This window comes from Pimephales promelas, chromosome 2 (assembly GCF_988280905.1).
Source record: "Pimephales promelas chromosome 2, fPimPro1.hap1.1, whole genome shotgun sequence".
NCBI lineage: Eukaryota > Metazoa > Chordata > Actinopteri > Cypriniformes > Leuciscidae > Pimephales > Pimephales promelas.
Window position 1 is genome coordinate 20409977 of NC_142770.1, and position 124743 is coordinate 20534719.

The 124743-nt window shown below is 40.5% G+C and overlaps 1 protein-coding gene across 6 annotated transcripts; it reads right to left on the reverse strand.

Moving 5' to 3' along the window:
- Positions 1 to 49476: 49476 nt before the first annotated feature.
- On the reverse strand, positions 49477 to 112530 carry acap2b (ArfGAP with coiled-coil, ankyrin repeat and PH domains 2b). Of its 6 annotated transcripts, none has more exons than XR_016145751.1 (25): positions 112187 to 112529; positions 86022 to 86079; positions 83193 to 83312; positions 82335 to 82388; positions 81291 to 81349; positions 77964 to 78147; positions 75086 to 75130; positions 74905 to 75000; positions 69524 to 69598; positions 68771 to 68782; positions 62650 to 62762; positions 62525 to 62576; positions 62344 to 62444; positions 60594 to 60699; positions 60307 to 60515; positions 60017 to 60086; positions 59567 to 59661; positions 58955 to 59145; positions 57311 to 57391; positions 55755 to 55832; positions 54091 to 54290; positions 52387 to 52496; positions 52196 to 52306; positions 50460 to 52111; positions 49477 to 50340 (listed from the first exon to the last, which is right to left on the reverse strand). XR_016145751.1 is itself a non-coding variant. In XM_089117784.1 (25 exons), the coding sequence occupies exons 1-25, from the start codon at positions 112237 to 112239 to the stop codon at positions 50261 to 50263; spliced, it is 2457 nt and encodes an 818-aa protein (XP_088973910.1). In that variant the 5' UTR covers positions 112240 to 112528; the 3' UTR covers positions 49477 to 50260. The 6 variants fall into 6 exon arrangements, 2 of the variants coding, with proteins under 2 accessions (XP_088973910.1, XP_039505502.1); XM_089117784.1 differs by having other exon boundaries at positions 52050 to 52111; positions 68771 to 68824; positions 112187 to 112528; XR_016145752.1 differs by lacking the exon at positions 68771 to 68782 and having other exon boundaries at positions 112187 to 112528.
- Between the last annotated feature and the right edge of the window lie 12213 nt (positions 112531 to 124743).

A 124743-nucleotide genomic window follows, 5' to 3' on the forward strand; every position in this document is an offset into this window, starting at 1 on the left:
AAAATGGAGGCTCTAGCCCCTTCCAGAGCTGAGATATCGAAACTCAAAAATTAGGCCCGAAAAAAAAAAAACGACAGTGGTACCCCTTACGTTTTTTTTTTTGGGCGAAAAATTAAGTTTCTCCAATCTTCTCAAATTCTGATAGAGGGCCATGAGACTTACACCTGAGTGCAAAAATGGAGGCTCTAGCCCCTTCCAGAGCTGAGATATCGAAACTCAAAAATTAGGCCCGAAAAAAAAACGACAGTGGTACCCCTTACGTTTTTTTTTTGGGCGAAAAATTAAGTTTCTCCAATCTTCCCAAATTCTGATAGAGGGTCATGAGACTTAGACCTGAGTGCAAAAATGGAGGCTCTAGCCCCTTCCAGAGCTGAGATATCGAAACTCAAAAATTAGGCCCGAAAAAAAAAAACGACAGTGGTACCCCTTACGTTTTTTTTTTGGGGCGAAAAATTAAGTTTCTCCAATCTTCCCAAATTCTGATAGAGGGCCATGAGACTTAGACCTGAGTGCAAAAATGGAGGCTCTAGCCCCTTCCAGAGCTGAGATATCGAAACTCAAAAATTAGGCCCGAAAAAAAAAAACGACAATGGTACCCCTTACGTTTTTTTTTTTGGGGGCGAAAAATTAAGTTTCTCCAATCTTCCCAAATTCTGATAGAGGGCCATGAGACTTAGACCTGAGTGCAAAAATGGAGGCTCTAGCCCCTTCCAGAGCTGAGATATCGAAACTCAAAAATTAGGCCCGGAAAAAAAACGACAGTGGTACCCCTTACAGTTTTTTTTTTTGGGCGAAAAATTAAGTTTCTCCAATCTTCCCAAATTCTGATAGAGGGCCATGAGACTTAGACCTGAGTGCAAAAATGGAGGCTCTAGCCCCTTCCAGAGCTGAGATATCGAAACTCAAAAATTAGGCCCGAAAAAAAAAACGACAGTGGTACCCCTTACGTTTTTTTTTTTTTGGGCGAAAAATTAAGTTTCTCCAATCTTCCCAAAACTCTGGATTCTGATAGAGGGCCATGAGACTTAGACCTGAGTGCAAAAATGGAGGCTCTAGCCCCTTCCAGAGCTGAGATATCGAAACTCAAAAATTCGGCCCGAAAAAAAAAACGACAGTGGTACCCCTTACGTTTTTTTTTTGGGCGAAAAATTAAGTTTCTCCAATCTTCCCAAATTCTGATAGAGGGCCATGAGACTTAGACCTGAGTGCAAAAATGGAGGCTCTAGCCCCTTCCAGAGCTGAGATATCGAAACTCAAAAATTAGGCCCGAAAAAAAAAACGACAGTGGTACCCCTTACGTTTTTTTTTTGCGCAAAAAACTAAGTTTCTCCAATCTTCCCAAATTCTGATAGAGGGCCATGAGACTTAGACCTGAGTGCAAAAATGGAGGCTCTAGCCCCTTCCAGAGCTGAGATATCGAAACTCAAAAATTAGGCCCGAAAAAAAAACGACAGTGGTACCCCTTACGTTTTTTTTTTTTTGGGCGAAAAATTAAGTTTCTCCAATCTTCCCAAAACTCTGGATTCTGATAGAGGGCCATGATACTTAGACCTGAGTGCAAAAATGGAGGCTCTAGCCCCTTCCAGAGCTGAGATATCGAAACTCAAAAATTAGGCCCGAAAAAAAAAACGACAGTGGTACCCCTTACGTTTTTTTTTTTTTGGGCGAAAAATTAAGTTTCTCCAATCTTCCCAAATTCTGATAGAGGGCCATGAGACTTAGACCTGAGTGCAAAAATGGAGGCTCTAGCCCCTTCCAGAGCTGAGATATCGAAACTCAAAAATTTGGCCGGAAAAAAAAAACGACAGTGGTACCCCTTACGTTTTTTTTTTTTTGGGCGAAAAATTAAGTTTCTCCAATCTTCCCAAAACTCTGGATTCTGATAGAGCGCCATGAGACTTAGACCTGAGTGCAAAAATGGAGGCTCTAGCCCCTTCCAGAGCTGAGATATCGAAACTCAAAAATTAGGCCCGAAAAAAAAAAAACGACAGTGGTACCCCTTACGTTTTTTTTTTTTGGGCGAAAAATTAAGTTTCTCCAATCTTCTCAAATTCTGATAGAGGGCCATGAGACTTAGACCTGAGTGCAAAAATGGAGGCTCTAGCCCCTTCCAGAGCTGAGATATCGAAACTCAAAAATTAGGCCCGAAAAAAAAAAAACGACAGTGGTACCCCTTACGTTTTTTTTTTTGGGGCGAAAAATTAAGTTTCTCCAATCTTCCCAAATTCTGATAGAGGGCCATGAGACTTAGACCTGAGTGCAAAAATGGAGGCTCTAGCCCCTTCCAGAGCTGAGATATCGAAACTCAAAAATTAGGCCCGAAAAAAAAAAAACGACAGTGGTACCCCTTACGTTTTTTTTTTTGGGGCGAAAAATTAAGTTTCTCCAATCTTCCCAAATTCTGATAGAGGGCCATGAGACTTAGACCTGAGTGCAAAAATGGAGGCTCTAGCCCCTTCCAGAGCTGAGATATCGAAACTCAAAAATTAGGCCCGAAAAAAAAACGACAGTGGTACCCCTTACGTTTTTTTTTTTGGGCGAAAAATTAAGTTTCTCCAATCTTCCCAAAACTCTGGATTCTGATAGAGGGCCATGATACTTAGACCTGAGTGCAAAAATGGAGGCTCTAGCCCCTTCCAGAGCTGAGATATCGAAACTCAAAAATTAGGCCCGAAAAAAAAACGACAGTGGTACCCCTTACGTTTTTTTTTTTTTGGGCGAAAAATTAAGTTTCTCCAATCTTCCCAAATTCTGATAGAGGGCCATGAGACTTAGACCTGAGTGCAAAAATGGAGGCTCTAGCCCCTTCCAGAGCTGAGATATCGAAACTCAAAAATTAGGCCCGAAAAAAAAACGACAGTGGTACCCCTTACGTTTTTTTTTTTTTGGGCGAAAAATTAAGTTTCTCCAATCTTCCCAAAACTCTGGATTCTGATAGAGGGCCATGATACTTAGACCTGAGTGCAAAAATGGAGGCTCTAGCCCCTTCCAGAGCTGAGATATCGAAACTCAAAAATTAGGCCCGAAAAAAAAAACGACAGTGGTACCCCTTACGTTTTTTTTTTTTGGGCGAAAAATTAAGTTTCTCCAATCTTCCCAAAACTCTGGATTCTGATAGAGGGCCATGAGACTTAGACCTGAGTGCAAAAATGGAGGCTCTAGCCCCTTCCAGAGCTGAGATATCGAAACTCAAAAATTAGGCCCGAAAAAAAAAAAAAACGACAGTGGTACCCCTTACGTTTTTTTTTTGGGCGAAAAATTAAGTTTCTCCAATCTTCTCAAATTCTGATAGAGGGCCATGAGACTTACACCTGAGTGCAAAAATGGAGGCTCTAGCCCCTTCCAGAGCTGAGATATCGAAACTCAAAAATTAGGCCCGAAAAAAAAACGACAGTGGTACCCCTTACGTTTTTTTTTTTGGGGCGAAAAATTAAGTTTCTCCAATCTTCCCAAATTCTGATAGAGGGCCATGAGACTTAGACCTGAGTGCAAAAATGGAGGCTCTAGCCCCTTCCAGAGCTGAGATATCGAAACTCAAAAATTAGGCCCGAAAAAAAAACGACAGTGGTACCCCTTACGTTTTTTTTTTTGGGCGAAAAATTAAGTTTCTCCAATCTTCCCAAAACTCTGGATTCTGATAGAGGGCCATGATACTTAGACCTGAGTGCAAAAATGGAGGCTCTAGCCCCTTCCAGAGCTGAGATATCGAAACTCAAAAATTAGGCCCGAAAAAAAAAACGACAGTGGTACCCCTTACGTTTTTTTTTTTTGGGCGAAAAATTAAGTTTCTCCAATCTTCCCAAAACTCTGGATTCTGATAGAGGGCCATGAGACTTAGACCTGAGTGCAAAAATGGAGGCTCTAGCCCCTTCCAGAGCTGAGATATCGAAACTCAAAAATTAGGCCCGAAAAAAAAAAAAACGACAGTGGTACCCCTTACGTTTTTTTTTTTGGGCGAAAAATTAAGTTTCTCCAATCTTCTCAAATTCTGATAGAGGGCCATGAGACTTACACCTGAGTGCAAAAATGGAGGCTCTAGCCCCTTCCAGAGCTGAGATATCGAAACTCAAAAATTAGGCCCGAAAAAAAAACGACAGTGGTACCCCTTACGTTTTTTTTTTGGGGCGAAAAATTAAGTTTCTCCAATCTTCCCAAATTCTGATAGAGGGCCATGAGACTTAGACCTGAGTGCAAAAATGGAGGCTCTAGCCCCTTCCAGAGCTGAGATATCGAAACTCAAAAATTAGGCCCGAAAAAAAAAAACGACAATGGTACCCCTTACGTTTTTTTTTTTGGGGGCGAAAAATTAAGTTTCTCCAATCTTCCCAAATTCTGATAGAGGGCCATGAGACTTAGACCTGAGTGCAAAAATGGAGGCTCTAGCCCCTTCCAGAGCTGAGATATCGAAACTCAAAAATTAGGCCCGGAAAAAAAACGACAGTGGTACCCCTTACAGTTTTTTTTTTTGGGCGAAAAATTAAGTTTCTCCAATCTTCCCAAATTCTGATAGAGGGCCATGAGACTTAGACCTGAGTGCAAAAATGGAGGCTCTAGCCCCTTCCAGAGCTGAGATATCGAAACTCAAAAATTAGGCCCGAAAAAAAAAACGACAGTGGTACCCCTTACGTTTTTTTTTTTTTTGGGCGAAAAATTAAGTTTCTCCAATCTTCCCAAAACTCTGGATTCTGATAGAGGGCCATGAGACTTAGACCTGAGTGCAAAAATGGAGGCTCTAGCCCCTTCCAGAGCTGAGATATCGAAACTCAAAAATTCGGCCCGAAAAAAAAAACGACAGTGGTACCCCTTACGTTTTTTTTTTGGGCGAAAAATTAAGTTTCTCCAATCTTCCCAAATTCTGATAGAGGGCCATGAGACTTAGACCTGAGTGCAAAAATGGAGGCTCTAGCCCCTTCCAGAGCTGAGATATCGAAACTCAAAAATTAGGCCCGAAAAAAAAAACGACAGTGGTACCCCTTACGTTTTTTTTTTGCGCAAAAAACTAAGTTTCTCCAATCTTCCCAAATTCTGATAGAGGGCCATGAGACTTAGACCTGAGTGCAAAAATGGAGGCTCTAGCCCCTTCCAGAGCTGAGATATCGAAACTCAAAAATTAGGCCCGAAAAAAAAACGACAGTGGTACCCCTTACGTTTTTTTTTTTTTGGGCGAAAAATTAAGTTTCTCCAATCTTCCCAAAACTCTGGATTCTGATAGAGGGCCATGATACTTAGACCTGAGTGCAAAAATGGAGGCTCTAGCCCCTTCCAGAGCTGAGATATCGAAACTCAAAAATTAGGCCCGAAAAAAAAAACGACAGTGGTACCCCTTACGTTTTTTTTTTTTGGGCGAAAAATTAAGTTTCTCCAATCTTCCCAAAACTCTGGATTCTGATAGAGGGCCATGAGACTTAGACCTGAGTGCAAAAATGGAGGCTCTAGCCCCTTCCAGAGCTGAGATATCGAAACTCAAAAATTAGGCCCGAAAAAAAAAAAAACGACAGTGGTACCCCTTACGTTTTTTTTTTGGGGCGAAAAATTAAGTTTCTCCAATCTTCTCAAATTCTGATAGAGGGCCATGAGACTTACACCTGAGTGCAAAAATGGAGGCTCTAGCCCCTTCCAGAGCTGAGATATCGAAACTCAAAAATTCGGCCCGAAAAAAAAAACGACAGTGGTACCCCTTACGTTTTTTTGGGGGGCGAAAAATTAAGTTTCTCCAATCTTCCCAAATTCTGATAGAGGGCCATGAGACTTAGACCTGAGTGCAAAAATGGAGGCTCTAGCCCCTTCCAGAGCTGAGATATCGAAACTCAAAAATTAGGCCCGAAAAAAAAAACGACAGTGGTACCCCTTACGTTTTTTTTTTGCGCAAAAAACTAAGTTTCTCCAATCTTCCCAAATTCTGATAGAGGGCCATGAGACTTAGACCTGAGTGCAAAAATGGAGGCTCTAGCCCCTTCCAGAGCTGAGATATCGAAACTCAAAAATTAGGCCCGAAAAAAAAACGACAGTGGTACCCCTTACGTTTTTTTTTTTGGGCGAAAAATTAAGTTTCTCCAATCTTCCCAAAACTCTGGATTCTGATAGAGGGCCATGATACTTAGACCTGAGTGCAAAAATGGAGGCTCTAGCCCCTTCCAGAGCTGAGATATCGAAACTCAAAAATTAGGCCCGAAAAAAAAAACGACAGTGGTACCCCTTACGTTTTTTTTTTTTTGGGCGAAAAATTAAGTTTCTCCAATCTTCCCAAAACTCTGGATTCTGATAGAGGGCCATGAGACTTAGACCTGAGTGCAAAAATGGAGGCTCTAGCCCCTTCCAGAGCTGAGATATCGAAACTCAAAAATTAGGCCCGAAAAAAAAAAAAACGACAGTGGTACCCCTTACGTTTTTTTTTTTTGGGCGAAAAATTAAGTTTCTCCAATCTTCTCAAATTCTGATAGAGGGCCATGAGACTTACACCTGAGTGCAAAAATGGAGGCTCTAGCCCCTTCCAGAGCTGAGATATCGAAACTCAAAAATTAGGCCCGAAAAAAAAACGACAGTGGTACCCCTTACGTTTTTTTTTTTTGGGGCGAAAAATTAAGTTTCTCCAATCTTCCCAAATTCTGATAGAGGGCCATGAGACTTAGACCTGAGTGCAAAAATGGAGGCTCTAGCCCCTTCCAGAGCTGAGACATCGAAACTCAAAAATTAGGCCCGAAAAAAAAACGACAGTGGTACCCCTTACGTTTTTTTTTTTGGGCGAAAAATTAAGTTTCTCCAATCTTCCCAAAACTCTGGATTCTGATAGAGGGCCATGATACTTAGACCTGAGTGCAAAAATGGAGGCTCTAGCCCCTTCCAGAGCTGAGATATCGAAACTCAAAAATTAGGCCCGAAAAAAAAAACGACAGTGGTACCCCTTACGTTTTTTTTTTTTGGGCGAAAAATTAAGTTTCTCCAATCTTCCCAAATTCTGATAGAGGGCCATGAGACTTAGACCTGAGTGCAAAAATGGAGGCTCTAGCCCCTTCCAGAGCTGAGATATCGAAACTCAAAAATTAGGCCCGGAAAAAAACGACAGTGGTACCCCTTACGTTTTTTTTTTTTGGCGAAAAATTAAGTTTCTCCAATCTTCCCAAATTCTGATAGAGGACCATGAGACTTAGACCTGAGTGCAAAAATGGAGGCTCTAGCCCCTTCCAGAGCTGAGATATCGAAACTCAAAAATTCGGCCCGAAAAAAAAACGACAGTGGTACCCCTTACGTTTTTTTTTTTTGGACGAAAAATTTAGTTTCTCCAATCTTCCCAAATTCTGATAGAGGGCCATGAGACTTAGACCTGAGTGCAAAAATGGAGGCTCTAGCCCCTTCCAGAGCTGAGATATCGAAACTCAAAAATTAGGCCCGGAAAAAAAACGACAGTGGTACCCCTTACGTTTTTTTTTTTGGGGCGAAAAATTAAGTTTCTCCAATCTTCCCAAATTCTGATAGAGGGCCATGAGACTTAGACCTGAGTGCAAAAATGGAGGCTCTAGCCCCTTCCAGAGCTGAGATATCGAAACTCAAAAATTAGGCCCGGAAAAAAAACGACAGTGGTACCCCTTACAGTTTTTTTTTTTTGGGCGAAAAATTAAGTTTCTCCAATCTTCCCAAATTCTGATAGAGGGCCATGAGACTTAGACCTGAGTGCAAAAATGGAGGCTCTAGCCCCTTCCAGAGCTGAGATATCGAAACTCAAAAATTAGGCCCGAAAAAAAAAACGACAGTGGTACCCCTTACGTTTTTTTTTTTTTGGGCGAAAAATTAAGTTTCTCCAATCTTCCCAAAACTCTGGATTCTGATAGAGGGCCATGAGACTTAGACCTGAGTGCAAAAATGGAGGCTCTAGCCCCTTCCAGAGCTGAGATATCGAAACTCAAAAATTCGGCCCGAAAAAAAAAACGACAGTGGTACCCCTTACGTTTTTTTTTTGCGCAAAAAACTAAGTTTCTCCAATCTTCCCAAATTCTGATAGAGGGCCATGAGACTTAGACCTGAGTGCAAAAATGGAGGCTCTAGCCCCTTCCAGAGCTGAGATATCGAAACTCAAAAATTAGGCCCGAAAAAAAAACGACAGTGGTACCCCTTACGTTTTTTTTTTTTTGGGCGAAAAATTAAGTTTCTCCAATCTTCCCAAAACTCTGGATTCTGATAGAGGGCCATGATACTTAGACCTGAGTGCAAAAATGGAGGCTCTAGCCCCTTCCAGAGCTGAGATATCGAAACTCAAAAATTAGGCCCGAAAAAAAAAACGACAGTGGTACCCCTTACGTTTTTTTTTTTTGGGCGAAAAATTAAGTTTCTCCAATCTTCCCAAAACTCTGGATTCTGATAGAGGGCCATGAGACTTAGACCTGAGTGCAAAAATGGAGGCTCTAGCCCCTTCCAGAGCTGAGATATCGAAACTCAAAAATTTGGCCGGAAAAAAAAAACGACAGTGGTACCCCTTACGTTTTTTTTTTTTTGGGCGAAAAATTAAGTTTCTCCAATCTTCCCAAAACTCTGGATTCTGATAGAGCGCCATGAGACTTAGACCTGAGTGCAAAAATGGAGGCTCTAGCCCCTTCCAGAGCTGAGATATCGAAACTCAAAAATTAGGCCCGAAAAAAAAAAACGACAGTGGTACCCCTTACGTTTTTTTTTTTTTGGGCGAAAAATTAAGTTTCTCCAATCTTCTCAAATTCTGATAGAGGGCCATGAGACTTAGACCTGAGTGCAAAAATGGAGGCTCTAGCCCCTTCCAGAGCTGAGATATCGAAACTCAAAAATTAGGCCCGAAAAAAAAAAAACGACAGTGTTACCCCTTACGTTTTTTTTTTTGGGGCGAAAAATTAAGTTTCTCCAATCTTCCCAAATTCTGATAGAGGGCCATGAGACTTAGACCTGAGTGCAAAAATGGAGGCTCTAGCCCCTTCCAGAGCTGAGATATCGAAACTCAAAAATTAGGCCCGAAAAAAAAACGACAGTGGTACCCCTTACGTTTTTTTTTTGGGCGAAAAATTAAGTTTCTCCAATCTTCCCAAATTCTGATAGAGGGCCATGAGACTTAGACCTGAGTGCAAAAATGGAGGCTCTAGCCCCTTCCAGAGCTGAGATATCGAAACTCAAAAATTAGGCCCGAAAAAAAAACGACAGTGGTACCCCTTACGTTTTTTTTTTTTTGGGCGAAAAATTAAGTTTCTCCAATCTTCCCAAAACTCTGGATTCTGATAGAGGGCCATGATACTTAGACCTGAGTGCAAAAATGGAGGCTCTAGCCCCTTCCAGAGCTGAGATATCGAAACTCAAAAATTAGGCCCGAAAAAAAAAACGACAGTGGTACCCCTTACGTTTTTTTTTTTTGGGCGAAAAATTAAGTTTCTCCAATCTTCCCAAAACTCTGGATTCTGATAGAGGGCCATGAGACTTAGACCTGAGTGCAAAAATGGAGGCTCTAGCCCCTTCCAGAGCTGAGATATCGAAACTCAAAAATTAGGCCCGAAAAAAAAAAAAACGACAGTGGTACCCCTTACGTTTTTTTTTTGGGCGAAAAATTAAGTTTCTCCAATCTTCTCAAATTCTGATAGAGGGCCATGAGACTTACACCTGAGTGCAAAAATGGAGGCTCTAGCCCCTTCCAGAGCTGAGATATCGAAACTCAAAAATTAGGCCCGAAAAAAAAACGACAGTGGTACCCCTTACGTTTTTTTTTTTGGGGCGAAAAATTAAGTTTCTCCAATCTTCCCAAATTCTGATAGAGGGCCATGAGACTTAGACCTGAGTGCAAAAATGGAGTAGCCCCTTCCAGAGCTGAGATATCGAAACTCAAAAATTAGGCCCGAAAAAAAAACGACAGTGGTACCCCTTACGTTTTTTTTTTTGGGCGAAAAATTAAGTTTCTCCAATCTTCCCAAAACTCTGGATTCTGATAGAGGGCCATGATACTTAGACCTGAGTGCAAAAATGGAGGCTCTAGCCCCTTCCAGAGCTGAGATATCGAAACTCAAAAATTAGGCCCGAAAAAAAAAACGACAGTGGTACCCCTTACGTTTTTTTTTTTTGGGCGAAAAATTAAGTTTCTCCAATCTTCCCAAAACTCTGGATTCTGATAGAGGGCCATGAGACTTAGACCTGAGTGCAAAAATGGAGGCTCTAGCCCCTTCCAGAGCTGAGATATCGAAACTCAAAAATTAGGCCCGAAAAAAAAAAAAACGACAGTGGTACCCCTTACGTTTTTTTTTTTGGGCGAAAAATTAAGTTTCTCCAATCTTCTCAAATTCTGATAGAGGGCCATGAGACTTACACCTGAGTGCAAAAATGGAGGCTCTAGCCCCTTCCAGAGCTGAGATATCGAAACTCAAAAATTAGGCCCGAAAAAAAAACGACAGTGGTACCCCTTACGTTTTTTTTTTGGGCGAAAAATTAAGTTTCTCCAATCTTCCCAAATTCTGATAGAGGGTCATGAGACTTAGACCTGAGTGCAAAAATGGAGGCTCTAGCCCCTTCCAGAGCTGAGATATCGAAACTCAAAAATTAGGCCCGAAAAAAAAAAACGACAGTGGTACCCCTTACGTTTTTTTTTTGGGGCGAAAAATTAAGTTTCTCCAATCTTCCCAAATTCTGATAGAGGGCCATGAGACTTAGACCTGAGTGCAAAAATGGAGGCTCTAGCCCCTTCCAGAGCTGAGATATCGAAACTCAAAAATTAGGCCCGAAAAAAAAAAACGACAATGGTACCCCTTACGTTTTTTTTTTTGGGGGCGAAAAATTAAGTTTCTCCAATCTTCCCAAATTCTGATAGAGGGCCATGAGACTTAGACCTGAGTGCAAAAATGGAGGCTCTAGCCCCTTCCAGAGCTGAGATATCGAAACTCAAAAATTAGGCCCGGAAAAAAAACGACAGTGGTACCCCTTACAGTTTTTTTTTTTGGGCGAAAAATTAAGTTTCTCCAATCTTCCCAAATTCTGATAGAGGGCCATGAGACTTAGACCTGAGTGCAAAAATGGAGGCTCTAGCCCCTTCCAGAGCTGAGATATCGAAACTCAAAAATTAGGCCCGAAAAAAAAAACGACAGTGGTACCCCTTACGTTTTTTTTTTTTTTGGGCGAAAAATTAAGTTTCTCCAATCTTCCCAAAACTCTGGATTCTGATAGAGGGCCATGAGACTTAGACCTGAGTGCAAAAATGGAGGCTCTAGCCCCTTCCAGAGCTGAGATATCGAAACTCAAAAATTCGGCCCGAAAAAAAAAACGACAGTGGTACCCCTTACGTTTTTTTTTTGGGCGAAAAATTAAGTTTCTCCAATCTTCCCAAATTCTGATAGAGGGCCATGAGACTTAGACCTGAGTGCAAAAATGGAGGCTCTAGCCCCTTCCAGAGCTGAGATATCGAAACTCAAAAATTAGGCCCGAAAAAAAAAACGACAGTGGTACCCCTTACGTTTTTTTTTTGCGCAAAAAACTAAGTTTCTCCAATCTTCCCAAATTCTGATAGAGGGCCATGAGACTTAGACCTGAGTGCAAAAATGGAGGCTCTAGCCCCTTCCAGAGCTGAGATATCGAAACTCAAAAATTAGGCCCGAAAAAAAAACGACAGTGGTACCCCTTACGTTTTTTTTTTTTTGGGCGAAAAATTAAGTTTCTCCAATCTTCCCAAAACTCTGGATTCTGATAGAGGGCCATGATACTTAGACCTGAGTGCAAAAATGGAGGCTCTAGCCCCTTCCAGAGCTGAGATATCGAAACTCAAAAATTAGGCCCGAAAAAAAAAACGACAGTGGTACCCCTTACGTTTTTTTTTTTTTGGGCGAAAAATTAAGTTTCTCCAATCTTCCCAAAACTCTGGATTCTGATAGAGGGCCATGAGACTTAGACCTGAGTGCAAAAATGGAGGCTCTAATCCCTTCCAGAGCTGAGATATCGAAACTCAAAAATTAGGCCCGAAAAAAAAAAAAACGACAGTGGTACCCCTTACGTTTTTTTTTTGGGCGAAAAATTAAGTTTCTCCAATCTTCTCAAATTCTGATAGAGGGCCATGAGACTTACACCTGAGTGCAAAAATGGAGGCTCTAGCCCCTTCCAGAGCTGAGATATCGAAACTCAAAAATTAGGCCCGAAAAAAAAACGACAGTGGTACCCCTTACGTTTTTTTTTTTGGGGCGAAAAATTAAGTTTCTCCAATCTTCCCAAATTCTGATAGAGGGCCATGAGACTTAGACCTGAGTGCAAAAATGGAGGCTCTAGCCCCTTCCAGAGCTGAGATATCGAAACTCAAAAATTAGGCCCGAAAAAAAAACGACAGTGGTACCCCTTACGTTTTTTTTTTTGGGCGAAAAATTAAGTTTCTCCAATCTTCCCAAAACTCTGGATTCTGATAGAGGGCCATGATACTTAGACCTGAGTGCAAAAATGGAGGCTCTAGCCCCTTCCAGAGCTGAGATATCGAAACTCAAAAATTAGGCCCGAAAAAAAAAACGACAGTGGTACCCCTTACGTTTTTTTTTTTTGGGCGAAAAATTAAGTTTCTCCAATCTTCCCAAAACTCTGGATTCTGATAGAGGGCCATGAGACTTAGACCTGAGTGCAAAAATGGAGGCTCTAGCCCCTTCCAGAGCTGAGATATCGAAACTCAAAAATTAGGCCCGAAAAAAAAAAAAACGACAGTGGTACCCCTTACGTTTTTTTTTTGGGGCGAAAAATTAAGTTTCTCCAATCTTCTCAAATTCTGATAGAGGGCCATGAGACTTACACCTGAGTGCAAAAATGGAGGCTCTAGCCCCTTCCAGAGCTGAGATATCGAAACTCAAAAATTCGGCCCGAAAAAAAAAACGACAGTGGTACCCCTTACGTTTTTTTGGGGGGCGAAAAATTAAGTTTCTCCAATCTTCCCAAATTCTGATAGAGGGCCATGAGACTTAGACCTGAGTGCAAAAATGGAGGCTCTAGCCCCTTCCAGAGCTGAGATATCGAAACTCAAAAATTAGGCCCGAAAAAAAAAACGACAGTGGTACCCCTTACGTTTTTTTTTTGCGCAAAAAACTAAGTTTCTCCAATCTTCCCAAATTCTGATAGAGGGCCATGAGACTTAGACCTGAGTGCAAAAATGGAGGCTCTAGCCCCTTCCAGAGCTGAGATATCGAAACTCAAAAATTAGGCCCGAAAAAAAAACGACAGTGGTACCCCTTACGTTTTTTTTTTTGGGCGAAAAATTAAGTTTCTCCAATCTTCCCAAAACTCTGGATTCTGATAGAGGGCCATGATACTTAGACCTGAGTGCAAAAATGGAGGCTCTAGCCCCTTCCAGAGCTGAGATATCGAAACTCAAAAATTAGGCCCGAAAAAAAAAACGACAGTGGTACCCCTTACGTTTTTTTTTTTTGGGCGAAAAATTAAGTTTCTCCAATCTTCCCAAAACTCTGGATTCTGATAGAGGGCCATGAGACTTAGACCTGAGTGCAAAAATGGAGGCTCTAGCCCCTTCCAGAGCTGAGATATCGAAACTCAAAAATTAGGCCCGAAAAAAAAAAAACGACAGTGGTACCCCTTACGTTTTTTTTTTTTGGGCGAAAAATTAAGTTTCTCCAATCTTCTCAAATTCTGATAGAGGGCCATGAGACTTACACCTGAGTGCAAAAATGGAGGCTCTAGCCCCTTCCAGAGCTGAGATATCGAAACTCAAAAATTAGGCCCGAAAAAAAAACGACAGTGGTACCCCTTACGTTTTTTTTTTTGGGGCGAAAAATTAAGTTTCTCCAATCTTCCCAAATTCTGATAGAGGGCCATGAGACTTAGACCTGAGTGCAAAAATGGAGGCTCTAGCCCCTTCCAGAGCTGAGACATCGAAACTCAAAAATTAGGCCCGAAAAAAAAACGACAGTGGTACCCCTTACGTTTTTTTTTTTGGGCGAAAAATTAAGTTTCTCCAATCTTCCCAAAACTCTGGATTCTGATAGAGGGCCATGATACTTAGACCTGAGTGCAAAAATGGAGGCTCTAGCCCCTTCCAGAGCTGAGATATCGAAACTCAAAAATTAGGCCCGAAAAAAAAAACGACAGTGGTACCCCTTACGTTTTTTTTTTTTGGGCGAAAAATTAAGTTTCTCCAATCTTCCCAAATTCTGATAGAGGGCCATGAGACTTAGACCTGAGTGCAAAAATGGAGGCTCTAGCCCCTTCCAGAGCTGAGATATCGAAACTCAAAAATTAGGCCCGGAAAAAAACGACAGTGGTACCCCTTACGTTTTTTTTTTTTGGCGAAAAATTAAGTTTCTCCAATCTTCCCAAATTCTGATAGAGGACCATGAGACTTAGACCTGAGTGCAAAAATGGAGGCTCTAGCCCCTTCCAGAGCTGAGATATCGAAACTCAAAAATTCGGCCCGAAAAAAAAACGACAGTGGTACCCCTTACGTTTTTTTTTTTTGGACGAAAAATTTAGTTTCTCCAATCTTCCCAAATTCTGATAGAGGGCCATGAGACTTAGACCTGAGTGCAAAAATGGAGGCTCTAGCCCCTTCCAGAGCTGAGATATCGAAACTCAAAAATTAGGCCCGGAAAAAAAACGACAGTGGTACCCCTTACGTTTTTTTTTTTGGGGCGAAAAATTAAGTTTCTCCAATCTTCCCAAATTCTGATAGAGGGCCATGAGACTTAGACCTGAGTGCAAAAATGGAGGCTCTAGCCCCTTCCAGAGCTGAGATATCGAAACTCAAAAATTAGGCCCGGAAAAAAAACGACAGTGGTACCCCTTACAGTTTTTTTTTTTTGGGCGAAAAATTAAGTTTCTCCAATCTTCCCAAATTCTGATAGAGGGCCATGAGACTTAGACCTGAGTGCAAAAATGGAGGCTCTAGCCCCTTCCAGAGCTGAGATATCGAAACTCAAAAATTAGGCCCGAAAAAAAAAACGACAGTGGTACCCCTTACGTTTTTTTTTTTTTGGGCGAAAAATTAAGTTTCTCCAATCTTCCCAAAACTCTGGATTCTGATAGAGGGCCATGAGACTTAGACCTGAGTGCAAAAATGGAGGCTCTAGCCCCTTCCAGAGCTGAGATATCGAAACTCAAAAATTCGGCCCGAAAAAAAAAACGACAGTGGTACCCCTTACGTTTTTTTTTTGCGCAAAAAACTAAGTTTCTCCAATCTTCCCAAATTCTGATAGAGGGCCATGAGACTTAGACCTGAGTGCAAAAATGGAGGCTCTAGCCCCTTCCAGAGCTGAGATATCGAAACTCAAAAATTAGGCCCGAAAAAAAAACGACAGTGGTACCCCTTACGTTTTTTTTTTTTTGGGCGAAAAATTAAGTTTCTCCAATCTTCCCAAAACTCTGGATTCTGATAGAGGGCCATGATACTTAGACCTGAGTGCAAAAATGGAGGCTCTAGCCCCTTCCAGAGCTGAGATATCGAAACTCAAAAATTAGGCCCGAAAAAAAAAACGACAGTGGTACCCCTTACGTTTTTTTTTTTTGGGCGAAAAATTAAGTTTCTCCAATCTTCCCAAAACTCTGGATTCTGATAGAGGGCCATGAGACTTAGACCTGAGTGCAAAAATGGAGGCTCTAGCCCCTTCCAGAGCTGAGATATCGAAACTCAAAAATTTGGCCGGAAAAAAAAAACGACAGTGGTACCCCTTACGTTTTTTTTTTTTGGGCGAAAAATTAAGTTTCTCCAATCTTCCCAAAACTCTGGATTCTGATAGAGCGCCATGAGACTTAGACCTGAGTGCAAAAATGGAGGCTCTAGCCCCTTCCAGAGCTGAGATATCGAAACTCAAAAATTAGGCCCGAAAAAAAAAAAACGACAGTGGTACCCCTTACGTTTTTTTTTTTTGGGCGAAAAATTAAGTTTCTCCAATCTTCTCAAATTCTGATAGAGGGCCATGAGACTTAGACCTGAGTGCAAAAATGGAGGCTCTAGCCCCTTCCAGAGCTGAGATATCGAAACTCAAAAATTAGGCCCGAAAAAAAAAAACGACAGTGGTACCCCTTACGTTTTTTTTTTTGGGGCGAAAAATTAAGTTTCTCCAATCTTCCCAAATTCTGATAGAGGGCCATGAGACTTAGACCTGAGTGCAAAAATGGAGGCTCTAGCCCCTTCCAGAGCTGAGATATCGAAACTCAAAAATTAGGCCCGAAAAAAAAACGACAGTGGTACCCCTTACGTTTTTTTTTTGGGCGAAAAATTAAGTTTCTCCAATCTTCCCAAATTCTGATAGAGGGCCATGAGACTTAGACCTGAGTGCAAAAATGGAGGCTCTAGTCCCTTCCAGAGCTGAGATATCGAAACTCAAAAATTAGGCCCGAAAAAAAAAAGACAGTGGTACCCCTTACGTTTTTTTTTTTGGGGCGAAAAATTAAGTTTCTCCAATCTTCCCAAATTCTGATAGAGGGCCATGAGACTTAGACCTGAGTGCAAAAATGGAGGCTCTAGCCCCTTCCAGAGCTGAGATATCGAAACTCAAAAATTAGGCCCGAAAAAAAAAAAACGACAGTGGTACCCCTTACGTTTTTTTTTTTTTTTTTTGGCGAAAAATTAAGTTTCTCCAATCTTCCCAAATTCTGATAGAGGGCCATGAGACTTAGACCTGAATGCAAAAATGGAGGCTCTAGCCCCTTCCAGAGCTGAGATATCGAAACTCAAAAATTAGGCCCGACAAAAAGACGACAGTGGTACCCCTTAGGTTTTTTTTTTTGGGCGAAAAATTAAGTTTCTCCAATCTTCCCAAATTCTGATAGAGGGCCATGAGACTTAGACCTCAGTGCAAAAATGGAGGCTCTAGGCCCTTCCAGAGCTGAGATATCGAAACTCAAAAATTAGGCCCGAAAAAAAACGACAGTGGTACCCCTTACGTTTTTTTTTTGGGGCGAAAAATTACGTTTCTCCAATCTTCCCAAAACTCTGGATTCTGATAGAGGGCCATGAGACTTAGACCTGAGTGCAAAAATGGAGGCTCTAGCCCCTTCCAGAGCTGAGATATCGAAACTCAAAAATTCGGCCCGAAAAAAAAAACGACAGTGGTACCCCTTACGTTTTTTTTTTTTTTGGGCGAAAAATTAAGTTTCTCCAATCTTCCCAAATTCTGATAGAGGGCCATGAGACTTAGACCTGAGTGCAAAAATGGAGGCTCTATCCCCTTCCAGAGCTGAGATATCGAAACTCAAAAATTAGGCCCGAAAAAAAAAATGACAGTGGTACCCCTTACGTTTTTTTTTTGGGCGAAAAATTAAGTTTCTCCAATCTTCCCAAATTCTGATAGAGGGCCATGAGACTTAGACCTGAGTGCAAAAATGGAGGCTCTAGCCCTTTCCAGAGCTGAGATATCGAAACTCAAAAATTAGGCCCGAAAAAAAAAACGACAGTGGTACCCCATACGTTTTTTTTTTTGGGGCGAAAAATTAAGATTCTCCAATCTTCCCAAATTCTGATAGAGGGTCATGAGACTTAGACCTGAGTGCAAAAATGGAGGCTCTAGCCCCTTCCAGAGCTGAGATATCGAAACTCAAAAATTAGGCCCGAAAAAAAAAAAACGACAGTGGTACCCCTTACGTTTTTTTTTTTTTTTTGGGCGAAAAATTAAGTTTCTCCAATCTTCCCAAATTCTGATAGAGGGCCATGAGACTTAGACCTGAGTGCAAAAATGGAGGCTCTAGCCCCCTTCCAGAGCTGAGATATCGAAACTCAAAAATTAGGCCCGAAAAAAAAAACGACAGTGGTACCCCTTACGTTTTTTTTTTGGGCGAAAAATTAAGTTTCTCCAATCTTCCCAAATTCTGATAGAGGGCCATGAGACTTAGACCTGAATGCAAAAATGGAGGCTCTAGCCCCTTCCAGAGCTGAGATATCGAAACTCAAAAATTAGGCCCGAAAAAAAGACGACAGTGGTACCCCTTAGGTTTTTTTTTTTGGGCGAAAAATTAAGTTTCTCCAATCTTCCCAAATTCTGATAGAGGGCCATGAGACTTAGACCTCAGTGCAAAAATGGAGGTTCTAGGCCCTTCCAGAGCTGAGATATCGAAACTCAAAAATTAGGCCCGAAAAAAAAAACGACAGTGGTACCCCTTACGTTTTTTTTTTGGGCGAAAAATTAAGTTTCTCGAATCTTCCCAAATTCTGATAGAGGGCCATGAGACTTAGACCTGAGTGCAAAAATGGAGGCTCTAGCCCCTTCCAGAGCTGAGATATCGAAACTCAAAAATTAGGCCCGAAAAAAAAAACGACAGTGGTACCCCTTACGTTTTTTTTTGGGCGAAAAATTAAGTTTCTCCAATCTTCTCAAATTCTGACAGAGGGCCATGAGACTTAGACCTGAGTGCAAAAATGGAGACTCTAGCCCCTTCCAGAGCTGAGATATCGAAACTCAAAAATTCGGCCCGAAAAAAAAACGACAGTGGTACCCCTTACGTTTTTTTTTTGGGCGAAAAATTAAGTTTCTCCAATCTTCCCAAAACTCTGGATTCTGATAGAGGGCCATGAGACTTAGACCTGAGTGCAAAAATGGAGGCTCTAGCCCCTTCCAGAGCTGAGATATCGAAACTCAAAAATTCGGCCCGAAAAAAAAAACGACAGTGGTACCCCTTACGTTTTTTTTTTTGGGCGAAAAATTAATTTTCTCCAATCTTCCCAAATTCTGATAGAGGGCCATGAGACTTAGACCTGAGTGCAAAAATGGAGGCTCTAGCCCCTTCCAGAGCTGAGATAAAGAAAACAAAAAAATTAGGCCCGAAAAAAAAACGACAGTGGTACCCCTTACGTTTTTTTTTTGCGCAAAAAAATAAGTTTCTCCAATCTTCCCAAATTCTGATAGAGGGCCATGAGACTTAGACCTGAGTGCAAAAATGGAGGCTCTAGCCCCTTCCAGAGCTGAGATATCGAAACTCAAAAATTAGGCCCGAAAAAAAAACGACGGTGGTACCCCTTACGTTTTTTTTTTTGGTTGAAAAATTAAGTTTCTCCAATCTTCCCAAATTCTGATAGAGGGCCATGAGACTTAGACCTGAGTGCAAATATGGAGGCTCTAGCTCCTTCCAGAGCTGAGATATCGAAACTCAAAAATTAGGCCCGAAAAAAAAACGACAGTGGTACCCCTTACGTTTTTTTTTTTTGGGCGAAAAATTAAGTTTCTCCAATCTTCACAAATTCTGATAGAGGGCCATGAGACTTAGACCTGAGAGCAAAAATGGAGGCTCTAGCCCCTTCCAGAGCTGAGATATCGAAATTTAAAAATTCGGCCCGAAAAAAAACCGACAGTGGTACCCCTTACGTTTTTTTTTTTTAGGCGAAAAATTAAGTTTCTCCAATCTTCCCAAAACTCTAGATTCCGATAGAGGTCCATGCGACTTAGACCTGAGTGTAAAAATGGAGGCTCTAGCCCCTTCCAGAGCTGAGATATCGAAACTCAAAAATTAGGCCCGAAAAAAAAAAACGACAGTGGTACCCCTTACGTTTTTTTTTTTTGGGCGAAAAATTAAGTTTCTCCAATCTTCCCAAATTCTGATAGAGGGCCATGAGTCTTAGACCTGAGTGCAAAAATGGAGGCTCTAGCCCCTTCCAGAGCTGAGATATCGAAACTCAAAAATTAGGCCCGAAAAAAAAAACGACAGTGGTACCCCTTACGTTTTTTTTTTTGGGCGAAAAATTAAGTTTCTCCAATCTTCCCAAATTCTGATAGAGGGCCATGAGACTTAGACCAGAGTGCAAAAATGGAGGCTCTAGCCCCTTCCAGAGCTGAGATATCGAAACTCAAAAATTCGGCCCGAAAAAAAAAAACGACAGTGGTACCCCTTACGTTTTTTTTTTTTGGCGAAAAATTAAGTTTCTCCAATCTTCCCAAAACTCTGAATTCTGATAGAGGGCCATGAGACTTAGACCTGAGTGCAAAAATGGAGGCTCTAGCCCCTTCCAGAGCTGAGCGATCGAAACTCAAAAATTAGGCCCGGAAAAAAACGACAGTGATACCCCTTACGTTTTTTTTTTTTTTGGGCGAAAAATTAAGTTTCTCCAATCTTCCCAAATTCTGATAGAGGGCCATGAGACTTAGACCTGAGTGCAAAAATGGAGGCTCTAGCCCCTTCCAGAGCTGAGATATCGAAACTCAAAAATTAGGCCCGAAAAAAAAAAAACGACAGTGGTACCGCTTACGTTTTTTTTTTTGGGCGAAAAATTAAGTTTCTCCAATCTTCCCAAATTCTGATAGAGGGCCACGAGACTTAGACCTGAGTGCAAAAATGGAGGCTCTAGCCCCTTCCAGAGCTGAGATATCGAAACTCAAAAATTAGGCCCGAAAAAAAAAACGACAGTGGTACCCCTTACGTTTTTTTTTTTTGGCGAAAAATTAAGTTTCTCCAATCTTCTCAAATTCTGATAGAGGGCCATGAGACTTAGACCTGAGTGCAAAAATGGAGGCTCTAGCCCCTTCCAGAGCTGAGATATCGAAACTCAAAAATTAGGCCCGAAAAAAAAAACGACAGTGGTACCCCTTACGTTTTTTTTTTTTGGGCGAAAAATTAAGTTTCTCCAATCTTCCCAAAACTCTGGATTCTGATAGAGGGCCATGAGACTTAGACCTGAGTGCAAAAATGGAGGCTCTAGCCCCATCCAGAGCTGAGATATCGAAACTCGAAAATTAGGCCCGAAAAAAAAAAATGACAGTGGTACCCCTTACGTTTTTTTTTTTGGCGAAAAATCAAGTTTCTCCAATCTTCTCAAATTCTGATAGAGGGCCATGAGACTTAGACCTGAGTGCAAAAATGGAGGCTCTAGCCCCTTCCAGAGCTGAGATATCGAAACTCAAAAATTAGGCCCGAAAAAAAAAACGACAGTGGTACCCCTTATGTTTTTTTTTTGGGCGAAAAATTAAGTTTCTCCAATCTTCCCAAATTCTGATAGAGGGTCATGAGACTTAGACCTGAGTGCAAAAATGGAGGCTCTAGCCCCTTCCAGAGCTGAGAAATCGAAACTCAAAAATTAGGCCCGAAAAAAAAAAAACGACAGTGGTACCCCTTACGGTTTTTTTTTTGGGCGAAAAATTACGTTTCTCCAATCTTCCCAAATTCTGATAGAGGGCCATGAGACTTAGACCTGAGTGCAAAAATGGAGGCTCTAGCCCCTTCCAGAGCTGAGCGATCGAAACTCAAAAATTAGGCCCGGAAAAAAACGACAGTGATACCCCTTACGTTTTTTTTTTTTGGGCGAAAAATTAAGTTTCTCCAATCTTACCAAATTCTGATAGAGGGCCATGAGACTTAGACCTGAGTGCAAAAATGGAGGCTCTAGCCCCTTCCAGAGCTGAGATATCGAAACTCAAAAATTCGGCCCGAAAAAAAAAACGACAGTGGTACCCCTTACGTTTTTTTTTTTTGGGCGAAAAATTAAGTTTCTCCAATCTTCCCAAAACTCTGGATTCTGATAGAGGGCCATGAGACTTAGACCTGAGTGCAAAAATGGAGGCTCTAGCCCCTTCCAGAGCTGAGATATCGAAACTCAAAAATTAGGCCCGAAAAAAAAAAACGACAGTGGTACCCCTTACGTTTTTTTTTTTGGGCGAAAAATTAAGTTTCTCCAATCTTCCCAAATTCTGATAGAGGGCCACGAGACTTAGACCTGAGTGCAAAAATGGAGGCTCTAGCCCCTTCCAGAGCTGAGATATCGAAACTCAAAAATTAGGCCCGAAAAAAAAAACGACAGTGGTACCCCTTACGTTTTTTTTTTTTGGGCGAAAAATTAAGTTTCTCCAATCTTCCCAAACCTCTGGATTCTGATAGAGGGCCATGAGACTTAGACCTGAGTGCAAAAATGGAGGCTCTAGCCCCTTCCAGAGCTGAGATATCGAAACTCGAAAATTAGGCCCGAAAAAAAAAAATGACAGTGGTACCCCTTACGTTTTTTTTTTTTTGGCGAAAAATTAAGTTTCTCCAATCTTCTCAAATTCTGATAGAGGGCCATGAGACTTAGACCTGAGTGCAAAAATGGAGGCTCTAGCCCCTTCCAGAGCTGAGATATCGAAACTCAAAAATTAGGCCCGAAAAAAAAAACGACAGTGGTACCCCTTACGTTTTTTTTTTTTGGGCGAAAAATTAAGTTTCTCCAATTTTCCCAAACCTCTGGATTCTGATAGAGGGCCATGAGACTTAGACCTGAGTGCAAAAATGGAGGCTCTAGCCCCTTCCAGAGCTGAGATATCGAAACTCGAAAATTAGGCCCGAAAAAAAAAAAAATGACAGTGGTACCCCTTACGTTTTTTTTTTTTGACGAAAAATTAAGTTTCTCCAATCTTCTCAAATTCTGATAGAGGGCCATGAGACTTAGACCTGAGTGCAAAAATGGAGGCTCTAGCCCCTTCCAGAGCTGAGATATCGAAACTCAAAAATTAGGCCCGAAAAAAAAACGACAGTGGTACCCCTTACGTTTTTTTTTTGGGCGAAAAATTAAGTTTCTCCAATCTTCCCAAATTCTGATAGAGGGTCATGAGACTTAGACCTGAGTGCAAAAATGGAGGCTCTAGCCCCTTCCAGAGCTGAGAAATTGAAACTCAAAAATTAGGCCCGAAAAAAAAAAACGACAGTGGTACCCCTTACGTTTTTTTTTTTGGGCGAAAAATTACGTTTCTCCAATCTTCCCAAATTCTGATAGAGGGCCATGAGACTTAGACCTGAGTGCAAAAATGGAGGCTCTAGCCCCTTCCAGAGCTGAGATATCGAAACTCAAAAATTAGGCCCGAAAAAAAAAACGACAGTGGTACCCCTTACGTTTTTTTTTTTGGGCGAAAAATTAAGTTTCTCCAATCTTCCCAAATTCTGATAGAGGGCCATGAGACTTAGACCAGAGTGCAAAAATGGAGGCTCTAGCCCCTTCCAGAGCTGAGATATCGAAACTCAAAAATTCGGCCCGAAAAAAAAAAACGACAGTGGTACCCCTTACGTTTTTTTTTTTTGGCGAAAAATTAAGTTTCTCCAATCTTCCCAAAACTCTGAATTCTGATAGAGGGCCATGAGACTTAGACCTGAGTGCAAAAATGGAGGCTCTAGCCCCTTCCAGAGCTGAGCGATCGAAACTCAAAAATTAGGCCCGGAAAAAAACGACAGTGATACCCCTTACGTTTTTTTTTTTTTGGGCGAAAAATTAAGTTTCTCCAATCTTCCCAAATTCTGATAGAGGGCCACGAGACTTAGACCTGAGTGCAAAAATGGAGGCTCTAGCCCCTTCCAGAGCTGAGATATCGAAACTCAAAAATTAGGCCCGAAAAAAAAAAACGACAGTGGTACCCCTTACGTTTTTTTTTTTTTGGCGAAAAATTAAGTTTCTCCAATCTTCTCAAATTCTGATAGAGGGCCATGAGACTTAGACCTGAGTGCAAAAATGGAGGCTCTAGCCCCTTCCAGAGCTGAGATATCGAAACTCAAAAATTAGGCCCGAAAAAAAAAACGACAGTGGTACCCCTTACGTTTTTTTTTTTTGGGGCGAAAAATTAAGTTTCTCCAATCTTCCCAAAACTCTGGATTCTGATAGAGGGCCATGAGACTTAGACCTGAGTGCAAAAATGGAGGCTCTAGCTCCTTCCAGAGCTGAGATATCGAAACTCGAAAATTAGGCCCGAAAAAAAAAAATGACAGTGGTACCCCTTACGTTTTTTTTTTTTGGCGAAAAATCAAGTTTCTCCAATCTTCTCAAATTCTGATAGAGGGCCATGAGACTTAGACCTGAGTGCAAAAATGGAGGCTCTAGCCCCTTCCAGAGCTGAGATATCGAAACTCAAAAATTAGGCCCGAAAAAAAAAAACGACAGTGGTACCCCTTATGTTTTTTTTTTGGGCGAAAAATTAAGTTTCTCCAATCTTCCCAAATTCTGATAGAGGGTCATGAGACTTAGACCTGAGTGCAAAAATGGAGGCTCTAGCCCCTTCCAGAGCTGAGAAATCGAAACTCAAAAATTAGGCCCGAAAAAAAAAAAACGACAGTGGTACCCCTTACGGTTTTTTTTTTGGGCGAAAAATTACGTTTCTCCAATCTTCCCAAATTCTGATAGAGGGCCATGAGACTTAGACCTGAGTGCAAAAATGGAGGCTCTAGCCCCTTCCAGAGCTGAGCGATCGAAACTCAAAAATTAGGCCCGGAAAAAAACGACAGTGATACCCCTTACGTTTTTTTTTTTTGGGCGAAAAATTAAGTTTCTCCAATCTTCCCAAATTCTGATAGAGGGCCATGAGACTTAGACCTGAGTGCAAAAATGGAGGCTCTAGCCCCTTCCAGAGCTGAGATATCGAAACTCAAAAATTCGGCCCGAAAAAAAAAACGACAGTGGTACCCCTTACGTTTTTTTTTTTTGGGCGAAAAATTAAGTTTCTCCAATCTTCCCAAAACTCTGGATTCTGATAGAGGGCCATGAGACTTAGACCTGAGTGCAAAAATGGAGGCTCTAGCCCCTTCCAGAGCTGAGATATCGAAACTCAAAAATTAGGCCCGAAAAAAAAAAACGACAGTGGTACCCCTTACGTTTTTTTTTTTGGGCGAAAAATTAAGTTTCTCCAATCTTCTCAAATTCTGATAGAGGGCCATGAGACTTAGACCTGAGTGCAAAAATGGAGGCTCTAGCCCCTTCCAGAGCTGAGATATCGAAACTCAAAAATTCGGCCCGAAAAAAAAAAACGACAGTGGTACCCCTTACGTTTTTTTTTTTTGGCGAAAAATTAAGTTTCTCCAATCTTCCCAAAACTCTGAATTCTGATAGAGGGCCATGAGACTTAGACCTGAGTGCAAAAATGGAGGCTCTAGCCCCTTCCAGAGCTGAGCGATCGAAACTCAAAAATTAGGCCCGGAAAAAAACGACAGTGATACCCCTTACGTTTTTTTTTTTTTTTGGGCGAAAAATTAAGTTTCTCCAATCTTCCCAAATTCTGATAGAGGGCCACGAGACTTAGACCTGAGTGCAAAAATGGAGGCTCTAGCCCCTTCCAGAGCTGAGATATCGAAACTCAAAAATTAGGCCCGAAAAAAAAAAACGACAGTGGTACCCCTTACGTTTTTTTTTTTTTGGCGAAAAATTAAGTTTCTCCAATCTTCTCAAATTCTGATAGAGGGCCATGAGACTTAGACCTGAGTGCAAAAATGGAGGCTCTAGCCCCTTCCAGAGCTGAGATATCGAAACTCAAAAATTAGGCCCGAAAAAAAAAACGACAGTGGTACCCCTTACGTTTTTTTTTTTTGGGGCGAAAAATTAAGTTTCTCCAATCTTCCCAAAACTCTGGATTCTGATAGAGGGCCATGAGACTTAGACCTGAGTGCAAAAATGGAGGCTCTAGCCCCTTCCAGAGCTGAGATATCGAAACTCGAAAATTAGGCCCGAAAAAAAAAATGACAGTGGTACCCCTTACGTTTTTTTTTTTTGGCGAAAAATCAAGTTTCTCCAATCTTCTCAAATTCTGATAGAGGGCCATGAGACTTAGACCTGAGTGCAAAAATGGAGGCTCTAGCCCCTTCCAGAGCTGAGATATCGAAACTCAAAAATTAGGCCCGAAAAAAAAAACGACAGTGGTACCCCTTATGTTTTTTTTTTGGGCGAAAAATTAAGTTTCTCCAATCTTCCCAAATTCTGATAGAGGGTCATGAGACTTAGACCTGAGTGCAAAAATGGAGGCTCTAGCCCCTTCCAGAGCTGAGAAATCGAAACTCAAAAATTAGGCCCGAAAAAAAAAAAACGACAGTGGTACCCCTTACGGTTTTTTTTTTGGGCGAAAAATTACGTTTCTCCAATCTTCCCAAATTCTGATAGAGGGCCATGAGACTTAGACCTGAGTGCAAAAATGGAGGCTCTAGCCCCTTCCAGAGCTGAGCGATCGAAACTCAAAAATTAGGCCCGGAAAAAAACGACAGTGATACCCCTTACGTTTTTTTTTTTGGGCGAAAAATTAAGTTTCTCCAATCTTCCCAAATTCTGATAGAGGGCCATGAGACTTAGACCTGAGTGCAAAAATGGAGGCTCTAGCCCCTTCCAGAGCTGAGATATCGAAACTCAAAAATTCGGCCCGAAAAAAAAAACGACAGTGGTACCCCTTACGTTTTTTTTTTTGGGCGAAAAATTAAGTTTCTCCAATCTTCCCAAAACTCTGGATTCTGATAGAGGGCCATGAGACTTAGACCTGAGTGCAAAAATGGAGGCTCTAGCCCCTTCCAGAGCTGAGATATCGAAACTCAAAAATTAGGCCCGAAAAAAAAAAAACGACAGTGGTACCCCTTACGTTTTTTTTTTTTGGGCGAAAAATTAAGTTTCTCCAATCTTCTCAAATTCTGATAGAGGGCCATGAGACTTAGACCTGAGTGCAAAAATGGAGGCTCTAGCCCCTTCCAGAGCTGAGATATCGAAACTCAAAAATTAGGCCCGAAAAAAAAAACGACAGTGGTACCCCTTACGTTTTTTTTTTTGGGCGAAAAATTAAGTTTCTCCAATCTTCCCAAACCTCTGGATTCTGATAGAGGGCCATGAGACTTAGACCTGAGTGCAAAAATGGAGGCTCTAGCCCCTTCCAGAGCTGAGATATCGAAACTCGAAAATTAGGCCCGAAAAAAAAAAATGACAGTGGTACCCCTTACGTTTTTTTTTTTTGACGAAAAATTAAGTTTCTCCAATCTTCTCAAATTCTGATAGAGGGCCATGAGACTTAGACCTGAGTGCAAAAATGGAGGCTCTAGCCCCTTCCAGAGCTGAGATATCGAAACTCAAAAATTAGGCCCGAAAAAAAAACGACAGTGGTACCCCTTACGTTTTTTTTTTGGGCGAAAAATTAAGTTTCTCCAATCTTCCCAAATTCTGATAGAGGGTCATGAGACTTAGACCTGAGTGCAAAAATGGAGGCTCTAGCCCCTTCCAGAGCTGAGAAATTGAAACTCAAAAATTAGGCCCGAAAAAAAAAAAACGACAGTGGTACCCCTTACGTTTTTTTTTTTGGGCGAAAAATTACGTTTCTCCAATCTTCCCAAATTCTGATAGAGGGCCATGAGACTTAGACCTGAGTGCAAAAATGGAGGCTCTAGCCCCTTCCAGAGCTGAGATATCGAAACTCAAAAATTAGGCCCGAAAAAAAAACGACAGTGGTACCCCTTACGTTTTTTTTTGGGCGAAAAATTAAGTTTCTCCAATCTTCCCAAATTCTGATAGAGGGCCATGAGACTTAGACCTGAGTGCAAAAATGGAGGCTCTAGCCCCTTCCAGAGCTGAGATATCGAAACTCAAAAATTCGGCCCGAAAAAAAAACGACAGTGGTACCCCTTACGTTTTTTTTTTGGGCGAAAAATTAAGTTTCTCCAATCTTCCCAAAACTCTGGATTCTGATAGAGGGCCATGAGACTTAGACCTGAGTGCAAAAATGGAGGCTCTAGCCCCTTCCAGAGCTGAGATATCGAAACTCAAAAATTCGGCACGAAAAAAAAACGACAGTGGTACCCCTTACGTTTTTTTTTTTTGGGCGAAAAATTAAGTTTCTCCAATCTTCCCAAAACTCTGGATTCTGATAGAGGGCCATGAGACTTAGACCTGAGTGCAAAAATGGAGGCTCTAGCCCCTTCCAGAGCTGAGATATCGAAACTCAAAAATTCGGCCCGAAAAAAAAAAACGACAGTGGTACCCCTTACGTGTTTTTTTTTGGGCGAAAAATTAATTTTCTCCAATCTTCCCAAATTCTGATAGAGGGCCATGAGACTTAGACCTGAGTGCAAAAATGGAGGCTCTAGCCCCTTCCAGAGCTGAGATATCGAAACTCAAAAATTAGGCCCGAAAAAAAAACGACAGTGGTACCCCTTACGTTTTTTTTTTTGCGCAAAAAAATAAGTTTCTCCAATCTTCCCAAATTCTGATAGAGGGCCATGAGACTTAGACCTGAGTGCAAAAATGGAGGCTCTAGCCCCTTCCAGAGCTGAGATATCGAAACTCAAAAATTCGGCCCAAAAAAAAAACGACAGTGGTACCGCTTACGTTTTTTTTTTTTGGGCGAAAAATTAAGTTTCTCCAATCTTCCCAAAACTCTGGATTCTGATAGAGGGCCATGAGACTTAGACCTGAGTGCAAAAATGGAGGCTCTAGCCCCTTCCAGAGCTGAGATATCGAAACTCAAAAATTAGGCCCGAAAAAAAAAAAACGACAATGGTACCCCTTACGTTTTTTTTTTTTGGGCGAAAAATTAAGTTTCTCCAATCTTCTCAAATTCTGATAGAGGGCCATGAGACTTAGACCTGAGTGCAAAAATGGAGGCTCTAGCCCCTTCCAGAGCTGAGATATCGAAACTCAAAAATTAGGCCCGAAAAAAAAAACGACAGTGGTACCCCTTACGGTTTTTTTTTTGGGCGAAAAATTAAGTTTCTCCAATCTTCTCAAATTCTGATAGAGGGCCATGAGACTTAGACCTGAGTGCAAAAATGGAGGCTCTAGCCCCTTCCAGAGCTGAGATATCGAAACTCAAAAATTAGGCCCGAAAAAAAAAACGACAGTGGTACCCCTTACGATTTTTTTTTGGGTGAAAAATTAAGTTTCTCCAATCTTCCCAAATTCTGATAGAGGGTCATGAGACTGAGACCTGAGTGCAAAAATGGAGGCTCTAGCCCCTTCCAGAGCTGAGAAATCGAAACTCAAAAATTAGGCCCGAAAAAAAAAAAACGACAGTGGTACCCCTTACGTTTTTTTTTTGGGCGAAAAATTACGTTTCTCCAATCTTCCCAAATTCTGATAGAGGGCCATGAGACTTAGACCTGAGTGCAAAAATGGAGGCTCTAGCCCCTTCCAGAGCTGAGATATCGAAACTCAAAAATTAGGCCCGAAAAAAAAACGACAGTGGTACCCCTTACGTTTTTTTTTGGGCGAAAAATTAAGTTTCTCCAATCTTCCCAAATTCTGATAGAGGGCCATGAGACTTAGACCTGAGTGCAAAAATGGAGGCTCTAGCCCCTTCCAGAGCTGAGATATCGAAACTCAAAAATTAGGCCCGAAAAAAAAAAAACGACAATGGTACCCCTTACGTTTTTTTTTTTTTGGGCGAAAAATTAAGTTTCTCCAATCTTCTCAAATTCTGATAGAGGGCCATGAGACTTAGACCTGAGTGCAAAAATGGAGGCTCTAGCCCCTTCCAGAGCTGAGATATCGAAACTCAAAAATTAGGCCCGAAAAAAAAAACGACAGTGGTACCCCTTACGTTTTTTTTTTTTGGGCGAAAAATTAAGTTTCTCCAATCTTCTCAAATTCTGATAGAGGGCCATGAGACTTAGACCTGAGTGCAAAAATGGAGGCTCTAGCCCCTTCCAGAGCTGAGATATCGAAACTCAAAAATTAGGCCCGAAAAAAAAAACGACAGTGGTACCCCTTACGATTTTTTTTTGGGTGAAAAATTAAGTTTCTCCAATCTTCCCAAATTCTGATAGAGGGTCATGAGACTGAGACCTGAGTGCAAAAATGGAGGCTCTAGCCCCTTCCAGAGCTGAGAAATCGAAACTCAAAAATTAGGCCCGAAAAAAAAAAAACGACAGTGGTACCCCTTACGTTTTTTTTTTGGGCGAAAAATTACGTTTCTCCAATCTTCCCAAATTCTGATAGAGGGCCATGAGACTTAGACCTGAGTGCAAAAATGGAGGCTCTAGCCCCTTCCAGAGCTGAGATATCGAAACTCAAAAATTAGGCCCGAAAAAAAAACGACAGTGGTACCCCTTACGTTTTTTTTTGGGCGAAAAATTAAGTTTCTCCAATCTTCCCAAATTCTGATAGAGGGCCATGAGACTTAGACCTGAGTGCAAAAATGGAGGCTCTAGCCCCTTCCAGAGCTGAGATATCGAAACTCAAAAATTCGGCCCGAAAAAAAAACGACAGTGGTACCCCTAACGTTTTTTTTTTTTGGGCGAAAAATTAAGTTTCTCCAATCTTCCCAAATTCTGATAGAGGGCCATGAGACTTAGACCTGAGTGCAAAAATGGAGGCTCTAGCCCCTTCCAGAGCTGAGATATCGAAACTCAAAAATTAGGCCCGAAAAAAAAACGACAGTGGTACCCCTTACGTTTTTTTTTTTTGCGCAAAAAAATAAGTTTCTCCAATCTTCCCAAATTCTGATAGAGGGCCATGAGACTTAGACCTGCGTGCAAAAATGGAGGCTCTAGCCCCTTCCAGAGCTGAGATATCGAAACTCAAAAATTAGGCCCGAAAAAAAAACGACAGTGGTACCCCTTACGTTTTTTTTTTTGGGCGAAAAATTAAGTTTCTCCAATCTTCCCAAAACTCTGGATTCTGATAGAGGGCCATGAGACTTAGACCTGAGTGCAAAAATGGAGGCTCTAGCCCCTTCCAGAGCTGAGATATCGAAACTCAAAAATTAGGCCCGAAAAAAAAAACGACAGTGGTACCCCATACGTTTTTTTTGGGGGGGCGAAAAATTAAGTTTCTCCAATCTTCCCAAATTCTGATAGAGGGCCATGAGACTTAGACCTGAGTGCAAAAATGGAGGCTCTAGCCCCTTCCAGAGCTGAGATATCGAAACTCAAAAATTAGGCCCGAAAAAAAAAAACGACAGTGGTACCCCTTACGTTTTTTTTTTTTTTTTGGGCGAAAAATTAAGTTTCTCCAATCTTCCCAAATTCTGATAGAGGGCCATGAGACTTAGACCTGAGTGCAAAAATGGAGGCTCTAGCCCCTTCCAGAGCAGAGATATCGAAACTCAAAAATTAGGCCCGAAAAAAAAACGACAGTGGTACCCCTTGCGTTTTTTTTTGGGCGAAAAATTAAGTTTCTCCAATCTTCCCAAATTCTGATAGAGGGCCATGAGACTTAGACCTGAGTGCAAAAATGGAGGCTCTAGCCCCTTCCAGAGCTGAGATATCGAAACTCAAAAATTAGGCCCGAAAAAAAAAACGACAGTGGTACCACTTACGTTTTTTTTTTGGGGGCGAAAAATTAAGTTTCTCCAATCTTCCCAAAACTCTGAATTCTGATAGAGGGCCATGAGACTTAGACCTGAGTGCAAAAATGGAGGCTCTAGCCCCTTCCAGAGCTGAGATATCGAAACTCAAAACTTAGGCCCGAAAAAAAAAACGACAGTGGTACCCCTTAGGTTTTTTTTTTTGGGCGAAAAATTAAGTTTCTCCAATCTTCCCAAATTCTGATAGAGGGCCATGAGACTTAGACCTGAGTGCAAAAATGGAGGCTCTAGCCCCTTCCAGAGCTGAGATATCGAAACTCAAAAATTAGGCCCGAAAAAAAAAAAGTGACAGTGGTACCCCTTACGTTTTTTTTTTTTGGCGAAAAATTAAGTTTCTCCAATCTTCTCAAATTCTGATAGAGGGCCATGAGACTTAGACCTGAGTGCAAAAATGGAGGCTCTAGCCCCTTCCAGAGCTGAGATATCGAAACTCAAAAATTAGGCCCGAAAAAAAAAACGACAGTGGTACCCCTTACGTTTTTTTTTTTGGGCGAAAAATTAAGTTTCTCCAATCTTCCCAAAACTCTGGATTCTGATAGAGGGCCATGAGACTTAGACCTGAGTGCAAAAATGGAGGCTCTAGCCCCTTCCAGAGCTGAGATATCGAAACTCAAAAATTAGGCCCGAAAAAAAAACGACAGTGGTACCCCTTACGTTTTTTTTTTTGCGCAAAAAAATAAGTTTCTCCAATCTTCCCAAATTCTGATAGAGGGCCATGAGACTTAGACCTGCGTGCAAAAATGGAGGCTCTAGCCCCTTCCAGAGCTGAGATATCGAAACTCAAAAATTAGGCCCGAAAAAAAAACGACAGTGGTACCCCTTACGTTTTTTTTTTTTGGGCGAAAAATTAAGTTTCTCCAATCTTCCCAAAACTCTGGATTCTGATAGAGGGCCATGAGACTTAGACCTGAGTGCAAAAATGGAGGCTCTAGCCCCTTCCAGAGCTGAGATATCGAAACTCAAAAATTAGGCCCGAAAAAAAAAACGACAGTGGTACCCCATACGTTTTTTTTTTTGGGGCGAAAAATTAAGTTTCTCCAATCTTCCCAAATTCTGATAGAGGGCCATGAGACTTAGACCTGAGTGCAAAAATGGAGGCTCTAGCCCCTTCCAGAGCTGAGATATCGAAACTCAAAAATTAGGCCCGAAAAAAAAAAACGACAGTGGTACCCCTTACGTTTTTTTTTTTTTTTTGGGCGAAAAATTAAGTTTCTCCAATCTTCCCAAATTCTGATAGAGGGCCATGAGACTTAGACCTGAGTGCAAAAATGGAGGCTCTAGCCCCTTCCAGAGCTGAGATATCGAAACTCAAAAATTAGGCCCGAAAAAAAAAACGACAGTGGTACCCCTTACGTTTTTTTTTTTGGGGCGAAAAATTAAGTTTCTCCAATCTTCCCAAAACTCTGAATTCTGATAGAGGGCCATGAGACTTAGACCTGAGTGCAAAAATGGAGGCTCTAGCCCCTTCCAGAGCTGAGATATCGAAACTCAAAACTTAGGCCCGAAAAAAAAAACGACAGTGGTACCCCTTAGGTTTTTTTTTTTGGGCGAAAAATTAAGTTTCTCCAATCTTCCCAAATTCTGATAGAGGGCCATGAGACTTAGACCTGAGTGCAAAAATGGAGGCTCTAGCCCCTTCCAGAGCTGAGATATCGAAACTCAAAAATTAGGCCCGAAAAAAAAAAAGTGACAGTGGTACCCCTTACGTTTTTTTTTTTTGGCGAAAAATTAAGTTTCTCCAATCTTCTCAAATTCTGATAGAGGGCCATGAGACTTAGACCTGAGTGCAAAAATGGAGGCTCTAGCCCCTTCCAGAGCTGAGATATCGAAACTCAAAAATTAGGCCCGAAAAAAAAAACGACAGTGGTACCCCATACGTTTTTTTTTTTGGGGCGAAAAATTAAGTTTCTCCAATCTTCCCAAATTCTGATAGAGGGCCATGAGACTTAGACCTGAGTGCAAAAATGGAGGCTCTAGCCCCTTCCAGAGCTGAGATATCGAAACTCAAAAATTAGGCCCGAAAAAAAAAAACGACAGTGGTACCCCTTACGTTTTTTTTTTTTTTTTTTGGGCGAAAAATTAAGTTTCTCCAATCTTCCCAAATTCTGATAGAGGGCCATGAGACTTAGACCTGAGTGCAAAAATGGAGGCTCTAGCCCCTTCCAGAGCTGAGATATCGAAACTCAAAACTTAGGCCCGAAAAAAAAAACGACAGTGGTACCCCTTAGGTTTTTTTTTTTGGGCGAAAAATTAAGTTTCTCCAATCTTCCCAAATTCTGATAGAGGGCCATGAGACTTAGACCTGAGTGCAAAAATGGAGGCTCTAGCCCCTTCCAGAGCTGAGATATCGAAACTCAAAAATTAGGCCCGAAAAAAAAAAAGTGACAGTGGTACCCCTTACGTTTTTTTTTTTTGGCGAAAAATTAAGTTTCTCCAATCTTCTCAAATTCTGATAGAGGGCCATGAGACTTAGACCTGAGTGCAAAAATGGAGGCTCTAGCCCCTTCCAGAGCTGAGATATCGAAACTCAAAAATTAGGCCCGAAAAAAAAAACGACAGTGGTACCCCTTATGTTTTTTTTTTTTGGGCGAAAAATTAAGTTTCTCCAATCTTCCCAAAACTCTGGATTCTGATAGAGGGCCATGAGACTTAGACCTGAGTGCAAAAATGGAGGCTCTAGCCCCTTCCAGAGCTGAGATATCGAAACTCGAAAATTAGGCCCGAAAAAAAAAATGACAGTGGTACCCCTTACGTTTTTTTTTTTGGCGAAAAATTAAGTTTCTCCAATCTTCTCAAATTCTGATAGAGGGCCATGAGACTTAGACCTGAGTGCAAAAATGGAGGCTCTAGCCCCTTCCAGAGCTGAGATATCGAAACTCAAAAATTAGGCCCGAAAAAAAAAAACGACAGTGGTACCCCTTACGATTTTTTTTTTGGGTGAAAAATTAAGTTTCTCCAATCTTCCCAAATTCTGATAGAGGGTCATGAGACTTAGACCTGAGTGCAAAAATGGAGGCTCTAGCCCCTTCCAGAGCTGAGAAATCGAAACTCAAAAATTAGGCCCGAAAAAAAAAAACGACAGTGGTACCCCTTACGTTTTTTTTTTGGGCGAAAAATTACGTTTCTCCAATCTTCCCAAATTCTGATAGAGGGCCATGAGACTTAGACCTGAGTGCAAAAATGGAGGCTCTAGCCCCTTCCAGAGCTGAGATATCGAAACTCAAAAATTAGGCCCGAAAAAAAAACGACAGTGGTACCCCTTACGTTTTTTTTTTGGGCGAAAAATTAAGTTTCTCCAATCTTCCCAAATTCTGATAGAGGGCCATGAGACTTAGACCTGAGTGCAAAAATGGAGGCTCTAGCCCCTTCCAGAGCTGAGATATCGAAACTCAAAAATTCGGCCCGAAAAAAAAACGACAGTGGTACCCCTTACGTTTTTTTTTTTGGGTCGAAAAATTAAGTTTCTCCAATCTTCCCAAAACTCTGGATTCTGATAGAGGGCCATGAGACTTAGACCTGAGTGCAAAAATGGAGGCTCTAGCCCCTTCCAGAGCTGAGATATCAAAACTCAAAAATTAGGCCCGAAAAAAAAACGACAGTGGTACCCCTTACGTTTTTTTTGGGGCGAAAAATTAAGTTTCTCCAATCTTCCCAAATTCTGATAGAGGGCCAAGAGACTTAGACCTGAGTGCAAAAATGGAGGCTCTAGCCCCTTCCAGAGCTGAGATATCGAAACTCAAAAATTAGGCCCGAAAAAAAACGACAGTGGTACCCCTTACGTTTTTTTTTTTGGGGCGAAAAATTAAGTTTCTCCAATCTTCCCAAATTCTGATAGAGGGCCATGAGACTTAGACCTGATTGCAAAAATGGAGGCTCTAGCCCCTTCCAGAGCTGAGATATCGAAACTCAAAAATTAGGCCCGAAAAAAAAACGACAGTGGTACCCCTTACGTTTTTTTTTTGGGGGAAAAATTAAGTTTCTCCAATCTTCCCAAATTCTGATAGAAGGCCATGAGACTTAGACCTGAGTGCAAAAATGGAGGCTCTAGCCCCTTCCAGAGCTGAGATATCGAAACTCAAAAATTAGGCCCGAAAAAAAAAACGACAGTGGTACCCCTTACGTTTTTTTTTTGGCAAAAAATTAAGTTTCTCCAATCTTCCCAAATTCTGATAGGGGGCCATGAGATTTAGACCTGAGTGCAAAAATGGAGGCTCTAGCCCCTTCCAGAGCTGAGATATCGAAACTCAAAAATTAGGCCCGGAAAAAAACGACAGTGGTACCCCTTACGTTTTTTTTTTTTGGGCGAAAAATTAAGTTTCTCCAATCTTCCCAAATTCTGATAGAGGGCCATGAGCCTTAGACCTGAGTGCAAAAATGGAGGCTCTAGCCCCTTCCAGAGCTCAGATATCGAAACTCAAAAATTAGGCCCGAAAAAAAAAACGACAGTGGTACCCCTTACGTTTTTTTTGGGCGAAAAATTAAGTTTCTCCAATCTTCCCAAATTCTGATAGAGGGCCATGAGACTTATACCTGAGTGCAAAAATGGAGGCTCTATTAATTAATTTTTAAACTCAAAAATTAACTATTAATTTGGAAGCGAGGGTTTACAGATCACAACGCAAGTGGGAGAAACCTCATGTTGCGGTTGTAAAGATCGCAGAATCAACACTGTACATGTACAAATTTACATTTAACCAGTTTAATATGGCACTGAATTTGTAGACCAGTCTGTACAACATGACATGAGAACAGTTAGCTATTTAGGTTTGTAACTTAGCATGGACTCACTAACTTAATGAGAGTATGACAACCACAAAATGAACATTTTCGACTTTGGGATTGGGGTCGAGTCCTTAAGGAACTAGGTTACTCCACCCACATCATTGGATTAATACACAGCTTGATACAAAGCAGACATTTTGTCTCGTTTGGGTTTAGGAAATGTAATAAAATAAATTCCACAGCCCATCCTCTCCGGAAACCTGGAATCGGTGTTACAAGAACCCCAGGCACATCGTTAAACCACTTTTATAAGATAAAACACCATCAAACCGATGAGAGCTTCAGATCGTCCAATGTTTCTCTATGGCGCTGAAACCTATCTCTGAAACCTGGGCTCTTGAACACCTCCTGGGTCCGTGCAACTGATGGCTCATCTGCGTTCAAGGGGAGGGGCTTCCCGATAGATCAACTTGAACTGCGGTCTGTTTGTATGAAAGACCCGACTTGGCCGGTCCTATGAACTCTTGGTTTGGAGTGGGACTCTGTTTCCTGACCAATGGAAGATGTTTGAACCTTACGCTACTTAAGTCTTGTATTTTTTTGCAACTTTGTTTGGTGCCTAGTGTGGCTTCACCTTAAATACCCAGAGAGCGCTAACAGCTCTTTCATTCCCACCACAGTTGACGTCATCATTAGCCGCGTTTCCACTGCCGGGCCAGGGCCGGGCCGTGCTAGTGCGTGCCAGGGCCAGTCGCGTTTCCACTGTCACTTCCGGGGCTTGATCGGGGCTTCCTCAGGGCCAACGGCCAGGATTTCTGGCCCGTCGAATACCTTGGGCCAGAGGGGGCCAGCTCGGGCTAGAGGCGTGCTCAAGGTAAAAGGCGGAGTTTATCGGTGTTATGGAACATTATGATCTGAAGCAAGATGCACATAGGGGTGTCCACGTTTAACCGATTAACCGTTTAAAATTGCATAACATTTTAATTTGAACTGTAGGCCTATGCCAAATGCTGCGCAACAATATATAGGCTATATATAGCTACATATCGACGAATTTTCAGACATTTGTTTGATTTTTTTGCCCCTTAAACATTTAAAATATTTGACAAATTAATATGAAAAAAAATTATATTTTACTGGTTTTCTGAGGCCAAATTAGAACCTGGAAATGATATTTTCCCCGCAGTGCTGAATGAGAAGAGCCGTAACCACAGCCTACAGAAAGGGGATTTATGGGTGATTTATAGGCTATAATAAATGTGTCTGATAATAAAATAATATAAAATAACGAGGCATTAATTGTTTATTAATAAACTATTTTTTTCTAAATGATTTTCGGCTAAAAACATATCTCCATCTCCGGATGCACATTTAGAGAGAAATTAAGCTACATAAACATAGAAGATATTGGCTTTCGATTCGAATTTGTTCGTTTTAAATTGGACATTTAAAGCTTTAATCTACAAAGGATATAACCCCTGTAGACTAAAGCTTTAAATGTCCAATTTAAAACGAACAAATTCGAATGCGGTGGCTGTTTCAGGTCTCGCACTTCAGTTCACGGAGATCATGAAGCGCGCCTTGATTAATTGTTAAAGCACAACGTTTTCTTGTTATAAATAAATTTATTTGCGAATAATGTATTATTATTTTCTGTATGACCAGAAATTAAAGAGTATTTTAAGTTGTTTCCACTGAAAGAAATGCAATGAAACTGTTCACATGGGCGTCTCGCAGCCATCAGTGCGTGCTCCACACACACTGGATATGCGCTGATATTTGTCAAAAATATTGTGTTTATTTGTGCTCTGTTCCTTTTTTGGATAAAGGCATCTTCTACATATGCAGCCTAATAAAATGTTACAATAATGATGATGATGGTTATTATTATTATTATTATTTGCAGACACGGAGTTTTTGTGAAATGGACGTTTTGCTTATTTTCAATTGGCAATTTCAGTTTGAAGGGTGTTGGAAATGGGGCTTTAACTGCTCCATACTTGCTGCGTTTTATTTCTTTTTTTTTTTTTTTTTTTAATAAAAAATAAGTAAGTAAATAAAAAAATAAAAATAAAAAAAAGAATAAAATTAAAAAAAAAAAAACATGGTAGCAAGAACAAAAACAGGGGAGTGCCTCAGGTATTATGAATCAGATAAAGTCTGATCTTATTGTTTGAATAAATTTCAAGAATCCTTTCCACAACCTCTTGAATTTATCCATTTCAAGTCTACAAGTGGAGGTCAGTTTCTCCATAACATATATATCATGCATCACATCAACCCAATTTTCCTTTCTTGGCGCTTCCACCTTTAGCCATTTCCTAGTAATTCCCTTTTTTCCTGCTAGTAACATGATTTTAAACATTTTCCAATTCAAATTCTTTTTACCTTGCATATTAAGTCTTCCCAAATAAAGTGTGTCAAAAGTGAAAGGTAGATTGATTTGTAAAATCTTGTCCATGCATTGTTTAAGTTCCATCCAATAATTCACCATCGAAGGGCAACTCCAAAAAATATGAACATGGTTTGCACTCTTTTCCCCACACCCCCGCCAACAGGTTGTATCGCGATATTTTGTCTGAGCTGGAGTTCTAAAATATCTCACTAAGTTTTTCCATCCATATTCCCTCCAGGTTAAGGATGATGTCACTCTCCATACTTGTTGAGTAAGATCCTGCCATTCCTCATCTGACAATTTTATGTTTGCTTCAGTTTCCCATTTTTGTTTTATGTAGTGTGTATCATCTCCTTTTAAAGCTTCTATCCCTGAATATATCTTTGCAATTAATTTACTGTTTATTTTAGATTGGTATGCGGAAATAAAAAGTTTTATAATGTTGAACTCTATGTCAAAGTTTTCATTTTTTATATCATGTTCTAAATAATGCCTCACTTGCAGAAATCTATAAAAATATTGATTTGCCAGACTAAACTGTTCTTTAATTTCTTCAAAACTTTTACACTTCTTATTTTCTAATAGTTCCCAAAACATATGTGGTCCTTGTTCCCAATTTTTAAATCTACTGTCTCTTATATTGGGGGAAAAATCTGTGTCATATCCTATCCACCTTAACAACTTATTGCTGTGTGTCAAATTGTTCTTTGTAACAATTTCAAACCACACTTTAAGTGAAATGTCAAGCCATGGATTGGGTACATTTTTTAATTGGTGCCTAAGTTTGTAATCCCCGATTAATGCCTGTATTGGAGCTTCCGTTATCATTATCAATTCAATTTCTTTCCACCTAGCAGAGTATGAGGGATTACATAAGTTCAGCAAAGGTTTTATTTGCGCTGCTTGATAATAACTTTTTAAGCACGGGAGAGCTAGCCCCCCCTTCGCCTTAGATAGTTGTAGTGTTTTGTATCTTATTCTAGGTTGTTTTCCTTGCCAGATATATCTTGAGATCATTTTGTCCCATTCTATAACTTCCTTATCCTGTATCTCCACTGGAAGATTCTGAAACAGGTATAACACTCTGGGAAGAACATTAATTTTGATCACCTCAACTCTAGATATAAGAGTCATAAAGGGAATTAAATTCCACCTTGCCATGTCTTCTTTTATTTTAAATATTAGTGGGTCATAGTTTGCTGATTTCAATTGGCTAATATCTTTTGTTAAATTAATTCCCAAATATTTCATTGATTTCGAATTCCACTTAATTTCATAATTTTCTTTAACCGCTTTAGAGGGGCTATAATTGTAAGTGAGGACTTGTGTTTTCTGTACATTTATTTTGTAGCCGGACATTTGTCCAAACTTTAAAAATTCTGACATGAGTACTGGCAAGGATGTATCGGGACTAGACAAGAATACTAGAACATCATCTGCGAATAGTGCAAGCTTCTGAACTGACCCCTTTATGTCTATGCCGTGTATTTGCGCATTTTGTTTTATGGATTGGCTAAGTGGTTCCAAAAAAATTGCGAAGAGCAGGGGGCTAGCTGAACAACCCTGCCTACATCCCCGTTTTAATGAAATAGAATTGGATAAACTCCCATTAATCTTAATCCTGGCGGTTGGGTCCGTATACAAGGCTTGTATTGTCCTAATTATTGTATCATGGAAATTAAATTTTTTTAACACTCTATAAAGGAAATCCCACCTGACAGAGTCAAACGCTTTCTCCGCGTCCATTCCCATCACAACTGCTTCCGTGTGATTTTCTTTGATATGCTGCATCACATGTAAAACCCTCCTTATATTATCTTGCGTTTGTCTTTCTTTAATAAATCCCGTCTGGTCCAACTGAATGATATCTGGTAAAAACCGTTCCATACGTCTAGCCAATATTGCAGTGAAAAGTCTATAATCCTGATTCAGAACACTAATAGGTCTATAGCTGGAACAGTCCAATTCGTCCTTGCCTTCTTTAGGGATTACAGAAATAATGGCCTCCCGCCATGAGTATGGTATTTCACCCTTCTTTAACACCCAGTTAAACGTTTTTGCTAGCATTGGGATTGATTAATGATTAATGATTAATGAGATTAATGATTCCCTAAACAACTTGTACCATTCTGAGGAGTATCCATCTGTTCCCGGAGACTTATTCACTTTGAGCTTAGAAATCGCGGAGTTTATTTCCTGAGCTGTAATTACTGATATCAGGAATGAATTTTGTTCATCTGTTACCTTGGGCAATGAAAGTGTATCTAAAAAGGCTTCTATGTCTGCTTTATTATCAGTGAATGGTTGGTCATAAAGTTGTGTATAATATGATTCAAAGCTTTTTTGTATGTCCTCAGTCTTATACCTTATTATTCTATTGTGAGAATCTCTTATCTATATTACTTCTAGCCTGCTGTTTTCTTAATTTGTATGCCAGTAACTTTGTTGATTTACTACCTGTTTCATAATACCGTTGTTTTGTGAACAATAACTTTTTTTGTATGTCTGCTGAGTAAATTTCATTTATCTCTGCTTTTTTCTTCCTAATTTCCTGATAAGTTTTGTCTTTCGGCCTTTCTTTATGTTCTTGTTCTAATTTCTGTAGGTCCAATTGTAATGCGTCTAGATTCCTTTGCCTCAATTTTTTTAAATAAGCATACTTGGCTATTATTTTCCCCCTTAATACTGCCTTACACGCGTCCCATAGTACTGGTGGAGACACTTCCCCATTATCGTTCTCCTCCAAGTATCTTTGAATATCCGATTTTAATTCTTCCTTAATTCTTCCTTTTAATATACTGGCATTAAGTCTCCAAAATGTTGTTCTTTTTTCAGGTGTCAGAGCCAAAGTTGCATAAACCGGACTATGATCAGATAAGTCAGCCACCCCAATCTCACAATTCCCCACCATATGTCTATCTTTATTGTACATTAGGATGTAATCTATTCTTGAATATATTTTATGTGGAGAAGAGTAAAAAGTGTAGTCCTTAGTTGTAGGATTCAACTCTCTCCATACATCCATGATACCTAATTCCACCATCATATCTTTAATTTTGTTTGGAATCACATTCTTTTTAACTTCTCTTCCTGAGGTGTCTAATTTAGGGTCCAACCTTTGGTTCAGATCCCCTCCAGCGATTAGAACCCCCTCCCCCTCTGAGGCCATCAAGTCAAAAAGTTGTCTATAAAACGTCCAATCAGAACCAGGGGGTGCATATATATTCAGAAGACTAACTAATACTCCCTCTACTCGTCCTTTAACCCATACATATCTTCCATCTTTATCACATATCACTGACTGTTTCTGGAACGGGATTTGATTCGATATTAAAATCGCTACCCCTCTCCTGTGGCCTGATTTATATGAAGCAGCATATACCTGGTTATAGCCATTTCTCTTTAGTTTTTCATGTTCATTTTCTGTCAGGTGGGTTTCTTGCAGAAAAACTATCCCCGCCCTATCTTTCTTCATTTTACTTAAAATTTTACTTCTTTTAATTGGGCTGAGAACACCATTCACGTTAAAGGAAACCACCTTAATTAAATTTTTTTGTATAACCATATTTTAGATCTAAATGTTCTCATTACTATCCCCCGTACCCCCCCTATGCCACGGTAAAAAACAATGAGCTTAACAGAACAAGCTCTAGAACCATTTTTTAACAAATCACTAAACAAAAACAAAAGGACTTCCACTGTTAAGGTCGTTCTCTCGACCTTATCTGAGCCTAGATAAGACTCGGAGGGATAGCCTCTGGCCCTAACGGCCAGGGGGCCCTTGCTGCAATAGGAAACTATAGCAAAAAATGCATAACGTAACGACAACTCAGAGAATACAGTCCCGATAATTTTACCTTAATTAGAGGGAGTTCTTCTTCAACATCTCACCTTAATACACTGAAAGAAAAGAGGAAGAAAGAGAGGAGAAGAAAAAAAAAAAAAAAAAAAATTTGTCCTGGAAACTTCTGGATCAGTCATTTGCCTCCGGCATCCTCCTAAAAGCCTTCAGTCTCTGCTTATACCCGAGTCTAGCATCCGCCTGTCGTCCACCGTTTGCGGCTCGGTCACGACGCCACGTCAAGCGCTTTATCTTCTCCATCACGTCCTCCGTGGGCTCCACGACCTTCACCTGGTAACCCCTGTCTGCCATATCTTTCGTCGCCTCCTCCGCTGACTCATACGTGCACGTCCCAGCATCGTAAAACACCCGAAGACGTGCTGGAAATGGCGTTTGGAAACGTATCTTCTTATCCCTGAGCACTTTCTTTGCTTCCCCGTATTTTTTCCGTTGTTTTAAAATCTCTGGTGCATAGTCATGATCTATAATTATCTTCCTGCCTTCGTACTCGAAACCCTTTTTCTGCCACACCGTCTTCATGATTTCTTCTTTGCATCTGTAGCTGAGAAACTTCACCACTACCGACCTCGGTGGAGCGTCCTTTGGGGGTGGCGCCGCCAACGACCGGTGAGCACGTTCAATGTTGAGTTCTAGGGACGGCGGTAATTCAAGCTTCTCTCTCAGGAGGGACTCGATAAATGCGACCATCGACTGGGCCCCATCTTCTGCTCCTTCTTTTAAGCCGTGAATCCTGATATTGTCCCTTCTCAAACGACCCTCTTGATCCGTCAATTTAGCAGCAACTTGATTTTGTAACTCCAAAAGTTCCAAAGTGGCATCTTCAATATTTTGAATTCGGTCTTCCGACTCCATTATGCGCCGCTCAGCCTCGTCTAACCTGCTGTCAATTTTTTGTATGTCCTCCCGGATTACTTTGAGGCTTTCCCCGTTCTCACTGCGAAAATCTCTGAGCTCTTGCAGCACAATTTCCAAAGTTGCCATCTTTATAGATGAATCGTCTGCTTTATTCGTGGCTTTGCTAGCTCCGTCTTCGGCTAACGTCTGCTTCGTTGTTAATCCTGACTGATTTTCGACGTTTTCCAAATCTCCAGTGATGTTTCCAGATTTCTTTGCTTTCCCTCTTGTCATGATTCCCCTTATATTTTTTTCCTAATTTTGATGCTTACAATCTGTTTTGATGCTTAAAGAATTTTAAAACTTTAGTCGGAGAGCTGTTCCTCTATGCTGCCGTCATTATCCGCGCCCAACCGGAAGTCTCTGCGTTTTATTTCTATAAATTAATTTCGTTTCAAATGGGGTCCAAGCAGTTATTAAAGGTGTTAAAAATTTACTCTGTATCTCGAGGTTGCGGCGCGCACACTATGCACCGAGTATTAACCGATGGGCCTCGGTTAACAATGAATAACTTGAAAACGTGCCCGCAGCCCTACTTGTTATATCGCGCAAAAAATCGCTGCTTGAAATGGAGAATCGCCTTTACTGGTCTCGGGACACTATTGCAGCCACAACAGCAGTTGAGTTAATATACATGCTATCTTCCTAATTTAAAAAATAAATTAATTCATAATACCCGCTGAAATGGGTTGGGTTTTATGACGTTTGATCCTGAAAGGCGTGTTAGGGGTGGGGTCTGGGGCAGCGCTGTGGGGCTACTGGCCCGGCAGTGGAAACGCAAGCCCGGTGCTTGAGGCCCGAGGCCACTAGCTCGGCCCGGCTCGCTGTTAGCTCTGGCCCAGCCCTAGCCCGGCAGTGGAAACGCGGCTATTGTGGACCATCTTGTTAAGGACTGCTAAATGACCGTAAACTGTTTGTTTCCATGATTGCAAATCTATAGTGCCCACATTCCAGGAACTACAGCGAAGGAATTACGTTTATATAAGAGATGAACATAGTTGATAAGCTTCCACAGTCGTTGGGTGTGCCTCAATCTGCTCCCTAGATCGGAAGGCCCATTTATAGCCTATATCATTTTCCAAAATGTTGCAGTGTATGGAAACATACAGAGCATCATCTTCTGAACTGATATTTTTCAGTCTTGGTCCCACTGAACGTCTGAACATCTACAGCCAAAGACACAGTATATACAATGACTAAATTAAAATACCTGTGAGACTAGATAACGTGTTGCAGATCATCTAGTCATCATCATCAGAGGATTAAGGCCTTTCCAAATTCCCAAATAGATTCACAATATGCTGATTCATGTTATGGGGAACTAAGGAGTTTGATATTGCAGGTAGACCACCAGACCCAATCCTGGCAGGATTTGGAAGTATTGAAGAATACAAGGACCTATTCAATTTATTGTTCGTTGTGGTAATATTTCATTTGTGGTTTGACTGAACATCGACCATAGAAGTGCTTCCACCAATCTTCCAGTTGCTTTCATTGGGCCTCTATGTATGTGTTTATTTTATTAAAGAAAACCTGGAAAGAGCATGCATTTTGGACACTGATAGCCTCTCGGATGATGTATTGATTGAATGAACCTCCACAAGAAAGGCTTCTTGTATTGGTCAGGGTCTGGGCTAACCTCTCTGAACTCTCTCTTTGAACACAGCTGGAAGCCAGATTCTCTGTCATGGATTCAGAAGACTTTCCAGCCATTCTCTGGCGAAGCATTGGGGTGTAGATGAAGAGACCCATGGGACTCTGCTCTTATAAAAAAAAGTGCTTCCACTGGAGAAAGGGCCTCCCAATTCTGGGAAGTGAGAATAGAGTAATAGAAAAGCAATGAGAGTGAGATGAGTGAACAGATCCTTTAGAGAAGGAAACATCTACAATTTTCCAGACATTAGGTGGACAATTGTAGTGTAGAAATAAGCTCCCTTTCATCACCGTTGAAGGAATAATTCCATCAGGACTGTTTGGGTTCTTCATGCTTGTGATTCTTTGAATGTGAACTCATGACTCAATTCTGAATGGTCAACTTTGGGAAAGAAGTGAAGACTTTGGTTCATTAGGCAGGGAACTTATTAAACCGAGAGGTAGAACAAATATGGGCCGTGAACATGGTTATGGTTGGCCTCTACACTTCCCACTTGGCATTACCGATTTGGCTTCTTGCGGGAACTTGTTTCTATTGGCTTGTTGACGTTTTACAAGTTTGAAGAAGCTATGGACAAGTTTAAAATAACAGTCCTGGGACTTTGGAGGACTGTAGTGTCCAGCCCTCATCCTGACTGTCCTAAAAAGCAATCTGGATATATTAATAGAGCTTAGCCTCTTTGTGTGTGTGCAAATGTGTCTTTTATGGAGGGAAAAGGACTCAAGCAGTGGCTCTCCGTCTCCCTGTGGGAAGCCAACCACAAGTTTTCTCTCCAGCGCCGAGCACGGATGGATTCCCGGAAGCACTCGCTCGGATAGAGTGGAGTGACTTTTATCATTGTATCATCTGACCAGTTCCCAAATGGAAATTATGTCATAACATTAAAGCATTCAAGTCACTCACTTTCAAATCTGTTTCACATTGCTTCATTTGTTTTATACTCTCAAACATCCCAGACCACAGTTGCTGTTAAATTTTATGAAGCATCCAATGGAATAATTTGAGCGCAACAGTTCAGCGACTTCAGGAAGGAAATGATTTGGCACGGCAGACAGATGGGTCACACTGTTTCAGATGTAGTGAGGCACTGAGGTTTGCAATCAGTTACTGGACACCAGATGACTTGAGGCAGGGAGCAAGATCTGTCAACAGTTGCTGCTGTTTCAAACCAGCGCACACGTCTGGAAACCCTGCAATAACTGAACATTCATGTCGAATGGAAAATCTTCAGGTAAACAGACACTGGGATGGTTTAGAAAAGAGAAAAGCAGTTCATGGCTTGGAGGGCCACTGTACTGCAGAGTTTGGCTCCACCACTAATCAAAAACACCTGCCTACAATTTCCAATAGGGCACTATTTGTTGGGAAAGCCAAACATTGGAAAGAAACTCCTTCAAATGGACTATAGAGGTGGAGTAATGTAAAGAATAGTGAATGAGGGTGTGATTTTAAACACAGCACTTGGTTAGATATTTTAGGTGTGTTTGATTGGGGATAGAGGTCATGGGCTGGAGGAAACTAGTCAAACTGAGTCTCAGCTATTCTTGCTGAGAATTTCCTTCCATATCTTTCACCCTAGTTGGCAACTAGTAATTTTATCAACACAACCTTCAAAAGTTTGAGATTAAACTCATTGTTAAAGGGAGCTTTCATTCTTATTGTTAGCAAGACATTATTTGGGATACAATTGGGGTAATCCACCACTGGCACCATGTTGCGTAACTCCGCCATTGACTTAATTTTACAGAACTTACGACAAAACGCTTCTCCGCCATTGACGGAAAATTTCAGCAATCCATGTTTTAAAGGATACTCCACTTGCTTTACCATTTTCGAATCCATTCAGCCGATTTTCTGATATTTAGAAGAATATCAGTAACCTAGCCGCGAGGAACCTAAGCACAGTGGAACAATAAAAACCCTCCGCCGCCAACTAGCGTTTCGGAGCAGTACTGCAGAGCAACCAAGACCTGAACGCAGAAGTATAAATGCTCACGACGCCGTCGCCTACGCCGTACCCTCAACACAGAAGTATAAATTGGCCTTTAGGATACATTTACATTAGCCTGGCTGCGCCCTCCTACGCACTTCCGCTCAATTTCATTTTACTTCAGTACTACGTCTGGGATCGCTCCATATCCTTAGGTTTCCAGAAATCAATTTTTTGTAGGACCAATCAGCGAATAGAGGGAGTGGCTGAAAACGATGACGTTGATGTAAGCGCGTCAGTTTGAGTTCAGTAATGGCAGCGGAGAAAGACGTGAGAAAAGCTATTCGGTCCGTTGTTGGAAAAGAAACTGCCGAATATACAGAATTTAAAGCCGGATTGTTATCGTCTAACCTCTTGTTGCACAACTGAGGACCAAGTGAAGGAGGCAGAAAGTTTGGAAGTTTGTGCTGGGCAGTTCGTGCACGATGACCGTGACATTTTGGACGGACGGTTTAGCCTGGTGTTCGCGGTGTTCGGAAGCCCCGAGTCCTGGCTGCTAAACTATTGTTGAAGATCCGCTCAGGAGTCATGTCAGTCGCTCATATTCCCAACTGTATATTTACTGATTCTTGTGATGAATAGAACATTTTGAGCCCCTTTGTGCACTCGTGCAGGAGGTTGGTGTGTCAGTTTTACATGTTGTAAATCATACAAATTGGTTGTGATTTAAAAAACATAATTGTCATAAATAAAAATGTGAAAAACCATACTTTGAAGATATTTGATTTTCAGTTTTAGATGGCAATGGTTGATTTGTTTTACTAAAAAAACTAAATGCCACATAAAAATGTACAAACACATACTTTGAAGACCATAATTAAGGTAATTAAGAAACAATAAGACGTAATATGAAAAATTGTTGTTTATTATCACATCTGCAAATAGAGACAAGACTGATCATTCACTGTAGCAGCTAACGTTACAGCATTTGCGGCAGATCAGAAACGACCACAGCGGCGTATTTGTAATGATTAGACACAGCTTCCACCGTTGAATGTATATATCACTGTCCTTCAAGTCAAATATACATTTCGAATTAATAATTGTTCCTAGATTAACAAAACCTGCGGCGCTCGTTGACTGAAATCCTATTGTAAACATAATCCTCTGATCATTCGGACTTGTTGTTTCCAGCCATTTCGGCGCGAGACATACGTCACTCACGACACCCCGTTAGCGATTGGCTATGGCAGATCGTGAGTGACTTTGGGCAGATCCAATAGATTTGAACTTTAATAGTGAACCCGCCTACAAGGAAGAAAACGTTTCTCAATGGAGCGGTTCCAGACTCTATGTGGAAATGAAATGAACTAGAGTCTGGTTGAACCAGGGTACATTTACATGTCAATGATGTACTAAAAGTCGAAAAGATTTTTCTTTGCTTTTTTTCGCACACAGAGTACAGCGTTGTCAAAATGATCCCCGTTCACACGGATCCATGAAAACTTTTAAAGAGCTGTTTTATTCATGCCAGGCCAGTAGGTGGCGACGTCACTTTGTAAAGAAACGCTACGTGCCTACAGACAGAACACGTAATACACATGTGCACGACGTCACAAATTTTTGCAACAATTTTACAAGTTTTGCAACAATAACGGTATCGGTTTTGAAAAACTTTGAAACCCATTTTCTAAAGTTTGCATTTTCAGGCCCCAAAACACTGTTGCCGTCTAAATGAACGACCAAACTGCCAACATGACATCATAACTTTGCATAAACATACAAGCCAATTTCAAGTCAAGTGGCGTGTTATCTAAACACATTTTGAGCTATTCGCGTGTATGCGTGTATGTCTACGGCTTAAATGTCCGAGTGATTTCGCGTGTACGTACACGCCGTTAAATGTCCGATCGAAATGTAGATCTACATCTGGGGAGCGATATGTTTTTTCCTAGGATGGTAGGGGAAGACTCATAAATGGTATTAACCCCAGTGACGGGTATGTTTAGGGACGGGGTTGGGGTAGGTCATATATTTATATATACAGTAATGTAACGTTAAGTCAACGGCGTTCATAAACACGCTGAAAAGCGATTATGCGTGTTGATAGCACGCCAAAAATGGAAATACGAATTGGCATGTCATACATACGCCATTTCATGAGATCATTCTGAAATTGCATACATTTTTTTTTTTGAAAACGGTATCATGTAAACGGCCCCTATTTGACACAAACTTTCACTTAAAGGGATAGTACACCCAAAAATGATAATTCTGTCCCTCACATTGTTCCAACCCCATAAGACTTTTATTCATCTTTGGAACACAAATTAAGATATTTTTGTTTAACAGCGCTGCGTCACGCATCACACACATACCAGTGTCGGCGGATAGTGAGCCTACGTGTGACGTACAAACAGTGATGTAGTGAGAAGTTATGCCCCCAGTATTTTAAGCGTCCCAGCAAAGGATGAATGCTCTGTGTTATAAATAGTGACATGTAAGAATATGCAAGACTATAGAAAATAATAAATACAATAGAACAATCGCTAGCATCAAGCTCTATAGCGCCCCTCTGTGACCAATGCCAGAACTGAAACTCATTTGGCACAAATTATATTCATTACAACATTCAGACGTTCACATTTCTCTTGTAATGTAGCTGAATTAAGATTTAGTACTTAAAGTATTTAATCTATTTCACAATATATATATATATATATATATATATATATATACTATGCACAATATATATATATATATATATATATATATATATATATATATACACACAATAAATATATATATATATATATATATATATATACATCCATTTTTTTACAGGAAAAAAATATATATTTTCATTACTTCTGAAGGATCATGTGACCCTGAAAACTGATGAAGTCATTCTGATATGATGAAAACAGTTGCTTAATATTTTTTATAACCTGGTTTCTTTGATGAATACAAAATTAATATTGCTAGAGGGGTTGGGGGGGCATGCGAAAAACAATATTCAACTGAAGAACTAGGTGCTAGAAATAAAGTATTTCAAGTCAAACAAACAAGGCGGCATTATACAAATGGTAGAGAAAACGTTTTATAATATATCTTGAGATATTTTCAGTCGACATTCGCATTGGATAAAATAATCTTAAAAACTGCATGAATCATACAGAGAATCACACACTCAGAATGAAATATAGAAGACATGCAAACAAGGTTATTACAACATTTAAAGTACCACAAAACACCAAATGTTTCCCAGCCCAAGACGATGTATGTACAGAATATACATAATTTACACCCCTTACTCAGTGGTCGGATTATGATTCACGTGTATGCTGTTTGAACTAAGAAAACAGTGGGGTGTACATGCTAACACACGCAAGATTTCCATTCAAATATGCATTTAAACATCATCAACCTGCAATTAAATACACGATGAACATAATAAAAGTATAGTTTGTTGAAATTGGTATTATGTAAACTTACTACACTAAAATGTAATATTTAGCTAAAAAAAATGGGCCCACGAATGTGTACATTGATGCATTTACTTAAAAATTGTTTGGTATGTTTCATAAGTTAGATCCTATGGCTCAATTACATTCATCAAGAGATTCTATATAGATATACTGATTAAGCAATGAATTAAACACTACATTTACATTAAAAAGACAAAAAAAAAAAACGCAATATAATTCAACTGGTGCTGCTCAGATTATGTGGGCAACAATACTGATTTTATATAAAAAAAAACACCTTTATAAGATGTCCCATTGTCACGTGAGAAATACCTACTGATGAAAAAAATCCCATAAAAAAATTAGGAGGTTGTTATGGAGTGATTATACCAGCCGTTCGCTCAGTAGCGGTTCAGTTTGTCCGGGTCGTTTGAGGCCATCTGGGTGAAGTCCTGGAAAATGTCCTGGTACGTTTCATCTCCTGTGAAGAGAAACCAACGTGATGAAGAGAAGGATTGATCTTCATCAAACACGCTCAACACACACACGAGCACATGCTGTAATCTGAAGAACACACACACACACACACAAGCTCCATACCTGCACTATTCACAGCAGAAACTCACAGAACAGCAGGAGAACGCAGGAGAAAAGAGCAAACGCAGTGTTTGAGAAGCACATGATGAGATATCAAGTATATTTATTGACTATTTACATGATATCTATCATATAGGAAACAATGAAACACTCGAGTGTGAAGATTCCCATGTAAAGATAGCCGCATGAAATATGTATCAGTGTTCCAAAGAAAAGAGAAACAGACAGTAAATACATGAATATACAATGTTTTTGATGCTTTAATAACTCCATCACTTAAGGCCTTCTGAACGTATTAATAAACCTGAGGCTCACAATTTTGAATATAACATTTCGATTAGAGATATGTCTGTGCGAAATGAAGCAGAGGAAGAAAATGAAACGCTTGAACTGCGTTGTGGGGCGTAAAGACCAGCTCTATAGCACCCCTCTGTGACCGATGCCAGTACTGCAACTCATTTGGCACAAATTATATTCATTACAACATTCAGACGGTCACATTTCTCTTGTAATGTAGCTGAATTAAGATTTAGTATGTAAACTATTTAATCTATTCCACAAAATATATATATAAGATTTTTTTTTTTTTACAGGAAAAAAATATTTTCATTACTTCATCAGTCTTCAGGGTCACGTGATCCTTCAGAAGTCATTCTGATTGGATGAAAACAGTTGTGCTGCTTAATATTTTTTATAACCTGATTTCTTTGATGAATACAAAATTAAAAAATAATAGCATGTATTCACAATAGAAATCTTTTGTGACATTATGCATTACCGTTTAAAAATTTTTTTTTTTTAAAGTAAACAAATACTTTCATTCAGCAAGGATGTGTTAAATTGCTAAAAATTGATGTAAAATTTCTATGGTTATAATTAATAAATACCTTTCACTAATAAATCAGTATACTAGAATGATTTCTAAATGGTCATGTGACATTGAAGATGGAGTATAATTCAAAAAGACAAGGATTTTAACATTGCAGAAAAAAATATATATAAATAGCATATATTATATTAATTACCATTTATCTGCATAACACAAAAGTGATTTTTAAAAGGTAAAATAAATAAATAAATAAATAGATATATAAATAAAAATTGTGCTTCAGTCAGCACAGATCTGTTATGCATTCGTAACAATGATCTATATTTTATCTATGGCCAAATGCAGCGGTCCACTACGTCTTCATAGATATAATATTTATAAAACACACTGATTTGATTTCGACAATTTCACTTTCCCATGAATATATAAGCGATAAACACCAGGAATGTGTCAGAATAATCATAAACGCACTGAGCTTTCATTGCTCGGCTCGTTCAGACAGTTATAAGACAAATACACACTCTGTAAATAAGGTGCATGTGTGTACTAGGTAATGTCACTCTTTCACAAGACTAGTTATTGCACGTGTATCACTTGGGCTGGATGAGCTCGGCTTCATATACTGGCGGTGTACATTCGGTTGCTACAGGTTTGTGTGTGTGTGTGTGTGTGTGTGTGTTAGGCGTCTCGGAGCTGCAAGCTAATGAACTCCTCCATACACTTGCGGTACTGCATTTCAGTAGGGCTGTTAGAGTTATAATGACCTGAGTGACTGTACGGACCCTCCGATTCTCGCATCTCCTCGTTCATCTTGGCCAGCCGAAGCCTGTCAGACACACAGCCGACACCGCGTTAAACATTTTATGATCTCTCAAGAAGCATCAAACGTGTGAAAGCGAGGGGAACTTACAATGTGACGATGTCAGCGTTTGCTGCCTCGACTGCGATTGTGAGTGGCGTTTGATTCTCTGCGTCTGCTGCGTTCTGATTGGCTCCACGTTTTAGAAATAAACACACTTGTCTGTGGTGGAACAGAAAGAGAGCATTAAACCATGATTCACAAATATGAAAAGCAAAAACTGCGCATTGAGCAGAGCTAACCCAGTATGGCCCAGTATAGTGGCGTGATGTAAAGGTCCTCGGCCCAGCTCGTCCAGCTGGTTGACACTGGCTGAATTCTGGAGCAGGAATTCACAGGTGACGAGAGACCCCTGATGCAGACACACACACACACGAGACACTGTCAAACACTCTAAATGTTAAGTCTGAATAAAACATTACGACTGTAATGTGATGCATTTTATATTCAAATATTAGCCAGAAATGCTTATTGGAATAACATGCACTGATGAATCATATAAGACCAAGGACATTTATTATTTAAAAAGTAAAAGCAATTATTATTTTAAAAAAGTTAACATCTACTTAAAGGGATACTTCACCTCTGGAAAGATGAATGTGTATTTAAAATGGGTGATTTATGTAGAAGAAATGTGAAATTATTTTTGAATTTGGAGCTTTCTAGACTGAGAAAAGCCAGAAAATGTATTTTGGCTGATGTGGATGAAAGACAACAACTCCCAGAATGCACTCGCTGTCCTAGGAGGCCACGCCTACCGGTAACAGTGGCCTACTAGGTAAACAACAAGACCAGGCTACTAGTGAGTCTCTGTGATGAGTCTGCCCGAAAATGTGTTTCGAGATCGACCAAAATGTCCGGGATTCGGCTTTTGCGTTCAACAGTCGCCATTCATCATGTTTACTGTGGCAAGCGGGATGAGTGAGGGCCTGCGGGAGAACGGCGCGAGGACGGTGGCATGATTACCGATGAGCGACACCTGTGAGACACTCCGGTCTCGTATCTCTCACTGAGGAGCGGGAATTTTCTTAGCAATGTTAAAACGCAAACAACCGATTAGCGTTCATGTAAACACTACATTCAGATATATGGCGATCAAAAACACGACACGGAAAAAAGCAAAAGCAAATAAAAAATTAAACAAAAGCTAAAAAACATGAAACAAAAAGAAGCAGCAAAACAAAAGTGATAGCAAAATAAAACACAAAAAACAAACAAAAAAAGAAGCAAAACAAAAATGATAGCAAAACAAAAAAAAAGAAGCAAAGCAAAACACAAAAAGCAAACAAAATAGAAGCAAAACAAAAACAAAACAAAAAACAAACAAAAATAAGCAAAACAGAAATGACAGCAAAACAAAACAAATAAAAAAAGAAGCAAAACAAAACACAAAAAAACAAACAAAAGAAGAAGCAAAACAAAACAAAAAAAGAAGAAAAACAAAACAAAACACAAACAACAAACAAAAAAGAAGCAAAACAAGAACTATAGCAAAACAAAACACAAAAAAACAAACAAAAAGAAGCAAAACAAAACAAAAACAACAGCAAAACAAAAAAGAAGCAAAACAAAAACGATAGCAAAACAAAACAAAAAAACAATTAAAACGATAGCAAAACAAAACACAAAAAACAAACAAAAAGAAGCAAAACAAAAATGATAACAAAAAAAAAACCAAAAACAAAAAAAGAAGCAAAACAAAAATGATAGCAAAAAAACAAAAAACAAAAACAAAAAAAGAAGCAAAACAAAAATTATAACAAAACAAAAAGAGAAGCAAACAATAAATCACAAAACAAATAGCAAACCAAAAAAAAAAAAGAAAAAAACCACAACCCCCCCAAAAGGGAGCGTGTAAAAGCATTGTGACGGTGGTGTGTCAGGCTTCTGTATAACTCAAACCCGCCGCAGTTCATCAGGTTCAGTGTGTGAGAGTGTGTCCGCACCCCATGAACGGCCATGATGAGCGGAGTCCTGTTGCCGTCGTCTGTGTTGGTCCAGTTGACTCCGCCCCCGTGCGCCAGAGCTTCGGCCATGTCGGGTAAACTGCGTGCGAACGAGGCCCAGTACAGCTGCAGCCCTGGGCTGAACTGCTTCGGCTCTAGGAACACCACCACAGCTTTCCCGGGACACTCCTCTGGGGGATCTGCAACACACACACACACACACGAGCTTTATCTACAGCTGAACAACTCTGCAACACTAATAACACTGTCAAGTCAAATATATTTATATAGCGCTTTTCACAATACAGATTGTATCAAAGCTGCTTCACAGTATCAATCAAGACAACATCACAGTGTTTGTTTATTCATGGAAAAAAGACAATCAAGTTTGCTAGAGCTGATCAATGATGGGTCATTTAATTTGAATATCCCCAACTGAGCAAGCCAAAGGCCGAAAAACTCCATCAGATGACCCGATGGAGAAAAAAAAAACCTTGGGAGAACCCAGGCTCAGTCGGGGGCCAGTTCTCCTCTGGCGTTTATGAACTAGAGGCCAAATTTACAGTAACTGTAAGATAAAAAATGTATATGAATGCCAGGCTAAATAAATGCAGCTTTAGTCTAGCTTTAAACTGAGAGAGCGAGTCTGAGCAACGAACAATATCAGGAAGGCTATTCCAGAGCTTCGGAGCTAAATGTGAAAATGCTCTCCCTCCTTTGGTGGATCTGGATTTTTTTATAAACAAGTTTATATCTAAAAGTCAGAATTGTGAGATGCAAAAGAATGTCTAGCAATTGAGATTTTTTTGTTAAACTCTGAATTATGGGGAAAAAAAATTGGAATTGCAGGAGAAGAGTCGAGTTTGTATCGGTATTGTGAGGGGAAAAGTGAACTGTGAGTTTATCTCTCGTAATTGCAAGAAACAAAGTCAGAATTGTGAGCTATAAACTCGTAATTGTGAGAAAAAAAGTCAGAAACATTTATATTGGAATTGCACGAGAAAAGCCCGAATTTCAAATTACAGACTTGGAATTGCGAGGAAAAAGTCAAAATTGGGAGTTATAAACTTGAAATTGCAAGAGAAAAATCTGAATTGCAAGCAATAAACTTAGAATTGAATAAATATCTAAGAATTGCGAAAAATATTCGATTTTTTAATTTTTTATTTATTACAGAAACAAGCTTTCATAATTATTTAATTAAATAAATAAATATATGTGCTGGGTGTTTCAGAGCGAGTCTATTTCTGTCAAATTAAAAGTTTTGTGGTTCCCAGAGACCAAGACGATAGAAAGCGCATGAACTTTATAAAAACCACAGCATTTAGTTTGAATAGTGATTTCCACATATAAAAGTACAGTTTCTCTGTTCAGTATGAGCATGAGTGACAGAGGCTTAACCTTTCAAAATGGAGAAATTATCGTATTGTAATTTAACAATTGCCATTATATTATTTTTCTTAAATACTTGATATTTTTAAAAATATTCTTATTATCATAAAAAATTATTATCATTAGTTTATAGTCATAACCACACATTTTAGACCAAGTTATACAGACAAGGACAAAACCTGGAGTTTTTTTTCTTTTCTTTTTTTTAATCAAAAACCAAAAACGCCCCCTGGAAGTGTTTCCCCTGGAGCTCGTGTGTTGATCAGACTGACCCGTGTTGTTGAGCGTGTTGGAGGACGCGCTCGTGCTGCCTTCTGATTGGTTCTGCACCTCACCGTCGGCACTTTTCACTGTCAAACAGAGATCAACTTACAGACTCTTCTGTAATACAGTACGCAAACCATCAATGACACAAAACATGGCGTGAAACTAAACATGAAAACACACATTCAAAGGAGAAAACAAATAGAGGGAATGCATTGACGTCACTTTCCCGCCGGAACAACCCCCCGCAGCCTGACTGAGTGGCAAAAGATCTGCTGCGTGACTGGATTTAATAGGGGAAACTGCGAAAATGCGACTAAAACGAACAATTTTATCAATTTAAACTAAATGTTGGACTCAATATAGTGTTCCTTACAACTTACTAAAGATCCAGTGATCCATGGATATTGACATGCAGACAGGAATCGTGTTGCCTGACATTTATGTTTGCCTGATTTCCACACTGGGGAAATAAAAGCAATATAAACCTAAACATAAAGCAAATTTGCCTGTGAACGCTTTATATAAATACAATATAGGTAGGTCTAAATCCGGGTGATCACTTATATCAGTGTTATATATAGCCTAAATATATATATATAGCATATCGTCCAGCCCTAAAACTTTAGAGTTTTTTTGTTTTTTTTTTGGTCAGTGTTTATTAAAAAACATCCAATAATGCAGAATATGCAATGATGAATATTTAATTGATGAGTTGTTAATATATATAACAATACAAAATATATATGTATGGTTTTACAGCTAAATTCAGCATATTGACACAAAATGATAACTGCAGATCCACCTTTCGCTGACTCGAGTCCAGTTGTTTCTATCCATTTGCTCCTCTTTCTATCGCAGTCTGTAAAAATATACCTCTGATTTTTGGTCAATTAGTTGTAGAGTCAATCGCAAAGCTCTTTCCCACTTCATATGTGTTGTGTTTGTTTTTTGCGGCATTCACGCTGAAAACAAATACAGCCGCTCAGTCTTTTTGCCACTCACTGTGAGTAACTGCAGGCACTCCGGCCGACGGTGACGTCACGCGCATTCCCTCTATTGGCATGAGCGATGTGAAAGTTTCTTACAAAGAAACGTGTGATGGGATGTTGAGCGATGGAGAGACGCTGCAATGTTTCCTTCACTGAAAACCCACCCGGGTGTCGGTTGAGCAAATTTCAGAATTTGAATTCAATTTAAAGCTAAATTCCATCTGGAACTGAGGTAGCAAATGGAATGCGGAACTACTGAATTTGAATGCAAACAAGGAGAAAATGGAGGGAAAACACTCCATATGGCGTAACTTCAGAGAGATTAAAGTGAAGTCAGAAATGTGTGCTGGTACATCTCAATATAACAAACAACAGATTTGAATTTTGATGTATACATATAACTATATTGTAATATAATTCTTGCCAGGTAATGAAATGTGTTTTGTCACAGATTTTAGTATTGTTTTATTCAGTATATGTAGGATGTGTGACGAGTTCAACTCAAATCCACACGGTGACAGTGAATTTTGCTCAAGCGTGACACTGAATAAGACACAGACAGCTGTACTTACAGCGGCGAGGCTTGGCGGACGAGTTAAAGTAGGAGAAGAGAGAATCAAGCTCATCTACACAGAAGAGAGACTCGTGGTGCGCTTCAGCAGGTTAGGGTCACAGAGAGGGGCAGAAACACACAGTAAACGCACTTCATTGAGCCTGCGGCCCCGTTCAACACCGTCAGATAGAGGTCAAGGTCAGATAGAGGTCAGCTAGAGGTCTACTCGGGTCCTGAGATCTGTACCCGACCCCAATCACTTCTTACCACTGATCTATATAATGACTGCCATCATCGGAAGTGTTCAAGCGGCCATCTTACTATTCCCTGCAGAGGGCGTCATCGAGTTACGGCCAAACACTGACCTACAAACACCCGATTTGCAGCGTCTCAGTCGCACAGGATTAGTTTTATGACATATGTAAATGAATTGTTCTGATGTCATCTGTTTCGGAGAGTGTTGAAATCGTTAATGTGGGTGCGTCTACTGCACACTTCCCACACAGGAAACCGTCCGAACACAAAAATAGATTTATATATTTATAAATGTGTACGTAATTATGGAGGAAATATTAAAAAATGAACATATATGTAAGGGTTAATGCCCGACGGTTAATTCTTTGCGACGTTTCTCCGTTTTATTTACATTTTTTCTTTCTTCAGCAGCATCCCAGTCGTCAAAGTTGTCATATTCTCCATAAATGTTAAAAGAAATAACGAAGTCGCTCATTGTTGTATTAGTAGGCTGTGTAATATCTAACTAACGTTAGATGTTGTTTTGATAGAGCAAATTGTTAACGGATACTTTGACTGCCTGTTGCTATGGTTACTCACAGCTGTTGTGGGCAGCGCATTTATTTATTCATTTCGAATGGTAAACAGGCAGTTTCACCAGAACTACTTTACTAGGTGTCCTCTATCACTTTTTAACGGACACCCTGCAGCCAATCAGAATCGAGTATTCACCAAGACCATGGTATAACTGCGTTTAGTTGATTCAAATAACATAAATATTAATACAAGCCTCTGTTACCATATTGGACTATATTGTATTACAATTCAATACCATCTGGGATTCAGTTTTATTTATTTATCTGAATAAGTTATGCATGCATTTCATTTCCCATTTGAGCAACATCTATTTCAGACTCTTAAAGACAAATTCTGTTGTGATTGGTCTACTCTGCTCTGATTGGTCAGATGGCCCAGTCTGTTGTGATTGGTCTACTCTGCTCTGATTGCTCAGATGGCCCAGCCTGCTGTGATTGGTCCATGGTTTTAAGCTGCAACATAATGTTTTGCAAAGAGACATAATAAATATATATGATATCCAAAATTTTGACTTATTTTTTCTTTACCTTATTGGGATTTAAATTAGGAATCGATAAGCAGAATCAGAATCTAAAAAACCTTCAAACGATACCCAACCCAGCCCCAGGTCGGACCTCTGGTTTGCGTGTTGAAGTGAAGTGGACCCTTGTAGACCTCTACCATGAACATCTGTCTATGGTGATTAAATCACTTGGACAATGACATGATAATACCAGCTAAACGGGGCCATGGCAGGACAAAGCAAAGGTTTAATTGAATCAGCAGAGGGTCCAGTTGCAGAATAGAGACGGCGGCTCACATTGGGTTTGATCAGACCTGATGGTCAACTCACCAGAGGCGCCCGAGGCTGGATGGGGTTTTGACGTTGACGGTCCACTTGTAGGTTGAGCATCCGAGCAGTCGCTGAGACGTTTATCTTGTTTACTCAGTGATAAAACCTTCTGTCTGATCTCATCTTCCGACCGTCTCTGTACAAACCGTCGCTCCACATACTTGGCTTTAATGTAGGCCTCCACCTCATGCCTGTGGGTCACAAGGAACAAACGGTGAGCTTTTACAATTAAAAACGCTCTTGGTTTAAAAAAATTCTTGGTTTAAAAAAAATGGGTGGTCATTACGAATTACAAATACATTTTTTAAAGCTTTTGAAATTAGTCTCTTCTGCTCACCAAGGCTGAATTTATTTGATCCAAAATACAGTAAAAACGCTAATATTATGAAATATTACTACAATTAAAAAACATGTTTTCTGTGTGAATATCTTATATATAATTTATTCCTGTGATCAAAGTTGGATTTTTTTAGTCTCATTACTCCTTCAATGTCACATGATCCTTCAGAAATCATTCTAATATGCTGATTTACTGCTCATTAAATGATTATTATCAATGCTGAAAACAGTTGAGATGCTTTATACTTTAATAAAAACCACTTTTTTTTTTACCTCGGATCTCCTGGTTGTGGTTTTCTGGCTCCTAGTTCTTCTCGTCGAGCTTCGTAGATCTGATTTATGACTCCATTTCCCAGCTCACACATCACCTTAATAAACAATTAACTGTATTATTCATTCATATATAAGAATTGAAGCAGTCCCCCCACAAAAAAAAAAAAAGCTGTACTATTTTAAAATGAGAAAAAAATCCTCTTGAAAAATGTGTATGTGTTTGACAGAAACGAAAATGTCTCTTTTTCAGGCAGACAGACAAACTCAGCAAACCTAAAATCTGTTGCAATCACACTCTGCGTGTCTGAAAACGATCTATGAATTCACGTGTACGAGGTAATGAGATGTTTATGAGATGAAAGACACGGACAGATGTTCATTTGCTCTAACAACCATCTGTCGACCCCATCCATATGTTCATTATGTTGGGATTGAAGCCTCGTGTCTCACCTTGAGCAGTTCAGGCTCCCATGTGTCCAGCGTCAGAGATCTGACCTTAGAGAAATGAACTCCAAGACTCCTGACAAACAAAACATATAGAAATAGATCTGACTTTACATAACATGAAGCTGTTATTTGCCTTTTTTTCTATTATCGGCATTTACATTATGTGATGGCTTTGATTTTGACAGTGTGTGGGACTTTTATTTTGACAGCACAAGAAGTATTTGAATATCTAATGAACATTTAATTTCACAAACGTTGGCAAATTTTAGCCATCAAATAATAACTGGCCGCACCTGTGTATCCCGGAGCACTGTATGCAGAGAGTGATGCCCAGGTTGATGCTGGCCCAGCACGGGTCCGGTTGCCCACAGTCACAGCAGCTGCTGTTCCCAGCGATGGCCATGACCTTCTGCAGCGCACCGTCCCCCTTCAGAGACTTCTCCTTCGCTTCGCCCGCAGAGTCCAGACTGCCGGTCGAGGTGGACGACTTTCTGTCCATCTTCTGCAAACACATACCACGGTTACACCGAGCTCCTCCAGCTGGGCATGAGCGAGCTGAAGGAAAGAGAAAGCGTGGTACCTCTGCGTCCTCTGCTCGGTCCCTGAAGGCGGTGGCGATGCTGTTCTGGACGGCTTTGATCCAGGCCTGCCGGAGCTTCTCAGAGTCCGCTTGCATCATGCAGCTCCTTTAAGAGAAAGAACGTCACCTATCTGACATACGCACTGCGAAATAATCAGACAAGACTCAACATGGCCTTTTATTGTGGACAGCCTAAGGCACACCCGTGCAATAACCATGCTGTGTAATGCCACACCCGTGAGGTGGATGGATTATCTCGGCAAAGGAGAAGTGCTCACTAATGGTGTGTTCACACCGGACGGGAATGATTTCATTGTTAAGTCAATACAAAGACGCGTTACGCGCGTAAAAATTCCTGAGTGCGCCGTGGTAGACGCAAATACGTCTAGTTCGCACGAATTGAGCTTCTGACGTGTTAAGCGCATTGCGCGCGAATGATTTAGTTAGTGCTATTTGTGCATTCACGCATTTGACGCGAATTCGCGGCTGCCGCCCGAGTTGTAAAATCTGAACTTTGGCGTGAATTCGCGCCGTGTTAACCAATCAGGAGACTAGCTGCTTGCTCACGGGGTGAAGGATCTGATGCTTCAATAAATTATTTTGTAATATGACTAAATGCCTGGTGGGATTATGCACAACAAAGCAAATATTTTATCACTTAAAACTTTATTTCAATATACGAAACATGTTCATTTTGTATTGAATGTTGTTTATTCCATATCTAGATTATATGAAATATTATTATGATGTAAAGACAACCAACATACATGAGCATAAGTTTGTGTCTGGACGTGAGAGAGAAAAATATCACAGGACAGGTTAATAACTTTTGGAGGCTGGCTCTATTTATCATCAAAACTGACAAAAAAATAATAAAAAATAAAAAATAAAATAAAATAAATGACAGATTAGATGGATGAGGGCGAGGGTGATCCTCGCTCCGTTGCGGGACAACAGGTCATCAAACTGGGCGCCGGACAGGCAAGTGTACCGCTGACAGCGGCCGTCATCCAGCGCAGCTCCTGGAGCGAGCAAATGGTGAAACTTGTCAAACGGTTCGCCTTCGAAGTACAAATACGGCGACGATGATCCCCACGCCGCTGTTCTCCTCTCCAGAGTAAATACAGAGCGGTGACTCTCGCGATGAATGCTCTATCAACATAAACAAAGATGGCCGCCAACGGATTTCGATTCTGACGCGAGTAAATTTTGCTTTAAACTTTTGTTTTTACGTGCAGTTCACTCTTGACGCACGAATTAACACAAAGGGGTCAAGCGCCAAACTAGACGCGTTTTTCGCGTCCGGTGTGAACGCACAGTAACACAAACAATTTAGACAGATTTGTGAACAATATTTGAGAGAAATAGGCCTTTTGTGTACATCGAAAAAGTCTTAGATCGAGTTCGGCTTGTAAAAATGGGGGCAAAAACAAAAGTGTTGCGTTTATAATTTTGTTTGGTGTATATAGGTAACAGACAATTATTTGAAGTTATTTGATTAATTATTTTAATTACTTTATTTAAATTATTTATTTTTCTATGTATTTTTAGAGACTATGTGTGTTTTATACCTTGTGGTAATGTTGTGTGTTGTGCCTTGTGTTTTTCTGCTGGCTGTACAAATAATTGCCCTTCGGGGACAATAAAGTAACCTTGACCTTGATTAAGTAGGTGTTCAAAAAACCTAATTTTGTGTTCCTTGCAAAATTAAAACTGACCAGAGTGATCATAATTGTGTGCTTATACTCACTTGGTTGGAGAAACAACTTCGAAACAAAACCTGCGCTCGATGTCCTCGCAGTGTTTGACGGTGCACAGGCGCAAGTCCTCCACCACAACTGTAGGGTTATCCTGAAACACAATCCCCAAACGACTGATGAAAACAGAGTTTCAAAAGGCTTGCTCGTTCTTTTATGTCATCCTAGGATTACCTTAAATTTCTTTTGGTACACTAGCTGATTGTTCTGAATGGAGAACCATCGCCTGCATAGAAAATGCAATTAGCAACGATGACAATTTTGGCGATGTGTGTGTGCATGAATGTCTCGTCACTGACCTGTTCCATGTTTTGAAGGCGTTACTGGCCCTCTTGAACAGATAACCCTCCATGACAATCCCATTCTCAGCATCCACATTGTACTCAAGCTTAGTGTCATCATTTGAGAAGTCCTGAGCAGAAAAGGCAAACAAAAACAAACAGTCAATATAATATTGAATATAAATATACTGTACATTTCACACGCATTTTGGCTGAACACACATAATACACACCCAATATTTTGCTAATGGACGATACATAGACGATAAAAGCGGGGTTTCGAACCTACAACCTTCTGGATACCAGTCCAGATCTTTAAAGGATACGTTCACCAAAAGTCAAAAATTCTGTCATCAATGTTGTTCCAAACTCATATGACTTTCATTCTTCCATGGAAAACCAAAGGTGAATTTTTGACGTTTCTGAAAGAGTTTCGAGGTTGTACGAACAAAATAAACATCAAACGTCACAGTATTGCCAAACATCATTGGTTCTGGAGTGTCATGTGACCAAACGTCAAATCTAAACGAGCACTACAGCAGAAGGGGAGGTTGTTAGAATACGATTGACTAATTTCACGATTCGCTTTTATCTATTCATTTTATTATTGGAAATGAGCAGCATGTGCATTCTTCAAAAGTTCTACTTTTGCGATTTTAAATGTGACCGCTTTAGACTATACACACAAAAAAGCCAATTACTGCTAACAATAATTACATGTCCAGTGAATTACTTTATAGTCTCTCGATGAATGCGAGATCAACATAAAAAAATGGCCGCCAACGGATTTCGATTCTGACGCGAGTAAATTTTGCTTTAAACTTTTGTTTTTACATGCAGTTCACTCTTGACGCACGAATTAACACAAAGTGGTCAAGCGTCAAACTAAACGCGAATTTGACGCGTTATTCGCGTCCGGTGTGAACGCACAGTAACACAAACAATTTAGACAGATTTGTGAACAATATTTGAGAGAAATAGGCCTTTTGTGTACATCGAAAAAGTCTTAGATCTTTGAGTTCGTCTAGTTTGACGCTTGACCACTTTGTGTTAATTCGTGCGTCAAGAGTGAACTGCACATAAAAACAAAAGTTTAAAGCAAAATTTACTCGCGTCAGAATCGAAATCCGTTGGAGGCCATTTTTTTTTATGTTGATCGCGCATTCATCGAGAGACTATAAATTAATTCACTGGACATGTAATTATTGTTAGCAGTAATTGGCTTTTTGGGGGGCATAGTCTAAATTTATAGTGCACTCATGATAAGAAATCTAGCCACTGGTTCTTGTTCACGTTCAGGATAATCTAGGATCCCTGCTTCCTGTCCTGTAGATGTCATGAGAGCTGGGCTGAGCTCAGACTAGTTAAGTCCAGCCCAGGTGAGTTCAGACTAGCAAAGCCCCAGTAATCCTAGAGCCGTCACCGGATCCTGTGTTTGGTGATGGAGTGAAACTCAAACAGCTGAGGACAGATAAGTGTGACAGTAGACGAGGTACGTTTACAGCCTGCTGCGTGAATCCAGTTTGATCTGATACTATCACATCACATCTCCAGTGAACAGAATACACGAGTCGTAAGATACACGAAATCAGCCGTTTAGCGGACACTTTACTTAGAGCGAGCTTCAGACGCGTACCGGTTAGTTTCAGAGTGGTTAGCAAAAAGTTTGATCTTTTAAGTGTGCCTGCTAACAACATGCTTGAGAATGTAAAAAATTGATTGTAGTTTAATATTAATTAATCTAGGTCAACATTCTTGGTTGTTTTCAGTTCTATACATTACAGTTTTATTATTTGTTTTTATGAACAAATCTGAATGAACAAAATCTTATTTATAATAAATTCTGTAACAAAAATGATGCCTAATGCATTCATTAAACTGAGAAATCAAATTTTCCTTGAGCTTTTGTCATCTAAGAGGTCATCATATTATAAGAATATCCTGTAAATTTCAGAACTGAAAACGTCCTTGTTAGTCCAATAAAAGCTTTTATTTACACCAGCCCCAGCAAACGACTCGTTTTTCAAAGTGTTAAACTATGACGTCAAAGAGGATAAAACACCACCCCCGCAGAAGAAGATCAACGCCTACTTCAACACGGCCGGTTTAGCCCCGCCCACCGATTCACGCATCACAAGCCTTGATTTGCAGACCGATTAAGAGTAAAGAACAGTGCTGTGCCGTCTATATTGGATCTTACAGGAATGGTGCAAGACACGGACTCTGGGTCGAACATGTATTGGGCGAATCATTCCGGTCGCCATTTTACAACATTGGACGTTTTCAAAACAATTTCCCCAAAGTGCACCGACGGCGGGTGAGTCGAAACTCATTATAATATGCAAAACTGTTCTCCACTCACAGCAGTAGGCGTTTACTTCCAAGTCTTCAATGCGAGACGCCCATAAACACCCAGCGTTTTTCAGCTAGGCTCAAAACTAGGGTAGAAAATAGCCTATTACTTATTCATTTTGATGTTTTTGAATGCAAAAACCAAGCGAACGTCATAAGTTGACCTCAGACAACAATAAAATAAAATTTAAAAAGCCAGTTCATGACCCCTTTAAGAGTTACGACAATCTAGCCTGACTACATCAGACTTCCTACTTTCGCTAATTTCATTTCATTTCATCCTGAGATAGCAGCCTATCTTTCAGTTTTCCGAGTGGTTTTGGGAAAAGTTTAATTTGTTAATTGTTACCATTAGTTACGTCTAGGAACAAAGAGCTGTGTTGAAAAGATCTAATCCTAAGTTTGAGAGTTGGCTACAAATATTTTCTTGTTTCACTCTGGCAAAAATACGTTTAGAGGTCGTGATTGTACCGTGGATGCGTAGATTAACTTCACATAATCTGCAAAAGTCGTTTACAGACTTGTTCACTCAAGTGTTTACAGCAGGTTTACAGTGGAAGTTCGATCATAGATTTTAGTTCGATGCATGATGTCTGTGGTTCGATGCGACTGTGTTGGGGCATAACATACGTCATAAATAAACTTATCTGATTGGCTCATGGGTAACCAATGACTTTAAACTTGAGACAAGCGCCCCCTAGCGAGAGAGAAAACACTTCTCTATTATTCCATTCCAGACTCTGATACTTCGCTTTGCTTCGTAGACAAAGTCTGGTATTACTAGGCTAGCAGAAGTAACATCAGAAGTGGCTAAAATGAGATCTGAATCCACTTTCAAGGCCAGTGACAGTGTGAACGCGTCGCTAACAGAACTGGGTTCTTCGCCACTTTATGATCCACCTACAGCAATCCTGCTCAAGGTTAACTCCAGACCATGACATCCAGTGTGACCCTTCTCTTGTGTGTTCACCGTAGTCCAAGAAAAATGGACACGACAGCACCAACTGTCATTAAAAAGCAGATTGGGTTTCCATTTCTTTGTAACCTGATCAATCCACGAGCTGATACGTAAGCCGGCCCGCTTAATATATATACGGGGTGGCAGGAACAAAGAATGAGGCTCCAGCTGTTCCCCTAACCCCAGTACCTGCACTCCTCCTTAAGCTCGCAAATTGCAAAGTCAAAAAATTCGTAAGTAGTCCCGTAGTTTTGTTTACTATTTATTTTGTTGAAAATTAGGAGAGTAAGTCAACATTAAGTGACACTGGAACATAAATTTGTATTTTAAAAAATGAGGACCTTGCTTTTTTTTTTTTTTTTTCAAAGCCACTATATTTTCCTTGATGGTTAAACTACTTGACTTTTCATTAAATGTAAATTATTCTTCAAAAAATGTTAAACTTTTCATCATAATGGACATCCGTATTTGTCACTGACTGACTGGCCACTAAAAAAACTGATCACTATACATAAAACAGCCATTTACTAAATAAAATGAACCATGTATCTTCAATGCAAAGCTGTAGTTGCATATATGACATAGTTGATGAACTAATACATCAGAACCAGCAAACCAAACAACAGATTGCACAAGATGACCAGACGTCTAAATAAAAAACTGTCATCAGTTAGGCAAGAGGCAATACGAGACACTCACATTTATCAGCTCTCGAAGTAAACAACGACAAACAAACAAACAAATAGTAAGATTAACTCACCAGATACCACACATAGTGGAACCTGCTGAAGATCTTCATGCCAAAGAGAGAAGTGTGTTTGTGTGTGTGTCATCTAACTTCCAAACATTACTGCGACACTGAAATGAGCCTCTACACACTCAACATTATGCTTGAACATCCATGTACATGAAGACTGAGACGGGCATAAGCCTTGGTAACCATTGCTGGCTCCTCCCCCTCAGGAACGCTCTACTATGTGTGTGTGTGTGTGTGTGTGTGTGTGTGTGTGTGATGAATTCATTAACTGTGGCTCATGGGTTGGATTCACCAATCCAAGTAGAGCATTAAACATTTACACTGTCGGCAGTGCACTATGGTACGGCTTTGTTTTGAGTATTTTCTTCCAGAGTTCAAGTACAACAGTGTGATTAACTCTCTATTCTGCAGTTATCACCACCATAAACAAACTACGATGTGTTTTTGACAACTTATCAATGATTATTAAACAGGGCTGTCAATTACTAAAAAGATCCTTAAAGCGTTAAAATAATTGAACGCAAATAAATGACTGAAGCACGTGGAATAGCGGCATTTATGTAGTTTGCTGATCTCAGGGGGTTAAAGGAGTAGTTCACTTTTGAAAAAACTTTTGCTGATAATTTACTCACCCCCATGTCATCCAAGATGTCCATGTCTTTCTTTCTTCAATCGAAAAGAAATTAAGGTTTTTGAAGAAAACATTCCAGGATTTTCTCCATATAATGGAGTTCAATGGGAACCAAACGGTTCAAGGTCCAAAAGAGAGTTTCAGCGCAAACTGTTCAAAGGGCTTTAAACGATTCCAGACGATGAATAAGGGTCTTATCAAGCGAAACGATCCCTCATTTAATAAATGAATAACAAAGTTGAAGTTTCATAAGCACAAATGCTCGCCTTGCTCTGCTCTGTGATGCGCTGTTTGTGACTTTCCTGTTCGAACTCGTTCATCAAAATGAACTAATCTTTTTTCGAGTCATTTGGTTCATTCAACGAACGAAACTAACAAATTGACTATTTCTTTCAAATTGACTTGAAGATTTGTTATTTATTTTCTAAATGAGCGATCGTTTCGCTTAATAAGACCCTCGCCTGGTGTCGTTTAAAGCCCTTTGAACAGTTTGCACTGAAACTGTCTTTTGGATCTTGAACCGTTTGGTTCCCATTGAAGTCTATTATATGGAGAAAATCCTGGAATATTTTCATCAAAAAACTTAATTTCTTTTCGAATGAATGACATGGACATCTTGGATGACATGGGGGTGAGTAAATTATCAGCAAAAGTAGTTCACTTTTTTTTAAAAGTGAACTACTCCTTTAAGGCCCTTGGACAATGAGTCCGAAATTCGCATCCAAAATTTTTGCACGTTAAAAAATAAATACGACCTCACGTTATGTCAAGCACGCTTGGACGAAACTTTCATAAAAAAAAAAAGAATCGGGTTCGATTTTCTGCTTTTTTCGCATCCGGAGCTAAGGAGTCTAATGGTGTTTTGACAATTCAGAGCCACTGAATCACGAATACGAAAAAATGCATATGAAAATTTCTGACTCAGTATGCAATGGCCTTTAGGGTTTATCATACTGAGCATCTACAAGCACCTGTAACCCTGGGAAGCGGATTGAACCCGATTTCGTAACACTTGAACCCGATTTCACTTCTCTGTGATCAGATCATTTTAAGCCGGTCCAAAATTTTCGCTCCAATTATCCAGTAATTAAGCGAACCCATTCAAACAATCAGTCCAGGAAAGTTTTCTTCTGTAATGTTGTAATCTGATCTTGCTGGATATAGCAGATAAATGACAAAATAAAAACAAGATAAACGATGTATGCTTAATTTCAAGAGAAGTACACGATTAATCGTGACTAATCGCACAAATGGGTGCGATTAATCGTGACTAAAATGTGAATTTATGGACAGCCCTAGCATTAAATTAAAGAAAATTGATAAAATATCAATACTTGTATTTGAGAACATGAGCTACTGAAGTAAAAGCACATGTCTAATAACCATAACTGACGCTATTCATGCAGCATTAGGAAGGAGAAGACAGAGGGGACACACTCACCTGTAGTGTGGCCTCATATGAGCAGTCAGAAAAGAAGAGAGAGCACGTTAACAACTGCTGATACAGCGGATATGAGACAGAGAGAGAGAGAGAGAGGCACACTTGATATGAGATCAAGGACACGCTGGATTGTGGCATGAGCAATATGGCATGACAGATGAACATAAGAGTATTCAGTTCATGAAGTGCCATCAGGGATTTTCCAATTCTGATACACTTTAATTTAGTCGCATTAACAACATTTTGGTAAAACGTTCACAAGAAAAGTAGGTCCACAGTTAATACTGTCGAGAAGCATGAAACTCCAAACCAAGTTGCTTTAACCAAGGGACTTTAAATTGCTCTGGTAATGAAACTGGTAGAGGAATAATGAAATTTCATTGGAATTGGTATTGAGATTTTCATAACCTGATGACCCAACAACTACCCAGAAAGCACATTCAGTTCAAATTTCCCATCATGCTCGTGGTAATACCGAAAGATGAACAGCTCTACTGTAATAACAGCAGCTTTATTACTTTGAATGTTTATTCATATACCCGAGGACAGGATATCAGGGAATAGCTTTGCTTTGTGTACTTCAAACCATTTCTAAAGGTCAAAACCCAAAGAGAGAAGAGAAGAGAAAAGGATGTTCTGTTTCAAAAGGCATCAACAACATGATTGTGTTGCTAGTTCTCATTGGATGAACAACTATTTTCTGATTGGCCCTGTATTGCGTGAGATTTGAGGTGTCTAGAGAAGCTCTTGTACCTTCTGTTGAATAGTCGAGTGTTTCGTCTCCATATCCTTCCTCTCTTTGGCCGAATCCATAACCAGCTGATCCAGCTGAAAGACAGACATTCAAAAATTAAAATCGATATTCTTATGTGTTAAAACAGAAAGAGAAAGGAGGAGTCAGAATAATTTGTGTCGACATATGAAGCAGGTGCATTTTCCACTTTAGAGATTCTGCTCGATTAAAGACAGTCTATAAGGCAAAGAATGTTTTCATGTGTTAAACAAATTAGTTTCAATGCGCCAAGTGAGACACCGCCTTCACACAACGCTACTGAACTTTATAAAACGCATGGATGTCCATGAGAAACCACTTTAAACATGAGTCATGTGGTTTAAAGATGGTCTGGTTTCCTACATCTGCATGGAAAACCACTCTTGCCCCATTATTTTTCCCATATTCTGATGATGATGATGACCGGCACTACACACAGCTTAACAAATTCAAGAGTGTAACTGTAAAACGTAGACATTCATAACCTTTCCAGTGGCCAAATCTACACTCGTTGCCTCTAAAGGGAATATCCCACTACACTGTTCTTCTAAGCGGTCTTTAATATATTGTTGGATGCTACTTTTATCATGTATAACTACCTCCACAACTGATTTCACAGTTTATTTCCATACTATACAGGTTACCATTCACTTGCTATTCAACTGCCTCATCAGATACGCAGAAGACTTGTGTAGAAAGTATCAAGAAATAAAAATAAATGTGAAATTTATGGAAAATAAAACAATTTAGTGACTTGCTCATTAGATCAACCTTGGCAGCCAATATTTAAATGTAATAGCGAGTAATTTTATTAATATTTCCCCTGGTTGAGAATTAAAAGTCCTTTTTGGAGATACACAAACACACACACACATATACATATATATATATATATATATATATTAGGGCTGTCAGGTAAACGCGTTATTAACGCCGTTGACGCAAACCCATTTTAACGGCGTCAATGTTTTTTCTCGCACGATAAATTCCTTTTAATTCTCAACCAGGGGAAATATTAATAAAATTACAGTCTTTATGTCCTAGCAAACTTTTCGTTTTGTTCACATGATTTTGCAACAGGACGCGGCATGCGCGGCGGTGCGCTCTGAAACCCATTCATTTCATTGGCTTGTGCCGCGCGAGGACGTTTTGTTGCTTCGTCGATCAAAGCGAAAGCGGATCTAGCTAGACCGGAAAAAACAACAGGCACGCACTTGTTTGGGCATGCGAGCCGGCCAAATAGTAGGCTAACGTTATGTTACCGTAACACAGCTGATGCGAATTCTCCGCCCCCTTGTCAATATCAGGACCTCGTCAGTATTTCTTTCACCCTTTTATTGATGGACAGTGTTACATTGTGTGAGAGATTATTTGCTCCAAGTGAGAATGTTAGTGTGAAATTGAACACAGTTTATGCCAATGTTGTTTTCAATAAAAAACATTTACACAAAGCAAGACGATCCACTTTTCCATGTTGATAAGAGCATTAAAATGAGAAAAAATATAATGGAACAAAAAGAAATCAAAAGACATTTAGAATAGATAAAAATGTGCGATTAATCGCAAGTTAACTAACCCTAACCCTGACATTAATGCGATTAATTGCGATTAAATATTTTAATCATTTGACAGCACTAATATATACATATACGTATATGGTTCTCAACCAGAGGGCCTCACGATTTAAAATAACAAGAAATTCATATTTTTCTTATTTTAATTATTTCCCTCAACGACTGATTGTTTCTTTTGAATAACCAGAATTATTGGATAACTTGGATATACAATATGAGGATGTCTAATTTTAAAAGTGTGGTTTCTAAACATGTAAACTCCATCGACAGATTTATAATTAATATACATTTTTATAACTATGTTAAACATTATTGCCGTTAAAAATCGTTATCTAGTAGATCACGGATGGACGGAAAAAGACGTAAATTCAGTGATTAAAAAGAGTAGGAAGCATGAAGAATTATAATTATCTTGCTTGTTTTAATCAATTTTACAATTATTCTCTGTGATCTGAGGGTGAAGGATCCTGGTTATAAACAGGAACCTTTCAAATTACTTGCTTTCAATTTTGTACATGCTAAAACTTGTCAACATTTAGGAACTAGCAAAGTGTAAGTGTTCAAATCGCTAACCCCAAGCGCAGACAACAGTACTAGTGAAACCTGCTCTAGAAAACACCACTTATGTGTCTTTTCTATAGGGGAAGTTGATGACAGGAAGTAACCTGTAATGGGATCTTAGCACTCTTTATCTGCTCAGACACGGCGAGCGATCATCCATCACCCTGTATCATGCATGGATCCACGTCACGTGTGGTGTTTCGGGCGAGCGCTTTGTTTTGATCCGCCAGGAAAGAGGCGGGCAGATGCAGCGCTGATAATATCAGATGGGACATGTTTTTCTGCGTCACAGTCATAAAGTTTCCACTCTCGATTGGTGTTTGCCAAAGACTGACCACCTGACCAATCCTGTGAGCATGAATCAACCATGAGCTGCATTAAAGTAATGTAACTGAAAGCTACACTACGATGATGCTATTGTTTCATTATGAAAATTCATATTGTTAATATACATAATAACTCCAGATCCCTCAATAGAAATGATCCATCTTTATATTTCAGTACAGCATCAACAAATTATAAAAATACTTAAATAATACTTAAAATAATTCATTAGTATTATAATCATGTAGTTTTTATGTTGGGTCACTATATAATTCCACTACTTCCATTTTTGTTATTTCACAGAATGTGAAAAATAAGTAAAAAAGCGCAGATGTGTCTAAACTGAGAATATCCAGACACACACACACACACACCTGAGAGCAGCTCCTCCAGACCTCTCGACAGAAGCGTTCCACGCTCTCCAGCTTCATGATGTCCGACACTAACCCTGATAGCCTTCTGCTGTGTAACTCACGTCCACTCTGATATAAACTCTGATCCTCATATAGACTCAATTTAAGTCCCAGACAGAAAAAGGGAAAACCCTGTAATCACCCAGTTTAAGTTCCTGTTTCCAGTGTAACAACAGCCAATCACACATCTCAAGAAGCACATCTCATCCCTGCCCACCGCAAACAAGGATTCACACACTCCTCATCAGACCGGGGTGAAAGTGAAAACACTGCTTTGATAGATAGATAGATAGATAGATAGATAGATAGATAGATAGATAGATAGATAGATAGATAGATAGATAGATAGATAGATAGATAGATAGATATAAATAATAGTATGTATAGTATGCATGTATAGTATATAAATAGTATGTATGGCTAGTATGCATCATATGTATGTATATTATGTATTGATAGTATGTAAATAATAGTATGTATGGATAGTATGAAGAGTATGTATAGTATTTATGGATAGTATGCATAGTATGTAAATAATAGTATATATAGTATGCATGTATAGTATATATATAGTATGCATGGCTAGTATGTATAGTATGCATGGATAGTATTTATAGAATTTATGGATAGTATGTATGGATAGTAGGTATAGTATTTATAGATAGTATAGACAGTATATAAATAATAGCATGTATAGTATGCATGTAGTGTGTATATATAGTATGTATGGCTGGTGTGTATAGTATTTATGGATAATATGTATAGTATTTATGGATAGTATGTGATTAATAGTATTTATAGTATGCATGTATAGTATATACAGCAGGGGTGCCCAATCCTGCTCCTGGCGATCGACTGTCCTGCACAGTTCATCTCCAACCATAATCAAACACACCTGAATGTGATCCTAAAGACCTTAATTGGCTACTTCAGGTGTGTTTGGGTTGGAGATGAACTGTGCAGGACAGTCGATCGCCAGGAGCAGGATTGGGCACCCCTGATATACAGTATGTATGACTAGTATGTATAGTATGTATGGCTAGTATATAAATAATAGTATGCATGTATAATTTGGCTAGAATGTATAGTATGAATGGATAGTATGTATAGTATTTATGTATAGTATGTAAATAATAGTTTGTATAGTATGCATGTATAGTATATATAGTATGTATAGCTGGTATTTATAGAATTTATGGATAGTATAGTATGTATGGATAGTAGGTATAGTATTTATAGATAGTATAGACAGTATATAAATAATAGTATGTATAGTATGCATGTATAGTATATAAATAGTATGTATGGCTGGTGTGCATAGTATTTATGGATAATATGTATAGTATTTATGGATAGTATGTGATTAATAGTATTTATAGTATGCATGTATAGTAGCATGTATGGCTAGTATGTATAGTATGTATGGCTATTATGTATGCATAGTATGTAAATAATAGTATGTATGTATAATTTGGCTAGAATGTATAGTATGAATGGATAGTATGTATAGTATGCATGTATAGTATGTAAATAATAGTTTGTATAGTATGCATGTATAGTATATATAGTATGTATGGCTGGTATGTATAGTATGTATGGCTAGTATGTATAGTATGTATCGATAGTATGTAAATAATAGTATGCATGTATAACTTGGCTAGAATGTATAGTATGAATGGATAGTATGTATAGTATTTATGTATAGTATGCAAATAATAGTTTGTATAGTATGCATGTATAGTATATATAGTATGTATGGCTGCTGGTATGCATAGTATTTATGGATAGTATGTATAGGTATGCATGTATGGATAGTATTTATAGTAGGGCTGCAATACGATTAATCATGACTAATCGTTTGCAGAATAAAAGTTTTTGTTTACATATGTGTGTGTGTGCGTACTGTGTAAAATAATTATGTATATACAAATACACAAACATGCATGTATAATTTTAAGAAAAAAACTATATATTGAGTATTTATAATGATATATAATATAAATTACATTTAAATATAGAAATGTATATAAACATGTAAATATATACCTGCATGTGTGAGTATTTATAAATACATAATTATTTTACACAGTACACACACACATATATGCTGTAAACAAAAACTTTTATTCTGCAAACGATTCGTCGAGATTAAACGTTATGCAGCCCTAATATATAGTATGTAAAATAATAGTATGCATATAGCATGTATGGATATATATATGTTTAGTATGGATAATTTGTATGTATAGGTATGCATGTATGGATAGTATGTATAGTATTTATGGACAGTTTGTACAGGTAAGTTTAGTATGGATAATATGTATAGGTATGCAAGTATGGATAGTATGTATAGGTATGTTTAGGTTCATATGTATGTATAGGTATGTATGCATGTATGGATAGTATATGTATAGGTATGCATGTTTAGTATGTATAATATGTATGGATATTGCAGACAGAGGCCAGGTAGATGACAGATGCGTGATGTACCTGTCCAGTCAGGTGCTTCATGAGGGGTTGTAGTTCACTGAACAGATCATAGCCCTGATGGAAGAAGGTCAGGTGGGCGTACATGAACGACAGCATCTGTGCGACACACAAGAGTTTCAGCAACAGCTCACACACACACACACGATCATCTGCAGACACTTCGTGAGTGCGAATACTGTACCGATTTGAGGATTTCCGATCGCCTCTTCGACTGGAGCACATTAATCTGAAATAAAGAAATAAATAAAGGTTATACTTTACTTTACGGTGCCAGTTACATTGTACAAACTCAAATAAGTACGGAGTAATATTAATTACCTACATGTACTTGCTATCGAGTTACGGTTAGGGTTTGGTTTAGGGTTAGTTACTTGTAATACGCATAATTTACTGTTATTAAGTACATGTATGAACGTGTAACTACGTCACCTTAAAATAAAGTGTTACCTAAAAATTCCCTACTGAAAAAAAATAGGTAGTTTTTATTAGCATCATTAAGTTTTCAAAACAAAAGTAAAACAATAAAGACATGAGGCCAACAAAAGACCTGGGGATTTCCCACAGAAGGGAAGTGCTAACATTGTCAACAAAATTACTGACAAAAATTTGGATTTTGTCTTTTATAATTGTTATATATATATATATATATATATATAAACATTTGGTAGTGTTTGGTGACGTGTCACTTTACATGTTTTACGGAGATATTTAGTGACTACAATATATGCAATTTCGGTCACGGCAAAAATAATAAATATTACATGACAAACAAAAACAAAAGCTGTAAAAGTGCACACCGGAAACAGCTACAGCTTCAATAATGACACATCACTATTAAATGTATACGGCATCTGCTTCCTGGAGTCCTTTATTCTTTCTCAACAGAAACACACACAGAGTTCTCTCTCTGTGCCACCAGGTGGCGCTCTTCTCAAGAACAAGCCGCGACCGCTGGAGGGATCGACTGCCGTTTCCAGGCGGAGGCACATCGCTCTCAGAGAAAGGTAACGGACTGACCCTGTGAAGGGGAATCATCTAAACTGAACACGTGTGGTCACTGCAGGACACAGGAAGTGACATCAGAGAACAGATGCATTGTGTGACATCAACCGATCAAGTTTCCTTCTCTTTCAAACACTGCTTCATGCAGATCAAGCAAACCCATAAACACTGTTATCTCCAGTAAATCTGTATAATTATTAATGTCATATTTATGTGTTTGTTTTGTGACTATGACGTAATGGCACAAGAATTTGTACAAAGGTGGAGGAATTATGAGGGGCCGAACCGATTCAAGACTACAAAAAACAAAAAAACAGGAGAATATAACAAATAATGAATAATGAATGAACAACTAGACTAGCAGGAGTAAAAAAACATGGTATATAATTATGTATAAAGTCTTATTGTCCACCAGACTAAACTCTGTTCGCATTGAAAAGCAACTCGTACAAAACAGGTTTCACTTTATTTTGCTGGTCCCTTTTGATTATTCTGTCGACTGTAAGTAGCTTTGCAACTACAAACGTATTCTAACCCTAACCGTAGCAGTCTACTAATGGTCTACTCACACTCTAATGAGAGTTCGTAATTATAATTTTAATAAAAATAACTTTAATTATAGTCAACAGAAGGTGCTAAAGAGACCATCACAATACAGTGAAACCAAAAACAAATCACAAAAGCAACACCCAAAACACACAAAACATAAAACAAAACAAAAACGAAATAAAAAAAACTAAAAATAAAACCCACACAAAATAAAACTAAACAAAAAACTAAAAACAAAACCCACACAATAAAACAAAACACAAAAAACAAAACCCACAAAATAAAACAAAAACACAATTAAAAAATAAAAACAAAAACAAAACACACAAAATAAAACAAAACAAAAACAAAACACTACACACAATAAAACAAAACAAAATAAAACTAAAATAAAACTAAAAAACTAAAAACAAAATCCACACAATAAAACAAAACACAAAAAAACTAAAAACAAAACACACAAAATAAAACAAAAACAAAACACTACTACACACAATAAAACAAACACAAAAAACTAAAAACAAAACACACAAAATAAAACAAAAACAAAACACTACTACACACAATAAAACAAACACAAAAAACTAAAAACAAAACACAAAATAAAACAAAAACAAAATAAAAAAACTAAAAACAAAAACAAAACACAAAACAAAACACTACACACAATAAAACAAAATAAAACAAAAACAAAACTAAAAACAAAATCCACACAATAAATTAAAACAAAAAACTAAAAACAAACACAAAAAACTAAAAAACACACAAAACAAAACAAAAACAAAATAAAAAACTAAAAAACAAAAACAAAACAAAAACAAAACACTACACACAACAAAACAAAACAAAAATAAAAAAATAAAAACAAAATCCACACAATAAAACAAAACACAAAAAATAAAAACAAAACACACAAAATAAAACAAAAACACTACAAAATAAAGCAAAACACAAAACAACTAAAAACAAAACAAAAAATAAGACAATAAAAACACAAAAAAACAAAAGGCAAAAAATGTTTACCAAAAAAATCAAAGTAAATAAATGAAACTAAATTGTAAAAAGTGTAGCTAAAAAAATTAAGTCTGACAAAAAAAATAAAATAAAACAAAAAACAAATATTAGCTTAGAAATGTCCATATTTTCCCTCCAAGTTTTGCTTTGAAAAGTGGTAAAACACTAAAAGCAATTTTGTTTTCCCTATAAACAAAACTAAAACATTTTTTATTTAATTAAAAAAATGTTCAGCTTAAAAAAGTCTGACAAAACAAATAAAAAAGCACACCTAATAACAATTAAATAAATAAAATACACATTTTTTGTATTTCATTTTGTTTAAAAAAGTTTTTTAAAAAAGTAACGTAAAAAAGTCAAGTGTTAAAAACAGTAGATAAATGATACTCTATACTGTACTGTAACACACATCATGTATATCAGCACAAAGGCAGGTGATGGATCAACACAGATCTGCATCATGAATGTGCGTGTGTGTGTGTGAGGTCTCTCACCTGCAGCACGTAGTCCAGGACGATGTGGCGGAAGCACTTGCGTGTGGCGTTGAGGATGTTGGTGGCCTCCTCCACCTCGTGCGGTTTGTTCCGGGCCGCCTGGGCGTTTTTGGACAGCGCTGCGTCTTTCTCCTCGCTCACTTTGTCAAACTGTTTCTTGGCCTCTTTAAACTTCCGAAGGTCCCTGCGCACAGCAACACCGTTCCTTACATGAGCACTGCGCGGTCGCCAGTATAACGCCTCAGTGCCTGCCACATGTACATTCACTCTAATAACGCTTGTTTGAAAAGTCTCGTCTGCTCACCAAGGCTGCATTTATTGGATTCAAAATACAATAACATGTATTCTCATAGATGTGATCATATTTCACAGTTTGACTGTTAAAGTGTAATGTATATTCCTGTGATCAAAGCTAATGATTTCAGCATCATTACTCGAGTCTTCAGTGTCGCATGACCCTCCACAAATCACTCTAATATGAGGATCTGATGCTGAAGACACATTTATGATTATTATTATCAGTGTTGAAAACAGTTCAATTTTTCATATTTTTGTGGAAACTGATACTTTGTTTTCAGGATTATTTGAGGAGTACAAAGTTCAAAATCAGCATTTATTTGACAATATAACAATATAAAAGTATTTGACCAATGTAATCCTTGTTGAATAAAAGTACTAATTTCATTCAATTTTTTTTTACATTGTCTCTTGCTTGAAACTTTATAAAACATGGACTACATTAATGTAATATAATATAAATTAGCGGAAAAAAACGATATGTTGGCCATGGCACAAATATAAAATTTTATCCTTAATTTAATTCGCACAAAACCATAGAATCATCTAAATGTAGTATTTTAATTTAGTATATATATGTTATTTATATACACACATATATATATATATATACACATATACATATATATATATATATATATATATATATATATATATGAAGAGCTCTTTTCCAAAACGCGTTAAACGACATTTTTAAAAAAAATGAGTTTGTCGTGTCATTCTGCTGCGGACAGAACCCTTTCACTGCTCTATCAACGTTTCATGCCGAATCGCTATATTTCCTTGTTTAAAATGTACTGCAAGATACAGTTTCTTCCCAAGCCGCGATATGCACCAGCCCTGTTTTTAGCCTAAACACGATAAATCCTCAAATTCAATGAGCGCTCTACACAATCCAGCACGGCGGCACTCTGAACAGAGGTTTATTATGTTCATTCATTCCTCAAAATGAGTCCTAGTTTTCTAGTCGACTAGTAGTAGATCATTTAAGCCATTTGTATTATCAGTAATCACATATATTGATTTAATTAAATGGGAGAGAAACCATATGAGCGTTTTTAATTGCATATTCCGCATCTCAACGTATGCATAAAGCTTGCCACAAAGAACCGGCAAAAGTAATGATTATGCATGAAACATTTGAATTGTTTATTAATAAACTAGTGTTTTCTGTCAGTGTCAGCAACAAAGATAAAGTTGATGATGCTTACTCGCCATCTTCGCAGTGAACGCGCATAGAGAAACGCATACTTCGAATTAGCCTACATGCAGAGAGTTGCCAATTTATTTTAGTTTTTAATTGTTTTGTTTAAAAGTAGATATTTAAAGCTTTCTGTAGCTTAGTTCTCAGGCCTGTGTGAGGCAAGCATCGCGGTGTTTCGGTTCATATTATGAGACGCGCTCCGGTTCACCTGCGCGCCTCTGTGTCCTGATTATATTGTCTGATATTTACTTCTAATGTATTAATCCAGTCAATTTGTCGATGAAACATTTATTAAAATGAAGATACAATTTATATGAAACGAAATTTACAAGCTTTCTACAAAACAAAACTTAATAAGTGGTCAAAATCATGTCTGACGCACTCCAAATATTTTCCGATATTGGGCAGCTTTTGAATTTTGATCCTATCTTACTCATCTCATGCGGTTCCCTTTTCATAGCCTACTCAACATAGATGAAATAATAAAAATAAGTAATGTAATATTATTAAAAACAAATGTGAAATGTTTATTTTATTATTTTTTTTTTAACTTATATTTAAGCGTCATGCTGCTCCGCTTTGCTCACATGTTATGTAGCCTGTGTGTGTGTGCATGTGCTGGAGGGGTGCCCATCCCTTTTTTGAATATCGTTATCATATATTGATCATTTTTAATAATTAGTTTTTTCATGCATATGTTGAAATTGGTATTAATAATTTGTTTTTTTTCATGCATATGTTGAAATTGGTACTATTTGTTTGAGGTTTATTTCGATTTATAGCGTTTTGGAAAAAAATAAAATTAACTTTTAAATTATCATTAACAATATTGTTGTTTGATTTAATAATTATTGTTCAAAATGTTCAGACTGAACCAATAAAACATTTAAACAGGATAATTTGAATATTCACAAAATGTGTGGGTCTAGGTAAAAAATGTAGTTTTCCTGAAAACTATTGAAATGGATTTATAGCGTTTTGGAAAAGAGCTCTTCATATATATATATATATTAGGGCTGTCAAACGATTAATCGCGATTAATCGAATCCAAAATAAAAGTTTGTGTTTACATAATATATGTGGGTGCACTGTGTATAATTATATATATATATATATATATATATATATATATATGAAGAGTTCAGATGCAAAAGCCTCTAAATGCCATTTGAAATTTTCTTCATTAATGATGATTTTTATGAAACTTGTATATTTAAGTTCAGTAAATTCACTTAAATGGCAATGATAATTACCTATTAATTGTTATTTAAGTGAAATTATTGAACTTAAATATACAAGTTTCATAAAAATCATCATTAAAGAAGAAAATTTCAAATGGCATTTAGAGGCTTTTGCATCTGAACTCTTCATATATATATATATATATATATATATGAATACACACACATGCTTGTATATTTAAGAATTTTTTTTTTATATATAAAATATTTATATTTATATATAATACAAATGATATGTAAATCTATATACAGTACTTACATAAAAAATATTTCTTAAATATATACAAGCATGTGTGTGTATTTATAAAATAATTATACACAGTGCACCCACATATATTATGTAAACACAAATTTTATTTTGGATGCTATTAATCGAGATTAATCGTTTGACAGCCCTAATATATATATATATATATATATATATATATATATATATTATAAATATTTATTACAATAAGAAAAAAACATATTAGTCAACTGCTAATATAACATTTTTAAAACAAATTTGATTAATAACTTAAGTAATGATTAAGAGATCAGAATCATGTAATTGATACACCAACGGTTTATCTTTGTGATACTCACTCTCGCACAAACGCCAGGAGTTGAGATTTGATGGATCGCTGTGCTTGGTCAAATAAAATCTGCAAAAAGTACAAAATTAAATAATAAATCACCATAAAAAAAAAAACAATTGAGCCTGACATTATTTTCATTTTTTTTTTCTTTCCAGGTTCTCATTACTGTAATGCAGCAAATACAGCTTACGGTCAAACATTTAAATATATCATACATTTGTAATAATGTAAGAAAATAATGTATGAAATAATGTAAGAAAAAGAATTACAAACAATTTGTCACGTGTTTGTTGTTATTGCATAACACATTCAGTCAATTACAAAGAAAACCAAATATGTTTTATTCGTAGCACGTTAATCTCAAAGCAACTGCTATCATCACATTAATATTTAATAAATCTAAAAAAAATTGCTCTAAAAATTGCTCAAAGTCATATGTTAGTGCATAATGTAGGTATAGCAGATGATTTTTATAACCAATTCAAAGTATAGTTTTGGCATATTTCAACTCTAAAGGCATACATTGTGTGTGTTTAGACATTTGAAGCCAGTGCCAACTGGAACAAGTGTGTCATAGCTGCATTTGTGCTTCAAAGATCATGTGCTTAGTTCAAACTCATGAGGACTTTAACCACAAGTCAGCTGACCTCAGCACTGACTCAGTCTAAAACACACCAGCACTGTCTGGCCATGAAGATCACAGAGTGATCCTTTTATAGTATAGGAATCAAAAAGGCACAAGAACGTGAACATGTACAGTAGCAGGATTAAAGTCTTGCCACAAGGGGCGCTATTGCAGGCGTGATCATAAATCCCTTTCAGTTTTAAGTGAAAATAATGAAAGAATCAGCTTGAAGATTAAAGTTAACTTCTAAAAACAGTCCTTGTCATAACCGCAACACTTGTAGACTGCAGAGGGAAACTGCTGTCGCATGTCTAGTGTTACGGTCATCTCTCCTGATGTCTAAATCCTCATCTCAGCACATTCAAGCTTTGCGTTTCGAAAATGAAGAAGTCATAAGCAATAATGCAATAGGGCAGATGGTCTCACCGTGTGGTAGTTGATCATCTCTTGAAGATTCTCTGCAAACGTGGTGAGACTGGACTGTGGAGAAATCACAGAGCTTTACCAGCAAACATACAAGAACACAAACACAAATCACCACGCAGAACCCCTCGAAACTGTGGCCCACTTACACTAAATGTTTACCCCAAAATAAAATTAAGTAAATAATAAAAAAATAATTAAAAAAATGTTTTCATATACCATCATATTCGCCATATTTCCCAAGAAGATCTCAATTTGACTTTGTATTTCATGTTTTACATTAAAAAAATTAAAAATGACAGTAATTATACTGTACTGTAAGTTGTAACATAATAATGCATCATTATTCCATATAAAAGATACAACAAATTTGTTATGATGTATGAATACTATATAATTTTAATATACATATGTATATACACACACACACAGCTCCATTTATCGTGTTTTTTTTTTTTTGTTTTTGCGGGGCATAAAGAATGAATGGTAAATAATATCCAGGAAATAAATAAAAAAAGATGCATTTCATGAATATCTTGGAGGTTTGTTGACCTTTAATGATGTAATTGTAGAGGAAATACAAATAAACACACACACTGGTATTTTCCATACACTACATGCACAAGGAAATACACTGGTATGTTTTTATCGTACAATGGATCGTTTACAATGGACATTTCAAAGAAGCAGGAAAGTAGATCTGCAGAGACCAGGAATGCTGGCTGGTAGCCAATGTTTGTATGCGAACACAAACTGAAAATGCTTTCAAAATGACCCGTCAATAAAGTGCAGTCTTGAAACGGACGGGCAGGGACGGTGTTTCTGACTCTGGAAGCCACTGATTGGCTGTTACACACTCACCTCAATGACATCATCTTTGGCGGACTGCTGTGCCAACTCCCGAATCCCGTTCACAAACTGCTTGTTGGCCGTGTTGTACGCCTTTCCAGCATCTATCATCCCGATGCAGAGTTTCACCAGCTACACACGGAGGACACACAAATATGTACATTGATATTGAAATATATATATAGAGATAAATGAATATAAAATATACAAATATATGATTAAGGGTATTTGGGATTTGTTAGACTTTTGCCTGGCAAACTGTAAAACAAGCCAGACTGAAGTGGTTGGTGCTTTATTTTTGTACTTTTTTGTTATTGGTCAAAAAACAACACTAAACACAATGACAAAACACGACACAAACACCAAAGAACTAAAGAAAACAACAAAAACACAATAAAACATTACGACAAAAACACAAACCAAAACAACATAAACACAAAGCAAAAAAAAAAAACAAAAAAAAAACCCAAAGTGACGACAAAAACAACAAAACATCGAATGATCAAAGAATCCTGAAAAAGGTGTACATAACGGTTTTCAACATTGATAATAATAATACTAAACGTTTCTTGATCATCAAATCATCATATTTCCCCATATTTTTAATCAAATAAATGAGACTATTTTAAAAACATTAAAAATATACCAATCCAAACTTTTGGACGGCAGTGTTTGTATAATTTGTACGGATTATAGTTGATAAACCTATAAAACAGAAATTGCGTTTGTCAAAATATGACAATAACACATTAGTGTTGACTGTAAGAAAAGCATCAGCTCCTCCTTCAGAGCTCGTATCCTTCCTCAGAGAGAGAGAGAGAGGAAGTGAGCGGGCTGAGTCACTCGGCCGAGCGACGCTGGGTGGGTCTGATATCCGAGCGCTCGCTCCCGCGGTCCCGGATCCTGCTTTTACAGCGCTCAACAGGGACTGCAGCAGGAGAGAGCCTCTCGCCTACACCCAACAGTTAAAACTCACATGCAAACTAGCACTACACTATGGAGGCTTGTTTCCGCCACGGAATAATAATAGAAAAAAAACATAATTGTGCCTTTTTTATTTCACAATTCTGACTTTTTATCTCTTTTTTATTAGAATTGTGTGACAAAGTTGCTATTGTACTATAAAGTCAGAATTGTGTGATATAAAGTCAGAATTGTGTGATACAAAGTCGCAATTGTGTTTATAAAGTCAGAATTGTGTCATATAAAGTCGCAATTGTGTTTATAAAGTCAGAATTGTGTGATATTAACTCGCAATTGAGTTAAAAAGTCAGAATTGTGTGATATAAAGTCAGAATTGTGTGATACAAAGTCGCAATTGTGTTTATAAAGTCAGAATTGTGTGATATTAACTCACAATTGTGTTATAAAGTCAGAATTGCGTGATATAAAGTCAGAATTGCATGATACAAAGTCAGAATTGTGTTCGAAAGTAAGAAATTGCATGATATAAAGTTGCATCTGTGTTATAAAGTCAGAATTGTGTGATATAAAGTCGCAATTGTGTTTATAAAGTCAGAATTGCGTGATATTAACTCACAATTGTGTTATAAAGTCAGAATTGCGTGATATAAAGTCAGAATTGTGTTCGAAAGTAAGAAATTGCATGATGTAAAGTTGCAACTGTGTTATGAAGTCAGAATTGTGTGATATAAAGTCGCAATTGTGTTTATAAAGTCAGAATTGCGTGATATTAACTCACAATTGTGTTCGAAAGTAAGAAATTGCATGATATAAAGTTGCAACTGTGTTATAAAGTCAGAATCGTGTCATATAAAGTCGCAATTGTGTTATAAAGTCAGAATTGTGTGATATAAAGTCAGAATTGTGTTCGAAAGTAAGAAATTGCATGATATAAAGTTGCAACTGTGTTATAAAGTCAGAATTGTGTGATATAAAGTCAGAATTGTGTTCGAAAGTAAGAAATTGCATGATATAAAGTTACAATTGTGTTTATAAAGTCAGAATTGTGTGAAATTAACTCACAATTGTGTTTTTAAGCCAGAATTGTGTCATATAAAGTTGCAATTGAGTTATAAAGTCAGAATTGTGTGATATTAACTCACAATTGTGTTTGAAAGTAAGAAATTGCATGATATAAAGTTGCAATTGTGTTTATAAAGTCAGAATTGCGTGATATTAACTTGCATATTAAGTCACAATTGAGTTATAAAGTCAGAATTGCATGATATAAATTTGCAATTGTGTTTATAAAGTCAGAATGTGTGATATTAACTCACAATTGAGTTATAAAGTCAGAATTGAGTTATAAAGTCAGAATTGAGTTATAAAGTCAGAATTGTGATAAAAAAGTCGCAATTGTTTTATAAAGTCAGAATTGTGTGACATTAAGTCGCAATTGTTTTATAAAGTCAGAATTGTGTGATATAAAGTCGCAATTGAGTTAGTCAGAATTGCGTGATATTAACTCGCAATTGTGAGAAATAAACTTTCAATTCTGACGGTTTTCCTCAGAATTGTGATTATTTCTCGCAACTCTGACTTTATAACATGCAATTGGGAGATATAGTCACATTTGCATGATATAAAGTCGCAAATACGTGTTATAAAGTAAGAATTGTGTGATATAAACTTGCAATTCTGCGGAAAAAAAGTAGTAATTATCTTTTTAAATGTTTTATTCTGTGTGCACACTAGACTGACGTTCGGCCATTAGAACAGATGTTACCACATCGTGCTGGTTCATCAGTTTCCTTCATGCCAGTTTGGGTGCGGATGACATTCAAGCAAAAGATGGTCCTTGAGAGGTTCCCAACTCAATTGTGTAAGAAACACAGGTCATGTTCACTGGCATCAGCTGAGCACTAATCTGAGGAATACCTTGTCTAGTTTGGACTCCAGCTCACAGACATCTCCCTCCACCTCCTCGATCGTCGCCCTGTTGAGGACAGAACAAAGCTTCAGTCAAATCAGAAATGGCACAGGCCAGGCTGAATTGTCTTAAAGGTACAGACCCAGATAGCAAACTGACATTGAATCAACGTGGAAACATGACATCGAAACAACGTTGATCTGACATTGTTTTGCTCATCGAATTAACGTTGAACCAACGTCAGACACGTCATTCTTTCAAAACTAACGGAAAATCAACTTGAAATCAACGCGTTGTTTCAACGTTATGAAAGCAAACCAATTTTCGATTTTCATTTAGCTTTGAAGAATGCCGCGTCTGGGGAAGCACAAACAGCGCATGACTAACATTATAAGTGACCTTCAGGACCAAACTAAAAGCTACAATAGTGTAAAATAGGATCCCTTGGCATATTAGCATGAAAACAGAATGGCCACTAGCCAAAGGAAACAATCCGATTTAGTTGATATAAATAAATGAATGCTCTATGTACACATCGGCTCACTTCAATGAATACACAGCTCTAGTTTGATGTAAAACAGCTTCTTCTGGTTCCTGTCTGCAATTCTGCCTAGTTTTCTTTCTTTGCTACCTCTTCGCTGTTTAAATAGCTGAATACAACTTCATTATTATCATATATCTGATATTACCTATTAAATTAATCAAGCATGGCTTGCTTTTTTATTTAATCTGCTTTAACTAGCACACAGTGTCATTAGCATTATGCTAGCCAGTTAGCTTGTCATTTGTGTTGAGCTGTTAAGGCCGTTTCCCCCCATATCGAAAATGGTATCGGATATCAATATTTTTCCAAGGTTTCGTATCAAAGTTACACTACAATGAACTGACGAGTAGAATTTGTGTAATATTTGATGAAGTTTAGATCATTTATTGTTGTGTTTATTAGTGTGAAGCTGCTCTGAATAAAGCGCGCTAGGCTATATTGTGTAAAGTTGACTTGACATCATTTCGTCCTGACCACTGCTACAAGAAGACACGCCTGTTTCTGTTCACATTTCCATGTGACTTCATTGCAGGCATGTTTCAGTCAATCTAATTTCCCGAATAAGCACGAGGAGGAAAACACGCCTTGGAGAAACACATCTCTGAAAACACACTCAAATGTATAGGTGAGGTCCTGGATGCTGATCGTCAGTAGGAGGAGGAGACATATTCTTAATATTTATATTTTTAGAGAAATCATTTTCCAAAATACCTCTCATAACTGATTACCAAAGAAAACCTTCAAAATCCCAATAAGAGGAACAGAAGCACATGTTCATGAATGCGGTTTGATGTACTTCCAAAACTGCTTTCAGATCATGATCACACGTCAAGCCACGTGTGATGTCAATGAAGAGTTAGCAAGAACCCTCGTTTGGTGTGATGTGAACTTTCACACAGATATGAGTAATGACTCAAAGATAGAGTAGGTACTTTTTTTCATAAACACTTTTTGTTATACTGGTTGAAACTCTCAATAATAAGTGATCTAAATATTAAAACATGTAGGTGAAACTCAGAAACTTATAATATTTCGCTGATAGCATACATGCCACACCACATTGAGGCAGTAATTAATGCAAAAAGGGCCCCAAACCAAGTGCTGAGTATATGTATGATTATACTTTTCAGAGGGACATTTCTGTATTTAAAATCCTTTTTTATATTGATTTTATGTAATATTCTAATTTTGAATATGGGGTTTTCATCAAAATTCCAACAAATGAAAGCTTTAAATATCTCAGTTTGCATGTAATAAGTCTACTTATATATTAGTTTCACTTTTTAAGTTGAATTATGGAGGCGGCGTGGCTTTGGAGACGCTGTGAAGGGAGGGTGGGATCTCATGCTTTCAAAGCTAGCTTTGAAGAGACCTCTTTTTAAAAATTCCCTTTTAGCATTTAAAATGATTTAATCTAGTTTTTAGCATTTGATTTTCAATTGATTTAGATACATCAAAGTCATAACAGATTCCTTTAAATATGAATTCTTACATTGAATCACAATTGAATTCATATCTTGCTCAGTCAGAATCATTTTAACCTGGAGTCCCGGTCTCTGTCACAATAATCATATGTGATGTTATTGGCAGACATCCATTTAAAATGTAGGCAATAGCATATAAAGAACATTTTTTTCCATATCCACTTAAAGGGTTAGTTCACCCAAAAATGAAAATTCTGTCAGTATTTACTCACCCTCATGTTGTTCCAACCCCGTAAGACCTTCGTTCATCTTCGGAACACAAATTAAGATATTTAAGATATTAAGATCGCTCCTGCATACAGTCCATAGGCTTCTTGAGGTACTGGCTCTTGCTGTCCTCGAAAAATCATTAAAGACATCGTTAAAATAGTCCAAGTGACTACAGGGGCTCAATCTTAAGTTTATCAAACGACGAGAACACTTTTGTGCGCAAAAAAAACAACAAAAATAACGACTTTATTTCAACTATTCGTTTATTTCTCCCTCTGCGCGAGTCAGGTTACTAGTTTAATAGCGTAAGCTTCTGTTATTGTACGTCACACGCATCACACACACATGACCAGCGTCGGCCAATAGTGAGCCTACGTGGGACGTAGCTCTACGCAATCACACTACGTTAACTTACTTACAGGCTCATGGAGAAGGAAGTGAATAGTTGAAATAAAGTCGTTATTTTTGTTGTTTTTTTGCGCACAAAAGTGTTCTCGTCGTTTGATAAACTTAAAGGTATAGCGGAGGATTTTCTTTTTCCGGGTGGGTAGTCTATACTATTGGTCCACCTAAGTGTCAATCATTCTGGTGATATGTTTACGTAAGGCCGTCGTAGGCTACGTGCTCATCCCTATGTAGTTTTCACTTTCATGTGTATTATGTCGGAGTTACGGTTTCAGCCATTCCTTTGAAAATGGCTGAGGGTCGAAAGAGAAAAAATGTTTACTAAGTGTATGATAAGAAGAGAAAGGCCGCAGAATATAGAAACAAGACCAGAGAGATTTTGGGTGAATATCACACGCTGGCGTGCGCTAAAAGCACAGGTTGGGCTTCTCACGGATGCCGCAGCCGGGAAGATTCTACCAGACAGGTAAAGTTTGTCACGCTATTTGGAGAAATCCATTTAAAATCACTAGTAAAAGTTAATGCAAGCTACAATGCTAGCCCTGGCACGAGTCATGCACCGCATAGACACGGTAAACATCTCAATTTGTCTAAAGTAGCCTTTTGTCCAAAATGGTAATGTATCACGCTGAAATATTCTAAAATCTTGTGTGTTTATTATTACACAAATGCAACAAGCTACTTCTCCATATGCAACTATGTATAAAAATAACGTATTAACAATGAGAGATATTAGGTTAAGGACCAACGTAATAGCACTGCTTATATGTTGCTATGTAACGTAATTGCGATTTGCAAAATAGTTTCCTCAGAACGTATTTCGTGTGATACAGGGTTGCACATATCATGTCTTGAGTCCTCGGTCACTCAATCGATCAGTATAATAAGTAAATAAAACACGGAAGGGCATTTGACATGTTGTCTTTTTTATGAATGTTTTTTAGTTAGTTTAGAATTTGCAACATAATTGTGCAAGGCGTTCCCTAGCTCTCGGGAGCAAGAGTGTTGTGTGTGTGCATGTGCATTTTTTGTAAAAATTGGAGAGGGCGGGTCTTCTCTAAAATTCGGAAAGATCCTCCGCTATACCTTTAAGATTGAGCCCCTGTAGTCACTTGGACTATTTTAACGATGTCTTTAATGACTTTTCGAGGACAGCAAGAGCCAGTACCTCAAGAAGCCTATGGACTGTATGCAGGAGCGATCTTAATATCTTAAATATCTTAATTTGTGTTCCGAAGATGAACGAAGGTCTTACGGGGTTGAAACAACATGAGGGTGAGTAAATACTGACAGAATTTTCATTTTTGGGTGAACTAACCCTTTAAGTTTCTCAGCTTGCACTCTAGTAACATTTGTGCGGTCCAGATGGCTTTGCATAAAAAAACAGTTATCATTCACAAAGCTATACTTTCACTTTCACACTTTAAGAAAATTTCCAAGCCTGCACTTTGTTATTTTTACTTGAGTAAAGAAGTTAAATTAGTTATTCAACTTTTACCAGAATATTTTGGCAGTCTAATTGTATACGGGAAGTGAGTACTTTTCTCATTTCTGATGATAACTACGTACTAGTTATGGCATGTTAACAATGTTTTGTAACCTAAATGGACACAAATTAATTTTCACCCTGATTTTGGCACATGATCTTTTAGGTTAATTGGTCAACTTGGCTTAAAATGCTTGAAAATGTTGGTAATTTAGGCAAATAATACGGTATGTAAGTTGGTTATTTCTAGAAGCAGGCAAACAAAATCTTCCATTAAAATAAAAATATCGTTGGTTTAACTTAAAAAAGTAAGTAACCTGGTTGCCTTGAAATTTTAAGTTCATTGAATTGGAAAAAGTGAGTTAATACAATGAAGAAGAATGATTTAATCATCAGAAACTCAAAATTATATGTTATCTGAAGTAAATAAATTATTTAAGTTGATTTGACAAAAGAAAAAAATGTTGTGATAACTAATCATGAAAAGATTTTTTTTTTACAGTGTAAGGTAGGGTACAGTTTTATAAGTTGGAAAACTCAGAACAAAACTGTTACGGCCTTTGGCCTGTTTTTGGTCGTTCCCCTGCTCCTCCTCTCTTTCAGGCTTAATTGCTAACACCTGGGAAGATGGTGCTTTAAATGGGAGCTTCTCCGCTGTATGGCTGGCTTTTTCCTGATCCGGTGGCTGAAGACTCCGACGCTGCTCGGCTAGCTGCTTCAGGCTTAGACCTCGCTCGATACGCCAGGATTTCACAGAGATGCACCTTTAAGTTTATCTGAGTTGATGTCTTTTATTTTTACATCCAACATCTGCACACATACACACCTACAACACATCCCAGCACTTACTTTACACTGCTGATGCTGACATCCATATCCCATGATTAATTACGTTGTTTGTATTTGCGTTCGATACACAATAAATGTATGTTTGGCACCATTTGTTTATGGCATGGTCTCCCATTGATTGTTATGGCCTGGAGTCAGTCATAACAAATGGGGGCTCGTCCGTTTTTTATTTTGCGTAGTGCGTAAAATTTGATTTAGTAATATGTGTATGAGCGTTTAAGGGCACACGAGAGTGAGTGTAGCTCGTAGTAGCTTCATCTTGATTGGCGGTTAAAGGGGGGATCCCGTGACGTCAGTGCCCTTATATGGTTGTTGCGCTCTGGGAGACGTGCCTGAGTTTGATTAGTTCTAATTTGTTTGCTGGCGTATTCGAGCGGAAGTGTTTGGGCGTGTGTTTTCAGCAGTAGTGGCTGTTTTTTTTCTGGAGATGCGTGAAGGTAAGTGACAGTTTGTGGCTGGCGTTTTTCCTTGTAGGCATAGCAGCGTTTCCCAATATGGGGTTCGCTGCATTATTGTTTTAGAGTGGAGGTACGGCGGGTAGAGCTTCCCATGTCCCTTTTCCCTACATCGGCTCGGGAGCATTTCCGTGGTTTCAGCGGGGTTGCCAGCTTGCTGGTCACCTTTGTCTGACCATCGGGATATGAATGCATAAAAACCCACCGCTACGCCTCACGAAGACTAGGGTCAGTAAGTTAGCTTCTGTGATAGGTAGTTAGCGGGAAAACGCCGTCCTTGGGTTGTGCTGATAAATTTGTCATTTAAGCTTTGTCTCTAGTGGATTTGTTAGCCATGGATGTGGAAGTGGTGGAGGATTTTATTGAATCGCCACATGAACGGGGATTAGATATTTGTACTAAGAAACAATTAATTAGAATTGCGGAGTATTATAAGGTTGATATAGGGGATGCCCGAAAGACAAAGGATTATGTTAAAGGTAATTTGGCAGCAAAATTGTTGGAAAAGGGGGTCTTGCTGAAAGGTAAAGTTGACACTTCTCTGTTGGGAGGAGCTAACCCGGTGGGCTTATCATTTGAGCAGCAGAAAGAGTTGCTTTTGTTGCGTATTAAAGCTGAACACGAGAAAGAGCAGGCGATGGAAACAATGAGGCAGGATTTGGAGCGGGAAAAGTTAGATGTGGAGAGACAAAGACTGGCGCTGATTAGAGAAGGTAAGCTGGAGGGTGAATGTGATAAAGTCACCTTAGCTGCTACCGCTGGGGAAGCAGCACTGGCACGCTCACATATATACACCCTTAAATACTCCATTCATCTACATCTTGTTCCTTCTCATCATTGCCGCTATCATAGAAGCGGGTGCACACGCGATTATGATAGCACATGGACATTCATCCCATTTCTCCAATCTCCTTTCCATATTCATTCCCCAGTCATTTCATACACTTACATTGCACTGTTGTGTCGTTTCGTTCGTGTTGTTTGTCTGTGTGGGCGTAGTCAGTCTTCCGGCCGGGAATCCAAACCGAACGAGCGAGCGGTGGTCGTTTATGACGGCATGGCCGTGCCACGTCGGCGAATCAAAACCGGAAGCTGACGAAACCATGGTATAGTGTGGATAGGTGTTCATGTATGTTTTTAAATGAAGAAATTATGTGTTATTATGGGGTATGTGTATGTATGTGTATATATTTATAGGGAATTAATTAGTATGGATTATTATGGATAATCCAATAGATGCAGTATTGGTGTGTAGTGAATGTAAGATGTTACTGAAATTGGTGTGGCCCAAAAAGGGGCGGGGTTTGGCCTATTTAAACCAAGCCAAACCTGAAGTCTGGACTTGTTAACCAAGTCGGAAGCGAGAGTGCAACTGTGGTGCCTCAAGCAAACGAAACCCTTTGGTGTATGGTAGATACATTTTATTTAAAAGAGTTTTCATTTTTATTTTGTTATTTTTGTACTTTTTAAGGGATCTTCCCTTTTCTTTTTGTACGCACCTGTATAGATATATTTCACTGTGGACAGTCTTCTTATTGGCACTGTAAAAATAAATTCCACCTTGCACGAAGTGCTTCTGCGAGTGCGCCATCCTTTTACATCCAAACGGACACACATTTCTCCCCGAAGACGAGCTGGTGGGCTCGTCTTCATCACATTTGGTGGCAGCGGTGGGATGTCGACTCGTGGGAAAGTGCCGAGAGGTAGAAAACTCAAGACGGGTTTACGATCCACAGAGAAGGCGGCATCAGACGAGGAGGAGACCGGGAATTCTGGTGAGAATACGGAGGAGGACGAGGAGGGAGCTGCAAGTCTTCCCAGAATCTCACCAAAGTCCAGCCCACAATCAACTAAGTTGATTACTCCGGACGATACAGCTGAAGAGGGGATGGTTTCCCTGATGCGCAGATTTCTCGACTCTCAAGAGCAGAGAGAGGAGCGGTATCTACAGGAAATGCGAGGTCTTCGGAAGTCCATCGCGCAGTCGATTCGTCCGGCTGAGACCTCACGGGACACAGAGAGTGAACGAAGGGAGCTACCAACACCGAAGGTCTCTACAAGACACAGTTCAGCCTATTTCCAAGACTCCAGGAATGTCGCGGCACGGAGAGAACCAATGCAGTGGGCTGATCCGAAAATACCGAGCTTCCAGGAGGGGGAAGACTTGGAGAATTATCTTCAGCGGTTTGAGCGCCTGGCCAGGACCTGGAGGTGGCCCGAGGAGGAGTGGAGCTACCGTCTGGTCCCGATGCTGACAGGGCGAGCACTGGAAGCATACCTTGCAATGGACGAGGAGCAGGCTGAGGTCTACACTGAACTGAGGGAAGCACTGCTAGAGAAGTTTAATATATCTCCAGAGACCTATCGCCAGCGCTTCCGATCATCTGCAGTCCCAGCGACAGAGTCGCCGACAGAGACTTACCAGCGGCTAAAGAATCTGTACAGGCGGTGGGTGCGACCGGAGGAGCACTCCAAAGAGGAGATCGGAGAGGTCATCATCCTGGAGCAGTTTCTTCGGGTGCTACCCTATGATGCACGCACCTGGGTAAGAGAGCACGAGCCGAGGTCAGGATTGGCGGCAGCAAAGTTGGCTCAGCAATACCTGAATGCTCATCGTGGCAGTCTTCGTACTCAACCACTCAAAGGTACTGTACGTGGTGTTTCACATAACACTGGGTCTGAGAGGGGCTGTGTTGGACTTCCTGATCAGGGACAAGGTCCAAAGTCAATGGCCAAAGACTGGCTTTGCTTTTACTGCCAACAGCCGGGCCACAAGGCAGCTGTGTGTCCCGCTCGCAAAGCGAAGCTCACAGGCTTTTGTTATGTGCCTAGAGAAGGGGACTGTGAGATTGTGTCTGGGGAAGAGGGTCAGAATGGATATGATGTGACTGCTAATGGACATGCCCTAAAAGCACTCTTAGATACTGGAAGTTCTCTGTCAATGTTGAAATCATGCTTTGTAAATAATGTCAATTATGTGAACAATACCTCTGTTCAATGTGTGCATGGGGATGTAAAGCAGTATCCCCGGGCTGAGATAATGGTAGAGGTACAGAATCAAATGTACTTGCTGAATGTTGCCATAGTGGACAATTTACCAGCTGATATGATTCTAGGAAGAGACTTGCCAGTGTTATATGAACTTTTGCAATCCACCATTAAGGACGCTGAACATTCATTTGCCACTGTTAATTTGTCATGTCCTGCTCTTACGCGAGCTCAAGCCAGGTCAGGTCTGCAGCCACTGCCAGATTTCGATAGTAGTCTGGTACAGGGCGGGACTAAAGGCCCTAAAAAGTCACGGCGCCAAAGGCGACTTGCAAAGTACCTGGGTACCCCAGCCTCTGAGGCCTCGGGGGAGGGTCTAGAAGTTAATGGCTGGAAGGTCCCAGGGAACATAGCACAACTCCAAAGGAACGATGAAACTTTAAAACCCCTGTTTGTCAAAGCTGAGTGTGGAAAGAATTTGAATCTGTGCAAAGAAGAATATGTAGTCGTGAATGATGTGTTGTATGTGCGAATGAATGAGGTGAATCGTCTGATTGTACCATCTTGTTGTCGTCATCTTGTTCTGCACCTTGCACACACTGTTCCATGGGCTGGCCACCTGGGCCAACAGAAAACATATGCACGTATTAGCTCACGCTTTTACTGGCCCACACTATATACTGATGTAAAAACGTACTGCAACACATGTCCTATCTGCCAACAGACGAGTGCTGTGTCCCAGCGGGGCAGAGCACCCCTGCAACCCCTCCCTATCATCTCTGCACCTTTTAGACGGATCGCCATGGACATTGTGGGACCATTGGAAAAGAGCAGTGCTGGACATCGCTACATCCTGGTAGTCAGCGACTACGCCACAAGGTATCCTGAGGCCTTCCCACTCCGTTCTATCACCACAACAAAGATTATTCATGCCCTGGTTCAACTCTTTTCCAGGGTCGGCATACCTGAGGAGATACTGACAGACCAGGGTACAAACTTTACATCACAACTGATGGGGCAGCTGAACAAGCAGCTGGGCATAAAAGCCATTCGAACAACTCCATACCACCCTCAGACGGACGGTTTAGTGGAGAGGTTCAACCAAACCCTTAAGAACATGTTGCGGAAGTTTGTGGCAGACACAGGACGAGACTGGGACAAGTGGTTACCATTTGTTCTCTTTGCCTACAGAGAGGTACCCCAAGCCTCAACGGGATTCTCACCGTTTGAGCTCCTCTACGGATGGCAGGTACAAGGACCTCTGGACCTGCTGAAGAAAGGCTGGGAAGAGAAACCTGCCTCCAAGATGGAGGAGAAAGGCGGGATCGTACAGTATGTTCTAGAGATGCGAGATCGTCTGGAGCAGTACAGAGAACAAGCCAAAGAGAACCTACAGGGAAAACAACGAGCACAGAAAAGATGGTATGACCAACATGCCAGGCTAAGACAATTCCAACCAGGGCAGAAGGTATTACTCCTGTTGCCAACTTCAACGAGCAAGCTACTGGCTAAATGGCAAGGACCCTACAGCATTCTACGCAAGATGGGGCCACTTACATATGAAGTTTATCATCCGGACAAGGGCAAGACCAGGCAGACCTACCATGTGAACCTGTTGAAGGAGTGGAAGGAGCCACCTGGTAAGGGACCGGAAACATCTCTTCTGGTGAGGAAGGTGGAGGGGGAAGAGGAATCAGAGGATGCAAAGAGGCAGCCATCGGTGGTGAATCTATCGCACCTAGAAGACTCCAGGAGAAAAGAGCTGCAGCACCTCCTGAACCAGTTTCCTGCTTTGTTCCGTCAGAGGCCTGGACGGACGGAGCTAACCCAACATACTATCCACCTTTCCGATCCGACACCATCACGTCAACGTCCTTACCGGGTGCCTGAGAGGCTGGTGGAACTCTTAAAGGAAGAGATTAAGGTGATGAAGGAGCTAGGAGTGATAGAACCTTCAACAAGCGAATGGAGCAGCCCGGTGGTGATCATACCCAAGAAGGATGGATCCCTACGTGTCTGCATCGATTTTCGCAAGCTCAACGCCCAATCTAAATTCGATGCATACCCCATGCCTAGGATAGATGATCTGTTGGAGAAAATTGGAAGAGCCCAGTACATCACCACGTTAGACTTGTGTAAGGGATACTGGCAAGTACCCCTCAACCCTCAGTCCAGACCATACTCTGCATTCCGAACACCACTAGGACTATATCAATTCACAGTCCTTCCTTTTGGTCTGCACGGTGCACCAGCCACCTTCCAGAGGCTGATGGACCGAGTCCTTCAAGGCTGTGAGGACTGGTCTGCGGCATATCTGGATGATGTGGTAATCCATAGCAACTCTTGGGCAGAGCATCTTCAACACCTCCAAAAAACCTTAAAGAGGATAGAGGAAGCAGGATTGACATTAAACATTTCAAAATGTGAGTGGGCAAAGCAGGAGGCAAACTACCTTGGGTATCACCTGGGCAATGGACAACTGAGACCACAGATTGACAAGGTGGAGGCAATCCGAAGGAGCCCAAACCCAAAGACGAAGAAAGAAGTGAGGTCATTTCTCGGACTGGTGGGCTGGTACAGGAGATTTGTACCAAACTTTGCCTCCATTGCGGTCCCCCTGACCAACTTGTTGTCAAAACTGGTGAAGAACCCTATTCCATGGACCGATGAGTGTGAGACAGCGTTCACTACATTAAAAGACAAGATGTGCTCCAGCCCAGTCCTGCAGAGTCCAAACTTTTCTCAGAGGTTCTTAGTGCAAGTAGACGCGTCCGCAATGGGGATTGGTGCGGTCCTAGCCCAGGGAAGCGCTGGAGAAGAGAGACCAGTCGTTTACCTCAGCCGTAAGCTACTGCCCAGGGAAACTAGATATTCAGCGCTTGAGAAGGAAGGTCTCGCCATCAAGTGGTCCCTGGACAGTTTGCGCTACTATCTCCTTGGTCGAGAGTTTGATCTAGAAACCGACCACCGGGCCCTAACTTGGATTCAGTCTATGAAGGACCACAATGCCAGAGTCACACGGTGGTACCTCGCCCTACAGCCATACCGCTTTAAGATACAACACAGACCAGGCAGACTCAACGTAGTAGCCGACTACCTGTCCAGGTTTCCGGCCAGTCCGCGGCTAGGAGAGGGGGAAGGTGATGTGATAAAGTCACCTTAGCTGCTACCGCTGGGGAAGCAGCACTGGCACGCTCACATATATACACCCTTAAATACTCCATTCATCTACATCTTGTTCCTTCTCATCATAGAAGCGGGTGCACACGCGATTATGATAGCACATGGACATTCATCCCATTTCTCCAATCTCCTTTCCATATTCATTCCCCAGTCATTTCATACACTTACATTGCACTGTTGTGTCGTTTCGTTCGTGTTGTTTGTCTGTGTGGGCGTAGTCAGTCTTCCGGCCGGGAATCCAAACCGAACGAGCGAGCGGTGGTCGTTTATGACGGCATGGCCGTGCCACGTCGGCGAATCAAAACCGGAAGCTGACGAAACCATGGTATAGTGTGGATAGGTGTTCATGTATGTTTTTAAATGAAGAAATTATGTGTTATTATGGGGTATGTGTATGTATGTGTATATATTTATAGGGAATTAATTAGTATGGATTATTATGGATAATCCAATAGATGCAGTATTGGTGTGTAGTGAATGTAAGATGTTACTGAAATTGGTGTGGCCCAAAAAGGGGCGGGGTTTGGCCTATTTAAACCAAGCCAAACCTGAAGTCTGGACTTGTTAACCAAGTCGGAAGCGAGAGTGCAACTGTGGTGCCTCAAGCAAACGAAACCCTTTGGTGTATGGTAGATACATTTTATTTAAAAGAGTTTTCATCTTTATTTTGTTATTTTTGTACTTTTTAAGGGATCTTCCCTTTTCTTTTTGTACGCACCTGTATAGATATATTTCACTGTGGACAGTCTTCTTATTGGCACTGTAAAAATAAATTCCACCTTGCACGAAGTGCTTCTGCGAGTGCGCCATCCTTTTACATCCAAACGGACACACATTTCTCCCCGAAGACGAGCTGGTGGGCTCGTCTTCATCACAGTGAGGCACAGGTAAACATTAAACAGGATGACCTGAGTGATCTGAGATTTGTTCCCAGGTTTAATGAGGAGGACCCAGAGACATTTTTTTCCTTATTTGAACGTCTGGCAGAGGTTCGAAGTTGGTCTGATTCCACGCGTATGTTAATGTTACAATGTGTATTAACCGGAAAAGCACAGCAGGCATTTTCAGCGTTGAGCAGTACCGATTGTGTTAAATACTCTGTGGTAAAAAATGCTGTTTTAAAAACGTATGAACTTGTGCCGGAGGCGTACCGACTACGCTTTCGAGGTTGGAGACGTGGCGATAAGTCACACCTAGAGTTTATGCGTGATTTAACTATGCATTTTGACTGTTGGTGCTCAGCGACCGGGTTTGACTCCTTTGAAAAACTCCGTGAGTTAGTTATTTTGGAGCAGTTTAAAGACTCTGTGTCAGAGTGTATCGCTACGTATATTAGTGAGCGTGGAGTTAAGTCGATTGGTGAAGCTGCTGCTCTGGCTGACGATTATTTTTTGATTCATTCTTCAAGAGGTGGCGCTGGTCCTCATGAAGCAAGGGCAAGTAGGCAGTTTGTGGATAGGAGTGGTGTTTCAGGGGATTCAGAAAAAATCTGTAATTACTGTCATAAGCGAGGTCACTGGAAAAATGATTGTTATGCTCTTAAATCTCGTCCAAAGCAAGCTTTTCCTAAAGCTAATCCAGCTATGTGTGCTGTGTCTGTTGCTGGCCAGGAGGTAGGTGGAGTCACTGAAGGCAATCTGGAGTTGAAATCTTATTTGCCTTTTATTACGGAAGGTTTTGTGTCTTTAAAGGGAAGTAAAGAGCAGGTGCGCATAAAGATTTTACGTGATACTGGGGCGTTTGACTCATTTATTGTAGCTGCAACATTGCCATTTTCAAATGACACCTTTGTGGGCTCAAGCATCCCTGTTGTTGGAATGGGGTTAAATGTTTTGAATGTACCACAACACAAAATGATGCTGCATTGTAATCTCTTCCAGGGCGAGGTGTCTGTTGGTGTGCGTCCAGCATTACCTGTGGATGGTGTCGCTATGATCCTGGGTAATGACATCGCCGGTGATAAAGTATGGGCTGACGTATCTCCGCCTGCCAGGGTGACGGTGACTCCTCTGGTGTGCAGTAAGCCTGATGAGAGTGAGGTACACTTTCCTGATGTGTTTAGTGCCTGCGCAGTAACTCGGTCAAAGCATTTGGACGGTGATCAATCTGAAGTTGTGGCCTCTGGTCCTCGCTTACTCTTACCTGTTGTTCCCTGGTCTGTTTCTCATGATGAGCTATTGCATGAGCAGGAAGCTGACAGCACTTTGAAGCCTTGTATGGATGGATTGTGTTCTCCTGCAGAGGTCGGAAGTCATTCTCATTGCTATTTTTTACATAATAATGTCTTGATGAGGAAATGGACGCCTCAGTTTGAGGGTTTTGTTGGTAATCCCATTTACCAAGTGGTTGTTCCTTTAAAGTATAGGAACACTGTGTTGCAGATTTCCCATGACGAGTCTGGACATATGGGTGTCAGGAAGACATATGACCGAGTTCTGCTGTATTTTTTTTGGCCTCGGTTGAAAAAGGATGTCTCCGCGTACATCAAGTCATGTCACACTTGTCAGTTGACAAGTAAGCCTAACCATATTTTGAGGCCCGTTCCACTCTGTCCAATACCAGCTATCAGTCAGCCATTTGAACATCTTCTTATTGACTGTGTTGGTCCATTACCACCATCAAAATCAGGTTCCAGGTATTTGTTGACAGTGATGTGTCAAAGTACTAGGTACCCTGCCGCCTACCCATTGAGGAGTATAACAGCCAAGTCTGTGGTTCGTGCATTGTCCCAATTTATTTCTATTTTTGGAGTTCCATGGATCATTCAGTCAGATCAAGGGTCAAATTTTTGTTCAAAATTATTTGCTCAAGTGTTGGAACAGTTGAACATAGTTCATAATTTTTCATCTGCCTATCATGCTCAAAGCCAGGGTGTTTTGGAGCGCTTTCACCAAACACTTAAGTCTATGTTGCGCTCATTGTGTGTTCAGATGCAGGGTGATTGGGAAGAGGCTTTACCGTGGATGTTGTTGGCTGCTAGAGAGGTAATTCAAGAAAGTACAGGGTTTAGTCCTAATGATCTGATTTTTGGTCATAAAGTGCGGGGTCCTCTGGCTCTGTTGCAGGACACTTGGAAGGAGGCTCAGCCTCCAAGTAATCTACTGGACTTTGTGAATGGATTCAGGTACAGGCTTTATATGTCTCAGGAAGTGGCCAGGGAGAATTTGGCCAGGGCACAAACTAAAATGAAGAAACGCTATGATCGTCAGACTGAGTACAGAGAATTTCTCCCAGGTGACCAGGTTTTGGCGCTTTTGCCTGTAATTACTTCTCCGTGGCAAGCCAAATTTTCTGGACCATTCTCTGTATTAAAGAAGCTTTCTGATCAAAACTATTTAATCTCGACTCCAAATCAGAGAAAAAAGGCCAGGCTTTGCCATGTTAATCTTTTGAAGCCTTATATTTCCCGTGAGTCATCTGGAAGTGAGAGGGCGTTAAGGTTGTCCAAAGCTCATCCTGTCTGTTTGGCTATGCCATCGTCCTCTGTTGTGGTAGAGGGGGAGGATCTGTCAGGGCCTGATGAGGGTATGGTGTCTGGGCGGCTGAAAAATATGGAAGCTTTGGACAAATTAGAAAGCGTTTTGGGTCATCTAGAGTCTTGTCAGCGGGTACAGCTAGTTAAGCTGATTAGAAGTTTTCCTTGTCTATTTGGAGACACGCCATCACGTACGACTTTATTAAAACATGATATAGACATGGAAAATGCGAAGCCAATTAGGCAAAGATTCTATCGTGTTCACCCAGAGAAGCGTAAAAACCTGGAGGCTGAGATCAAGTACATGGTTCATAATAAGATAGCAGTTCCCTCTGACTCTAGTTGGGCCTCACCATGTCTCTTGGTACCAAAGTCAGACAATACATTTCGGTTCTGTACAGATTTTCGTAAAGTGAATGCAGTTACTAAGCCTGACTCCTTCCCTCTTCCTCGTATGGAGGATTGTGTTGATCAAGTGGGGGGGGGGGGGGGGGGCGAAGGTAGTGACTAAGCTGGATTTACTTAAAGGTTACTGGCAGGTGCCATTGACAGACAGGGCCAGGGAGATTGCTTCTTTTATTACACCCGGGGGGCTGTACTCCTATAACGTTATGGCTTTTGGCCTACGAAATGCCCCAGCAACTTTCCAGCGCCTAATGAATTTGGTGGTGCGGGATCTGGACGGATGCGCAGTGTATTTGGATGACGTGGTGGTGTATGCTGACAACTGGGAACAACACTTGGAGCGTGTTAAAGCATTGTTTGTGCGTCTGGCTCATGCAGGTTTAACAGTGAATCTGGCAAAGTGTGAATTCGCTAGAGCCACGGTGGTCTACTTGGGTCGTGTGGTTGGCCAGGGTTCGGTGAGACCGGTGCGTGCTAAAGTGTGTGCAATTGATGACATTCCGTCACCAACTACAAAAAGGGAACTCATGAGATTTCACGGAATGGTGGGCTACTATAGATGTTTTTGTAGGAATTTCTCTACAGTGGTCGCACCATTAACTGATCTTCTGAAAGGGAAGACAAAGTATGTGTGGTCTCCGGTATGCCAACAGTCCTTTGAGAGGGTGAAAGCTCTAATTTCCAATGCTCCAGTTCTAGTTGCTCCTAGGTGGGATTGTGAGTTTCACCTAGAGGTGGATGCTAGCATGGTTGGGGCTGGGGCAGTATTGCTGCAGAGAGATGATGGAGGGGTTAATAAGCCTGTGTGTTTCTTTTCCAGGAAATTTAATCGCCATCAGCTAAACTATTCGGTCATTGAAAAGGAAACACTGGCGCTTATTTTGGCGTTGCAGCATTTTAGTGTGTATCTGGGCTCTGGTCCGGTGGTAGTTTTTTCCGATCATAATCCTCTAACTTTCCTTAGCACTCTACATAGGGCTGGGCGATATGGCCAAAAAATCATATCTCGATATTTTTTGGTCAAATGGCGATATACGATATCTCGGTACTTTCTACGTTTTCTATTTAGATAAAGAAAATCTTTATATTTAAAAAAAAAATATATATATATATATATATATATATATATATATATTTTCACATTCGGCCCAATGATATCTTACAAACAATGTTGATATTGAAGGATATGGAAACAAATATAATATAGGCTATGCAATATATTATGTGCAAAAAGCTTTTGTTTTTATATTGACTAAAAGCTAAACTCAAAATGAAAATAAAAACAAAAACAAAAGCACAAACTAATTATATTAGCCTGCATTTGATTACCCCATTATAATCACTTTCACTTTCATTAAAAATATATACTTGTAGGTTTAAAATTCCACATATGGCACATTTATTTTCTCCAACAACAAATATTTTAGCAATATGTTTATTTTAGTCAGAATTATTGCGTACTACGTAGTACTATTCACGCGCATTCGCGCGCCGGCGCTCGTTCAAGGAAGCCTGAATTTTAGCGGAGATTCACTTGCAGAAGCTCGTCCTCTTCTGACATGGACATATTTGTTGTGAAATGGACATATTTGCTTTACTTTCTAACATTTACAGATGGAGAATATACCTGTGAAATGTAAGTTGAGCACTGAGGAAAGCACATCTCAAACGCATTAAACAGCGCAAGTATATCTGTCAGTCAGCAACAGTGTCTGTTAGAGCATTTGACAGGGCGGCAAGCTGCCTTAAACTTGTTAACTATATCAAAGTGATTTTGACGCAATTAATATAAGCTTGTGTCATGTTTAGGACAAATTGTACTATGTAGCCTAGCTACTTTCACTGCAGCAGCTCACACTGCAACCTCCGCTATTTTTCAGATGTGCTCATATCAAACTACTGTATCGATATAAACGGTATTGCCTCATTCCATATCGTTTCAAAAAATATAACGATACATCGTACATACTCGATATATCGCCCAGCCCTAACTCTACAGACTCCTAACCAACGGCTGATGCGCTGGGCTCTTCACCTCCAGTCCTACACTTTGGACAATGTGGTGGCAGACGCTTTGTCCCGGGCTCCAAGTTGTTAGGTAAGATGTGCCTTCTTAAAAAAGGTTACAAACTTTCTGTTTTGGGATACCTGCAGCTCAAGGGAAACCCTAGGGGTCCCTGTTTTGTTAGAGGGGGGTGTTACGGCCTTTGGCCTGTTTTTGGTCGTTCCCCTGCTCCTCCTCTCTTTCAGGCTTAATTGCTAACACCTGGGAAGATGGTGCTTTAAATGGGAGCTTCTCCGCTGTATGGCTGGCTTTTTCCTGATCCGGTGGCTGAAGACTCCGACGCTGCTCGGCTAGCTGCTTCAGGCTTAGACCTCGCTCGATACGCCAGGATTTCACAGAGATGCACCTTTAAGTTTATCTGAGTTGATGTCTTTTATTTTTACATCCAACATCTGCACACATACACACCTACAACACATCCCAGCACTTACTTTACACTGCTGATGCTGACATCCATATCCCATGATTAATTACGTTGTTTGTATTTGCGTTCGATACACAATAAATTTATGTTTGGCACCATTTGTTTATGGCATGGTCTCCCATTGATTGTTATGGCCTGGAGTCAGTCATAACACTGAAAACCAGTATTTTTACCACACAATATTTTACACATGAGGCCCAAGAACATCACCTCTGTTCTTTATAATCCCACACCGCGACCTAAACTAAACCCCGAAGACACCATGACTTCTGTAACTTTGCTGTTATCCTGTCATGATAAAGAGCTGTCGGTCATAGTTCATCAGTAGAGTAACAATTCTGAAGCAATTCTTCCTGACAAAACCTCTGCTTCTCATTTATGTCCTAGAGGTTTTCCCAAAACAATTGTGGGTGGAGCAGGCTGTTGGGAAAGTGCTGACAAAGGTGAAGTGGGCTGGCTGCCGCTAATGAAATCTAGGCCATTGCCTCAGACTCAAACCTGGAGCCGATCCAGAGACTGCGTGAGTAATGAGAGGAGGAAGGTGCGGCAGAGGCGCACATTCAATCACACATCTGGCTCCAGCGTGATTAACTAGCTGCCCAGATGTTAGCCCGTCGCCCACCAAATGCCATGACACCAAAAGCACCGTCCAAAACAAAGTGACTGAGTCCCAAACCGAAATGAAGAAACTGATCCTGCTATACTTTCAAAAACATTTCCACAACAAGAGATACAAACAGAAATGAAAAGTGAAACAATTAAAAAAAAACTAGATATCTTATCCATCATAATCTGATCACAATTACAATTGTTTTTGTCTTTTTACTGGGTTGAATTTGATTTGGCAAGAAAGCAATAATATGGTTTTTTTTAAGTATACAAGATATATTTGTTTACAATTACCACATTTTTTAATTAGTAATCTTGCGAGGAGACGCGTCACTTTTCATCATCTTCCATCCATACAAACTTTGGCACCTAAAAATCCTCCCGCCCACATTTTCTTGAATATCATTGTGTTTTAAGAAAGTCATGACATTTTACACTGTACTAATCTTTCCTTGATATCTGATGCATTTATTGGTTTACCTTTCTATTGTGTTTTAATTGGTTTTGTATGGAAGCTTGTTTCCGCCATAGAATGAAAAATAAAAAAGGTAATTGCGACTTTTTATCTCACAATCCTGACTTTTTTTCTCACAATTGCGAGATGTAAAGTCAGAATTGCGAGATATAAAGTCACAATTGTGAGATATAAAGTCAGAATTGCGAGATATAAAGTCACAATTGTGAGATATAAAGTCAGAATTGCGAGATATAAAGTTGCAATTGTGAGATATAAAGTCAGAATTGCGAGATAAAGTCAGAATTGCGAGATATAAAATCAGAATTGCGATATATGAAGTCAGAATTGCGAGATATAAAGTCAGAATTGCGAGATATAAATTCAGAATTGCGAGATATAAAGTCAGAATTGCGAGATATAAAGTCAGAATTGAGTGATATAAAGTCAGAATTGCGAGATATAGTCAGAATTGCGAGATATAGTCAGAATTGCGAGATATAAAGTCAGAATTGCGTGATATAAAGTCAGAATTGCGAGATATAGTCAGAATTGCGAGATATAAAGTCAGAATTGCGTGATATAAAGTCAGAATTGCGAGATATAGTCAGAATTGCGAGATATAAAGTCAGAATTGCGAGATAAAGTCAGAATTGCGAGATATAAAGTCACAATTGCGAGATATAAAGTCACAATTGTGTGATATAAAGTCAGAATTGTGAGATATAAAGTCAGAATTGTGAGATATAAAGTCAGAATTGCGAGATATAAAGTCAGAATTGCGAGATATAGTCAGAATTGTGAGATATAAAGTCAGAATTGCGAGATATAGTCAGAATTGCAAGATAAAGTAAGAATTGCGAGATATAAAGTCAGAATTGCGAGATATAAAGTCACAATTGTGTGATATAAAGTCACAATTGTGAGATATAAAGTCAGAATTGTGAGATATAAAGTCAGAATTGCGAGATATAGTCAGAATTGCGAGATATAAAGTCACAATTGCGTGATATAAAGTCACAATTGTGAGATGTAAACTTGCAAAGATGTAAAGTCGCACTTCTGTCTTTTTTTCTGTCGCAATTGCGACTTTATATCTCGCAATTCTGACTATATCTCACAATTCTGACTTTATATCATGTGTTTCTGACTTTATAACACGCAATTGCGACTATATCTCGCAATTCTGACTTTGTATCTCGCAATCGTGATTTTATATCTCGCAATTCTGACTTTATATCTCGTAATTCTGACTTTATCTCGCAATTCTGACTTTATATCTCGTAATTCTGACTTTATATCTCGCAATTCTGACTTTATAACACACAATTCTGACTTTATATCTCGCAATTCTGACTTTATATCTCGTAATTCTGACTTTATATCTCGCAATTCTGACTTTATATCCCGCAATTCTGACTTTATAACACGCAATTCTGACTTTATATCTCGCAATTGTGACTTTATATCTCGCAATTCTGACTTTATATCTCGCAATTCTGACTTTATAACACGCAATTCTGACTTTATAACACGCAATTGTGTGATAAAAAGTCAAAATTATTTTTTTTATTAAGTGGCGGACACAACCTTCCATAGTTTTGCTTCATAGTGAAAGTCAATAATAAGTAGGGGTGTGCGATATGACGATTTTTAATCGTGGACGATTAAAATGTCTCCACGATCTGGTTTTGAAGAAATATCGTAGTATCGTGTTACAGTGCATTCTATCAGTTCAGTTCTGGCGCCTCCATCTCTCAACTGTACAACGCGACGTAGCCTACACATGATCACACGTTAAGGAATAGGTACGGGACACTGCAATTCACAAAAGTTCATTATTTGCATAAGCCTTGCCGGTTAAACATTTAATTCACGCACTGATGCCCTGTTCTAACGTGCGCTTTCCTGACCGCATAACCCCCGACGCTCACAGGCACTAAAAGTCTGTCAAACAGCGCCTGAATACTGGACTAAGTTATCTCTCGAGTCTTATTAAGCTAATACTGTTAAATACACACAATGTTTACATAAACAGGCTATGTCTAAAGTGAAAGCAAACATTTGAGAGAATATCTGGTGTAATATGCGTCTATATTAAACGCGTCGCGTGCTGGTCTAAAAGCAACAGGAATAAATAGTACTGCCGCTTGTCCTTAAAGGGATAGTTCACAAAAAAAAAAAAAAAATCCGTCATTATTTACTCAGTCTAATGTTGTTCCAAACCTGTATTAATTTCTTTCTTGTGCTGAACACAAAAGACAATTTTTTTTAATGTGGGTAACCAAACAGTTGCTGGTCCCCATTAACTTCCAGGAGAGAACCTATAAAAAAAACTATAAGAGGACCAGCAACTGTTCGGTTACCCACATTATTCAAAATAACTTTTATTTTCAACAGAAGAAAGAAACTTATTCAGGTTTAAAACATCTTGAGAGAGTAAATTAAGACAATTTTCATTTTTGAGGGAACTATCCCTTTAGTGTTAATAAAACAAACAAACAAAAAAAAAAAACACAAGGAGAAAATCACTCACTGACTGAGAACTTTAATATATCTTTAATAAGAATCAATTTATTCAGTGAAGTCTATGTAGTGTTTTAATTTCATATTTGTTCATTTAATTACTTCAATGCAACTGCTAAATACACCTACTGCATCTGAAAAAATAAAGCACTATTTATTTAATATGAATATTAATTTGTGTAATGTTTATCTTGTCTTATTTTTTTAATAACAAAGAAAATAATGACAAAGATTTTTATCTTCGCCACTGGCCTAAATGTGTGGCTTTCTTTTTTCTTTTGTTTCCTAAGGCTTTGTTTTTAACATAGGGACATTAGTTTGGCTGTAATGAACAGCCACTTGCAAAATATTAAAACCAACTTGAAAAAGAATCGTGATAAAAAATCGTGATCGTGATTTTCCTAAAAAAATCGTGATATGATATTTTTTCCATATCGCCCACCCCTAATAATAAGATTCATATCCTCAAGCAACATAAGCTACTCTTATTTTTTTATCATATTTTAAAACAAGTAGTTATCCATATTATAGTCTTCCATTACATCAGTTATAATGTTGTGACATGAATTTAATTGTAAATCGTAAAACTCTGGATAGTGATTTCCCTGCATTGTTTTGACAATATAGCACAGAACTTTAAAGTAAGAGTAAAACATCTGTTTTCTTTTATGCCGCAAAGGGAAGTGTCTTATGTCTTCCTTTTGATTTTCCAGCACCTACAGTACACGACCGAGAAGTGTTTGTGATGGGTATCATGGGGTTGTTTGGTGTCTGGATAATATCCTCATCAATGATGGACGACCACATTAATAAAAGAACCAACATCAAAGACCAAGAGCCAATGCAGAGGACTAAACAACCCAGGACCAGGAAACCACATCAGACCTCTACATGTCTACATTCATCATAAAAAGCAGGACTATTCCTAAAGAGTGGACCAGGGTTTGTTTATCCAGCTGGATCCAATGGAAAAATAAAGGCCACCTTCAAAGATGTTTAGAATGGAAACGCTGTCTTTCTACCAAGAGGTAATGAGGGATCTCAAGACGAGTCAACGCCAGTCTCTGAGAACCATGGGAAATCATTAGAACTTCCTCACTGGGAATCTGGGATGGAGCTGTAAGAGAGCGGAGAGGCTTTAAGGCTGGGGTGTAAATCTCCCGCAGTGACGCTCGGGCAGGCCCCTCCGTTGTGGAACTCTTCCTGCAATTGTTGGGAAATAATCTGGGATGAAACAGAGGGGGAGGGGAGTTCCCAATGAGGTAAACCTCGGATTGTTTTTAGAAAACCAATAACACCACATAATGAGATTACATGGAGGGAATTTTGTAGGCAGATCCTTGCCAACTCTGAAAAAAATTAAGATATATCACCAAAAAAATCTGTACCTTGTCCAAACTCCAAAAGGCACCGGTCAATCAAAAGCTGACACAATACTAACAACACTATAGTGACATTGACAAATGAGAGTGGCCAAGATAAAAAGGAAAACGTTGGTTTCGTGTGGTTTTGACAAACACTGTTGGGTGAAAACCTCTTATGAAATACTTTTCAGGAAATGGAAAAAAAATGTATTTTTTTAAGAATTAAACGTTGTGTTGATATTGGTATATCTTGCTTTATATATATATATATATATATATATATATATATAAAGTTGAAGTTATTTCTCCAACCAAGTGAGTAAAAGCATACAATAATGATCACTCTGGTCAGTTTTATTTGTGAAAAAGTAGCAAAACCCACAGACAGACGTAAAGGGTTCCAGTAGTAATGATTTATAAAAAAAAATAATACTAATAATAAAAATAACAAAATATAAAGATTTGGACAGCAACTATAAATAGCTCGCTTTTCAAAAAAAAAAAAAAAGAATTACATTTAAAGAAAAGTTAATGTGATATAGCCTAACCAAACAAAAAGTAATTACATATTGCCATTATACTTTTATATAAAAATGTATTTATATTTACTTTTAGAAAATATGAATCATTTATTCACAAATATCATTAAGTTTTTTGGGAAGTTAAACCACATGGTGTTTTACAAGATAAACCAACTTTGTCTTTTCATAAAAAGAAAATTATGTAATATTTTAACAGAGTTATTGGCCTTCACACACAGTCATGGAGGTCATATTCATCATATTTGTTCTTGTGTCATTATATTTTAACAAAATTCCTTCAATGCTCATTAAGCTTTTTTCAAAGAAGTAACAATACATGTAATGTACGATTAGGAGTTTTACCACTCTGCCATAACTCATTAACTCATTAATAGTGTTTTTATGCAGTTCCTAGTTTTATGGTGCAATGCTTTATAGTTGCTTCCTGATTCGAGTCAAAAGAGTCCACCCACAAGTCTCCATATCTTCAGATTAGTGTATCATACAGCAGTTTGCCCGCATTATCCACCACTTAAAATTGCAAATCTGAAAAAAAAAATCTATCAAAACCAGCACACATCTGTTGCCTTTACAAACCTGGCTAACTACAGTTACATTGCCTTGGGATCCCTAAAACAAACATCTGAGCAAATCCATGTGTCTTTAAATCTGTTCTTGAAACAATCAAAGAGACATCTAGCATACAATTAAAGTTATTTTGTTTGCTTCGTAAGTTCAGTGGTTTATTGCAGCGCTACACAAACGGCTTATTCGGTCTAAGATGAAGAGAGAAGTTGAAATGCTGAAGTGAAATACATTTGCTAAAAACAAAACAACACCTCGCCTATATCAAGATCCATATAAAAATGAAAAAAGCCAGCAATCAACACATAGTGAAAACAGGCATTAGAGCCTAGATATAAGCCAAGATAAACCGAGAAAGGGAAAAATGAGTGGGAAATCTGCCCGTGGAGGAAACCTTTGCAACTGTACTGTGAGAAACAATATCTCCTGTCCCTTCAAGATAGCCTTCAGACCATGGATAGGTGAAGATATAGCTAAATTATCACTTTTACACCATAAAAAATGATCCAATCAGTGTTATAATAATTCATAACTTTGGGGATTTTCTCCTTTATGATCACAGTCTTTACAGAGAAACCATTTCAGCAGAAAAAGAGCAGGTTTTACATTGGCAAGCACAGTTTCTTCAGAACATGTAAACATCGGTGGTTGATGAACTTCTTTGTCACTTTGTGTAAGAATAAGGATCGTTCACAGCAACCGACTAGTGGTTTCAAACCACTCAAGCTTAAACTCTGGCAAAAATGCTGAAATTAAAATGTCCAACATTTTCCATGTTTTTCCTCATGAACATCTGCTCCTTATTTCTGAGAGGATGTTGTTATGAGAGAGGAGGGGGAGAAGAAGAGGCAGAAAGAAGATATAATCCTTACAGAGAGACTCACTAGATCAGGACTTGACTTATGGTTTAGTAGTAAGCTTAGTCATTTAACCGAGTTCTGTTGAGACAGGTTAAGTGTTTCTGGATGGAATAGAGGCTAAAATTATATATTATAAAATGCTCTTTTCCATACAATGACAGTGAATTGACTCTCAAGTAGGGCTGTCAAACGATTAATCGCGATTAATCGCATCCAAAATAGAAGTTTGTGTTTACATAATATATGTGGGTGCACTTTGTATAATTATGTTGTATATATCGGCTATAAATACACACACGTGCATGTATATTTAGGAAAAAAAATATTATTTATATATATTATATATAATATATCAATCTATACAAAGTATTTACCTGAAAACATTTCTTAAATATATACAAGCACGTGTGTATTTAAATATCTAAAATAATTATACACAGTGCATCCACATATATTATGCAAACACAAACTTTTATTTTGGATGCGATTAATCGCGATTAATAGTTCAACAGCCCTACTCTCAAGACCGTCAAGTTCAGAAAAACAACAAAAAAGCACAATAAAAGTATCAAAATTTGCCGACATAACTTGTGTACCATATTTCAAGACCTCTGAAACACTGAATCATACTTTTGTGATAGTACACAAGTTAAATGGACTGTTTCTTATGTGCTTTTTGTCGTTTTTAAACTTTGACAGCTCCAGTCCCCATCCGTTTGTATTAGATGGGGGGGTGGGGGGGGGACATTAAACATTCTGCTAAACATATTTTTTTGTTTCCCACAAAAGAAAAAAAAACAGGTTTTGAGGAATTTGAAAGCAAATAAATTATAGTATTTTTTTATTCGTATTATAATTTTTATTCATCACATGCATTTTTTTATTTTGGTTGAACTGTCTCTTTAAATGTCTTGCTCAAAGAGCCAAAGCTGATAAGTCGTGAATTTTATTTCATTCTGTTAATATGTGAATATTTTAATGTTTAAGTTGTCTGTCCACTTCATGAATATTGTCAACTCAAGACCAAATCTGAGACACAAGAAGACATGATCAAATCAGCCATGACAGCATAAAATATCAGCAGTCTAAATCATCGTTTAACGTTACTCTTTAAGTGTATGTTTATGTAGTATTTTATAGTTTAAACCAAAAGTCACAAATACTTTCAAGTAAAAAAAAAACACACACACACACACACACACACACACACACACACACACACACACGTAAAGCAAATCATGAATACTAATAAATGAGAGTAAATTGAAAGGTCTTTCTCACCTGAATCTAGGTGAGTCCTTGAGACATTCCTCAAAATCCACAGTGATCTTCATGTTGATTTGATGAGGTTAATAAACAGATTAAGAGCTAACAGGCTAACATTAGCTCCTGTAAAACCAATAACAGCTCAAACTTCTGCTCAAATCACTCAAGAATCCCAAATGTACTCCACATATGAGCGACGAAGTCCGATATGCTCGTGTCAGTTGGACGTGAAGCGCTAGAAATTATTTTTAAAAGGTGTAGTTCCTCCAGAATTAGCGAGTGGACTGAGCTGATGGGTGTAAATGAAGAGCAAAGAAAGGTAGTGTCCTAAAAACCAAGTGCGCTGCCTAACTAGACGGCATATTTGCCCATGAGTTTCGTCCTGAAAAAAAGAAACGAAATAATTGAGTAGAAAAGGGCGGGGCTTAGTTTTAGCCAATCAGAAAACGCGTTGCCTGTCAATCATTGTGAGCTCTGACAATGGATTGGATTGGGTTGCTTGGTAGGGCGGGGCGTTGTAGAGAGGGCGGAAAACGTTCACAGCATATTTAATTATAACAAATAATAATAATTATTACATTATCCACGTTTCGATGTGTATTTCAGGACAAATTCGATTTTCTCAGTATCATTTTTGTCATAAAATTCAGCGTCACTTGCTAGCTGTTACTTTTTTCAGCGCTGGTCGGGATAGACCAATCACAGTCGTTTGAAATGAGTGGATACCATTTTTCTTCAACGATTGTGGACGGATTTCCAACTATCTTTATGTCAAGTGTCAAGCGTTTAATGTTGTATACTTACATAATTATGCTTTTTAGTGCACACATATGTGTTCAGTGAGACCAAAACAGTCTTGATATGTGAATGCGGCTCCAAGGCAGATTGGGTTGTTTGAGCCGAAGAGCGCCATCTAGAGGAAGACCACGCTGTGGTCTCAAAAAACGCAAGTAAGTAACATTTGCCCATTTGAGACACAGCCAGAAACAGGCCAACGAATCCAATCCTTACTCCCCCTTTTTCCAAATCCTCTCTGACTGACACACTCCACCACATAAAACACAATTTCCTTGCTGCATCAAATATTATGCTTCAGATTATCTCGATATCATATGATATAGGCATATATAATATGGTGATATATTCGCTAAGTAAAGACCATAGACACTGACTTTGGTTTCGGGAAACTTATCAAAGCTCTCCAGGTTCCACGTTTGAGGAAAAGGTTCACACCCACTTTTAAGTGAAAAGACAAACATCTTTAAAATAGTTGATATGCATCGATCTCGCAAATGCTTTATTTGTATTTGTTTTTATATGTTGCCTATTGTTTTAAAACTTTCCATTCTTTCCAGGTATTTTACTGTATGGATCAAGTTGCATTCGTTGCTTTTATTTATTTTTATTGTGAAATACTGCCATCTAATGGTCAATTTCTGACATACATTTAGTTTGAGCCGAGTCATGCACAAGTGGAAACTCTGGGAAAACTTAAAATACAGATTATATTATTAGCCCAAATACAGAAAATACAACTCAACCTATTTTGGTCAATTTAGTCAATCAATAGTCTGTCTCTGAACGGTGCTTTAATAGATCTCAACAAAACGAACTTCTTTTTTTTTCTTTGTCTTTTGTTCAGATGCCTCACGGGAATGAAGGGGTTTGTAGTTCCATTTTTGGGATGCTTTTTTTTTTTTTAAAGGTTTATGTTACTACACTGTTTCTGCACTTTGTTTATTCAAATATTGAAAATGGATCAAAAGAAATCTCTTGAATATGTCAAACTTACTGTGCAATTTCTTTCTTTTTTTTAAAAGCAGTACTTTCAACTTTTTATTGCCTAAGCATTTCATGTTAAAACCTAACAGCAGAAAATATCAGTGGCATAAGACTATAAGATATTAGATCATGTGAGAAGATTCTTGAAATTCTAGATATTTCTTAGAGAGAGAGCGAGTGTGTGTGTGTGTGTGTGTGTGTGTGTACGGTCTACAAAATGAGCTGGCCCTGATCCGGCATGATTCTGGACCAGATCCAAAACAGAGCATTTGGGCCAAATCACCATGAAGGAATCCGGAGATGGCCCAGTTTTGGTCCAGATGAGGAGAAAACGGAGCCGTGCCGATATTGGCCCGTTGTGCCAAAAGACAGAGAATTTACGACGTGTTTGGCCCAGATCTGCTATCTTGTAAGGACCCAACCAATTAATTCTCAGTGCGGGCGGTCTTTTATCTCCACTACTCCCGAACAGAATCAATCAGAAATGACTTTGCAAGTTACTTGCTAGGGGTGATGTTAGGAAGTGATATTCAGTTTGCTACATTTTTAATGATTACAGTATAGCTAAACTTCAACATTTTAGCTGTAAAATGCCACATGAAGTCGCTAATATTAAGAAATATGTTGAGCTTTTACTTTTAAAAATGTTTAACGTTACAGTTAATGCTTACAAACTTTGAAGATTTTGAATACAGAACTTACATTTGTAATGGTGTAGCTTATTTTCATTAGATGTGGTATTATTATTTGTACAGTATAGCTTAATTACTGCATAAATTAATTAAGATTATTAAGTAATAGATTAATTTTAAGACAGCATGGAATAGATTGTAGAATATGCTGTTAGCTATCATTTGGATGGTATAGTATCATGAGCCACAATTAAAGTCATGTGACGCTCATGCCAGGCGACAGGCGTTATTGTTGGGCCGTTTTTTAGTCCCAGTCCGTCCCTGGCTTAGTGTGTGAATTTAATCAGCCCAGTGACAGCAGATGAAAATGATCTGTTTATATTAAGCTAATTAATGTGTGTTTTCATTGACAAATAAATAAATACACAGTATGTTTATATATATTTTTTATTATAAGACTCACACGTTTAACAATATAAAAATTAAATATTTTAAATGACAAAACATTTTGCAAATAAGCAACATAAATAATCCATTTGGTCTGCGCCGCCTGGATCCGACTGTTGGTCGTTGACTTGAATCGCCATCCGCTGCTTGTTTTGTGAGGCTGACCTGTCCACTCCGGCACTGTCCTGTTGAAGGAACAGACATAATCATGTAACGATGACCAGATTTAATAAGGGATTCTTACAAAAAATCTAAAGAAAAGTTGCTTCAACCATTTCGATATGAGGGGTCTGAATTGAGAAGGAAATGATGTGCATGCCAGATTAAATGAATAAAGTATTTAGTTTCTAAATCTTACTAAAATTGAGAGATAGGAGGGTCTAATCAATGCTCTTTTACGGGTCGGCTGGGACCTGGGCTCGGGCTGCGCAGGTTTAATGGGTGCTTCTTATACTAAATCTAAAGGCGTATCTTTAAAAAAAAAAAGTTTTGAAATATAAAAGTATTTTAAATTGAGGGCCAAGAAAACATAGTAGCAAAGTTAAAGGGGCAATTTTACTTGTTTGAATACATTTTAAAAGAAGTACAAACAATAAATATAAGGGACTTACAGACACTCCCTTTCGGATGTTCTTCTGCCTCTGCTGATGCTCCCACCAATCCCTCAACTTCTCCCTCTGCTTCGGGATCCTCAGTTTTGCAGAAGACTTGAGTTCCGGTGCATTATGCGAACTTTGCCTCCGCAGCTCAGGGATTTCAGCATCTCTCCTCTCGGAGACCTTTTTAATGACAAGTGCTGCCTGAGCACAAGACAGAGGCGCTATCTTGTCCTGCATGGGTGCTCCATGTGAGGAGTGTGTGAACACCTTTGAGGTAGACACTGGTTCCCTCTGTGGAGACTGGATGGGCATGGGTGTTTCTAAAGAGGCCTTTATAAGATGTCTTGTTAAATGTTGAGGGATCCTGAGTTTTCCTCTTTGTTGGGACCCTCAGGGGACAGGTGCTTCCTGTGAGGATCTGGCAGACACAGGCGCTCTCTGTGAGGATCTGTTGGGCACAGGCGCTCCCTGTGTGGATCTGGCGGGCACAGGCGCTCCCTGTCTGGATCTGTCGGGCACAGGCGCTCTCTGTGAGGATCTGTCAGGGACAGGCGCTCCCTGTCTGGATCTGTCGGGCACAGGCGCTCCCTGTGTGGATCTGGCGGGCACAGGGGCTCCCTGTGAGGATCTGTCGGGCACAGGCGCTCCCTGTCTGGATCTGTCGGGCACAGGCGCTCCCTGTGAGGATCTGGCAGGCACAGGCGCTCCCTGTCTGGATCTGTCGGGCACAGGCGCTCCCTGTCTGGATCTGTCGGGCACAGGCGCTCCCTGTGTGGATCTGGCAGGCAGAGGCGCTTCCTGTCTGGATCTGTCGGACACAGGCGCTCCCTGTGTGGATCTGGCGGGCACAGGCGCTCCCTGTGTGGATCTGGCGGGCACAGGCGCTCCCTGTGTGGATCTGGCAGGCACAGGTGCTCCCTGTTTGGATCTGGCGGGCAAAGGCGCTCTCTGTGTGGATCTGGCGGGCACAGGCGCTCCCTGTGTGAATCTGGCAGGCACAGGCGCTCCCCGTCTGGATCTGTCAGACACAGGCGCTCCCTGTGTGGATCTGGCGGGCACAGGCGCTCCCTGTGAGGATCTGTCGGGCACAGGCGCTCCCTGTCTGGATCTGTCGGGCACAGGCGCTCCCTGTGAGGATCTGTCGGGCACAGGCGCTCCCTGTCTGGATCTGTCGGGCACAGGCGCTCCCTGTCTGGATCTGTCGGACACAGGCGCTCCCTGTGTGGATCTGGCAGGCACAGGCGCTTCCTGTCTGGATCTGTCGGACACAGGCGCTCCCTGTGTGGATCTGGCAGGCACAGGCGCTCCCTGTGTGGATCTGGCGGGCACAGGCGCTCCCTGTGTGGATCTGGCAGGCACAGGTGCTCCCTGTTTGGATCTGGCGGGCACAGGCGCTCCCTGTGTGGATCTGGCGGGCACAGGCGCTCCCTGTGTGAATCTGGCAGGCACAGGCGCTCCCCGTCTGGATCTGTCGGACACAGGCGCTCCCTGTGTGGATCTGGCGGGCACAGGCGCTCCCTGTGTGGATCTGTCAGGCACAGGCGCTCCCTGTGAGGATCTGTTGGGCACAGGTGCTCCCTGTCTGGATCTGGCGGGCACAGGTGCTCCCTGTCTGGATCTGGCGGGCACAGGCGCTCCCTGTCTGGATCTGATGGGCACAGGCGCTCCCTGTCTGGATCTGGCGGGCACAGGCGCTCCCTGTGTGGATCTGTCGGGCACAGGCGCTCCCTGTGTGGATCTGTCGAGCACAGGTGCTCCCTGTCTGGATCTGGCGGGCACAGGCGCTCCCTGTCTGGATCTGGCGGGCACAGGCGCTCCCTGTCTGGATCTGATGGGCACAGGCGCTCCCTGTCTGGATCTGGCGGGCACAGGCGCTCCCTGTGTGGATCTGTCGAGCACAGGCGCTCCCTGTCTGGATCTGGCGGACACAGGTGCTCCCTGTGTGGATCTGTCAGGTACAGGCGCTCCCTGTCTGGATCTGGCGGGCACAGGCGCTCCCCTGTGTGGATCTGTCAGTTAGAGGCGCTCCCTGTGAGGATCTGTCGGGCACAGGTGCTCCCTGTGAGGATCTGGCGGGCACAGGCGCTCCCTGTCTGGATCTGTCGGGCACAGGTGCTCCTTGTTTGGATCTGGCAGGCACAGACGCTCCCTGTCTGGATCTGGCGGGCACAGGCACTCCCTGTCTGGATCTGGCGGGCACAGGTGCTCCTAGTGTGGATCTGGCAGGCACAGGCGCTCCCTGTCTGGATCTGGCGGGCACAGGCGCTCCTTGTGTGGATCTGTCGGGCACAGGCGCTCCCTGTGAGGATCTGTCGGGCACAGGCGCTCCCTGTGAAGATCTGTCTGGCACAGGTGCTCCCTGTCTGGATCTGGCGGGCACAGGCGCTCCCTGTCTGGATCTGTTGGGCACAGGTGCTCCTTGTGTGGATCTGGCAGGCACAGACACTCCCTGTCTGGATCTGGCTGGCACAGGCGCTCCCTGTCTGGATCTGGCGGGCACAGGTGCTCCTTGTGTGGATCTGGCAGGCACAGGCGCTCCCTGTCTGGATCTGGTGGGCACAGGTGCTCCTTGTGTGGATCTGTCAGGTACAGGCGCTCCCTGTCTGGATCTGGCGGGCACAGGCGCTCCCCTGTGTGGATCTGTCAGGTAGAGGCGCTTCCTGTGAGGATCTGTCGGGCACAGGTGCTCCCTGTGTGGATCTGTCAGGCACAGGCGCTCCCTGTCTGGATCTGGCGGGCACAGACGCTCCCTGTGAGGATCTGTCGGGCACAGGTGCTCCCTGTCTGGATCTGGCGGGCACAGGTGCTCCCTGTCTGGATCTGGCGGGCACAGGCACTCCCTGTCTGGATCTGATGGGCACAGGCGCTCCCTGTCTGGATCTGGCGGGCACAGGCGCTCCCTGTCTGGATCTGATGGGCACAGGCGCTCCCTGTCTGGATCTGGCGGGCACAGGCGCTCCCTGTGTGGATCTGTCGAGCACAGGCGCTCCCTGTCTGGATCTGGCGGGCACAGGCGCTCCCTGTGTGGATCTGTCAGGTACAGGCGCTCCCTGTCTGGATCTGGCGGGCACAGGCGCTCCCCTGTGTGGATCTGTCAGGTAGAGGCGCTCCCTGTGAGGATCTGTCGGGCACAGGTGCTCCCTGTGAGGATCTGGTGGGCACAGGCGCTCCCTGTGAGGATCTGGCGGGCACAGGTGCTCCTTGTGTGGATCTGGCGGGCACAGGCGCTCCCTGTCTGGATCTGTCGGGCACAGGTGCTCCTTGTTTGGATCTGGCAGGCACAGACGCTCCCTGTCTGGATCTGGCGGGCACAGGCACTCCCTGTCTGGATCTGGCGGGCACAGGTGCTCCTAGTGTGGATCTGGCAGGCACATGCGCTCCCTGTCTGGATCTGGCGGGCACAGGCGCTCCTTGTGTGGATCTGTCGGGCACAGGCGCTCCCTGTGAAGATCTGTCTGGCACAGGTGCTCCCTGTCTGGATCTGGCGGGCACAGGCGCTCCCTGTCTGGATCTGTCGGGCACAGGTGCTCCTTGTGTGGATCTGGCAGGCACAGACACTCCCTGTCTGGATCTGGCTGGCACAGGCGCTCCCTGTCTGGATCTGGCGGGCACAGGTGCTCCTTGTGTGGATCTGGCAGGCACAGGCGCTCCGTGTCTGGATCTGGTGGGCACAGGTGCTCCTTGTGTGGATCTGTCAGGTACAGGCGCTCCCTGTCTGGATCTGGCGGGCACAGGCGCTCCCCTGTGTGGATCTGTCAGGTAGAGGCGCTCCCTGTGAGGATCTGTCGGGCAGAGGTGCTCCCTGTGAGGATCTGGCGGGCACAGGCGCTCCCTGTCTGGATCTGGCGGGCACAGGTGCTCCTTGTGTGGATCTGGCAGGCACAGACGCTCCCTGTCTGGATCTGTCGGGCACAGGTGCTCCCTGTCTGGATCTGGCGGGCACAGGCGCTTCCTGTCTGGATCTGTCGGGCACAGGTGCTCCTTGTTTGGATCTGGCAGGCACAGACGCTCCCTGTCTGGATCTGGCGGGCACAGGCACTCCCTGTCTGGATCTGGCGGGCACAGGTGCTCCTAGTGTGGATCTGGCAGGCACAGGCGCTCCCTGTCTGGATCTGGCGGGCACAGGCGCTCCTTGTGTGGATCTGTCGGGCACAGGCGCTCCCTGTGAAGATCTGTCTGGCACAGGTGCTCCCTGTCTGGATCTGTCGGGCACAGGCGCTCCTTGTGTGGATCTGGCAGGCACAGACACTCCCTGTCTGGATCTGGCGGGCACAGGCGCTCCCTGTCTGGATCTGGCGGGCACAGGCGCTCCCTGTCTGGATCTGGCGGGCACAGGTGCTCCTTGTGTGGATCTGGCAGGCACAGGCGCTCCCTGTCTGGATCTGGTGGGCACAGGTGCTCCCTGTCTGGATCTGGCGGGCACAGGCGCTCCCTGTGTGGATCTGTCGAGCACAGGCGCTCCCTGTCTGGATCTGGCGGGCACAGGCGCTCCCTGTGTGGATCTGTCAGGTACAGGCGCTCCCTGTCTGGATCTGGCGGGCACAGGCGCTCCCCTGTGTGGATCTGTCAGGTAGAGGCGCTCCCTGTGAGGATCTGTCGGGCACAGGTGCTCCCTGTGAGGATCTGGTGGGCACAGGCGCTCCCTGTGAGGATCTGGCGGGCACAGGTGCTCCTTGTGTGGATCTGGCAGGCACAGACGCTCCCTTTCTGGATCTGTCGGGCACAGGTGCTCCCTGTCTGGATCTGGCGGGCACAGGCGCTCCCTGTCTGGATCTGTCGGGCACAGGTGCTCCTTGTTTGGATCTGGCAGGCACAGACGCTCCCTGTCTGGATCTGGCGGGCACAGGCACTCCCTGTCTGGATCTGGCGGGCACAGGTGCTCCTAGTGTGGATCTGGCAGGCACATGCGCTCCCTGTCTGGATCTGGCGGGCACAGGCGCTCCTTGTGTGGATCTGTCGGGCACAGGCGCTCCCTGTGAAGATCTGTCTGGCACAGGTGCTCCCTGTCTGGATCTGGCGGGCACAGGCGCTCCCTGTCTGGATCTGTCGGGCACAGGTGCTCCTTGTGTGGATCTGGCAGGCACAGACACTCCCTGTCTGGATCTGGCTGGCACAGGCGCTCCCTGTCTGGATCTGGCGGGCACAGGTGCTCCTTGTGTGGATCTGGCAGGCACAGGCGCTCCGTGTCTGGATCTGGTGGGCACAGGTGCTCCTTGTGTGGATCTGTCAGGTACAGGCGCTCCCTGTCTGGATCTGGCGGGCACAGGCGCTCCCCTGTGTGGATCTGTCAGGTAGAGGCGCTGCCTGTGAGGATCTGTCGGGCAGAGGTGCTCCCTGTGAGGATCTGGCGGGCACAGGTGCTCCCTGTGAGGATCTGGCGGGCACAGGCGCTCCCTGTCTGGATCTGGCGGGCACAGGTGCTCCTTGTGTGGATCTGGCAGGCACAGACGCTCCCTGTCTGGATCTGTCGGGCACAGGTGCTCCCTGTCTGGATCTGGCGGGCACAGGCGCTTCCTGTCTGGATCTGTCGGGCACAGGTGCTCCTTGTTTGGATCTGGCAGGCACAGACGCTCCCTGTCTGGATCTGGCGGGCACAGGCACTCCCTGTCTGGATCTGGCGGGCACAGGTGCTCCTAGTGTGGATCTGGCAGGCACAGGCGCTCCCTGTCTGGATCTGGCGGGCACAGGCGCTCCTTGTGTGGATCTGTCGGGCACAGGCGCTCCCTGTGAAGATCTGTCTGGCACAGGTGCTCCCTGTCTGGATCTGTCGGGCACAGGCGCTCCTTGTGTGGATCTGGCAGGCACAGACACTCCCTGTCTGGATCTGGCGGGCACAGGCGCTCCCTGTCTGGATCTGTCGGGCACAGGTGCTCCCTGTCTGGATCTGGCGGGCACAGGCGCTTCCTGTCTGGATCTGTCGGGCACAGGTGCTCCTTGTTTGGATCTGGCAGGCACAGACGCTCCCTGTCTGGATCTGGCGGGCACAGGCACTCCCTGTCTGGATCTGGCGGGCACAGGTGCTCCTAGTGTGGATCTGGCAGGCACAGGCGCTCCCTGTCTGGATCTGGCGGGCACAGGCGCTCCTTGTGTGGATCTGTCGGGCACAGGCGCTCCCTGTGAAGATCTGTCTGGCACAGGTGCTCCCTGTCTGGATCTGTCGGGCACAGGCGCTCCTTGTGTGGATCTGGCAGGCACAGACACTCCCTGTCTGGATCTGGCGGGCACAGGCGCTCCCTGTCTGGATCTGGCGGGCACAGGCGCTCCCTGTCTGGATCTGGCGGGCACAGGTGCTCCTTGTGTGGATCTGGCAGGCACAGGCGCTCCCTGTCTGGATCTGGTGGGCACAGGTGCTCCTTGTGTGGATCTGGCAGGCGCAGGCACTCTCTGTGAGGATCTGTCGGGCACTGATGCTCCCTATGAGGATCTGTCGGGCACAGGCTCTCCCTGTGTGGATCTATCGGGCACAGGCGCTCCCTGTGAGGATCTGTCGGGCACAGGCGCTTCCTGTGAGGATCTGGCGGGCACAGGTGCTCCCTGTCAGGATCTGGCGGGCACAGGTGCTCCTTGTGTGGATCTGGCAGGCACAGGCACTCCCTGTCTGGATCTGTTGGGCACAGGTGCTCCCTGTCTGGATGTGGCGGGCAGAGGCGCTCCTTGTGTGGATCTGGCAGGCACAGACGCTCCCTGTCTGGATCTGGCGGGCACAGGTGCACCCTGTCAGGATCTGTCGGGCACAGGTGCTCCCTGTCTGGATGTGGCGGGCAGAGGCGCTCCTTGTGTGGATCTGGCAGGCACAGACACTCCCTGTCTGGATCTGGCGGGCACAGGTGCTCCCTGTCTTGATCTGGTGGGCACAGGTGCTCCTTGTGTGGATCTGGCAGGCACAGGCACTCCCTGTCAGGATCTGTCGGGCACAGGTGCTCCCTGTCTGGATGTGGCGGGCAGAGGCGCTCCTTGTGTGGATCTGGCAGGCACAGACGCTCCCTGTCTGGATCTGGCGGGCACAGGTGCTCCCTGTCTGGATCTGGTGGGCACAGGTGCTCCTTGTGTGGATCTGGCAGGCACTCCCTGTCTGGATCTGGTGGGCACATGTGCTCCTTGTGTGGATCTGGCAGGCACAGGCGCTCCCTGTCTGGATCTGGTGGGCACAGGCGCTCCTTGTGTGGATCTGCCAGGCACAGGCACTCCCTGTGTGGATCTGGCGGGCACAGGTGCTCCCTGTCTGGATCTGGCAGGCAGAGACGCTCCCTGTCTGGATATGGCAGGCACAGGCGCTCCCTGTCTGGATATGGCAGGCACAGGCACTCCCTGTAAGGATCTGTTTGGCACAGGCACTCCCTGTGTGGATCTGGCGGGCACAGGCGCTCCTTGTGTGGATCTGGCGCGCACAGGTGCTCCTTGTGTGGATCTGACGGGCACAGGCGCTCCTTGTGTGGATCTGGCGGGCACAGGCGCTCCTTGTGTGGATCTGACGGGCACAGGCGCTCCTTGTGTGGATCTGTCGGGCACAGGCGCTCCCTGTGTGGATCTGCGCTCCCTTTGTGGATCTGTCGGGCACAGGTTAAATCTGAGGTAGGCCAAGACATAGGCTATATATTTCTCTCAATTGTTTATTTTTTATGTAGGCTATATATCGCAGCGCTGCAGTGTTTCCCTCAATAATTCATTCTTTCTCCTGCGGTCAGGACACTTAATAATAAAGAAGACCAAACTAGCACCTTATTGGAGATGTAACTATCTATAGGAACAGGCAAGTGGACTCAGAATATGAACTTAACGCGCAAAGTTTGACGCTGAGCTATTCCTAGTGAAATACAGGCATACAGTATTTCTCTCTCACACACACACACAGACACACACACACACATATATAATATTACCCTTTCAAAAATCACAATGGTAGTAACTATATTTTCTGCCGGAAGTGTTACTTTAATTATTGTTACTACTGTAAAATCAATATGTTCTACTTATATAATGTTTAATATGTTTAACGTGCGTACAAACAGAAGATAACGCGCTGGTTATTTTAAGCACACGCACTGCATTTAAAGAGATAGTTCACCAAAAAATTATCGTCATTTACTCACCCTTAAGTTGTTCCAACCCTGTACGAGTTTCTTTTCTTCTGCTGAACACAAGATATATTTTAATGAAAGTTGGCAATCAAACAGTTGAGTTATTGACACCTCCATTTTCTTTTCGTTGTGGAAGTGCCAATAGCTACCGTCAACTGTTTGATTACTGACATTCATCAACATATTATCTTCTTTTGTGTCCAGCAGAAGAAAGAAACTCTTACAGGTTTGAGAGAGAGTAAATTACAGAGTTTTCATTTTTGGGTGAACTATGCCTAAAGGTAATTTATACAAAGGACGATTTCTAGCAATAATCGTAGTAATTCAGTGAGGATAGTTACACTGCACGATAAAAGGATAAAACATTGACAGCCAATCAGAAGCGTGAGCATTTAAGACATTATTGTGCATTATACGTGAGGATTATATAGACTACATTAAGACTTTGGTTTGGACACTAATTTATGTATCTTTACAATTATCGTTGTTGGTGTGAATGGGTTTTTAATAACAAGATGCTTTCTTGTTTTCACTTTTAAGACAATATTGGCAGTTTACTAGAGTAATCGTCGAAATATAAGAGGGTTACCATACTTTTTTGTAATGGCATTTATATTAAATAAAAACAATAAAAGAAAACGCATTTGTACCAACATTTTAATGATGACAAATATGCACATTTTCATTTGAAGAACATGCACATCTATTTAAGAAAAAAACAAAAAAACAGAAAAATGAATCTTGAGGAATAAAATTAACACATAAATGGCCATTTTACAAAATACATACGGAGAAAGTTCAACAATCAAAATCACTTGTGCTTGAGAATGAACAAATTTAGTATTAAACTTTATTTGACTTAAAATGAGTGTAATCCATGTCAATAACTGATGAGACAATGAAGGACAAAACCAGGCGTTTCATATTTCTTATTAAAAATAGACAACCAATTAATAAATTGTTCAATGTGTCAGCACTGCATTTGAGATATTGCAAGAATTGAACTTTTTTGACATCATTCAGTTAAGGGAGGG

Bases quoted from the DNA above. Each gene is read 5' to 3' on its own strand.
- acap2b (XM_089117784.1), bottom strand. From the start codon at position 112,239: ATGAAGATCACTGTGGATTTTGAGGAATGTCTCAAGGACTCACCTAGA. The intron at 82,389-83,192 runs GTGAGTGTGTAA...ATTTCTCCACAG, and splicing joins CCAAAGATGATGTCATTGAG to TCCAGTCTCACCACGTTTGC. The intron at 59,146-59,566 runs GTAAAAAAAAAA...TGTGACCCACAG, and splicing joins CCACAACCAGGAGATCCGAG to GCATGAGGTGGAGGCCTACA.